This window comes from Delphinus delphis, chromosome 13, assembly GCF_949987515.2.
Source record: "Delphinus delphis chromosome 13, mDelDel1.2, whole genome shotgun sequence".
NCBI lineage: Eukaryota > Metazoa > Chordata > Mammalia > Artiodactyla > Delphinidae > Delphinus > Delphinus delphis.
In genome coordinates, this window is record NC_082695.1 from 38,621,193 (window position 1) to 38,765,371 (window position 144,179).

The 144,179-nt window shown below is 45.1% G+C and overlaps 1 protein-coding gene and 1 long non-coding RNA gene across 5 annotated transcripts; one reads left to right on the forward strand and one right to left on the reverse strand.

Annotated features, from left to right (window-relative positions):
• Positions 1-15,933: 15,933 nt before the first annotated feature.
• Positions 15,934-75,533, reverse strand: LOC132436181 (uncharacterized). 3 transcript variants are annotated; one of them, XR_009521726.1, is made up of 4 exons: positions 75,275-75,533; positions 74,110-74,421; positions 40,873-41,012; positions 15,934-16,281 (listed from the first exon to the last, which is right to left on the reverse strand). It is a non-coding gene; the product is annotated as an uncharacterized lncRNA (long non-coding RNA). The 3 variants fall into 3 exon arrangements; XR_009521728.1 differs by lacking the exon at positions 75,275-75,533 and adding an exon at positions 74,734-75,063; XR_009521727.1 differs by lacking the exon at positions 74,110-74,421 and having other exon boundaries at positions 75,275-75,531.
• A 1,586-nt stretch (positions 75,534-77,119) lies between these two features.
• On the forward strand, positions 77,120-108,365 carry GATA6 (GATA binding protein 6). 2 transcript variants are annotated; one of them, XM_060028779.1, is made up of 8 exons: positions 77,120-77,143; positions 78,234-78,345; positions 79,750-80,911; positions 85,197-85,363; positions 89,443-89,568; positions 90,698-90,785; positions 90,878-90,981; positions 106,978-108,365. In XM_060028779.1, exons 3-8 carry the CDS (start codon positions 79,786-79,788, stop codon positions 107,143-107,145), a joined length of 1,779 nt encoding a protein of 592 aa, XP_059884762.1. In that variant the 5' UTR covers positions 77,120-77,143; positions 78,234-78,345; positions 79,750-79,785; the 3' UTR covers positions 107,146-108,365. The 2 variants fall into 2 exon arrangements, with proteins under 2 accessions (XP_059884762.1, XP_059884763.1); XM_060028780.1 differs by lacking the exon at positions 77,120-77,143 and adding an exon at positions 92,321-92,393 and having other exon boundaries at positions 78,114-78,345; positions 106,978-107,058.
• Positions 108,366-144,179: the final 35,814 nt, after the last annotated feature.

Sequence of the window (144,179 nt, forward strand, 5' to 3'; positions counted from 1 at the left end):
GGGGCCTCCATCTCTGAGCCCAAGGTCTATGAAGTTGATGATGCCCTAAACATTGCGCTCCCAGCTCAATGGCAGTGACAGGGATGATGATTCTGACACCAGAACAACTGCAATGATGAACTGTAATTAGCCAGCGTGTGGCCCGGTGGCTGGGAGCCTCCTAAGCCTGACTGGCTAGGAGAGGAGGCTGGCTGGGGAGGGCAGGAGCTCTGAGGGGTGACTGTGGGGGGTGGCGGGATAGCTAGCTTTAAAGAAGCGATCTGGGCAAACGCAGCCTGAGCCAGTGGTCTCTCCCAGAGGTGCACCTCCCTACAGCTTCTGCTTACGTACCTGGATTTGGGCTCCCTCCCATCCTATCTCAGGAAGTGGACCGAGTATCAGCTGGCAGTGGGTCTTGAGTGCAAACTTCGTGCACACAATGCTTTTCTGAGCTGTGGGCATCCTAGGGGGTAGTACTCAGGAGCCCAGAGATCCAAGGGTCCTTTGACATCTTGCCTTTGTCCCCTAAAATCCCCCAAGTCTAGGTAATTGAGCTTCTGACAGGTGTTGCCTGCCAACGGAGCAGTTGCCTGTACCGCCGGGAGGGTCAGAGCAGGCTTCCTGGTGTCAGCTGACCCCAGTGCTTCCTGAAGGGCAGTGAGTGAACATCGGTGCACTTGACGGAGGACAAATCCCTGTCTGCTCCCTGTCCAATGAGCCAGTGGGCCGGCCAACAGGAGGCTTCCTCATGGGTGAGGAGGAAGGAAAACAGGGGCCCCATTGAGGACCTACCGAGCTAGCTCCCACTTTGGCACCTAAAATGGTCAATTTTAGCTGATCGGTTTCATTTCGCAACTCGGTTATGTGATGCCCGAGCATTACCTCTTATCTCTAAAGAGAGGTGTGAAAACAGAACCGACTTGGCACAGACTGGCTGCCTACAGGAGGGTCTTTGTGTGAGGCTCAAGGCTGGTAGGGTGGAAAGGGACCCAGGTGGCCACCCCCCTATACTCCCTGCCTCGGCTCTTCCCTTTTTGCTTCCTTTCTTTCAAATCAGATCCGACACAGGTTCGCTTGCATAAAAAAAGTCGACCCTGCAAGTAGGAGAGAGAACGCTCGGGCCACAATGTGGGGCTTTGGCCTCTGCCTTGGGGTGAACCTGCAGCCCCAGTGGAACTACTCGAATAGCTCGTGGACACCTCCCAAATGTGCAGCGAGGCTTACGCGCAGATGTGCAGCCCGCGCTGCTCGCCGCCTCTCGGGAGTGCGACGCAGCATGGCGCCGCGCCAGCAGCTTCACAAAGCAGCCTTGTTAACGCTCCTTTACACGCTCCTGTGTGGCTTCGCCGGAGCAGAGGAGGATCTGTTTACGACGCTGGCTCCTACCGATTCTCCTGGGGGATGGGAACGACAATGCTGGCCTCTGTTAGTCTCTGGGGTGTGTTGAGAGCACTTGGCCAAGGCTTGAGGGCGTCCTGTGATCCTTCTTGGTTGGGGTGATACTGAATTACACCCCTGGAGGGTGAGCTCATTCCTGGGTCTCTGAGAACAAGTTTCTGACTAGGTTTGGGGCAGAGGGAAAACTTCAGGCATCGGGTTCATGGAGAAGTCGACCGTCTCCTTGGGATGAGTTGAGGGCAGTGTTCCTCAGAGTTGGGTCCCTGGAAAGCTGGGACTGCAGGAGTTCATCCAGAATATCCCTGACAGCGAGATCTGTGCGGCTGAAACATCTCTCTGCACAGTCACTTTAATCGTAGCAATGGTCTCATGTTGAAAAACTCCAGCAGCTGTTTTGCTGTAGTTTTAGTTTTCCCCCTCCAGAAACGCTGTGGGCATTTCAGGCCCTTTGTCCTGCTAAAGGGATTATAAGCTGAGTAAAAAGAAGCTAGATCATGAGGTAGAGCCGCAGGTCAGAGAGGACCCCAGGTCAGCCTCCTCGAAGGGCTCGACAGCCGAGTCAGTCTTGGATCTCCTCCCACATTCTTCCAGGGACTGTGCTCACCCTGGTCTCTGCCCTAAGGCGTACTCCCTGCGCATTCTTATAGGACTTGCTTTCAGCAGACTGAGGGGTCTAACACAGCTCTCCCCTGATCTTCTGCATCAAGGGGCAATTCGCAACATTAGTGAAGTCAGTGTCTTCCGGGGTGACCGAAAAGGTACCCTTTCAAGAAACTCCCATCTTTCCCCCTTGGCCCCTACCCCCCAGCCCAGTAAGGCCCAGCACCACGCTTCCACTTTGCAAGCTCTCCAGTTTGGCCGGGGGTCCCTCACTGGGTCCCTCTGTGCAGAGCTCTGGGACCTCTTAGCCCACCTCCTCATCTCCTGTCAGGTCTCCCTTCACCCAGTCTCCACCCCACGGCCAGAGTGAGTTTCCCCGCAGCGAAAAGCTGCATGTCATTCCCCAGCTTAGAAAGTTCTAATAGTTTCCTATAGTTTTTGCAAAAAGCCCTCACAAGACATTCAGGGTCCTTAAGGATATGGCATTCCCTCCCTCTCTCTTTTCTTACCCTGTGCCACTCACAGGTTGAATTTCTCCAGGTTATTTCTGCTGCATGTCTCTGGCTGTCTTATGTGACTCTGCAGCCCTGCATGACTGTTCCACTGAGACCAGATCTGCCTTTTCTCCCAGTTTGAATAAATGAGGACAGGCATGGCTCTTATTTGTCTTTCTTTTAAAAAAATTATTATTACTACTATTACTATTATTATTATTATATTTGTTCTTTTATCCCAGCACCTTACAGAGGTAGCAAAATACAGGTGCTCAGTAATTGTTTTCTCAGTCATTTTAAATAGAAATCTTCCCAATATGCATTGGATATGCCTTCTTAAAGCATTCTTGACAACATGTAACTATTTTTGGTTGGCTCAGTGGTTTTCCTGAAAAGACTGTGCTGGGTATGGTGGAGAGGGCTCTGGGCCTGGAGTCCTCGTGCTCCAAACCTGCAAAAAGAAAGGATTTTCAGAGAGCATTCTTGTATTAACAGCTTTAAACAACGAGTTTGATCGAAGAATTCTACTTCTAGGGTCCTATCTTAAGTGCGGTTCTCGAGAGCAATGTATCGGAGCTCATCAATGGTCCAAAGAGCCAGGGAAATTGACAGCACAGAAAATGATGTAACTATTTGTAAGAAGGGTGTAGACTTGTATTGCTGACATGGCGGGATGTCCTTGGTATCGGATGAGAAAGTGAGTTGAAAAACTTGAACAGGATCATCCTCAAATACCTGCAGTTTTCATGCCTATAGGAAGAGGTCTGGAAGGATACACATCAAGTGGAAGACTAGGTTCATTCCTGGGAATGGGATACAGAAAATAGTGGGAGGAATTGTCATTTTTACATGCTATTTCTTGGAGTGGCTTGAGTGCTGAATTACCCCAGCCCAGTGGGGGCAGTGTAGGGTTAGAGTACATGACCTTAAAGCCCTGACGTTATTCGCACTGACACGATGGAGTTTTCTCTGCCTCCTGTCTACTTTGTCTGTCAGCTGTCACTGTCCTGCCTGTATCGTGTTTTAATAGGGAATTCTGGAAAATGGGGAGGGTTTTCCAAGAAGCAAGGTCAGAGCCCGCCAGTGGGCAAGGTGATGGCAGAAGGAGACCCTTGTGGTCAGGGACTTCCCTGACATGAGCCTGAGATAGCTGGTGCGGGTCTGAGGCTCGACAGCTCATGTTTGAAGTGTGGCGGGCTGTTCAGCAGAAGCGCATTGTTCCTGGCCGTCGTGCTGTCGGGGAGAAAGTCTGGGTTTGGGCTCACGTGCGGGCTTGTGCTGAGGGAGGAACCACAGAAACACCAGTCACTGCCGTTCCCAAGCTCTTACTGTGTCAGCACTGGGCAAAGGGCTTTCTATACATGCGGCCACCTAAGCCCGCCATTAATTCTCTCCATGAAGCTAATAGATTAAAAAAAAAATCTCTCTCTTTTCTTTCCTCATGACATGAAAGTTCGAGTTTACAGGGGACTTCCCTGGTGGTCCAGTGGTTAAGACTCCATGCTCCCAAGACTCCATGCTCGATCCCTGGTCGGGAAACGAACATCCTGCGTGCCACATGGCATAACCAAAAAGAAAAAAGAAAAGAGAGTTAAAGCTCACAGATAGTAGGTGATAAAAGCAGGCCTGACTGTATCCAAATTTCCTGCACATTACCGCGCCATGGCCTAATCTCACGAACCTCGGGGGGCAGACAGTGAGTGAACAGAGCCAGTTACTGTAGCCACAATCACATGGGGATTCAGGGGTTTGGGGGAGACGTGTGTGTGAAGATGCTGCCCTAACACAGAGACAGTGCGGCATGGCCAGTGCGATAGGGCGGAAAGAGCGCAGGCCTCGCAGGCAGACAGGCCTGGGTCGAATCCTGTCTCTAACTTGATAACATGCGGGCAAGAGCCTCTCTGAGCCTCGATGTTGTCATCTATAAAGTGGAACAACAGCCCCTATCTCACAGGCTGGTCTACTTACAGCACTCGGCCCTACCTGGCTTGCAGGAAGAGAGCGATTGGCGATGTGGATTTGGACCCCGCTTCGTGATCTAATAATAATAATGCGCTACAGAGCAGCAGAGCTACTCGGGCCCTTTCACATACATTATCCCATTTGACCCTCTCAAGGAGTCATTAAGCTATCTCTCTCATCGCTCTGCTTCGGGCAAGAGTTTTTTACATTCAAGTCTTTGTGTCCTCACCTCCATTTACACCTCAAACCTCTGGAATCTGGTTTGAACCCACCGTTCACTTGGAACTGCTCCAGTCAGGGTCACCTGAGACCTGCTTGGGGCAACATCGAGCAGATGCCTTTCTGTTGCTGTCTTACCTGACTCCACAGTGACGCTCTACCCTTATGGGTTGGCGCTGTCGCCTGGTTTTCTTCCTGCCTCTCTGGCCGCTGCCTCACTGCCCCCTTCACAGGCGTCTCTTCCCCACGGTTCTTTCCATGTGGTTGTTTCTCGGGGTCTGTCCTAGACCCTACCCTGATCACTCCAAGTTCCTTACTAGCTCCAGAACCCGCTGGTTTCTCTTCACCCAGCAGCTGGAGCCCCTTCCAGATCTGACTGTGTCATTCTCTCCTCCATCAAACCCGCCTTGGCTCTTAGGATACAGACCACAGTCTTCCACTCAACACGGCTACCAGGCTCTTGACTACCTTGCAGGTCTCATCTTGCCCCAAACCAGCTTCTAGTCTTAGTTAATGGTCACTCCCTCAGGAAGCCTTTTCTGATACCCCAGGCTGGGTCCTCCTGGTTGTATGTTTTTCTCCACACACCATACCTCTCCTTCCCAGCATTTATCATAATTGTAGTTAATTACTTGTGTAATCATTTATTTAACATTTTTAAATAATTCCCTCTAAAATGTAGGCTCACTGAAAGTAGTCCCCATGGGTCTTATCCACCTTCCATCCCGCTGAACCGTCACTCGACCCCTGCGGGTCACATGAATGGCTCTGCGCCTCATTCTCTTCCCCAGCTGTCTGCTTCGTCCCTCCCTCTGGTCCCCATCCCTCCTCCAAACTGCAGAGTTATCTTTCCAAACACAAACATGGATCGTATCATTTCCCTACTTAAAAACCTCCTCTGGCCTCCCACTGCCCCAGATAAAGTTGAGTCCATTGCGCTTCTCTCTCCAGTCTCATCTTTAAAAAATAAGCTCATCCTTGGAATTCTAAGTTCTGTTGACTTTAACTGAACTCCTAGTTCCTGTAATTGGTCATGCGCTCTGTCCTCTGTCAGGTTTCCTATGCCTTAGCTCTTGCTGTCTCCTCTGCCGAGAATGAAGACACACCCACACAGCCATTGCTCTGGCTTCTAAAAAATCCTTCCAGCCAGCACTCATAGATAGTAAGGAGAGGAGTCTCCCTGGCCTAGCTAGGGTGTGTCTCCCTCCCGAGTGCCCCAGTGGAATCCTGTGCTCCCCCAACCATAGGAGCAGCTCAGTGTCTGGGACGCGTCTGTCTCCTCTGCTGGATGGCAAGCTCCCTGGGGGCAGGGCCAAGACTTGCTCAGTACTACGTTCTCAAGCCCCTAAAACACAGAGCCTGGCACACAGAGCAGATGCTCAGTAAAGTCTGCTGAATGAAGACTTCCCTGATTTATACAGTCTGTGGCTCACAAGTTAGGCCTGATAGCATTAGAATCGTTCGGGTCCTGTCCCCCCAATATCTGATAAACACGTTGTTTTCTCTAGAATATGGAGGAACAGCCACTTGAAAGAGAGGACACCTGCTCTGTTATGCATTATTTGGTGGAGTTGGGGGTTGGAGGTGGTAAGAGAGGAAAGAGGATGCTCGACTCTCTAGCTCTCCTTTAAATGCATGCTATTCCTCCGTTTGCTAACATAAAATGACGTATCTTTCCACGTTCTCTCTCTGCTCTCCTTACTATCTATGAGCGCCGGTTGGAAGGATTTGTTAGGAAAAGTGGTGAGACCTGCCACTCAGTTACCAGCTTAGGACTCTCTCTAGGTTTGAGATGTGTAAAACAGCTGCTTCTGTTTTCTGTCCTACACGACAGGGAAAGGATGTGTCCAAGGAGAAGAATGCTTTCAATACTTGGGAACTGGATCACCGCGTCTTGGTCAGTGTGTCCCTGATTCTGCAGGTTCTCCTCCGGCCCACCCCGCTCACCTCCTAAGCTCAACTTCAAACAGTGCAGCTCACGCCTCCCCCCAAAGTTGCGTGCAGCCCCTGCTCTGCAGAAGTAGTTCTCAGCCCAGGCTGTGCCTCAGAAAAACCAGGCGTTTAAGAAATACAGATGCCCGGGGCATTCCCTACATCATTTGAATGAGAATTTCTGGGCTGGGCTTGGGTGTAAATTTTTTTTAATATTCACTTATTTATTTTGGCTGCACCGGGTCTTAGTTGCGGTATGTGGGATCTTCGTGACGGCAGGATTAGCTGTGGCATGATTAGTTGCGGCATTGCGTGCAGTATCTTTTAGTTGTGGCATGCGGGATTTAGCTCCCCGACCAGGGATCGAACCCGGGCCCTCTGCATTGGGAGCACAGGGTCTTACCCACTGGACCACAGGAGAAGTCCCCGGGTGTGAGTAATTTTAAGAGCTTCTCAGCTGCTTCTAATGTGCAGCCAGTGCTGAGAACTACCACCAAGGCCTTTGCTGCTCCTCCCGACAGAAGATCCTCTCTGCCGGACCCAGGCTCCTGCCTAAAAGAGGCCACTTACTTCGTAACTTCTTTCCCGAGGCACCCAAATCCAAATGGTCCTTTTGTGTGATCATGGGTGATGCTCCGTTTGGACCACTCTTACGATAGCTCATTAGGGTTATTTGGGATGGATGTCTCCTCCAGAATACCAGCTTCTGGACTACCTTTGGTAGCATAGATCAGAATGCTCAGAATATTGTAGAGTTTTAATAACTTGATTAGGGCTTCCCTGGTGGCGCAGTGGTTGAGAGTCCGCCTGCCGATGCAAGGGACACTGGTTTGTATTCCGGTCCGGGAAGATCCCACATGCCGCAGAGCGGCTGGGCCCGTGAGCCATGGCCGCTGAGCCTGCGCGTCCAGAGCCCGTGCTCTGCAGCGGGAGAGGCCACAACAGTGAGAGGCCCACGTACCGAAAAAAAAAAAAAAAACTTGATTAGATTGAATGCATTGGAAACTTCAGCTGCTTCTGGTGGGTTGTCAGAGAGTTAGATTCCATTCTTCATCCATCCTGGGCCGAGAGGCTGCACCATTTTCTCTCTTGCCCTGATAGTTTACGCGTCATGACGTGGGCCACACTGACTGCAGGAAGTCCAGATGGGCACAAACATTAATTTGAGGATTGGTCTGAGGGCCTTCGAATGCACTTGGAATGGTTCAGGCCAACAAATATGAAGATATTAAAGCAGTGAACTGAACACTGGCTTGCAGATAGATTGATCAATTGATGAACCTCATAGACTTTATCCTAAGAAAAGAAGTCCCCCTAGCCTCAATTACTTTGGCACCTGAAGTTTCCTTTCTCAAACTCAGAGCTGCCTGTCATGCTCCTAACCAGCTTCCACTTTAAATACTCTATCTCAACAGACCTCTAGCCACTCTGTTAGGACCGTGCACATTCTTCCCTGACCTGGGATGGATTTCGAGCCGTCACTGAGAAAATCCTACCTACCATTCAAGGTCAAATTCAAATGTCAGCTCCTGGATGTCCCCCACCAGAAATAATCTCCTTCTCATCTGTGCTTCTAAAGTACTTTCTTACCATCTAATCACTCGTCCGTTCTGTAAATATTTATTAAGCACAAAATATGTGTCAGCTTCGCTTATCTGTGGTCTCATTCTATATTATAATTACTTTTGCTTTATCCTCTTGAGGGCAGTGGCTGAATCTTGTCCCTTTCCCTCTCTCTCCTCTGCCCTCCACTCTAAGAACAGGGCTTTTCATAAGGTCACGTGCAATAAGAATGCAGTTGACTGAGTTGGGTCTTGTTAACATTATTCTTAGTGATGTGAACTGGCCATGGGTTTTCTTCTGGATAAAGGTATCTGTTTTGACCAATCAAGGCTCTGGAAGTCACGACATCTATGGAAGGTTGGGGAGCGACTTTAGAATGAAAGGAAGCCCCTGGTTAGGGCTCGTCACATGGCGCCCCTCCAAATTCTTCCAACTGCTTTTGTAATGGGTGGAAAATGACTACTCCAGAGTCTCTTCCTCGGCAGCTAGGACCTGAGTAGTTTTGCAAGTGAGCTGTGATGACTTCGCCGCCATCCAGCTTCCACCGTTTCCACTCACTTCCTGTGATCTGCACCCGGCTGTTTCCTGCCACGTGGACGCTCTGCATGGACACTCGTCTGCAGACGTTCTGATCTAAGCGGCTGCTGGGGTTCTCCCTCTCCAAGCAAGTGTACAGTGGAGCGTAAGTGCAGACCTTCACGAACCGAAATTCACCCGAGCGCTCTGACCCAACATCTCCCTTGGATTTCCTCTGCTAGTCTTTCACTTCACCTTTTGCTGGCCATCAAAGGCTTCTCTGGCAAGGTGTTTGCCTTCCTGGTGACCAGGTGAGATCTGCTATTGGGTTTCTTGATAACTAGACTGGGATTTTTCTAATTCTTATGAAGGACTCCCAAACCCATTTTCCTAAAAGAGTAGAAGTAAACCCCACGCTACTGACTGCAGATTTAGAACGTAACAAACCCAAGCCCTGCATCCCTTACAAGGTCTGTCCCAAGTTTACAAGGTCAGGTTCTGCCTTTCTCCTTCCCAGCCTGGAGAGTGCTTTCAGCTCTCAGGGACTTCTCAAGGACAAGAGAAGGAACGAGACAGACACATAGCAAAACTATGACAAAAGCTGGGAGAAATGAAGGTTGCTGTATGGAAGGGTGGCCTTCATGTGACTTTGTGCAAAACGTAATTTCTGTGGGAAACAGTTTTTACAAAGTCAAGATGAATTGGTGTGTTAGTACAAAGATTTTTTTCTTCCTTCTACAAATAATCAAGGAAAATGGATTTTTAAAATGTAAACATTCTCTTGTAGTATTTACAGCTTCTCTAATGTTGGGGGACAAAGGTCTCAGAGTTTAAAGTAAAAAGCAGGCACAAGGAGATAAGAGTTCTTTTACAGTTTGATTGTAATCTAAATATAACAGGAAAATCACTCTCTACATAAAGCACCGTGATGGATAAATATCTGGGTGAGATTATTGCGTCTTTTTCTCTTTTTCCTTCCTTTTTTCTTTCCTGTAAGTTTTCTTTGTCTTTGAGAAAGGCCTTTCGTGATGAAGACAAATAGCCGTTGAATGAAAAGCCAGTGTTGGGCTTTGCTGATAGAGGGTTTGGGGAAACGCTTCGTTTGGGCGGAGAAGGTAATAGATTAAATGTGAGACCTCAGAGATCACGCAGTTGAATCCTTCATCTTACACATAAGGTACTGAGTGCAAAACCCCATCTCATGACAATTCAGAACTCACCTGCGTCAGGAGACATAAGGAATACACTTATTTTTCCAGCAACCTGGTGCTCTAATGAAAATCCCCTTAGGAAAGAAATCCTTCAGTTACCTCATAAGGACCTCTGCTGTCTGCGTTGTCTTTGGTAGCAAAGTCACTTGCGGATGGAAAGCTCGTTGTTGGGGGGAGGTGTTATTTCCCCCAGGCGTCTAGTTTAACATCTAGTGAATTGGGGCTGTGCCGAGTCTCACTCTGGTTGATCCTTCAGAGGTGTCGTATTTTTAGGTTTTGTCGCTGCTCCCTCATCACCCAAAGTCTCGCCCCATAGGAAAGCGTTTGGTGAGCCTCGTGGGGGCAGTGCTGAGGCTGCTGTTTCCCCGGGGGCTCAGGGCAGGAGGCTGTGGGCTCACACGCTCAGCGTGACACGCAGACTTCTGCTCCACTTGGCTCTGGGGCTGCTGACGGCACTTGGCTCTGTCCACTGGCCCCAGCTCCCAACCTCAGCCTCTGTTAACCCTGTCTGTCGGGGATCAGCATTGCGGGGCGGGGAGGATCTTTTGTGAGAAGGGTGAGCCCCCTTCAGCCCAGGAGCACAGTGGTGAGTTTGGCCATGTTTTCCCTCCAGGGAGCGGGGCCCAGCCATCCTCCTGACTCCTTGCCTGGACTTCCTATAGCAATTCTTCCATAGCTGCTTTCCAATCTGCCTGTCCCCATGGAGCCTGGGATGACAGTCACCATGTCTCATTTATCTCGGCATCCCCATGTTTAACCTGGGGTGAGGATTTAAGAGATATCTGTTGCAAGAAGAGATGCTAACTGGCCATTTGAGTCTGTGAAAAATAAAACCAAGCCAAACTATAGCTTTCATTTCGATCACTTATTAGTAAGCAGTATTGAGCCCATCCTCCTGGCGTGCCAAGTAGCGCTGGAAATGCAGTTTCCAGTTAACTAATATGACAAACAGAATGGAGTCACTCAATCCAGATGCTTTCACCAGTGGCCTCGCGGTGGGGACTAGACACTCCTCTTTGCCAGAAAGGCATTGGGAGAAAGTCAATGACCTCAGAGTCATCTTGGATATCGTTGTTGCCGTTGGTAATGTCCAGCTGGCGTTAGGTGATGTGTAGGTGAAAAGCAATGGCTGGTCTAGTCATTCTTGGTTTAACCACCCGTTTGTGTGTACACTCTGTGTATCTCAAAGAATTTCTCCCTGCAGGGGAGAGAAAGACTCCAAGTTTCCAATCAAATCGCCCGGTGTCTCAGATGCTCTTTTCCAAAGTCTTTTCTTGGTTATGAAGACACTGACTTGTCTCCTGTGTCCTTCTCTATTATAAATCTTCAAGCAATTGTCTGGACGAAAGTGTACGTTCTCCTGGAGAAACTACTCTTTACAAGAGATATTGTGTGACACCAGCAACCTAACCCACAAAATGTGTTCGGAGCCCCAAATGTATAACGTTTTACTTAAGAAAATAAGCATCGGATGTAAAATATGTTTTAGAAAATGCACCCCCCTGCCCCTGCCAAATGTTACTGGGTGGAGAGCAAATTCCACCCTTGCCCTCAGGCTTTCAGGCAGGGAGACTCGGGCTGGTGGGGGGGAGGTTTATTTGCTCAGCATCCAACGCCAGACCATGCTTGTGACGGTCCAAAACGCGCCGTGAATAGCAAGTGTATCACAAGGGTTCTCAAATATGAAAGTGGAGTTGGAACAAAGAGCAGGCACCAGACAGACTTCCTCTGTTAAAGATTATCCAACGTGTCCCCTGGGTGCCAACATTCCCATAAATCCCAGCAGCTCTATCTCACCTAGGGTAACTTAACGGCTTTGAAACCCTGCCCGGGACCTAGTAGCATTCCATCCAACGACCTCATCACAGGGGAATGAACTTTATCTCTGAGACTGTAAGTGTGTTTGCTTGAAAGATGATTTACCATGCTCAACAATTACCAAATTTCCTAAATTGAACCTGATCTCTTGCTATAACTATATATCTCACAGTTTCATCTAGAGGAATAGATCAGCTCTGGGAGTGTAAATCCCTCTGGGTTGGCTTTTAAATGAGTCTGCAGGCTGATTCCCAGCTCAGGAGAAGCAAAGAGGGGAAGGTTTTTCATTTGGGAAAGGTGGAAACCAGAACTGGTGCCCGGTCAGAAAGGCAGGTTGGAAGAACCTCCCTCCCAACTACTGTCCCGTCTTCCTCCTTCCAGATCCCAATGCCTCGTCTCTTTTGCTTTTGGAAAGTGAGGATGTCGAGGTCCGTGATTTATGACAGAGAACACTAGTTTCTCTTTTTCCGTTGCCTAGGCCAGTTGGAGAAGCCAGTCACTGGCAGAGACTCCTCTGAACCCTTGGGAGGGCCAGACCCCTCACCAGTCACCCTCTTGATTGTTCTGTCCCTTTACTGACAACTCCAATGGCTGCAACCGCATAGCCTGGTTCTGGGGAGAGAATAGCCCATATGCCTTGCTCAACTGTGTTCCCTTTGCTGCACTTGCTGTAAGGCACTTACAATCCTGTGAAAGGATAGGGGCTAATCCGTGAAAATCATTAGAGAACAAATAGAAGACAGTAGAATTCGAAATGAGAGTGGGTAGTCCATGGGTGTGGAAATGGCCTGAAAGGCTTTGCGGCGGGAGTTGATCCCTGAGCTGGGCCTTGGAGAGTAAGTAAGGTTTAGGCTGACGAGGAGTGGGCGTTCTAGAAGAGGGAAATGGCACGCCGTCAGTAAGTGGCAGGCACACGCTCATTTTATAGACGTAGGTCTTCTGTAGAAACATGACAGAGCTGGGTGTTTTCAAAAGTAAAACCGGGGCTTCCCTGGTGGCGCAGTGGTTGAGAGTCTGCCTGCCGATGCAGGGGACACGGGTTCGTGTCCTGGTCCGGGAAGATCCCACATGCCGCGGAGCGGCTGGGCCCGTGAGCCATGGCCGCTGAGCCTGCGCGTCTGGAGCCTGTGCTCCGCAACGGGAGAGGCCACAACAGTGAGAGGCCCGCATACCGAGAAAAAAAAAAAAGTAAAACCGATATGCTGTGCTTCTGGAATTGGGCAGTGGGTCTCGGGTGAGAGCTGGATTAGAGAACTATGGAGTTGCTTCCCAGCTCTAAAACATGGTCGCTTCCAGATGCATAGATACGAGTGGGCCCTGGATGTCCGACGGGCATTGTGCCGACCTGAGGTCACGTCTCTTTCTTTAGCTGAGGCCACTTATTACAGGTGGCAGCAAGGACTGCGGGGTCAGACACAGCCAGGAAGCGATTCTGAGTCTATGCTTAAGAGCTTGGATTCATGACTTACGCTCTTTATAGAAGGGGAATAATGATGTCCTCTTTCCAGAGTTAATCTGCAGGAAAATATGAGGTAATGTACAAAGGGCCAGGGGCTCCGTAAATGCTCGTTTCCTTTTCTCCTTCCGGTTTCGCTCCTCTGGTGGGCTCTCTCTCCTCCCGTCTTTTATTTTGCCTGGCTGGAACTTCCTTTCTCACCTCCCCCCACCCACCCCAAATTATCCCTGGGCTCCGTTTGAAGGACCCAAGTGTGTGTACGGAAAGATTAAGCTGTCCTTCTCATAAAGGAGAAACACATTCAAAATGGGGCACATCAAAAGTGAATGTAGGTGACAAATGTTTATATTTGGAAAGTGCTTCTGCTTTGATCCTCGTTTCTATTTTTTGAGAGCTTGACAAATGTGCCCTCTGAGCCTTGGCTTCAAACATCTTCAGTCAGCAGAGCACTTTGGAGGAGGTGAACTCATTTGATCCTCCACTCTCTGTTCCTCCCAGGCCAGGGGATCCGCCGCCACAGAGGAGGCCTCCTCCTGTCTCCCCGGAGCACTGGCCAGAGCCAGTGTGGCCGAGGGGCCGCCTGCTTCCCTCAGGTCTGGCTCTTAGGCCGGCAAAGGCCAGAGGCCTTGGGGGCCCAGCTCCCTTCTCCGGAAGCTCTGGAGGGTTCCTGCCATGGGGAAGGGTTCCCTGACCCTCGGCCTTCCTTCCTCTTCCACGAGGTCACCCCGAACCCTTGCCGAACACCCTCTGACCCATCACTTGGGAAGGTGATTCCCCAAGGGGGGAATTCCTCAGGGGTGGCTGCCCGAGGAACTGAATTTGGGGAAAAGTCTCCCTAGAACCAGCCACAGGACTGACTGTGCCAGGGTTTCCTAGACATCTTGGATGAAGTCTTGATGGAACGTAAGGAACATGTTTAGCTGCCGCGTCTCGCCCAGTTCTTGCAGGCAGGTTATGAAACCACTCCATGTGTAAGGTGACGCAGCACAACGGAGGTGCTCGCTGCTGTGCTGGTTTTCAGTGCCCCAGTCCTGTGGAAGCTGTGGCCGGCCGCGAGGAGGATTTTCACGGGAAGGCTTCCTTGCCCAAAACGTGGTTTCTTTCAGTCCAAACCCATTTCTTCCCACTTTTGGATCTTTGAACTGCAAATGGGACAGAAGGCCACGGAGATGGTATCTGCTGGTCCTGCCAGGGTGAGCGTCCAAACAGTGAGGAGCGGACCCACCCTGAGCATTTCCAACAGAGGGACTTCAGTGCCAGGAATCGGTTAAAGCTGGTGAAGGAACGGCTGAGAAGCCCAACAGGGGACAGTGAGGCAGCCACGGGGTTAGCTAGAGCAGGAAGCCCAGAGGGACAAAAGAAGGAGGTGGCATTACTTGAGTGTAGGACTGGGTCATCTGGCAGAAGCTAGGATCGCAGTGAGTCCATCTTGCCGGAGCTGGAGCTGGAGGAGATGCCTCCTTTACTGGCCAAGAGGGAGGTGGGGAGAGATGCTCATCTTCTTCCCCATCTCCCACTGGAAGCTCTCATCAGCCATTGCTGAACCCAGACAGAAGCCGGTTAGCACTGATCCTGGGAACCACAGCCTGCAAGCCTCAGACACTCTCCCCATCCTGAAGACTCATAGCAGAGCAGGGGAGAGTGAGAAGGTGCTCCAGCTCCCAGGGTGCAGAAGCCTGCTTTGGGACTTCCTCCTTGGAAAACCAGAAAGTCACAGGACAAGGGGAGAAGGCCAGGGTCTTGGAAAGAGAGTGGTACGAGATTCTGCCAAGCCTGTGCTCAGTGCAGACAGAACAACGCTCCCGTGGAGGTGCTCGCAAGGCACCAATATTCTTGCAGAAACACTCATCCCTAAATAACTTCTCTAGCTCCCTCACCGACGACTGTGACCCACAACTCTGTTCTCAGAGCGGTTGGCTTTGGCAGGTGACATTTCCAAGAATGCTCTGGCTAGGATTAGCAGGTTATGAATTCCCCCAGGGGGTCACTGAGAAATGTGACTCTTGCATACCTTGATAACTAAGAGGCACGATTGTTTGGCTTCTTATGGTAAATACTGGGTTGTGGTGACATTTGTGGTATAAGGACACCACGGATTCTGGGAATCTGCAGTCTAGTCCACCTCTTTTATTTGATCGCTCTTATGCAGCTCTACAGAAACTGCCTGCTTTCTTATCTACATGCATCCTGTGTGTGATGTGCGAGAATATATTTATTGAGAGGTTGTGGCGGGCTTGGGTTGCTAGGCAACTCTCTGGAAAGGCAGAGTTTACACTTCTGGGTCACCTTGGGAAAGACATGCTGCTGCTCTGGACCTCGGTTCTCTCTCTTTGGCAAATGGGAGTTATAGACGCTTCCTAATAACCCTGCCACCCTCAGACATGCCCCTCAAATACACACTTTTTGATGACATTTAGCAGTAACACATTTCCCCCCCTTATTTGTAAATATATGTTCATCATAGAAGATTTGGAAAACAGAAATATTTTACATAGAAATTGCCTATGATTCCATAACCCCCAGGTAACCATTGCTAATAGTTTTGTGAATTTACCTGCAGCTTTTCTCCCCCTAATTGAATATATATTTTATTTTATTTTATTTTTGGCGGTGCTGCACAGCTTACGGGATCTTAGTTCCCTGACCAGGGATTGAACCCAGGTGCTGGCAGTGAAAGCACCGAGTCCTAACCACTGGACTGCCAGGGAATTCCCTTGAGTATATATTTTAAATTGAGGTCATACTGTATATAGAGTGATATACTTTTCCATCTAATATTTGGTGAGAAGGTGTATGAGTATTTTACTTTTATTATGGAACACGATTTTTTATTATTTATTTATTTATTTTTGGCTGCATTGTGTCTTCGTTGCTGAGTGCTGGCTTTCTCTAGTTGCAGTGAGCGGGGGCTACTCTTCGTTGCAGTGCACATGCTTCTCATTGTGGTGACTTCTGTTGTGGAGCACCAGCTCTAGGCGCGCGGGCTTCAGTAGTTGCGGCACGTGGGCTCAGTAGTTGTGGCACACAGGCTTAGTTGCTCCACGGCATGCGGGATCTTCCCAGACCAAGGCTCAAACCCGAGTCCCCTGCATTGGCAGGCAGATTCTTAACCACTGGGCCACCAGGGAAGTCCCTAAGGAACATGATTTTTTAAAAAATCAATGAATAATATCCTTGTCAAACGGATGCACTGCGTTTCGTTTAGTTACTACATATTATTGGATGTTCATACTGTTTCCAGTTTTTTCTCTCATAATTATACTGTGATCAACATTCTTCCCATAAATTTAGAGCATAGCACAACTAAAAAGATAAATACAATTAAGAGGTGTTGAACTATGAAGAAGAAAATATTTGCAAAAGAATGACAAAGGGTCAATGTTCTCAATATATGAAGAACTCTTTTAAATAATTATGAAAATCACCATTGCCTTTATGGTAAAATAGACATGGAAATGATGTAGATGGATTATCCAGTACCTATAAATACATGAAAATATTTTCAAAATCACTGGTAATCAAGAGACACAAATTAAGACAACAATGTGATCCTGTTTTTGGTGCCTGTAAGGTTGGCAAAGAGAAAAGCAAAACAAAAACCAGAAAACGTAATACTGGTGACAGTAATAATGAGGTGAGAGAGATAGCAGGTTATAATATTCCTCGTGGAAAGTAAATCGATATGTCCTTTTTGTTTTCAAAGAGATTTTGTTTATTGATTTATTCGTCAACAATTATCAGGTCCCTACCATATCCAAACATGTTTTTCGGTGTTGGGAGTCATATAAAAATATATGGGACTGGGAATTTCCTGGTGGCCTATTGGGTAGGACTCTGTGCCTTCATTGCTGTGGCCCAGATTCAATCCCTGGTCAGGGAACTAAGATCCTGCAAGCAGTGCAGTGAGGCCAAAAAAAGAAAGAAAGAAGTGGGATATTCCCCCGATCCTTATGGAGGTTATGATCAAGCAAGAGGGATCACAGACGTCCAGATAAACATAATACAAGGTAAAATGGACAGACAGGAAGAGAATTGGATTTGGAATCAGAAGACTTGGTTTCTAACCTTGGCTTTGGCCTCTTACTAGCTGTGTAACTTTGGAAAAGTCACTTTATCATCCTAGGCTTTAATTTCTTTTTTGTGGGGAGGGGGTGGTTAATTTCCTTACCTGCAAAATAGGTTGTAGGAGAATTAAGTGAAACTAGGGATCTCAAAATATTTTGTAGATTGCTCATGCTTTCGCATGTAAACCTGGTATCTCTGCGATTTCAAAGGAAGAAGTCATCATTTCCTGTTGGGAAGACTCAGAGGACTAGTGGAAGAGCTGAAATTATCCTAAGTGTTGAATGGGGGTGGATTTTGACACTGTGAGATTGTAGAGAAAAGATGGGCCAAGTGGCAGGAACTGAATAAACAGAGTTGGGAAGATGCCAGAGGGTAAGAGGATTTGAGGACCTTGTGAGTATCTGGGTGAGGTATAAGAGACCTGTGGGAAGTTAAGATAAGCCCCAAGGAAGCTGGATTGGGAGCTAATTGTAAGAGAGCCTTGATGTCAAGTAAGTGAGTCTGGACTTCGTTCTGCCGATAATCAGAACTACAGAGACTCTTAAGCAGAGGAGTTACTGAGAGTTAAGGTTGAGGTCCAGGGTAGGGACAAAATGGTAGGTGAACCCAGCACAAAGATCCTGGTTTCTAATACCATTGTCCAGTAAAAGGAACAAGAGCTCCTTGGAAAAAAGGCTGATCTAAGGCTGGAGCAGGGAAAAACAAGATAAGGCTGAAGCACCTTGCAGTACTGGAAAGTAAGGAAGTAAAACGAAATGAAACGAAACAAAACAAAACAAAACGATGGGGCACGTCAAAGGGACACAAGACCCAACCTGAGAGCTCCCAATGGCTAAAGCTGGAATAATTTGTGCAATAAAATAAACAATGTAGTATTGGATTATAACCCAAAGTATAAAATAAATATGCATGAGTCCATACTGATATAAATAAATGAGGAGAGAAGAGGCAAATCTTTGTAGAATTCCAAATAATTTACATAGAAATTTCTGCCAGGGAGTGGAGCTAAGTTCCCCTCCCAGCCTCTCCCCACCTGGAGTGTGGGCTGTGCTGAGTGGCTTGCTTCTGATTTGCTTCTAAAAGGTAGAAGGGGGAGGGGGTGTAACTTCACGGTGGAGGAATCTGGTGAACACTACCTTGGCTGGGTGATCAAGGTCAATATCTTCAGCGATAAGTCGTGTTGATAGCTTGTACTTCTGATGTGATGTGGTGAGAAGGGTACTTCACTTCCATGGTGGTCTTACCCGTAACCCCATATAACCATAAGAAAATTATTAGACCCAAATTGAGGGACATTCAACAAAATACCTGAGCGGTACTCCTCAAAACTGTCAAGGTCATTAACAAACTAGAGAAGTCTGATAACCTGTCATAGACCAGAGGAAACAAAAGAGACATGACGACGAAATGCAATGTGGTATCCTGGACCAGTGACAGGATATCAGTGGAAAAGCTAATGAAATCAGAATAAAGCATGAAGGGACTTCCCTGGTGGTCCAGTGGTTAAGAATCCGCCTTCCAATGCAGGGGATGCGGGTTCGATACCGGGTCAGGGAACTAAGATCCCACATGCCACGGGGCAACTAAGCCTGTGCTCTCTAGCCCACACACCACAACTAGAGAGAAGACCTCGCCCCGCAATGAAGAACCCTCGTGATGCAACGAAAGATCCCACACGCCCCGATGGAGATCCTGCGTGCTGCAACTAAGACCCGATGCAGCCAAATAAATAAATAAATAAGAAAAAGAAAGCTGGGTACCAGCTCATAATTCAAAAAAAAAAAAAAAAAAAAAAGAATAAAGCCTGAAGTTTAGTTGATAGCAATGTACCAAAGTTGGTTTCTTAGCCATGGGGATCTTGTTAAAAGGCAGGTTATGATTCAGGGGATCTGGGGTGGGGCTGGAGAGTCTACACTTCTGATAAGCTCCCAGGTGGAGCCATTGCTGCAGGACACAGATGCTGAGCTGCAAAGTGGCAGAGTTTGGAGTTGGCCCTTCATCTTCTAAAGCTCCATCCCCTTGCTGTGAACCACACCTGGAGTGCTCAATACTACCCATCCTCAGTTACTGTTACTTGAATTCCCAGCTGGTCAGTGGTTTTCAGTCAATCCCAGCTACACCTTAGAATCATCTGGGAAGCTTTCAAGAAAGCCTCGTCCCAGAATTATGAAATTAAAATTTCTAGGCTGCTGTCTGGACATTCTTTTAAAATTGAGATAAAATTCACAGAATATTCAGTTAACCACGTTAAAACACACAAGCCAGTAACTTCCAGTACATTCACAAGATAAGTGCAACCATCACCACTCTCTAGTTTCTGAACATTTTCATTACCCCCGAAGAAATTCCCTACCCATTAAGCATTCAGTGCCCATTCCCTCCTGCCCTCGGTCCCCAGCAACCATTAATCTGCTTTCTAAGGTTTGCCTATTCTGGACAATTCATATAAATAGAATCATACAAAATGTGGGGGGAAAGACTTGGTTTCTCAGTCATGGCAAAAGTACCATGGTTACAGAAGATGTTGACAGTAGGGGAACTGGGTGCAGAGTATACGGGAACTCTCTGTACTACCTCTGCAACTTTTTTGTAAGTCCAAAACCATTTATTTTTATTTTTCTAAAGTTCATTTAAAAAAAACAAACTCCTTTTATTTATTGATTTTTGGCTGTGCCACGTGGCATGTGACATCTTAGTTCCCCAACCAGGGATCAAACCCATGCCCCCTGCGGTGGAAGCGTGGAGTCTTAACCACTGGACCGCCAGGGAAGTCCCTAAAACCATTTTAAAGTAAAAAGTTTATCTTACAAAATTTTTTTTAAAAGATAAGCGCATACTGCAAAATTCATTGTTGAAGGTGCTGAAAAATTCTATGGCAACTTTGATGGAAGGCACTCCCTGGGGACAGATACAAGGAATGAGCCAACTGGAAAGAATTCCTCCTCTGGACACCCAATAATTTGACTCCCATCTCCCTTTATTTGATATTAAAGGCTGTGTTTTTCCCCCCATAGTTTAGCGATTTAACCTGGGGGAAAAAAAATACAAGGACACCACAATGTCTTAACAAAATCCATTCAGAAATTTCAAGTAGTCTTTCCTTGTAACACTTCAAGACTCCTTTGATAATGGCTAAAGATATAACTAACCAAGTTTTCCTGGACCCTCATCTCTGTAACCATCTTTTCTTTTTCTTTTTGGAGCCGAAAGGATAAAATATGACAGGAAGAAACTCTAGGCTCAGTTTAGTGCCACAGTACATTGTATAACTTTCATTCCTTACCTCCGTGAAGCCTATGATTCTTCCATTGAAATGTCTGTTTACCACTAAATTAAGGGCAAATTAAAAAAAAATTAAGGCAAAATGGTTTTTCCCTTTACCCCACCACTCAACCATCACAACTTAAATTTCTTCATGCTTCCTGCCAACAGACCTCTGTGTCAGACCCACAAAGGGTCACAGGCAGCAAAGAATGTGTCCTCTGGGCTCACCACCTTTCTTCCAAGAAAAGACTCATTTCCCCCAAGTTTCAATTTACAGATACTTCCTGTTTACAAGCTGGCCAATGATGAAAGTTAACTTGGGACCTTTTTGTTTTTCCCCCAAAGACATTATTTGATAAGCACACTTTGATTTCGCCCTTCCATTTTCTCATTGTTAATGCCCTGTGCCTGAGAGACAGGACTGCTACCTAATTTGCAAGGCCCAGGGCCCAATGAAAATGCAGAGCCCCCTGTTCAAGAATTATGAAGAGTTTCAAGAGAGTGAGAGCAGAGCACTGATCCAAGCGTGGGGTCTTTTGAAGCCCTGAAGCCAGCCCTGTCTGGGGTAGTTAGGTTATGGGGCTTCTCATCGTGCCCATTGAACCCTATTTCAGAAGATAAGGGAGGGAGAATTTTAGACCCCATTGTCTCTCATTCATTCAGAGAGGCGCGTAGGGGCACAGAACCAGGGAGGTGGGCTGCATAGAACCAGGGGTCCTTCCTCCAGTAGCTCAGCCTTCTCCTTGTGATCAGAGAGGCTGCGGGTGTGGATGGGGGGAGGGTTCAGGGAGGGACACAGGATGGCCTGGAGTTAAGTTTCTTTAGGTAGGTGACAGCCCCTTCCTCACAACATCAGTGAGGGGGAAAGGCGGGGGGATGTGCAGGCCTGCTGGGACAATCTGGGCCTCCCAGGAAGTCAACCTCAGTTCCCCAGCTCAATGGATTTTGAGCAGCTACTGAATGCCTGGGACAGAGCTAGAAGTTAGACGTAAAAGGAAATGAAGGAAGGGAGGAAGGAAGTGAGGGAGGGAGGGAGGGAAGTAGGGAGGGAAGAAGGAAGGAAGGAAGGAAGGAAGGAAGGATCTACTCTCAAGGATCTGGTGGGGGGAGACATATGTAGATAGAAAATATCAGAATAAATGTCAGATGTTTTAAATTTACTTATTTATTTATTTTTGGCTGCGTTGGGTCTTCCTTGCTGCGTGCATGCTCTCTCTAGTTGCGGTGAGCGGGGGCCACTCTTTGGTGCGTTGTGAGGGCTTCTCATTGCGGCAGCTTCTCTTGTTGCAGAGCACGGGCTCTAGGCATGCGGGCTCAGTAGTTGTGGCTCGTGGGCTCTAGAGAGCAGTCTCAGTAGTTGTGGCACATGGGCTTAGTTGCTCCGCGGCATGTGGGAATTTCCCGAACCAGGGTTCGAACACGTGTTCCCTGCACTGGCAGGCGGATTTTTAACCACTGCGCCACCAGGGAAGCCCTGTTAGATGTTTTAAAAGCCCTCCTAACCTTGCCTTGGTCTTGGGGACCTGAGACCCCCTGATCTGACCAAAGAAACTGCCCCCTGGCTCTCCACATGCCTGTGTTCAACTTGGATGTGGCAGGTCAGAGGTGCTGCACATCCCCCAACATCAGCCAGGAGAAATACTCTTGTGGGGTGGACAGCAGGCTCCCCGACGCAAAACCCTAGTTTCCATGTTTTACACAAGTTCTGTCTAAATGTATCTTAAAGGCGCTAGGTACACATACGACTAAAAACCTAACATATGCCAGAGTTGGCAATGGATTAAATTTATTATTAAATTCACCAGTTGAGATGATTAAAGAGTTTATTGCTTTTTAAAAAAACTAGCAGGGCTTCCCTGGTGGTGCAGTGGTTGAGAATCTGCCTGCTAATGCAGGGGACACCGGTTTGAGCCCTGGTCTGGTAGGATCCCGCATGCCGTGGAGCAACTAGGTCTGTGAGCCACAACTACTGAGCCTGCGCGTCTGGAGCCTGTGCTCCGTAACAAGAGAGGCCGCGATAGTGAGAGGCCCACACACCGCGATAAAGAGTGGCCCTCGCTTGCCACAACTAGAGAAAGCCCTCGCACAGAAACGAAGACCCAACACAGCAAAAAGAAATAAATAAATTAATAAATTCCTACCCCCAACATCTTCAAAAAAAAAGCAAAGAATCCCATTGAATTATGAAAAAAGCATTTTCCATGAGTCTCTATCACAACTTTACAGTGTCTTCTCAAAATCAGGTTCTTCTCTGGAGCAAGTAGTTTGCCATTTCACATCACAGGATAGGTTGGAGCTATAAAAAGGAACTGACAGATGGTTCCACCTCAATTGTCATCAATTCAGTTGGCTTACCAAGGTGACTGGTCCCATAACAGATCAGAACAGTCACCTCTCAGGCTGTAGGGCCCAAGTTTTCCCAATCTAAAATTGACAATAAAAAGCACCCGCATAGAGACAAAGTCAGAGGGTTTAAAACCAGGACTGTTGCTCACAGGTCTTCATGACTGGGCTTACGCGAGATGGTCACCTCTCTCCTCCCCTGTAGCTGTTCTCCTGCACTTCTCTGACCTGAGTGAGTCTCATTTGATGGTACAGCAAGACTGTCTAAGGCTCCAGGATCCCTCACATGTCCTCATCCTTGTGCCAGGCAACGTGTCTCATACCCATGGTGGCCCACGTGAAACGCTGATTGAACGAGTGAATGAATGATTCCCATCTCTTTCTCGCAAGCAGCTTTGCCAGCACTCTTTTAATCTTGCAGTGGCCCTGAGTTGTGGGTAGGCAGGAAGAAAGTCTATTTTGCTTGAAGAAATGAAGACCCTGTGGCTAAATGAATTACCCAGAGTGACAGCAAATTGAGACAGTGCCGGGGCTGCTGACAGCTGCCTGCTTCTTCTCTGTGGCTCTGACCTACAGACTGGAGCCATTGCCTTGTGTGAAATAACCAAACTACAGTTAAAGTAACAAATGTGGGCTATAAACTCTCCTGATATGATTGGTTAATTATGGAACTTGCTAACTAAGAGTAACATCAGAAGTATTTGACAATTGACCGGTAACCTCCCCTGAGAACGCATTTTTGGAAACAAGATGTTAAACCCTCCATGAGAAGAGCTGACACCCAATCCATGCTTAGGTATTAAACTTCTCTTACTATCTGCTCCTCTCCTTTTCTTTTTTTTTTTTTTTGTAAACAACACATAGACACCAGGAACAGTATGTCTAGGATTAGTAACTCAATTTTCTGTGATTTAAGAAGTATTAAAAAAAAAAAACCGAGGAAGATAGTTTGAGGAAATAAAAGTGTTAACCCTCATGACGAAGGAGGTCATTGGTGGTTCCAGGTGTCTACAAAGGGGAACTAATACATCCTTGTTACAAAGAAATGCAGAAGGAGAACCACACTGTGGCCATACCCTGGAGGGCAGCAGAAATACCCAGGCTTAAAAAATAAAAGAGTAAACAAAAGCAACCAGTCACCGTGGAAAAGTGTAAAGTGTATGGGGTGGGGGTGGGGGTGGGGGAGAAAAGAATGAAAATATGATGCTTAAATTTTTTTTCTGAAATGAAGGTTGTAAGTAATACTACTTCATATATATGAAATGTAAGTGGCAATAGAAAAATACATATGAATGACCCAGGCTTTTGGGAAAGAGTCAGGGGACATCCACATCTCTGGTAGATAATGGATAACCCATTGCCTAGAGTGGTTCGGTTGTCCATTTGCCCAGCAGCAGTAGCAGACTGTTCTAGGCCACCCTGGGAGCCAACGGATGGTACCATGCCAAGGGGGAAGCAGCAGTTATGTGGCCCTGGGGACTTCATTGTTTACTGTTTTCTTATCAGGTGACAGTACAATTGCCACTCTACAACAGGATTTACTTCTCGGATCTAATAGCTATGCTTTTTTTTTTTTTTTGAAAAATATTTAACATCTTGTTATGGGCAGGGCTGCAAAGTGAACTTTCAGTCAAGGATGGAAATACAGAAAGGCCTATACACTTGGCGGGGTTTTGGAAGGTAAACCTTTCCCTCTGCCCTTCCGTTGGCTCTTTTTTTTTTGTCTCACTTAGCAGATCTGAGAAGAACCCAACCCCCTCGTCATAAAGAAGGGTCGCTTCCCGACGCTCTAGGCAGAACAGAGGCTTTCCAACGGGCTCGTTGCGGGGCTCCTTCGTGGTGGTTTATGGAGAGGAGGCCTGAATGGGAGCCAATGCGGGGAATGTTCAATGTAAAAGGTTTAGAGAAGAAAGTCAGAGCAGTTAGTGAAATGCTGACTCAGCTCAAGACTCAGAGCAAGGCCACTGAGTCGTCCTTCTGCCCTTGGAGCTGTGTCTGGGTAGATGTGAACGCTTTTCTCAGTGGGGTTGGGTTGGGGGGAATTAGAGCCCCCCACCCCGAGTTTGCTTAACGGGCATCACCATTCTCATGAGATGAAGTTCTGCCCCAAGCCTGTAGTTTTTTAAATTGAGACGTAATTGACATATAACATTGTATTCTATTTGGGTACATAATGATTTGATACACGTATACACTGCGAAATGATCACCACAATAAGTCCAGTTAACATCCATCACTGCACAGTTACAAGTTTTTCCCCTTGTGTTGAGAACTTTTAAGATCTACTCTCTTAGCAGCTTTCGAGTACCGTATTGTTAACTACAGTCACCGTACTGTACGTTACATCCCCAGGACTTATTCTTCTTATACTGGAAGTCCAAGCCCCTATTTTACAGCTGAGACCTCTTTCCATTCTAGTTCCATATCCCCTCTTAGTGCAACTAATGACTGACGTCATTGCCTCTGTGTGTGTGTGTGTGTGTGTGTGTGTGTGTGTGTGTGTGTGTGTGTGTTGGAATGTGAACGGGCGCCAGCCATCACTGTGATGGAAGATGGAAGCCTCTTCAGGTTTGAGTCATTCTTGGTTCAGGGGTCTTCATATAATGAGGTGACCATCACTCTGCTTTCTCAGCTGCTCACACAAGCTGGGGAGGCTTCAAAGGAAAGAATTCCTTTCCAATCAGAAGTCTGAGAGTTTTGGTAGGCATGTGCCTCTACAACGTTTCTTTGACTCACAGAGTTTTGAAAAAGTCCCTTTAGACGAAAACACCTGTATCATACTGGGCTGGTACACAGGTAGATGCCACTGATTTTCTCCTGGGCAACTTATGATGTAATCATACGTCCCAGAATTAAAATCTAAAAATGAAGGTTCATCATATTCTTCCTACCAAATGGAGAAAACAGGCTTCTTTTCATGAGTTAGTCTTTATTTTCTTGTATCTTTTTGTTCTTTCTGTTTTGGTCTGGAGGTCGGAAGTGCCTTGTGTGAAAAATGCTTCTGATGAAAGGTGTTCTTAATTTAAAAAGTGGAAGATAATGTTAGAAATTCCCCCACTTAAGTCCCTCTGAGCTCTCTAGGCTTCCTGAAAAACCAATCACCACAAGAAGAAAACACCTACAAACCCTTATTTCTTGACATTTAAATCTGCTGTCTCTCTGGGGTAATTCATGTCAGGTTTAACAGTCTGATTCAGAGACCTGGTCTTCCTGGAGATCTCGCAACTCACCAGAAAGAGGGCTCTTGAAATAGCCACGCCAAAGTGCTGTCAGGACAAGTTGGGTTAGAGACAAGTTATCTTGAGCAGAAAGTCCTGATAAAAAATCCTAGAGATTTCAATCCTCTTTACCTAATTGCAGAATGGGTTGGGTGGGGAAGAGGTAAAGCGGTGGGGGGATTGAACAGCAATCTCATGAGTGGGTTTGATTTAAGCTTGAAGCATTTATTAACCTACGATTGGGTTGAAGTTCTAACCTGAGATCTGAGTCTTTCTCAGTCATATGCATGACTTGGGGGTGGGCAGGGTGGCAGGTCCATTAGTCATGGGTTCGGTTATCAACGGAGCTCAGCATCAGGACAGTGGGGCTCTGTATGCAAGTGCCTCCCGCTATCAGCCTGCTTGATGTTCGGACATCGCATTGTTCTCCTTGGAGATTACACCTTCCAACCCGCCACCTGATCCCCTTTCGAGTTTCTGTTCTCAAATTCCTCTGGAAAGAAGGCCCCGGAGGTGGCAGGCAGGCAGCTGCCGTGTCTGGACAGCTTCCATGTTCTCTTAGCCAGAAAGTGGTGGGAACAACAGCAGTGGTCGCCCAGCCCTGCGCTGGGGAGCCTACCTGACTTTGTTGGCTGAAGTGTCCGGCTCGAGCAATAGGACAGAGGGGCTGCAGAGGCGAATTAGTGGAGTAGGGTAAGCTCCAGCCAGCAGGACGCTTTGCCGATGACTCAGCATTCCCCTTTCTTCCATTCCAAGGGGCAGAAAGGTCACGTCTTCATGATAGAATTCTCTGGCAGTCCCTGCCCCTGGACTCCCCCGCTGCAGCTGCCAAGTCTCAGTAAAGATCCAGAAAGGACTTCAGGAATTCTACGACTTTTGTGGGGATGGTCCAGCTGCTTCCTTTTTGGCTAGTTGAACACCCATGCTTCATGGAGGGGAGGGGTAAAGATAACAGGGAGAACGTTCCAGATCCGGGCAGCCAGCACCCGCCAGCTCCGTGAAGGAGGCAGTCACTGGGCAAAGGTGAAGTGAGGGGCCTGGTCAGGATGAAAGATGCCCAGTTGAAAGGGGTTTCATCTTCAAGCAGAAAGCATTTAGCAGCCGTCTGGGCGATCATTTCGGGGAGGCGGAGATATTATGCCAATAAATCAAGGCAATCGCATCTTGTTCCCCACGGTAAACCCTGATAAAATTGCCTGCCCAGGGGAAGGAAAGTATTTCATTATTGTACCTTTGAAAAAGGACAATCCTCTCTGCATTTCCTCTCTGGGGGAGGGTGTCCTTTGTTCTTGTGCCTCTGACACTCAGCGCCTCCAAACCTGTAGTTTCAGGGGAAAGGACTTGGTAATTTAAAAAAAAAAAAGTGTGGTTAAATGACCGAGCTGTTCTGTTCAACGAGGCAGGACTCATGTCAGGGACTCTCATGCATAACCCGGGGCTGACGCCACGGTGATCTCAGCACAAAGGAGTCTCCTTTTGGGTGGGGGCCGCTCCATCCTCCCAGGGGCTTCCTGGTGGGCCCTGCAGAGCTGACTCCCGAAGGGCAGGCATTCTGAGCGTGGTGGACACACGACCTGCAGGAGACCTTTTAGATTCAGGGGCCACTGGTTACCACTCTGATGACTTCACTCCAGGCCCAAAAGCGTCACAGGGGAAGTCAATGCTTGCACAGAATCCCAGAACTTTGGAGGGGGAAGGGATTGCAAAGCTCATGAGCCCAAGGTCTCCATTTTACAGCGGAGGACAGAGGCCGGGGCTGGTCGAGCAGCCTTCCCAAGCTGGATCTGCACGCGTGCTGCCTGCATACAGGGTGCTTTGCAGCCCACAGGGCTGTGGCCAGAGTCTGCAGGCTCCAGGAGCATTAGAGAGCAACAGGGAAGATCAGAGACCCCACCTAACATAGCTCCCCAAGTCACTTGAGTCTTCAGCACAGTCAGGAAGTTTCAAGCTTCCTTTTATCAGCCTTAAAGGTTGTTGTAATCACAAAGTGTCTCTCACTGAGGATGAGAGCCTTTCCAAGCACCAGTGAAGAATGTCAATTTTTCAGTGTCCTCTGTCTCCAGGGTGACCGTTTCTTTCAGGTGAAATGCAAAGACTTTACCTTTTCTTAGACTTAGGGTAAATGGCTAAGACCATGTTTTCCAGACTCCGGCCACCGCCTTAGTACGGTCCTAACTCCAAAGGAGTGGTGCCAATCAGGTTTCAGACCAGAAAGCTGGTGCTCCATCCCACTGCAGGGGATACTCTTCCTGGGAACAGACTGCGCGTCCTTTGGGAGACTTGTTAATTGTTACTGTGTTGGAGGCAGTGGCTTCCCGGGGGGGCCTGACCACAGACATCTGTGCCAGTCTTCACTGTGGGGTGAATATCCAGGAAGGTTGATTTTTGGATGAGCAGGAGGCTGGGGAGGTTTGAGTGTGGAGGGAGTGGGGAGGGAAGGGGGATACTGGCCTGGTCCTGGACTAAATCTTTTGGGAAGAGAATGTACTGGATATGGTAGTGGGATGGGGGCGGGGCTTGCAGAATTAGCATCTAACAGCAGATGTTCTTGGAGCAATAAGACACAGAAAGCTGTTCCCTGGTGATGCAGTGGTTGAGAGTCCGCCTGCCGATGCAGGGGACACAGGTTCGTGCCCCGGTCCGGGAGGATCCCACATGCCGCGGAGCGGCTGGGCCCGTGAGCCATGGCCGCTGAGCCTGCGCGTCCGGAGCCTGTGCTCCACGCAATGGGAGAGGCCACAGCAGTGAGAGGCCCGCATACCGCAAAAAAAAAAAAAAAAAAAAAAGACACAGAAATCTCCAAGTACCCGGGCTTCCCCACTCAGCCCTCAGTACTTCAGTCATGCCCTGCCTGTTATTAGAATTTGGAGAATATTTTGGACCCTCCTAGGGCATTTATCCTCGAGCCTAACTCTCATCAAAAATCCTACCAAATTGTCTTCCTTAAAAAAAAAAAAAAGTTAAAAAAACAAAGAGGTAGAATATCTGAGATCCCTGTTTTACTTTTATTTGGAGTTAAGAGTAATTTTGATACTTTTGCTATTAAGAGGATAGTGAAGGATAAAAGATGGAGAAACTTCACTGCCTAACAACTCCCCTATCTCCTTTTCAGCTCAGAAGTAGAGCAGAGGGAAGCATGAGAGCGTAGTAGCACTCTGGACAGAATCACGGGGCCAGGGAAGACATCCATGAGATCATGCGTCCCTCCTGGATAAGTCCAACGGTGCAGAGGTCACTGTCCTAGCCATGACCTCTGTATCGTTGGACTTCTCCAGGATGGAAGACAGCAGTGTTGAGAGGCAAGGGGAGAGGGCAGGGGGGCAGCTGGGGAAGGCTTATGTGAGCCATTTCTCGGCTGCATAGGCAGTGGCAGAGCACCGAACTGCTCTGAATCATGGATAGTGCGGTCACCACTCATGAGAAGCCCAAGTAAGGCTCCAGCAGCCAAACCAGAGTTGATCGCTTCTCCCAGCAGATAGATCCATTCCCATTTTCTGAATCTCACAGAATTCCAGGTTGCCTTAAATCACCAGAAAAAAAAGCTGTTTTAAAACCCCAAAAGGGCAGCTTCCCTGGTGGTGCAGTGGTTAAGAGTCCGCCTGCCAGTGCAGGGGACACGGGTTCGATCCCTGGTCCGGGAAGATCCCACATGCCGTGGAGCAACTAGGCCCGTGTGCTGTAACTCCTGAGCCTGTGCTCTGGAGCCCGTGAGCCACAACTACTGAAGCCTGCGAGCCACAACTGCTGAGCCCGTGTGCTGCAACTGCTGAGGCCCGTGTGCCTAGAGCCTGTGGTCCGCAACAAGAGAAGCCACTGCAGTGAGAAGCCTGTGCACCGCAATGAAGAGAAACCAGAGAAAGCCTGTGTGCAGCGACAAAGACCCAATGCAACCAAAAACAAACAAAACCAAAACCCAACAGGAGGACTTCCTTGGTGGTCCAGTGCTTACGACTTTGCCTTCCAGTGCAGGGGGTGTAGGTTCAAACCCTGGTCAGGGAGCTAAGATCGTACATGCCTGGCAGCCAAGAAAACAAAACATAAAACAGAAGCAATATTGTAACAAATTCAATAAAAACTTCTAAAATGGTCCACATCAAAAAAAAAAACTTAAAGAAAACGATATCTGTTTCAAAAAAATAAATGAAATAAAACCCCAACAGGGAATTCCCTGGCGGTCCAGTGGTTAGGACTCTGCGCTGTCGCTGCTGAGGTCCTGGGTTCCATCCCTGGTCAGGGAACTAAAATCCCACAAGCCACAAGGCACAGCCAAAAAAATTAATTAATTAAAAAATAACCCCCCAACATATCAGTGCAGTGCGTCACCCCCAGAACCATCTTCAACCTTCACGCTCTGGCTCGTGATTAGCCTGCAGGAGGTGAAAGGTCAGCCTTCTATTATTTGTTAAAGCACTCAGCAACCCAGAAATAAACAAGGATGCTGATGCTGATCTGAGAACTAAGGATATCTTTCAAGTCTAATAAATGTGATAAAAATAAACAACATCCTTTCATAAATTTAATGGAGCATGGCTCTGTGTTTATCTTGTGTCATGTACTTGAGATTACCCCACTGGAAGAAGAAAACACTTGATTAATGCAGGGAGTCTGCAGCGGTTGGAAAATATTTTTCTACTTCCTGCCATGCCCTTTTTTTCTTCTCTAAGGAAGTTATTAGCGGTATACTTTACAATAATGGAACTGAAACAATTTCTAGTGAGAAGTCCAACACATTCCTGAGTCACGGCTGCTCTTCCACTTGGTAATTAGGTAAAAAAGGATTCCATATCCTTTTTCTTCCATCCTGTGGCTGAAGAGTTTTACTTTGGGTGTTTATGACACCTGAGAATAATGATAGCAACAATAATAAATTTATCACTTATTGAAGTCCTGGACAGAATACTCTCTAGGAATTATTTAGCCACACAATCCTATGAGACAGATACTGTTATTATTCCCATTTTACTGATAAGAACCTAAGGTTTTGAGACTAGGTGTCTTGCTCAAGGTCATACAGGTAGTAAATGGTGGACAAGAGGGTTTAAGACCAGTTCTAACGCCTATTCTCACTTGAATGATTATGCCCGCCACCCACAGGACTTAGGCATTGAAGGAAGGGGTTTTGAGCTTGAGTATGAGCCTGAATATGATTAGAGCATCTCCTGGGTACCAGACATTCCTCCAGACGCTGGAGATATAGAACCAAAGCAGACAAAACCCCTGCCCTTCTGGAGCTTACATTCTAGTGAGGTCAGTGAGATGAGATGTAAAATCAACAAAATAAATGATCAACTACATACTAGTTAAGTGGTGACCTATGATATGGAGAGAAATAAATCAGGACATGAATATATAGGATATGAGAGCAGGGGTTACCATTTAAAATACAGCAGTCAGGAAAGGCTTAGTTAAGACGGTGAGATTTCAGGAAAGAGCTGAAGGAGGTGAGGAAGTAAGCCCTGTAGCTGTCTAGAGAAGGACCATCTAGGCAGATGGAATGTGCAAAGGCCCTGAGGTAGCTGTTCTTGGCATGTTTGAGGAACCCAAAGAAGACTAGTGTGACTGCAGAAGTACCTGAGCGAGGGGGAGGATGGTAGATGAGGTGAGAGAGGTACATGGAGGCTGGGTGGTGTAGGGCCGTGTGGGCTATACAGTCACCCCCCGCCCCATGCTCGGGGGATACGTCCAAGAGCCCCCAGTGGATGCCTGAAACAGTAGACAGTACCCAACCCTATATATGCTATGCTTTTCCTATACATACTTACCTGTGTTTAAAAGGTATGTATGTATTATAAAGTTTAATTTATAAATTAGCCAGAGCAAGAGAATATCCGAATTGCCAGCATCACTACTTTTGTGCTTTGGGGCCATTATTAAGTAAAATAAGTCACTTGAACACAAACACTGTGATACCACGACAGTCATCTGTTAACTAAGTGACTCATAGGTAGGATAAGCTGGATGATTCACATCCTGGGTGGGAGAGAGTGGATTTCGTCACACAACTCAGAACAGCGGGCAATTTAAAATTTATGAGGGAATTCCCTGGCGGTCCAGTGGTTAGGACTCGGTGCTTTCACTGCAGGGGTCTGGATTCAGTCCCTGGTTGGGGAGCTAAAATTTAAGTTTCCGCAAGAACAAAACACAAAACAAACCAAAAACCCACTTATGAAGTGCTTATTTCTGGAATTTAGTATTTAATATTTTCCGACCGTAGGTAACTGAAGTCAAGGAAAGTGTAGCAGCAGATGAAGGGGGCCAACAGGGCACTTCACCATCTACTCAGAATGCGATGGGGACTCACTGGAGGGTTTTGAGCAGAGAAGTGACGTGCTCTGACTTAAGTTTTAAAAGGATCCCTCTGGCTACCATGTGAGATGAACTCAAGAGGGGCGGGGTGGAGGCAGGGAGCCCAGTTAGGAGCCTCCTGCAGTAAACTGGGTGGAAGATGATGGTGGACAGTCCCAGGGCAGGAACAAAGGAGGGGATGCCCAGCAGATGGGTTCTGAACATAAATGGAGGCGAATTAGAATTTGCTGATGAACTGTGGGATATGAGATAAAGATAAATGTTAGGATGCCCCGGAGATGTTCATTTTGGGTGAGTCCCATGTGAGGCGTATGAGAAAGTGACTTAAAATCAAACTAGAGATCTATTTTACTGCGGCTGAGGTCATAGAGAGGCTTGAGGAAGGAAAAGCTTATTTATAACACAGGCTTCTGGGAATTCCCTGGTGGTCCAGTGGTTAGGGCTCTGCACTTCCACTGCCATGGGCCCTGGTTCAATCCCTGGTTGGCGAACTAAGATCCCACAAGTTGTGCAGCGAAGTCAAATAAAAAATGAAAAAAATAAAATGGGCTTCTGTGAGTAACTTTTATTCCTCATTACCAAGCAGGAGTCACTGGAAGGGGGGCTTCCAAAATTATACTTGGTGGATGCAAATGGACAGGAGGTTATCTAGAAAATTCTGTAAAGATAATTTCTTTTCCTGTCTTTTTTCTTCTAGAGAATATCTTGTCTAACCCAGCCTGAGGGAAGAACATTTGTCACAAACCCTCATCAGGCAGAAACCTACAGTGGTGCCTGAAAGGGGATGGGTCAGTTAGTGGCTCACAGAGGAGAATATTCTGAGGGTGAGGGTGGGCTCTGAGATATGCAAAGCCTGACTGTGAATGGAAATAGGCTTATCAGACCGGAATCTTGCCAGTTCCAGAGGAAGTCGGGAACAAGGAAAGGGGAAGGTTTAGGGGTAGCTGGAGTAGGGCAGAAGGACCTTTATCTACATTGGGAGGTCTAATCCAGAAGCCATGGAATACTGGAAAAGCCAAGAAAGCCTGGAGGTCATTTCCATGGATAAAGGTAGTTTGGGGATTGGGAAACGAAATCAGGCTAGAATTTCCGGAAAGGGCTCTTCTTCTGTCCCCACCCCTCCCCTACCAAAGTGCTCTAGACTCGGACATAGATTTTAGAACGAAATCTATTTTTGGAGGGCCTTGGGAGACTTTCTTGACACTTAGTGGGAATAACTGCAGAACTCTGCAGTGTCCCACGATTGGAAAACTCTGGAAAAGAACAGTGGTCTGTGGCACAGTGATAATCATAGCTCACCTTTACGGGACAGTTGCTAAGTGCCAGGCGCTGGGAAGGCAAGGAAAGTGCATTTTCTCACCTAATTCTCATTCAATCAGAGGAGGCAAGTGCTATTTTTTTAAAGTAATTTCTTCATTTTTTAAAATGTTAATTATTTTATTCGGCCACGGGGCATACGGGATTTTAGTTCCCTGACCAAGGATCGAAACCATGCCCCCTGCGGTGGAAGCGCAGTCTTAACCACTGGACCGCCAGCAAAGTCCCCACAAGGGCTATTGTTATCCATAGTTTGCAAATAAAGAAAGGGAGGCTTGGAGAACCAGGTAATTTGCCCAATCCCACTGAGCCAGTTAGGGGCAGATCTGAGAGCCTAACCTCCATCCATCACACCCTAAAACCTGTGCTCCCACTCTGAGGCTGGGCAGGGGACCCGCAAAAGGGAGACTGAAGGGCTTTTGTGGAGGAGTAATTTCTTTTCTCTGTATTCTCAGAAGTGGGCCACAAAAGGCTGAAAGCCAGTTAACCTTGATTTCAAATCGAGTCGTTAGTTTTCTCAACATTTGACTCAGAAAGAAACACCTCCCTTCTTCCTTCTTGAAGTAATTTAATTTTCACATTATAGTTGAAGGGAAATCCTCTATTTACCTAATGCTTTCCTGTTCAGTCCTTTCAGGCTATGAATCTTGTATATTTTATATACACAAAGGTGACTTTTCCTTCCTTGAATGACCAACGCTTATCAGCACAAGCAACTGATACCGAGCTCATAAATATGTCACTCGGAGCCAGCCTCAGCCTTTCTCTCCTCTGAGTCTAATTTTCATGCAACAGTTTTCCTCCTCCTTTCTTTTCCTGACCCCGTGGAGACTGCCTGCACTCCGGCCCCCCAGCACCCTTGGAGTCTACTTTGGTTTCACTCCCCATGGGCAAATATAAAAATGAGTGACCGCTGCTTCCACGCCTAAGCCATTGCAGCAGGAGCCCGCAGACAATATAAAACAAGGTCCGTGGAGCCAGCGCCTTCCGATTCCAATTAAATATTTCCTGTAAGTCTGTGCCAATTGTACATCTTGGAAGGACATTTGAAAGCAGAAGTTTGAACTCACGGGGACCCCGTTGCCTTAAAAACCTGTTTCCTGTTTGACAAGATTTTACTAGCAGGAGCAAAGTAGCACATTCAGCAATTGTTAGTGGTTCAGATGTGCAAAGGTGGTGGTTTCCTCTCCTGAGGGCCCACCAGCACAGCCTCATTGAGCTGCAGATTTCTCTCTTCCAGATAAATCTCTCTGAACATTAGACCCCTATTCCAAAGGGCCCTAATGACATTTCCAGGATTACAGGAAATATTTGCTTATCTCCCTATCTGTACATCCTCCCCTGTGCTATCTTATAAAGTTTGAAAAGCTCTTCAAGACAACTTCACAGATGTTATTATCTCCATTTTACAGATGAGGAAAGTGAGGCTCAGGGTTCAGATGTTAATAAGTTTTGTATAGAGTATTTCAGACTGCCAGGGACTAGGTGTTCAAGGCGCTCCTTGTGTCATGACTTTGCCCAAGTTCCTAAAACGTTCTTTGTTTCAGTTTCCCAGTTCATAAAATGAGGTAAATGGCAGCAGGAATTTGACATCACAGATTGGAAAGAACTTTAAGTTGGTCCTCAGCAAGGCACCACAGTAATCACAAAGTGTTATTATTACTTTAAAAATTATCATTATTGGCTTCCCTGGTGGCGCAGTGGTTGAGAGTCCGCCTGCCGATGCAGGAGACGCGGGTTCGTGCCCCGGTCCGGGAAGATCCCACATGCCGCGGAGTGGCTGGGCCCGTGAACCATGGCCGCTGAGCCTGTGTGTCCGGAGCCTGTGCTCCACAACGGGAGAGGCCACAACAGTGAGAGGCCCACGTACCACACACACACAAAAAATTATCATTATCACTAGTAAAAAAATTAGGCCTGAAACTCAAAGCACTCCATGATCTAGCCCTAGTCTACCAGTCCATCAGTCTTTTTTCCAGCCACAACTCCCTTTTCCCACTCCGCCATCACACACACACACCCCACACAGAGGTTATCCCTTTTGTCAAACTTTATTTACCCTCTGGACCTTTGTCCACATGGTGCCTTGTACCTGGGACACTCCATCCTCCTGACTGTGGTCCCACTACCTTCAAGAGGGCTCCCCATCCTGCTTGGGGATCAGGCTGGTGTCATACAGAGCATTAGTACCACAGTTGGAAGCCCCGTGTATCATCAGTATGGTTTCGGCAAGTGACTTAGCCTCTCCGAGTCTCCACGCTCGTCTCTAAGATGGGCTAACACCCTTTACCTCACCATTTTATAAGGACAAAATGACATACCCATGTAACCCCCAGGCCCAGGACAGGCACAGAATATACCTGAGCCCCTACCTCCCATCCCCTCAGCCAAAACCCACTCCTTCCCTCGTGCTGTGAATGGACTTTGCTTGTACCTGTCTGGCAACAGTCACCAAAGTCTAGCTTGTGTTTTTGTCCTCACGTCTGTCTTTGCTGCCTGTGTGAAACTGTAGGCTCTTTGAGAGCCAGGAAAATGTCGATTTATTTTTGTGTCCACCACTGTCATCACCTCACAGTAAGTCCTCTGCGCTGGTGATAGAACTTCAGGAATATTATCGACAGGCTCTCCTGGACCTGCTTGCCTTGTGGGGTGGGCGAGACTAATACTCCTGGTGAATTTATAGAGCACGGAAGCTGAGACGTAGAGGGGCCAAGTGAGTGAGAATTCCAGGGCTCATTCCAAGGCTCTGCCTCCAAACTGCCTGCTCTTACCGTGTCCGCTTTGCACAAATTTAAACATGAACTTTCTGCATGACCACGTGAGTAAAATTTGATAGAGTGAGATTCAAGCATTCAGTTAACAAACGTATAATACTGATACTTTTAATGGATTCATTCTAGGTAGCTAGACCTCTTATTCATGATATTAATCTCATGAAAGGCCTGAGAGGTGGCATTCCCCCCCCCCCACCCCTGCATCTTGCAGCACAATGATGTTTAGTACTTGTGATGTCTTGTGCTAGGTTCTAGAAGTATCCATTAGTGAACACCAAGTTCCTGTTTGTTAAGATTGCAAAGTAGTGACAGAGACTGGCAAACAGATCGTTAAGTGCATATACTAAGTTATAAGTTATATTCTCCACAGAAAGGAGAATAATTTCTCATTTTGGTGAATGAGAAATTATCAGGAACCAGGCAATATTTGAACAGAATCCTGAAGGATGAGAGTTCAGAGGTCAGATAAAGGAGAAAAGGCAATTCTAGGAATAGGGAACAGTGTGCTCAAGGTCAAGGAGGAAAGAACAGCACGTATTTTAGTTGTGGGGGAAAGAGTAGGTGAAACTCAGGTTGGGGCAGGACTACGTGTCAAGCCAAAGAGCTTGGCCGTTTTTTCTGTAGGTGATGGGAGCCATCAAGGGTTGAGCACGGGGCTGGTTGGGGGAATTACTCTGGTGTTTTGTGATGATCATTTTGGAGGTCTTGGAGCAGGAGATCATGAAGATGCCCTGGGCGATAAAATTTTATCAACATCGAAAGTTATTCTAATACAAAGATAAATTAGTTATTATGATTATTATCCCTGGATATTATCAAAATTAAGCTTCTTCCATTTTATTTTATTTATTTATTTTAAATATTTATTTATTTATGTTGGCTGCATTGGGTCTTCGTTCCTGCACGCGGGGCTTTCTCTAGTTGCGGCGAGCGGGGGCTACTCTTCGTTGCGTTGTGCGGGCTTCTCATTGCAGTGGCTTCTCTTGTTGCATGCAGAGCACAGGCTCTAGGCGCATGGGCTTGAGTAGTTGTGGCTCACAGGCTCAGTAGTTGTGGCCCGCGGGCTCTAGAGCACAGTCTCAGTAGTTGTGGCGCACAGGCTTAGTTGTTCCGAGGCATGTGGGATCTTCCCGGACCAGGGCTCGAACCTGTGTCCCCTGCATTGGCAGGCAGATTCTTAACCACTGCGCCACCAGGGAAGCCCAAGCTTCTTCCATTTTAATGCTTACTTCTTCTTTGGATAAAATTGAGAAGAAATATGCTGTGGATTCAAAACACTTCCTTAAAGGGGCAAAAGATCTCCAAGAAATTTCACCTTGTGGTATGTCTTGGCCCACAGTGTGGTAACTTCATTAGCGGAAATAAGGCTTGTCTGAGGGTGTCTCTGAGGACAGTGGCCCCGGCATTCTCTTCGTGGAGCCGGCCATCCCCAGCTCTGCTGCAGGCAGGGCACGGTATAAGCATCCACCCGTCTGGCTCAGCCCCACTTGCCCGAAGCGAGTGGAATCTTCAGACACCTACTACACATGCGTGTGTATTCTGTGCCATGTATCTGGATATGTTTAAAATAGGGGTGGAGAAGAATACATAGGGTATGGGGGAAAGAAAATCCAGAAACTTTTTTCACTGAGCCCAAAGTTTCCAAAGTCTTCCACTGACCCACCCAACTCCTGTGCAAGCAGAGTCCTGGCTGCAGGGCCCTGGGTTCCCACCAGCGCAGCCCGGGGCAGGGCCCGGGGCTTCTGCCCCTATCGGTCCCCTGAGGCTGCCTCACCTGACCAAGTCTGCGCAGAAAATGTCCTTGAACAGCTTTTTTTTTTCTTTCTTTCTTTGTTTTTTAAACAACACCTGACTGATCCCAAGTGAAACGTCCTTAACGAAGTGAGCTCACCAACAGATGGTGCTGCTGGGACCCGTCCCTGTGCAAACACCCTCCTCACCCTGGACAGGGCTGGCTCCTCCTGGCTTTCTGTGCCAGGTTTTTAACCTTCCATTTTCAAGGACTGAGTTTCTTGTTCGTTTGCACCTTCTTGCAGTGGCCTATGAGGAAGGCCATCATGTGTAGCAGGGCAGGTGCTTCCTGGGAATATGATCTCCCCAAGGTCACATGGGTGGGCTCACTCCTCCTTTGGGGTCCCCACCTCCAAACCCCACCTTCCCCATGTCTGGCCTGAACAGACCATCATAAAGTTCTAGAGGCTTCTTCCAAGGACGTCAGACATTGGCTTTTGGATCAGTGGAGCTTGCAGAACCTTGGAATTCTGCCCCGAGGCCTGGTGGCATTTCATGGTGGTTGGCAGGGCTGATGCGGGCTTGGTGACGTCTTTACATGGGGAAGAAGGCCTCAGGGTGACTGACCACCAGGCTGGACATTGGCCCAGGTGTGGTACCAGTGGAAGTGGTGAGTCCCAGCCCTGGTCACCGGCCTGCTCCTTTATACGTCTGCCTAAGTCTGGAGGGTCTCACTTCCTCCTGAAATGGAGAGAAAAAGGCCCCAGGGTGCTGGAACACAAGCTGCTTAGGCTCTGTCTAGCTACCACACCTTCCTCAACTCACCTTGCCTTTCACCGATCTCCACCGTTGCTGCCTGGAATCTCCCAGAGAAGGGAGGATGGGAGTTGGGGGGAAGGATGAGTGTGCATCCCAGCGGCCTCTGGGGACTCAGGTAAGTACTGAGACAGTGCAGAGAGCCTGAGGCCGGTTCTTGCTTTGGGTGGGGGCAGCTGGTATGGGAGGGAGAGGCGTTGGAATCCTTTGCTTTTCTACTAACGAGCCTCAGTTTCCACTTCTGTAAAGGGAGAGGGACAGTCCTTTTCTCGCAGATGGCACAGGTATGCTCCTCCTATCATTGGTCCTGGCTCCAAGCCTTCAGGAACGTGCACAAGACTGTCGGGAGAGCTCCCACCACCTCCTGTCTGTACCAGGGCTTTCTGAGGCTGAAAGGACTTCAAGGGCATCTGGTCAGCTTCCTGCACTTGGTAAGCGCTCAGGTTAACCTGTGAAGGAAAGCCAGGGTCGTGATCGAGAGGGGTACCAAAGACGAGTTTAGAGGGCGTGGCCTGAGTAGCCCCGGGTGATGGAGAGCCTTCGGCTTGATGGTGGTGCTCCTGCTGAAGCCCGTCTGCTCTCCACCCTGGGATAACACGTCAGCATGATTACTCTAGTCCTTCAGGCTTCTTTCCCATTCCTCAGAGTCCTTTTCTTCATCCGCAGTGCCTTCTTTTGGATGGCATTTCTTAAGCTTTTATTTATTTATTTATTTATTTATTTTGCGGTACACGGGCCTCTCACTGTTGCGGAGCACAGGCTCCGGACGCGCAGGCTCAGCGGCCATGGCTCACGGGCCCAGCCGCTCCGCGGCATGTGGGATCCTCCCGGACCAGGGCACGAACCCGTGTCCCCTGCATCGGCAGGCGGACTCTCAACCACTGTGCCACCAGGGAAGCCCGCATTTCTTAAGCTTTTAAATATCTAAAAGACTTTTAAATGTCTGGTTCTGTTTAAAAGGCAGACATGTATATGTGTGTAAATTCAAATAATTTTTAGCTAGAAAAATGAATTTCAGCTGACAGAATAAGGACAATGTGGATAATTCATCTGATTTCTTGGAAGGCATGTTTGCTCAAGAGCAAAGCCTTAGTGGTTGCTTGTTTAATTTTGATGTTTTTTCAATAAAAGACATTACAATGATAAACCAATGAGCTATATGAGTTTTGAAAATTAAAAATGACAACAATCAAAACCCATTGCAATGCACTGATTATATATAAAGAGGGTGGTTTAACAAACACGTTCAAAATAGGGCACAAAAAGGCTGTGAAAAATAAGATGTGGAACCAGAGTGGCAAAATGAAAAACGTTTTTTTTCCAGACAATTTAGATTTGCGGGGAGATATATTTGTGTTAAACATTTCAAGGAGCCTGGAGCAAGGGTATTTTCTGAAGATATTATTAAAATTTTGTCTAAGTATTATAGATTGATTAATCTTATTTTTACTCTCTAGCCCCTCTGCTCATTATTCGGGTACTGCTTACAGTTGCCTCATGTTTCTGTGAAATTTCAAGCAGAAATCTGGTTCTTGTTTTTTCTTTTTTTTTTTTAACTTTTTATTTTATACTGGCGTATAGTTGATTAATAATGCTGTATTAGTTTCAAGTGTACAGTTACACATATACATGTATCTATTCTTTTTCCAATCCTTTTTCCATTTAGGTTGTTACATAATATTAAGCAGGGTTCCCTGTGCTATGCAGTAGGTCCTTGTTGGTTATCCATTTAAAATATAGCCATGTGTACATGTCAGTCCCAAACTCCCTAACTATCCCTCCCCACTACCCTTCCCCCCTGGTAACCATAAGTTCCTTATCTAAGTCTGTGAGTTTGTTTCTGTTTTGTAAATAAGTTCAAGAAATCTGGTTTTGGTGATCACCACTCACCTGTCCCAGCTCGAGGTGACTTTTGGGGTCCTTGTTTAACTTTCCATCGGCGGTGCCCCCTTCCGTGAGCCTGGCTTGACGGCCTTTCCCTCACTGGCTCTTGCTCTGTTGAGATCTTTGCTCTCGTTCCAGGTGCTCCCCTGTGTCATGGGAAGAGGTAATGCAGTGGCTCAGGCCCAGCGTGAAGAGTATGCCTCATGAAGAGACACGTCCCCAAAGTGAAAGCAGGTACTCCTCATTCTGGTGTTACCCTAAGAACACTCACAGAATAAGCAGCAGTGGGGCCTTCATCCAGGGAGGTGGAAGGAGCAAGCCTTCTCTTGGTTTTGGGGGAGTGGCCGTAGGGAGCAATGACAGAGGGGCATTGCTCTCACCCAGTACCTTCATGGCCAGCACTTGCTGTCAGCACTTGACAGGTTCCCACCTGGATGACAATGGGTTTGAACACTGAGTGTCCTACCCCTCCATGGATGAGGGTGCTCATTGTTGTGTGGGTAAAATACGGCTCGAACTCCCAGTTCCAAGTAATTTTTCAAACACCACATTTCATAATAAGGCGAAGCTTGGTTTCCTTATTTCATTATTTTTTTAAAAAAATTTAATTTTACTTATTTATTTTGTACCTGGACAGGGACTTGAACCCTGAGCCCTCAGATTAAAAGTCTGATGCTCGGGCTTCCCCGGTGGTGCAGTGGTTGAGAATCCTCTGCCTGCCAATGCAGGGAACACGGGTTCGATCCCTGGCCCAGGAAGATCCTACATGCTGCGGAGCAACTAAGCTCGTGTGCCACAACTACTGAGCCTGTGCTCTAGAGCCCGTGAGCCACAACTACTGAGCCCGCGTGCCGCAACTACTGAAGCCCGTGCACCTAGAGCCCGTGTTCCACAATGAGGGAAGCCACCGCAATGAGAAGCCCGCGCACCGCAACGAAGAGTAGCCCCTGCTCGCCGCAACTAGAGAAAGCCCTCGCGCAGCAACAAAGACCCAACGCAGCCAAAAATAAATTAAAAAAAAAGTCTGATGCTCTACCAGCTGAGCTACCCCGGCATTTGTTATTTTTATTAAGATTTCTTAGCATATCAAAAAAGTATTTATGAGGCGTTTAAAAACCATTGAGTAAAAAACCCAAAGAATAAAAGAATAAACTAGAGGAAGAAAGTAAGGATCTTGGATTTCTTGAGTACTTACTATCAGCACTGACTACGTGTCAAGCACTTTACATGATCTTACTTAAGCCTCGTAACAACCCTGAAACGCAGGCTTTCCCATCTCCATTTTACAGATGAAGGGATCCAAGACTCCAAGTGGTTAGGCGGTTTACACGGCAATGCTGAGCTGTAGAGCGGGATTTTAACTCAGGCCTGAGCAGCTCTGCCCCTCCTTCCTGTCGCCCCCTAATCAGGAAGAGCAGCAAAACCCATGGGCAGCTGAGGCGTATATGGGGACATGGGCACACAGGCATTTCTCTGGTCCTCAGTGTCCTCAAATGGGGTTAAGTTAGATACTCCTTAAACTGTTTTCAAGATATAAAAGTATTGCCTATGTAGGTCCTCGATAAATATATATCCAAAATTATATAATAGAATTAGATGAGATGGGCATGGCCCAGATAGGAAAGGAAATAATATAATGTCGTGACTACACTAACCTGCATTTAAAGTGTTCATTCAGGGACTTCCCTGGTGGCGCAGTGGTTAAGAATCCTCCTGCCAGTGCAGGGTACACGGGTTCGAGCCCTGGTCCGGGAAGATCCCACATGCTGCAGAGCAGCTAAGCCCGTGCGCCACTATTACTGAGCCTGTGCTCTAGAGCCCACGAGCCACAATTCCTGAGCCCACGAGCCACAGCTACTAAAGCCTGAGTCCTAGAGCCCGTGCTCCGCAGCAAGAGAAGCAGCCGCAATGAGAAGACCGCGCACCGCAACGAAGAGCAGCCCTTGCTCGCTGCAACTAACGAAGATCCAACACAGCCAAAATAAATAAATAAATAAATTTTAATAATAAATAAATACGTGTTCATTCATGTGGACCTGAGCCATAGATTAGTTGTCAGTTTTATTATGTATTTGGTCATATTAAAAAGATGCTTTTCTACTGAATAGCATAGGGAACTATATTCAATATCCTATGATAAACCATAATATGAAAAGAATATGAAAAAGAATATATGTATGTATAACTGAGTCACTTTGCTCTACAGCAAAAATTAAACACAACATTGTAAATCAACTATACTTCAATAAAATTTTTTAAAAAAAGAGACATTTTGGGACTTCCCTGGTGGTCCAGTGGTTAAGAATCCGGCTTCGAATGCAGAGGACACCAGTTCAATCCCTGGTTGGGGAACTAAGATCCCACATGCCGCAGGGAAACTAATCCCGCATGAGGCAATTAAGCCTGCACACCGCAACGAAAGATCCCGTGTGCTACAACTAAGACCCAACACAGCCTAAATAAATAAATAAATAAAAGGAAATTTTTTTAAAAAAATAAAAAAAATTTTAAAAGACATTTTTACAAAAGTAGAGTTTGAGCACTTTTTAAGTAAACGAATATGGTTGGCTCCTTTGTTATACTTCTAAATACACATCTGGGATTGACATTATAAATCAAGTTGATTTTTCCTCAGGTGTATATTTTCAATGGTTTCTATTTACAATGAGGATTAAAAGGTCCCAGGCTGGTGTTACCTGATGTTTAGCAGTATTTGCGTGCAGGCACCTGCTTTATACATGTATTGGGCATCTCCCCAGATGTCTGACATGCACAGTGTTCTGAGGGAGCATTTCCTACACGATGCTATGGCTTACTTTGTATGAACTGTTGCCACACTTGTTTTTTATATTATTATTATTATTTTTTTTTGCCATACGCGGGCCTCTCACTGTTGTGGCCTCTCCCGTTGCGGAGCACAGGCTCTGGACGCGCAGGCTCAGAGGCCATGGCTCACGGGCCCAGCCGCTCCGCGGCATGTGGGATGTTCCCGGACCGGGGCACGAGCCCGTGTCCCCTGCATCGGCAGGCGGACTCTCAACCACTGCGCCACCAGGGAAGCCCCACACTTGTTTTATCTAAAGTTATCTGGAACATTTGGGGCCCCTTGATTTACATGAGTGAATGAAAGAAAACCTTTACTGTATCTAAACAATAAAAACATGGCAGGCGAGACAGCCAAACCTGGTAGTGAGGAGACCAGATTCCTGCAGAGTTTCCTGCCTGCCATGGACACACTGGAGATGACTGGCATCACCCCCGGGGTCACCAGTCTAGAGAGCTCTGGGTGTCTGGGGGACCTGCTTTCAGCAGAGAACCATGGAGAGGGCGTGTGGCTTCCTGTGATGGGTGGCTCATTCTCCCTACAAGATAAGTGGTACCTGGCTACCCTGGGGTCTAAAGAAGATCTCAGAGGTAGCTGGACTTTTGTCATTAAGCTCAGGGGAAATACACACACACACACACACACACACACACACATGAACATATTAACATAGTATCAATCCCTTGGAGTGCCAAAGAAAATGGGAGAGAAATTCTGAGGCTTGTTTCCCTGCATTTGAATTTCTATCCACAAGGCAGCCTGGGAAAGGAAAATGATATGGCTCCAATATTTTATTTAATAAATGATAGGGCATCCAATTATTCTGGGATGGGTTCTCTGTATATAGGTTGTAGGTCAGAACCATCCCATAATAATCAACTCCCTGGTCCAGGAGGCAAATGCCCTGTGCCCCTCCGTACCCCTATGGCTTAGGGTTCTTCTGAGGCATCTTTCCTCCATTTGGGCTCCAAGTTCACTTGCAGCAGAGCTCATCTGTAAGAACATGTTCGTAGGAAGGAGGGAGGTGATGGGTGCCCTGTGTCTTGCCAGGGATGGCTGCTTCTCTGACATACTGGTTCTAGGATTGGGAGTAAGTTTCCAGAAAGTACCTATTTGAATACACCCAAAGCATTGTGGACTTCCTTGATGCTCTTTCATCAAATATCTTTCAAAGCCTTATTAATAAGTAGAATGATTAATAAATAGAATGCTAGGTGTGGACCAGTGGTTCTCAACTCTGGCTGCCGGTTAGAATCTTCTGGGGAGCTCAAAAGCTCAAGGATTTTATAGTTCCTTTGATGAATTGAAAACAGAAAATGGTGATCCTAGCAGGATATTTCCTTCTGAAACCACGCTCCAGTGCCTCACTTGCCCTTAATTAATTTTATTGGAGTTGACCCAAATAAAAACCTATCTCATCGCATTCACCTCCCCTACCTGCCACCCACTGACAGTGTTAGGAAACAGAATCTGGCACCATGCCTGCCGGATGACACACAAGCCAATGCGGGATGGTATGACGAATCAGGAGTAGCCCTTCCCTCAGCTGGAGATTCCTCCCACAGGGTCTGAAGCGCTAGCAGTTCTAACCCAGCCCCTCTCCAGATCCGCACACCTGTCAGAAATCACTTCAGTGGGAAGGAAGGTCAAGGGCAGGAAAACAGCCCCTTATATAGCCATCTCGTATAGCCATCTCAGTGATGGAAGTGGGATTGCCTAAATGTCATTTTGTGCTTCGCCACAAAAGAAAAAGAACCCTGGGGTGTTCCAGAGAAGAGGGGTGACTTTCTCTGCCTCCTGGCTGGGAAGGAATCTCCAGGGACGGATGTCTGGAGAATCAGAAGGTAGGGAGAGCTGGGGACTTGTGCTTCTCGATGGCCGATTTTTAAGTCTGTTTGGCTTGTGTTTCTGCAGAGTAAAACATAAGTTAAAAAGAAGGGGAGGGAAAATTAGGTCTTGAGAGAACTAGAGACTCCAGGAATTACTCTTGTTGTTGTTGATGCTACAGTCAGTCCCTAAAAGAAGACAGAGTCGTAAGGGGAATGTAAACCCTCGCGCCACTGGTTTTCTGAGCAGCGCAGTTTGAGTGGAGCTTTAGCTGCCTGGGAAGGTAGAGCAGGTCCCATAGGGAGAAACACTCTTTCAGATGGGTTTGGGAATCCAGTGTGCTTTTTTTCACTCGAAAACATATTTATTGTCATCCCTCTAGGTAACTGTAGTTTGACAAATGTCTTGGTGATAATGTTGTAAAGGAAAACCTGAGAGACAGACTGCTTAGCTTAATTGCTAACAGCATTCACATCACTTTGAAAGTGTAGGACATTTAGGAATACCTAGTTTAATTCACAAAGAAGACGGTTTCACACCCTGACTGAGCCGGATCATTGACAAGATTAGATACTGTCACAGTTAGAGACAGAGCAAAAAACAAAACTAATTCAAAACAAACAAAAACAAAATAAAGTTCAGCGTGGACTTCAGTAAGAAATATAAAAGGGTGGCAAAGGCACTGTGGTCATGTGACTTCCCAGCTTCCGAAGTCTGTGCTGGTGCTTTGTGAATATTTAGGTAGGAAGGAAGGGTTTGGTCAGGCTGGAGGGGAAAACAGAGGAAAGGGGTGGGGGAGCTGCTCGTTGCCCTGGGAACGTGAGGGGGAGGGTGGCACTTCCTAGGCTGAGCGGGGCACCCAAGACAAGGTCCAGGTGCAGGCGCAGGTTGTGTATCCCTGAAACACCTGTACGGTGCTACTGGGAGGGGTTTCATCCTGTTAATTGAGCCAGACAGGATGCTCAATGATGTGTGCGACCCCTTTGAGCTGCCCAGAACCCTGCATCTTTCTCAAACACTTTCCAGATTCCAAAATGAATACTTTCAAAGAGGAGTTAACACATTTGGGGGACAAATATCAAACTTTGCTTTACTCCTTTGAACATGGAAATTTAAAGAAAGGTATTACTGTGATCATAGATGCACAAGGAAGGTAGACTTAAGAATCTTCATCCATTGTCCCATGTTGTCTCTTGCTCCCTGTTTTACAGTTGGAAACTGTAGATTTAGATGGTTGGGAAATATTAAATAAGGAAATCCATGAGCCTCTTTGAGTGTTTAAGGTGCGGGGTGGGGAATAGAACAAAATAGAATTGCTATGTTTCTTAGCAGTCAGTAGCAGTTTCAAAATATTCTATGTTCCAAATATTCCAGTTTCCATGTCATATTTTAAAAAAAAAGACTTTCTAGGACAAGTGTATTTCTCAGACTTATGAAGTAATGTAGGAAAGTAATTGTATCCCCATAAAACAACTCCATTCAAAAGAAGAAATAAAAATGCCCTTTAGGAATGGCAAAGGAAGGAAGCTCTGCCTTGTGTCCAAGCACAAATGGGTGAGATTAGCATGATTAAAAACCAATTCTAAAGGAACACCTTCTCACCACACATCCAAATAGTTCTCATTTCCACTGGTTTCCTCCTCAAAAATTGGATCTTCTAAGGAAAGAAAACTTAAAGTAGATGTTGCTTTAAATTCTTTCAAACTCATGGTCTCATGTTCAACCAAAAGCTCTAATACATCAAGATAAGTAATAGGTTCATCCAGTGTACTGACTGGCTGTTTCAAGTTTGACCAGGAGGACTCTCAGCCACCAACCTGCCCCTCTATCTATCCGCCACCGGCTTTAGTCCTATTGGTCCCAAGAAGGAAACAGTGACTCCTGGGCTTGCTGAAGCATCTGGATGTCGTGGCAGGTGAGTGATGACCCAAGGAAAATGGAGGAAACTGAGGAGCTTAGACAAGTATTGCTTTGCCTTGGAGACTCTCTCTTCCATTCACAGTGTTATCTCCTGAGGGCTTTCCAGTAGACTTTAGGACTCCTCTATTTAAATTTTTGTTTTCTAATAATAAGAAGAGAAACTCCTTCTTCATTTCAAATGATAAAATCAAATTTGTTTCCTGGATTTTTTTTTCTTTCTATTTTATCTTTATCGTCATCATTAGCATTTCATGATTTCATCATTAGAGTCTAATATCATTAGCTTTAAAATAGAAATGTTATTATTTATAATGAGAAATAAAAGTTTAGGAAAATATTAAGAAGTGAAAATAAGAAGAAAAGAGTCACATATATTTCCACAAATCAAAAGATCTAAAATGGTGTTTTGAGGTCATTTGTGCTATCTTTTCTCCATATAATGATTTTCTAAAAATTCAACCTAGACATAATATATAGAGAGTGAGAAGGCAAGATGCAGACATTCTTGGGAAAAGATATTTGCAATAAAAGTGTCTGACAAAGGACTTATATCCAGAATATTGAAGAGTTCCTACAAATTAATAGGAAAAAGACAACCCAATAAAAAATGAGCAAAAGACTTGAATGGGTACATGTCTAAAAGATGATATTCAAATGTCCAATGAACATATAATAAAGTATCCAACGTCATTAATCATAAGGGATATACAAATTAAAACCACAGTAATATACTCCTACACACCTACCAGAATGACAAAAGTTAAAGTGACTGATAATATCAAGTGTTGGTGAGGATGCGGAGCAACTGGAACTCTCATATACTTCTCATAAGAGTGTAAATTGGCACAGTTCTTTGTAAATGATAGGATTTCCTATTATATATCCAACTCTTTTATCCATTCATCCACTGATGGGCATTTAGGTTGTTTCCATGTCTTGGCTATTATAAATAACGCTGCAATGAACATGGGGGTACAGATATATTTTCAAGTTGGTATTTTTGTTTCCTTTGGATATATTCCCAAAGTGGAATTGCTGGATTATATGGTTGTTCTATTTTTAATTTCTTGAGGATCCTCCACACTGTTTTCCATAGTGACTACACCAACTTACAATCCCACCAGCAGTGCACAAGTGTTCCCTTTTCTCCACATCCACACCAGCATTTATTATCTTTTGTCCTTTGATGATGGCCATTCTAACAGGTGTGAGGTGATATCTCATTGTGGTTTTAATTTGCATTTTCTTAATGACTAGTGGTGTTGAGCATCTTCTCATGGATCTACTGGCCTTTTGTATATCTTCTTTGGAGAAACGTCTATTCAGGTCCTTTTGCCCATTTTTAAAATTGGGTCATTCATCTTTTTTTTTTGCTACTGAGTTGTATGAGATTTTGGATATTAGCCTCTTATCTGATAGATGGCTTGCAATTTTTCCCCATTCCATAGGTTTTTGTTTCACTTTGTTGATGGTTTCTTTTGCTGTGCAGAAGCTTTTTAGTTTGATGTAGTACCACTTATTTATTGTTTATTTTGTTGATTGTGCTTTAGGTGTCATATCAAAAAATGATTACCAACACCCATGTAAAGGAGCTTTATTCCTATGTTTTCTTCTAGGAATTACATGATTTGAAGTCTAACACCTAAGTCTTTAATCTATTTTGAGTTAATTTTTGTGAGTGGTGTAAGATATGGGTTCAGTTTTATTTTTTTACCTGTGAATATTCACTTATCTCAGCACAATTCATTGAAAAAAACTGTCTTCTCTCCATTGAGTATTCTTGACTCCCTTGTCAAATATTAGTTGACTGTGTATGCTTGGGTTTGTTTCTGGGCTCATGATTCTGTTCCATTTGTCTTTGTTTTATGTGAGTACCATACTGTTTTGATGATTATACCTTTATAGTATAGCTTGAAATCAGGAGATGTGGTGTTTCCTGCTCTGCTCTTCTTTATCAAGATTTCTTTGGCTATTCAGAGTCTTTCATGGTTCCATAGAAAGTTTAGGAGTGTTTTTTCTACCCCTGTAAAAAATGCCTTTGGAATATTAATAGATATTGCATTGAATCTGTAAAGGGCTTTTGGTAGTATTGACATTTTAACCATATTAATTCTTCCAGTTCATGAACAGGGGATACCTTTTCATTTATTTGTCTTTGATTTCTTTCATCAATTTCTTGTAGTTTTTAGAGGTCTTTCACCTCCTTAGTTAAATTTATTCCAAAGTATTTTATTGTTTCTGTATGTTAATTCTAAAGTCATTATTGACATCCCCTCAGACATTCTTATGCCCAGAGCCTTAGAGGTAAACTGTTTTTGTTTGTTTGCTTGTTTTGTGTCTTGGCTGTGCTGTGTGGCATGTGGGATCTTAGTTCCCCGCCGACCAAGGATTGAACCTGGGTGACAGCAGTGAAAGTGAGAAAGCACCGAGTCCTAACCACTGGACTGCCAGGGAATTCTCTCAACACTTTTAGAACTAAAGTTACTTATTCCACTTCAAAATAAGTTACTTAGGAAAAGACACTTTAGCATAATGTATGAAGGGCACAGATTTTAGAAATAACGACCAGCTTCAAATTCTGGTTCTGTGACTTACTGACTTCCTTATGTCTCAGTTTTCTTATGTGTAGGATAGAAATAACACTCACCAGAAAGGACCTATGTTAGAATTCAATGAGAAAATTAAGGTAGCACTAACTGGTCCTTGGCACATAGTAAGTGCTCAATACATATCTAATACTATTATTATTAGTGCTTAGCAGAGGTAAGGCTATTAGAGCTCAATAGATGATAGCTAATCATTTCACTAGGAAAGAGTTCTCAGGGAAAGTGTTTTGATTTCTCAAGTGTTCTTCTGTGGCTACTGCCGACATCGACCAGAGAGCTCACTACTAGAAGAGGGAGCTATATTCAGAAGGGCTCAGGGATGTTGTGAAGGCCAGGTCACCAGGACAATGTCACCATTTGACATTAAGTAAAAGAGAAGAGGAGATTGAGTTTGGGGCTGAAAATTTCTAAGATGTGAGCAAAGATATACTGTGAATTCTTTTTTTTTTTTTTGATACTGTGAATTCTTAATTTCTCAAGAGATAAACAATACAAGTGCTCCCAGTCTCTGAAGTGGAGAATCAGGGTTGTGGTAGTGGAATGGCCAGATTAAGGCTGTAGGTGACCTTGACTTACTAAGATTAGTAGGCACAGCCTGGTAGCTGAGGGCTCTGAACCTGAGAAGGTGATCTCTGAGGTGGAGACCTGTGGAGCCAGGCAAGTTGGCCACTTCCCAGGGGCGGGTCTTGCTGCACCTGTGGCAGTGTATAGAGAGGTTGGTCCTTGGGATGGAGTGGTTGGAGTTCTGCATCTCAGATTTTTGCTCCACTTACAATGTCCTTATTCAAGCCTTCCTTGGACAGACCCCAGACTGGGGAGGGGCCCCTCCCCTGATGGAAGCTGGGATATTTTACTCCATAATCATGCCCCTGCCCAGTGGCTGCTGCCCATCCCTCTGCCGCCCACTCCAATGCACACTCACACCAGACAGAACCACCTTTGAACGTTTCAGAGGCTTTTAGATCCTGGAAGACTGCTGCTCTTTAGGAAGAACTAAATTTGTCAAACTTAATGCCCTAGGCACCGTGACTCAGAAATTTAGTGACCCCACCCTCACCCCTTTGAATTCATCTTTTTTCCTCAACCTTTTTTTCTTGAAAAATTTCAAGCCTACATAAAAGTTGAAAGACCAGTACAAGGGACATCATGATAGCCTTCACTTAGACTCACTGATTTGTTCTGTTGGCATTTATTGAGCATCCACTGTATGCTTGGCACTCTGGTGGCCTTTGTGTAAACAAATACGAGTGAGTTCTGTTGCTTGAGCTCAAGCTGCTCGTGGTGTATGGGACAAGGTAGAGCATAAGACAAAAAAACCATAATATGGCCTGATCATGGTGGTGTTCCAGGGGAGTATATTTCAGGTAAAGAGAGCCGCACGGCTGAAGTCATGGGAATTTGACAAGGCCTGGAAGATTTGGGGAACTGCATCTCAGTGATGGAGTAAGTGATTCTGAGCAGAGAGAAAAGCCCAGGCACCAGTGTAAGATCCATCCACAGAGTAGAGCCAGCTCTGGAAGATACTGAAGCTGACCACTCTAAAAGTTTTAAGCCCAAAATGCTTTCTGAAATTAGTAAAGAGGTTGCCTCTACTTTTTTGGGGAAAGAAAAAGAACATGGTTCCCAGGGCTGGGGTCTGCCAGGAATCCTGCCTGAAGTTTCTTGGGCCTACTCTGCTGATGAGTCAGCCCTGGTGTTGGTAATGCACAAGTTCGGGGGCCCCTGGCCATAGTGAGATCTTGGGGCCCCGTCCTCTAGAAACAACTTGCTTCCCATTTCCTGGAATCCATCAGAAGTGAGCCTTGTAGTATAATTACCCTAAGTTGTTACAACTAAGTTTTGAATGCAAGGGAATGAACCCTCCTAACTTATTTGAACAGAAGTGAAGGATGACACTTGAAATGTAAGAAGACTTTTAAAAAGATGTAGGACTCATTTCTCCTTCAAAGGAGAACAGCATCTCCTAGTTTTTCCAAACGACTCTTACATGACTGATGGTACAGGGTAGTCATAGCTGTGATTTCTCATCTCTAGGGAAGATTTAACTGCTTTTCTCATATTGGAATCAAGGGGACTAAGTCCTCCCATGCGTATCCCCATTTGCTTTAACTTTTTCATTTAACACTTGAGAAACGCATAAGAAAACAATGCATAAGGACGAAAATTTGTGACCTCTATCACCTTTCCTCGGATATCTAAATTTTATATTGTACTGTTGCAGAGAGTGGGGCAGAGGTTGCTGGAAGAAACCTTACTCTTTCTGCTTCCGGGGTTATAAAGACATTCAGTGGCACTGGACTTATTGGATACGACCTCTTCTCTGTATCTGAAATTTGGGTGTGCAGCCCAAGGCGGGGGGGTCCCACTTTGGCCCTCAAGCTGTATCACAGTGTTTTGCTGGGCACAGCAGAGTACATTTACTAGGCAGATGGCAGCTCCACATCCACAGGGAAAGGCTACTTAGCATGAGAATCTCTGCTGAGAGCAGGAGGTTCCTTCTTATACTGCGCAGCTCCAGGCTGGCAGGGTGACAGAGGAAGAGACGGAAAGCTTACCTAACTAAAGACATGCTAACTGATGAAAACACAGCACTATCCCTTGTCTTTTATTCCCTAACTGAGGCACTGCAGTGCAGAAAAAGGAAGTTGTCCTTTATATAAAAAAATGAAGGAAAAACCCCCAAAGTGCCTATTGTTAGCATACTTTCATATCTAATGTTATATTCAGACAGCACTGGATGATTCCTAGCAAGTTTTGGATCGAAGAATTAAACCACTGACATTCTGGAGGGTCTGTTCTTTTTATTCTATTTTAATTTTTTTCCAGCTTTATTGAGATTAATTTGACATATAGCAGTGTATAAGTTTAAGGTGTTCAACGTGATGATTTGATACACATATGTATTGCGAAATAATTACTGCAATAAGGTTAGTTAACACCATCATCTCATATAACTGCGTTTTTATGTGGCGAGAACACTTAAGATCTGCTCTCTTAGCAACTTTCAAGTATATAATACAGTATTGTTAACTATAGTCCCCGGGCTCTACATTAGATCCCTAGAACTTACTCATTTTAATGAGGGTTGGCCGTTCAGTGGAAAATACAGGTCTTTAATGATACCTTTCTCCAAACAACTTAAAATCTTGCTACCACAAGGCACACAGAAGTTAGAAAAGATGTAGTGGGTGTGGAAGGAGATGAGAGGAAAGTCACAACAGCGACGGCAGGGGAAGTCTGAGAAAGCTTCACGGCTGAGTGGCGATGCGCCAGCAGACTTAAATGCAGCAAGTGCTACAATATATAAAACATGTGAAAAAGGCTCTGGAAGATATACACCAAACTGTTTAGTTCTGAGGAGGATACTAGGATTAAGTATGGGAGATACTACAGGGGATCATTGATTTTGATTGCACTCAATCAAAACTTACTTGTATTACCTGTATGATCAGTGGTGTGCTGGTAAATGTTAAAGAAGCAACTCCTTCCAAAAAAAAAAAAAAAAAATTCCTATTGTAGTGTTGTCCTACCATAGGGTTTTCCATGGTGTAAATACTTCCACTATGGCTAATTTCAAGCAACCAAAGTAAAGTCAACTAGCTCACAAATTCTGAGAAATTTAACAATTCAAGCAATTGTTATGTGCCAGGCTCCGGGTCAAGTATGGGGAAGATGGAGAAAAGATTATGATGTAATCCTTGTCTGCCAGACAACAGACATACAGTGGCGGAGCTAAAAGAGGAACTAGAGGAAGAAGAGATTAACTTTGGCAGGGTGTGGGGAAGGAGGAGAATCAGAGAAGGTTCCCTGAATGAGTTTTGAAAGATGGAATCATAGGTAACTAGTGGATGGGAAAAGGCCCCAAAGCATGGAAGCACATGATACATTCAGGGAATTGCAAATTGCTCACTTTGCACAAGATTATTGGCACAAAATGGAGGATGCGGCCAGAAAAGAGGGCTGGGTCCATATTGTCAAAGATGATGAATTTCACTGTGTAGTAGTAATGTGAGCTACTGACAATTTTTGAGAGGCGTCAGGCATTAACTCTGATAGCAGAGTGGACACTAAACTGTAAAGGAGACCAGTGCAATGTTTCCAACGGGACAATACAGTAGAGATAGATATGCGACAGGTCCAAGAAGCCTTTATGAGGAAGAATGAGCAGGATAATGAATTGGCTGAAGTGAGTGGAAGAGATTGGTTGCTTGAAGGTTATACCTAGGACTTTGCAAAATGACCACCCTGCTTCCTGTGGGAACGAATGACTTTGTCAGCAAAGAAAGGAAGCATTTTTAAGAGACTATAAAAGTTAGGACTTGGGAGCCCAACTGGTTATTTATCTTGTATCTTACGAATGATGTTTGTAAGTTTGAAGGTCTGAGACTTGAGTGGCAGGCCATGAAGATGGTTTTGTTTTATTGTATTTGGATTTATGGATCTTATTTCTGGGTAGTTATGTTATGAAAATGATGCACTTTTGATTTGGGAGGGAGGACATCTCAAAAAATTGGGAAATAATAATTAAACCAGGAGTTTACTGGATAAATAATCATTTATCCATGGAGCTGGAAAAGAGAATAAGTAAGGGAAGGGAGGAAAGCACCCAGGTAAGCCTGTGAATCCAGTTACTCTAAAGAGTAATAGGCATAATACAGAAAGAATAAGGGAGCAGGGAGGTGCCTGGTGATTCACATGAGAAACCAATTGGGAAGGAGGCCAGAAACAATACTTAGGGCCTTAGATGTCTATGTATAAACACACAGGGCATAGGTAACAAGCAAAGTAAACTTGAGATTGTAACACCAGGGGTAAACAAGGTGATCTCATTGGAACTTTGTAGACTCAAGACTGACATACATACTTTGCTGTACAGCAGAAATTAACACATTGTAAATCAACTATACTTACATAAAAAAATAACTTTAAAAAAATTAAAAAAATGAGACAACTCCTTGTATATCTACATAGAACATGAAAACATATTAAATAAACAAAGTAAGTTACAAATAGATGTACATAATATGATCTAATTTTGGTAAAATAGAGAAACTATTACTGTTTTCAAAAAAAACAAAGACTGACATACAGTGATGAAATCAAATCTCTGCCCATTCAAAAGAAGCATATTTATGAGGTGGGGAAGGAGATTGGTGTGTCTTGTAGAGGAACTAAGTGGAAGAGCATAAAGATGAATATTTAGCAGGAGAGGATCAGAGCATTAAAGCAACTACTACACACCATTTGGCCAGAAGGTAATAGGGAAAATATTAAATAGCAAATTTGTATAAAACATTCAGATAAAATCCTTTCAAATATTTTAATGGAAAATCTGACCCTGATTTCTTTTATTTATTTGCTTGTTTATTTATTAATTAATTTATTTATGGCTGCGTTGGGTCTTTGTTGCTGTGGGTGGGCTTTCTCTGGTTGCAGAGAGCGGGCCTCTCATTGCAGTAGCTTCTCTTGTGGAGCAAGAGAACGTGTGCAGGATCAGTAGATGTGGCTCACAGGCTCAGTAGTTGTGGCACGCACGCGGGCTCTAGAGCGCAGAATCAATAGTTGTGGTGCACAGGCTTAGTTGCTCCATGGCATGTGGGATCTTCCCGGATCAGGGCTCAAACCTGTGTCCCCTGCATTGGCAGGTGGATTCTTAACCACTATGCCACCAGGGAAGCTGCCCCTAAAAATTAAATATTTTTATAAAGATTTAAAATTTTAAAAAATTTTAAAGATTTAAAAGTCTCGGGGCTTCCCTGGTGGCGCAGTGGTTGAGAGTCCGCCTGCTGGTGCAGGGGACGCGGGTTCATGCCCTGGTCCGGGGGAGTCCCACATGCCGCGGAGCGGCTGGGCCTGCGCGTCCGGAGCCTGTGCTCCGCAACGGGAGAGGCCACAGCGGTGAGAGGTCCGCGTACCGCAAAAAAAAAAAAAAAAAAAAAAAGTCTCAACAACTGAGACTATAGAAAATCAAACAGTACTTCCTTTTTTTTCATTGACAAATATAATGTTAAAATTCATGTGACAAGACAAACAGATTCTTTACAATGGGCAGATGAAACAGGAGGGAAAGGGGCAGAACACAACCTTTAAAACAGTGACATAGCCCAAGGACATGACATAAACTGATTAGAACCAAGTAAGTCCAAGATGGCAGACCTCGAGCCTCACTGTTGCTCATTGTAACACATCAGCTAAATGACACACCCACAGGCGCCATGACAGTTCCAAGGCTGACCATAAAGGTCAAAAAGTGGGTGGTTTGGGGCTTCCCTGGTGGCGCGGTGGTTGAGAGTCTGCCTGCCGATGCAGGGCACACGGGTTCGTGCCCCGGTCTGGGAAAATCCCACATGTCGCGGAGCGGCTGGGCCCGTGAGCCATGGCCACTGAGCCTGCGCGTCCGGAGCCTGTGCTCCGCAACGGGAGAGGCCACAACAGTGAAAGGCCCGCGTACCGCAAAAAAAAAAAACAAAAAAAAAACAAAAAACCTGAGCTTCATTAAGAACCTGAGCTTCCTTAAGTCCTGGGGCCAGGTGTGTGATCTCAATTAAAAGACTGTGGGTTCAAGTCCCAATCTGGGTTATACAGTTTCACAGATACACTTGTAGCTCACCCATGGGGAAAACCCGCGAGCCAGGTTAATAACCCCTTGTAGCCAAGGACCATGAGTCTGTTAAAAAGGGGTCTGATAAAAATTTCATTATCAGTGGGGAATTCCCTGGTGGTCCAGTGGTTAGGACAGCTTTCACTGCCAAGGGTATGGATTTGGTCCCTGGTTGGGAAACTAAGATCCCACCAGCCTTGCAGCCAAAAAAAAAAAAAAAATCGCTATCAGAGAGTATCTAGAAAGTGCCAGGCCAGAGGCATGTTGATGCTCTCAGGTGGTCTAATCTCATTTAGAGCCATAGTTCCTCAGTGCCTGGGATGTTATGGGTTGAACTGTGTCCTCTTCCCCACCCTACCTCAAGTTCTTATGTAGAAGTCCAACCTGGGGCTTCCCTGGGGGGCGCAGTGATTAAGAATCCGCCTGCCAATGCAGGGCTCATGGTTTGAGCCCTGGTCCAGGAAGATCCCACGTGCTGCAGAGCAACTAAGCCCGTGCGCCACAGCTACTGAGCCTGTGCTCTAGAGCCCAAGAGCCACAACTACTGAAGCTCACGTGCCTCGAGGGCGTGCTCCGCAACAAGAGAAGCCACCACAATGGGAAACCCACACACCACAACGAAGAGTAGCCCCCACTCACTGCAACTAGAAGAAGCCCACACAAAGCAACTAAGACCCAACACAGCCAAAAATAAATAAAATAAAATTAATTAATTAAAAAAAAGAATGTGTTAAAAAAAAAAAGTCCAACCCTCAGTGAACCTCAGGATGTGACCTTATTTGGAAATAAGGTCTTCGCAGACGTAATCAAGTTCAAATGAGGGCATATTGGATTAGGGCTCACCCTAATCCAAAGACTAGTATCTTTTTAAGAAGAGGGAAATTTGGACACAGAGAAACATATAGAGGGAAGACAATGTGAAGGACAAAAAGAAAAGGTGGAGATTTGGTGCCAGCGAGAGAGGCCTGGACCAGAGCTCTCCATCACGGCCCTCAGGAGGAACCAACGCTGCCGACACCTTGATCTTGGACCTCTGGCCTCCAGAGCTGTATTTCTGTTGTTTAAGCCACTCAGCCTGTGGTGCTTTATGACAGTGACGTTAGCAAACCAATACACGGGACTAGAGCTCAGCTCCCAGAGGAGGAGGGGCACTGGCAAGGACCAGGCAGGATGTCAGAGTAACAGCCAAGCCGGCGAGTGAAACTTCAACCCCACGGGGGAATGAAAGTGACAAAGGGGAACCAAGGTAAAGCCTAGTGAATTGGGGCAAACTCAGCGATGTTAAAGCTGCACTCACGGGCTTTCCCAGGACTCATCTCCTAAACGTACAAGATCTGGCATCAAATCCAGGGCAGAAGAGCTTAAGAAGGCTGGTTGCCCCCATGGGAATGGCCCAGTGTCTGGGCCAGGTTGGCATGTGTGTGAAAGGCTCCACTATCTATGGCTGAGTGGGTGTAGGCAAGGCAGTCGTGTGAAAGAAGATTTAGAATTTATCATAGAGGAGGATAAATTTTGGCTACAAGTTAGGAGAACTTTCATTATTTCTTCTTTTTGAAATAAATTTATTTTACTTATTTATTTTTGGCTGCATTGGGTCTTTGTTGCTGCATGCGAGCTTTCTCTAGTTGCTGCAAGAGGGGGCTACTCTTCGTTGTGGTGCGCGGGTTTCTCACTGCGGTGGCTTCTCTTGTTGCGGAGCACAGGCTCTAGGCATTCGGGCTCAGTAGTTGTGGCTTGCGGGCTCTACAGTGCAGGCTCAGTAGTTGTGGCGCACGGGCTTAGTTGCTCTGCAGCATGTGGGATCTTCCCGGACCAGGGTTCGAACCCGTGTCCCCTGAGTTGGCAGGCAGATTCTTAACCACTGCACCACCAGGGAAGCCCCTGATTTTTCTTTTTTAAAACATCAAATGGAAATTTGGAAAATAGGAAAAGAAAAAATTCTCCCCACAATCCCACCATCTTAACAAAATTCACCGCGTATTTCCTTTGCCTTCCTTCATGTATGTATACTTCAGGTATTGGATTTAGAAAGTGTGCATATAATTTGCATCCTGATTTTTTTTTTTTTTTTCAGTACGCGGGCCTCTCACCGCTGTGGCCTCTCCCGTTGCGGAGCACAGGCTCCGGACGCGCAGGCCCAGCGTCCATGGCCCACGGGCCCAGCCGCTCCGCGGCATGTGGGATCCTCCCGGACCGGGGCACGAACCCACGTCCCCTGCATCGGCAGGCGGACTCTCAACCACTGCGCCACCAGGGAAGCTCTGCATCCTGATTTTTAAAGGAATAAAATTTTAGTTCAAACATGTTCCCATTTTGCTACATGATTTCTCATAAGGATAACTTTTAATGGCTGCAGAAGTCCATGGAGTGTGTGAAGCATAATAAATGATTTCCCTATTGTTGGATGTTAAGGTTGTGGCTAGTTTCTTCCTTATCAATATTCTCCCTAAGGTTCCTTCCAGTACTGAGATTCTATGATTCTATATTTGGCAAAGGGAAAAAGAAAACGACTTCTCAAATTATTTTCTCCCTCTATAATTCTTAAGAGGGGCCTTTTGAGACACCCTGACATGGTATATCAAGTCGTCTTTCTTTTTTCTTTTTTTTGGCCACACCACATGGCATGCGGGATCTTAGTTTCCTGACCAAGGATGGAACCTGTGCCTCCTGCAATGGAAGCCCGGAGTCTTAACCCCTGGACCATCAGGAAAGTCCCCATCAAGTCATATTTCTGTTTATTTCCTCTGAGTATCACTCTCATAAAAACAATTTTAAGAAATTTCTATCTAGTTGCCTATCTTTGACATTTTTTTTCCAGATGTACCAAAAAAAAGAAAAAAACACCAAATTAGAACAATGAATTCCTGTATCCCTTTCATCCAGATTCCCCCAAAGTTAACATTTTACATAATACAATGATCAAAATTGGAAAATTATCTTTGATGCATCACACTTTTTTTTTTTTTTTTTGTGGTACGCGGGCCTCTCACTGTTGTGGCCTCTCCCGTTGCGGAGCACAGGCTCTGGACGCGCAGGCTCAGCAGCCATGGCTCACGGGCCCAGCCGCTCCGCGGCATGTGGGATCTTCCCGGACCGGGGCACGAACCCGTGTCCCCTGCATCGGCAGGCGGACTCTCAACCACTGCGCCACCAGGGAAGCCCTGATGCATGACTCTTATCAAATCTACAGACCTGATTCAACTTTCACCATTTGTTTCTGGTCTCAGATCCAATGAGGGATCACAGGTTGCAGTAGCTGTCTGCATCTCCTGAATCTCCTTTACTCCAGAACATGTTCTCAATCCTTCTTTGTTGTTCACAACTTTGACACTTTTGAAAAGTACTGGTCAACTATTTAATAGAATGACCCTCAATTTGAGTCGTCTTGTATTTCCTCATGAATCTTTGTGTACCACCAGAGTGATGCTGGGTCCTTTTCAGAGCATCTATGTGGGGAGGCACGTGATGTAGATCTGCCTCATTACAAGAAAGGATAACTTTAATTACCTAGTTAAGGTGGTCTTTGTCAGGTTTTCCCACCATAAAGTTACTGTTTTTTCCTTAGTAAATATTACAGGGATCTACTTTGAGACTATGTAAAAATCTTGTTTCTTATCATACTTTCACTAACTAATTTTAGCTTTCAGTGATGATTCATCCCTGAACCTATTATTGTGGTGTTTTCCAGATGGTGATTTTCTACTTTCATTATTCTTTCTATGAATATTCGCTGTGATTTACCTTGGGCAGCCTTTATATATATATATATATATATATATATATATTTACCTATACAGCCTTAGATTATACTTTTGTTAAAGCAAAAAAAAGAGAATATTTACCTACTGCTTATTTTGTTGTTCCTGTTACCCAAACACTTGGGGACCACCAAAGGTGGAGGTACCCAGACAAAGGCTTGGAGATGATGGGGCATCTTCATGTATCTGCACTCACTCCTGATTTTCTGAGTTTCAGCTAATTATAGATCGTTCTGCGAAGGAATCACAGGCACTTTTTACTACATGGTTTATCCTTAAATAATTGCTGTAAAGTAATAAGAAAGTAGCCATTGCCACTTCTACTCTACAGATGAGAAAAATGAAACCTAAGAGTGTTGATACTCCACCCCAGATCACAGAGCCGCAGTGCCTGGAGTTTTTTAGTTCCTCTCTGGGACTGTTTAAAAATTACATTACTTCTATTTGTATTTGATAACATGATATGTCTTCAAGAAAATATATTGCTTTTGAACAAAATTATTATCAATAAGACTATCATTCTTTTGGCTAATTATTATGTAAATTTTCACCCATTGTAATCCAACCTATTATTTGCAAGCAACAATAGTTATTTAAACAGAAGCTTCTTGCAGACATAAATTACAAAAATTATTTTTATCTCAAGCTGAATTCTTCGTGATGACCTGAAATTCTCAATACAAAATCTTCCGTTTATCCAGAATGGTTAAGAGGTTCTAGTTAACTAAACATTTCTATATGTAGCAGGATTCCCACTCTTCAAAGAATCCAAACACAAAGATGTAGGAAAAGTATTCTTTAGAATCAAATACACATTTTAGGCCACTCCTTAGATGTGCAGGATTAGTCAAGTTACTATAAATAAAAAGAGAATAAAATTTGGCTGGAAAAAAATTAGACAATATCTTACATTAATATGAAAGGCAACTCTTATTGCACAGTCCCATTCATTATAAAGGAGGTAGGAGATGAGCTGATTTTTTAAAAAATATTCACTTCCTATGTTACCTTGTTTTCTTATCATTTTTTTTCTCCTAAAAATAGCATATAGGAGAAAGAAATTTTAGATTAGGTGGACTTTCTGATGATTGTTATCTTGGAGTTTTGGTTTTTTTTTTGCTTCACCACATGGCTTTTTTTTTTTTTTTTTTTTTTTTTGCGGTATGCGGGTCCCTTTCTGCTGGGGCCTCTCCCGTTATGGAGCACAGGCTCTGGACGCGCAGGCTCAGTGGCCATGGCTCACGGGCCCAGCCACTCCGCGGCATGTGGGATGCTCCCCGACCGGGGTACAAACCCGTGTCCCCTGCATTGGCAGGCGGACTCTCAACCACTGTGCCACCAGGGAAGCCCCTACAGTGAGCTCTTGGAGTCTTAACCACTGGACTGCCAGGGAAGTCCTGGTATCTTGCATTTTAAAAAGTTACTAAGACAGTTGTTGTTACGCCAGCTTCTTATCCTTAGGGTACCAATAATTAGAGTTGACCAAGGGGACACCAAGCATCAACATTTGTTCACATAATCAAGACTCGTGAACTCCGAGTGCCTCAGCCCAGCCACTCCGTCTGATTGGCATCGTTTAATTTCATTTTTGTCATTTTTGTATCCCCAGTATTCATCCCTGTGCCTGGTACAAAGTAGGCGCTGGATAAATATTGCTCCCTGATCCACTGACCCAGTGACAGCCAGAGTTCACACCCAGGATGAGGGCCCAGCCTCAGCCTTCCTGAATTCCTGGAATTTTTTTTCTTATTTCAAAAACAAGGCATGCTCATTATAGATACATGTAAAATAGAGAAACACACGCACGCACGAAAGAGAACATAAAGGCTTCCCTATCTCACTAGCCGCAGAGATGACTAGGCCATAAAGATGAACATTTTCCCATTTACTAAATATTCTTCAAAAACATGTTTTTAATGGCAATAGAATGGTCCATTGTGTGGATGTGCCATGTTTAACCACTTCCTTGTTGTGGGTCATATAAATTCTTTACAGTTTGCCACCATTGGCAGCAGTGTTGCAATGTTGCACAATAAACTCTCTGGCTATTAAAGCTGATTATCACGTTACTTTCCAAAAGATTATGTCCATTTAAGTCCATTTGCGACTGCCCCGTATATTTTAAATGCTGACAGTTGAGAAATGAGGGTTTCGAAACTCCTTTCCATTTAAACAGCCTCCAGTGTGATGAGAGTGAACTAACCTTTTCCTCCAGACTTAACTCTGGGCCCCTGAGAAGGGTAAATCACAGGGGAGTGGATAATTTGGAAAACATTCCTGGAAACCGCGACCCAAATGGAGGAGAGAGAGTTCGCCCTTTTAAAAAAAGCTTGTGCAATAAAGCGAAGGGGCAATGACATCCCAAATTGAGCGATAATAACACAAAACAACCAATATTGTTATACTGATTGTTGTCTTTGTATTCATGACCCCAAATTAAAAGTGATTTTCTCTTTACAGAGGATAAAATCATGCTAGTGAAAAGGTGAAACTATTTGGGAGAGGAATCAGTCAAAAAGAGAGAATACTTAAAAATAAATTTACTTTTACTCTGAGGAATATATTTGCTTCATTCGGAAACAAAACCCTCATTTTCAAAAATGATATATAATAAAAGCCAAATCTTTCCAAAGTTATGTGCCATTATCAGAAAGAAAATTCCATTCCGGTGCTTGTCTTTTTCTGCGACTGCATATTCCGCCTCTGAGACTGCAGAGCAGGTGTCAGCTTTGCTCAGGACCTACGGCAGGTATGGTCAGTTTCTAAATATAGCACGTGCCCGTCTCTCTATTAAGTCAGCATTTCAAATGACCGTGAGCCATTACAAACAGCTAAATTATTATTATCGCAATACAATAGCTTAACTCTTTTCCATTTAACACTTCATGGGACAATTTATTTCCAGCCTTCCACTTCCATTCAAGCAAAGGCCGCATTACTTGGAGCTCTGGGGAAAGCTCTAGAGATACAGGCCTGGGCTCTGAGCCAGTCCTGCAGTGGGAAACCACCATTTTAGAAAGCGGGATTTTTGGAGTACAGTGGGAGTGAGATTGAAATCAGTCTTTATGTGGGGCAATTTTGCTGAGAAGCCTGAGTAATTGACCCTTTCTTTATTTTACTTCTGTGTTTTCATTGATTGTCGTGAATTTAATTCCAGCCTATTTTCTAATCACAAGCCTGTTTATTATATTTTATAGCTTCATGGCTCAGGGATGAACACTGTGCCCACTGTTAGTCAAAAAGAGGGTACCCTGCCAAAAGCTGGATATATGTAGTTTTATTAATATGAGGTAGTTGGGAAAGCAGTATTAATCCCACTTTCTTTGTACATTTCTTTAGACAGCCTCATGGTTGAACTTGCAGTGTTTAGTGAGTGATTGACTACAGACAGACGATTAAAGAGTAGATTCAAAGCCACCACAGTTTCGTCTCAAAGTATGCTGGGAAGTCAGCGGGTACCAGAGCCACTTTGTCAGGGGAGAAAGCATGAGTCGAATTCCTAGGGCCCTTGAATTTCCCTTTGACAAGGAAGTGGAATGAAGAGGAAGATGGAAGACATGTAGCCACTTTTAAATGATGCAGGAAAAGATATATTTTTTACTGATATTTTCTTTTTTCGTGGTGGTGGTAGGTCCTAAAGTTATAAGGTGGGGTGAAGGACTAGTAGCAGGGATCTGAGACAGAGTGGGGTTCTATGGGGCTCCTGGAGGTTGGGGGTAGAGGGTACTCTAGGATGGAGTGAACAGAGCAGAACGTGTCCATTTCCTTCCTCTGATCTCCACACTTGTGTGCCTGCCCCTGCTAACCTAGCTTCCTTAGCTCCACCATGCCATGTAACATGTTCCTTCAGTGGCAGGGGCTGGGGTCAACAGGGAAAGCTGGTTTAGTGGCTATTGTTGGTTATCTATCCATTTCTCCCCTTCCCCCAGCTCAGTGGGCGCACGTTTTCATTTTCGTTTACATCATCACCCGTGTACTTTGAGGGGAGATGATCTCAACCTTAACTCTTGATCGTCTTAACCCAATCAGCCCATTCCATTCCCCAGCTAAGGTCAGTGGTTCAGGGTTGCATATGACTTACAGGGTCCAATCAAAGTGAATTTCAGGACTCCTGCTTAGAATCCTGTGACCAGGGCTTTCTTCCTCTTCTGCTGGATGCCAGAAGAAGTCCTTTTGCCGCCTGAGAGAAGTGACCTCAAGATAAAGTCAACAAATGGGAGAGACATATACAGGGGGAGGGGCAGAGAAATGGGGCAGGAGCTCCTGGATTAAACTGACTCTGAACTTCAGTTACATCAGCACATGACCGTTCTCACTGCTCAATCCAGTTAGAGGAGAGTTTCTGCGTCTTGGGACCTTTACAGAGGGTTGGGGGTGTCTCGTATCTAGGCATCATATGGTCCATCTCTAGGGGCTGTGTCTTCCTTCTGACATGTTATGAATGGCAGCCAATTGCTCATATTAACCAGGAATGTAGATTAAATGGTATATACTTGCAGTGAACAATACTAGAAAACAATGCTCATGTCTACAATACTGTATAATGATGAAGGGAGGGGTGGTATTTTGAGCTCTAACCATCATTTATCACATTATTTCTATAAGAAAATCTGCTCCAACTTCTTGGAAGCAACTTACAAATGAACTTTTGGGAATCATCTGGGTCTCAGGTTTCTCACAAGGGTGAGAAAGTAAGTAAAAGTGAGCTTTTGGGCTTCCCTGGTGGCGGATTGGTTGAGAATCTGCCTGCCAATGCAGGGGATACGGGTTCGAGCCCTGGTCTGGGAAGATCCCACATGTCGTGGAGCAACTGGGCCCATGAGCCACAACGACTGAGTCTGCGCGTCTGGAGCCTGTGCTCCGCAACAAGAGAGGCCGCGACAGTGAGAGGCCCGCGCACTGCGATGAAGAGTGGCCCCTGCTTGCCACAACTAGAGAAAGCCCTCGCACAGAAACGAAGACCCAATACAGCCAAAAATAAATAAATAAATTTATTTAAAAAAAAAAAAGTGAGTTCTTGTAACAGGGCAGCATTCTTGAATAATATGACATCTGCCAATTGTTCATTTGCCGTTCAGCAAGCTGTATCTTGTTTGTTTTCACAGCAGTTGAGGATCTGCCGTCATTATTTTAACCAGTTTTGAAATTCTAGCACAGAGCTCATATCTTGCCTCTGAATACTTATAAACCTTATTTCCTACAGTAAACTCATTTTTTGAGCTGTCAGATTTATGGAAACTTGAGAGATCCAAACAGGCTCGTATTTCTAAGCAAAAGCAAATAGTAATTTTCTCCTTCTCTACCCATGGGTTAGTCAAAGCAGGGACTTTTTCTAAGAGCAGAGATATCTGTCATCTTTAGATGGTTTCAACACAAAAATGCAATGGTTCGTAATGCTTTGGGCTCAACACTTAAGTTATAGATTGAAAAACAATTGGTCAAGTAAGCAGAGAGAGTGCCTTGAAGTGAAAGGATCCATGCTTGGAACCGTGATTGGATAAAACTTACTTTGCATATAGGGGTGGCAAGAGACGGCCTACCTGAATTAAAGGTTACCAAGAGACTTGTCCCCCCAAATCTCTCCCACGAGACTGCCAAGGAGTCTGAAATTCCACCAGTCACACCTTTTAGAAACCATACCATACAAAGTCTCCGCTGAAACAAGAGTGTATCACCTCTGATGGCCTGGTTATCCCAGTAGCCTTACTTAGATCAGCCTGGTGTCTACCTGTTTGGGGCGGGCTGTTGGGAAAGGGAAGAATGGAAGGATTGAATGTGAGGTAACTGATGACTGTCCCTGTTGGCGACACAGCACTGGGTAGGGGAACAAGAGACCTTTGAAAGACAATCTGACGTATTTCGTAGCTTTGCCTTGGGCTTTCCCTATCTATCTCGATTTAATAGATCTCATTTTCCTTCTTGAGGTTCAGAGGGTGTGGACTGGAACAGCTCTTCCCTCCACATCAATCCCCATTCTCTGCCCTGTTGTTGCTCATTGTTTGGTCACCTACAAAGAAGTCTCCACAGGACCCCTGTGTGCGCCTGGCAGTTGCTCCGTAGGCAAAAGAGTAGCTGTTTGGATGCTGCTTTTCTTGAATGAGTTCCTTAGGTTTATGTCCAGAACTAATACGGATTCAGTGAACCCCTGGTTTGGTACATGGAGGGAGGAAGAGAGAGACAATTCTTTTCTGGCCTCTTCATCACGGCCAGCCTACAGTCCCTGCATCAGTGCGAGAGATGAAGGAAATATGAGAAAATATGATACTGATGTTTGCTCTTGATGGTTACAGAAGAAGTAGAGTTGATCTGATGTGGGTCCGGGACTGTGCTATGAATCTCACTGGGGTGCTTCTAATTAGGTAGGATATCTTATGGTGACAATTCTTTAAAAAAGGATTCTGTAGGGCAGGAACTTCATCGACGGTATTCTTGTAAGGTGCTCTGTATTTTGTGGTGTTGTGTGAGAATGTTTGAACTGCATGTCCTTAGCATGTCTTGCCCTGTTTGCCATGTATTTGGGTGCTTCCAGGGAGGGAGGACCGTGGTGCAGTTGATGGCTGGTTTTCTCCAGATAGGGCACCCGCTCTCACACCAGGCAAGTCCCCACAGCTGAAAAGCAATCTGCACTGCCCTGACCACACAGTGGAAAATGTAAGTGACAGGAACTTGACATTGTATTCAAATGAATCCTTCAGAAGGGACCTTGTTTCTCTTGCGCTGTTTAACTTTTTTTGGTGTGACCTTATCCTATTGTATTTTTGGTAGGTGCCAGTTATAAATCTGTTCCTTTGTTATACCTACTGGCAAAAGGCAGTTGCTCTCAGGACTGACATCTGTTCCTTAACGTTAGAATGATGGAAACAAAAGAGGAGTATGTGGCTAGGACTCAAAATGGAATTTGCACCTCCGCTTCACGTTCATGGTGCTGGCGATGCTGTTGACTGTTTGCCATTGATTCTTCTTTTTTTTTTTTTTTTTTTTTTTTTTGCAGTACGCGGGCCTCTCACTGTTGTGGCCTCTCCTGTTGTGGAGCACAGGCTCCGGACACGCAGGCTCAGCGGCCATGGCTCACGGGCCCAGCTGCTCCGCGGCATGTGGGATCTTCCCGGACCGGGGCACGAACCCGTGTCCCCTGCATCGGCAGGCGGACTCTCAACCACTGTGCTACCAGGGAAGCCCTGATTCTTCTTTTAAAGTGCGCTTCCTAATTGGCTTAATAAATTATTGGCCAATATAGAATTCTGAACACAGACAATATAATGTTCTCAAGTGGCTGAATTAAGAGAGAAAAATGTGGAAAGTATTTTGAAGTCGGAAGTAGTAAAACGTAGTGAAATATAAAGTCCATAAAAACTGAGACAGAGTCTGGGAAGTAAAGGAACACGTCTGCTGCAATAATAGCCTCGCAATAGCTCCTTTAAGGACCAACTATACAGTACTTGGGATTAGCGAATTTCCACAGGCTACAGTCAGGTTTCGTTTGTATTAGGATTATTGGATCAGAAAGTGGCTTATAAAGATATCATTTGATAATCAACACTATTCAATATAGAATCCCACCAAAAGTCGACGTTCAAACCTTCTGGCTGAGAATTCTATTTGGGAGGATGTAGGAGAAAAGAGTGAATTTTAAAACTTCAAATAAAGAGATAATTATCTCTAGTGTAGAAAAGTCTGATACTAATAATGTTGGAACTCATGTTTGGGCTTGGAGTGTGGTATCTTAAAACTTTCAAAATGATCACACTCAAGAGTCTGGCCAGACACTGCGTGTGTCCATGAGGATACAAAGATGAGCAAGACGTGATCCGAGCCCCCAGGTGTCGCAGACCAGGGGAGAACAGGGACGCAGTAAAGATGACCCACCTATGACCCACCTCATGTCCCAGTGACCACAGTGCTGCCTGAGCATCAGGAAGGCAGCCATAATCGTGAGAACGTGGTGGGGTGAGTGAAGAAAGAAGAGGGCCATTGTGTGGTGGAGAAACACGTGTTAGCCTTCGTTGGTTTTAGGATGGATCTCATGGCCATTAGAGTCATACCAGTTGTGACTGTGGACACTTGGGGAGCTCACGAGGACAGAATTGGTGCTGCAACCCCAGGGCCAAGTTCTAGCCATCATGCAGGGCTTCTTCAAGTGAGAAAATTTACCCATGTGCCAGAAAGAAGAATCTTTACATGTGTGAGGTGTTAAAATATTTGCACCGTGAGAGTTTTATTGCCTCTGCAACCTTCACTTTTGCCTCTGATATAAACACGATATGCTGGGCAAGACCTTATGACTCCATTCACTGATCAAGGTATTAGCACATTTGTCATTGTAAAGACAGCACGTTGGAAGGTTTTATACACAGAAAGGGTGAGTTTATGACCTTAAATAATCCCCAGTAGGAAATATCTGACATTCTTAAAGGCTTCTTCTCATATCTTTTCTTTATGCCTTTGCCTTCCTACCTAACTTTTTTGAGGACTTGGGGCGTCCTCCCTTCCCCCCTCATCTCTCTTCCTCTAGGAAGGCTGCCTGAAATAGAAGTTTGTGTTTTTCCTTGTTTATCAAATGGTTCAAATAGTCTTCATGTTGAGCCAGACACTCTTCTAAGCGTTTGATAAATATTAACTCATTGAGACTTCATAAAAACTCTTTGAGGAGGCTACTGTTCTTACCACCCCCTTTTTTTTTTTTAACAGATGATGAAAATGACAAGTAGAGGGATTAAGTAGCTTGCATAAGGACGCAGAGAGTGAGCTGCAGAGCTGGGATTCGAACCCAGACCCCCAGCTCTCAACCTCCACGCAAGAGCTTAATCTAGCCACAGTGCTGAGGTGTGGACGGATTCTGCTGCCGGTCCACCAGCTCAACCACTGGGTAGGCCCTTTTCTATTCACCACAAGCCGAGCTCTCTACAGAAAGGTGCCTTTGAAATGCGAAGGCTGACAGCTTTATTTATGGTTCCATACTGTGGTTTTTGGCTAGAGCTGGCTGGGCACCGGCTATGTGGTAGTCAGTCTTTTAAAAAATGGTGTAATAGTCCCACTGTTTTTGTTGGATAATTGCATGTCTTTAATTTGTGGGATTATAAACAGAGTAGTCACCTAGCTCAGGAGGAGCCAGAAAAAGTTATTTGATATCCACTAAGTCAAGTTTCTATTTTTATTCACCTCTGTAGAAGTAAACATTGTTATGGTCAGGAGAAAAAGCAACATCGTAATATACTCCAATCGGTGTTTCCTGATTGGTTAAGTTAAAAATATGCCTTCTGAAGAAGGTAGGCAATAATTCACCTCCTTTCCTAACAGGTGAATACAATTTTCCTCTTAGATATTATGACAGTTTAGCTTTCTAGAATATGAAAAAAAAGGGGGGGGGGGAATCACACCTTTTTAATTCATGGATTTGGAACAGTGATTTTAAAAAAAAACCTACTTAAATCTCTGCTTACCTTACTCAGAAAATTCTGATAGTTCAAGATAAATGAAAACATTAAATCATGTAAAATAATTACTTATGTCATAAATATGAAGTCCCCATATAGTCACCATACTGGAAATAAGGATATTCATGGTCACTGATGGCTTTTTGTCACTGTTCTGTGATTTAGTTGACTTATGACATATTTATAGGCAAAGAATAGATTATTTAGATAGCATCTTCCATCATAAGACATTTCAGCGGTTTGAAAACTTGAGCCTAATTTAACTGATCAGTCTTTGGAAATGAACCATTCCTTTTGTTTAGCCCATTGGTACGGTATTTAGATTAACTTCTAGGTTTGTATTTAACCTGGGAGAATCCAAACAGCCAGATCAGACAGGTGTTCGTGGTCTTACTGGGGCCCTGACAGAGCTACACACAGAGAGGAGGACTCAAGTCATTGGTTTGTGATTAATGTTTATAGGAAGTAATATTTCTACCATTTTATGGATGGAGCAACTGAGGCACTGAGAGGTTACATGGCTTGCCCTCGATCACAAGGCTGTTTAGTAGATCCAGGAAAATCATGTAAGCTGACCAGGATTTTACATCCAATTCTCACCAACTGTAAAATTTGCAAGTTACCGTGCCTGTCCCTGCCCACAGGCAGTTTACAAACTGGAAGTTGGAACTAAAATGAGAGAATGTTGACATCTCTTTTTAGGGGGAGGAAGCTACCAAGGTTCGCTTTGACTAACAGAGTTGACATGGGGGATATCGTTCTCTGGAGATCCAGCCCTCGTGGACCTGCTGGCTTTTTGCTGATCCCCCATGGCTTTTGTCCATGAGGATTCAATCAGCCGGGGGACCACTGGCTGGGGTGGGGGGCAACAGGACTGTAAATCTGGGAAAGCTGCAAGTATTCAGGGTCTTGAACTTTATCAGGTTTGAATGTGTGATTGTGAAAGTAAAGAGCAGAGAAATGACAGCACTCAGTAAATCAAATGGAGAGAAGATCACGACTGTCAGAGAAAGAGAAAAACAGGCTCTGGGCACAAACGTGGCTGGAAACCTGCACAGTGTGGGAGACTTTTATGATCCCTCCAGACTTTGCCTCCTGAAAAACAAAGCTCTTTCCCCATCATTTTATCTAGAGAACAGTATTCTTTGTTATGTCCCATGGATTCTTTTTTAAGTTTTCGTTATTGCAGTTTAGATCTTATTTTAGAAGATGGGATGCTATAAGAAAAAGAAAGAAAATCAATTGGAAAAAGTCTGGAATGGTCTAGATTTTCTTCTATCAATATTGGGTCCCCTAGCTTCTCACAGATCTTTATTTATTTATTTTTAAATTCCTTAACAAAATGTGATTAATGTAGAATAAGTCTCCTGCATAAACAGCAATGCCAAACTGAAAGGCAAAAAGCATGAGAGTAGTGAGATGACCAGGTCAATTTAGTTAATTCTTTTTTCTCCCTTATATCTAACGCCAGTCCTCAAGGTTGCCCTCCTTCATGGCCCCATCTGTTCATTCACTCCTATCTCCTGCCAGAAAGAAGCTTCCAGGGAGGGGGGTGCTTCTGAGGACTGGAGTTCTTTTCTCAGAGCAGAGGACAAACCTTAAGATTGTTATCTTTGTCCTGTAGTCTGCTGCTGGCATTTGCAAAGGGAACAAGGAATTTTTCCTCTTCAAAGGAACCAGAAAAAGTAGATCTACAATTGTCTGCCCCATCACCCTTTCCTACCATAATGCGATAAATAAAGTCCTCACTGCTGGTACATAGAAAAAGCCCAAGACCTCTGGTGAATGGCAGGTCTCAAAGTTGAATGAGTGCTCAAAGAAGTTCTTTCCTGGGAGTTAATTTAACTCTGGCGGATAGGTGGGTCTCCCAAAAAACTGAAATCTGATGTAGTAGGTGTAAGTCTATTACAATATAGATATTGGTAAAAACAGGTCATGCTTACACAGTGCTTACCATATGCTGGTTACTCTTAACCCTTGATACATAAGACATCTTTTAATCCTCTCAATGATCCTGTAAGGGAGGTACTTTTATCAACCCCATTTTAAAGATGAGGAAACTGAAGCAGAGAGGTTAGGCAATTTGTCTTGGTCACTCAGCTAGGAAGGGGAGGGGTCATGATTCAAACCCAGGAAGGCTGCCCAGAGTCTGGGCTCCTAGGAATTCCCTAGTGTTTGAGCTAGCACACCACCCTCCCGTTTTAATAAGCTCATTGTGAAGCCTAGAGGAAAATCTGAGCATGGGTACTTTTCTAGAGAAAGAAAAAAGACTCAGACATCTCCCTCCATCTTGAAAGTTGTCTGTGGTACTTTGCCTAACCGGCTCTACAGAACTGCAAACCTTTCAGACTGTAAACACTTCAAAACTAGTAGCTACCTCTTCTAGTTCTTCTTTGTGCAGTGCATACTCAGTACTGTCGCGCAAGTGCAGGAAACTGGAGGACTGCATGTAAGTAGACAGCCTTTTGGTCTTAATTCTCTGCATATTTGCAACACAGCTGGAGAGGTCATATTTCTGGGTGGCAAACGCAGTAAGTTTTTTTTTTTTTAATTTTTGGGCACTTTTTTTCTTTAATTGATTCAAGGAGGACATTAGTCACTTAGCAAACAGCTAAAGCCTATCATCTCATTTTTTTCTGCTTCCCCAATGCCCCCTGCCCCACTAGGAAACCAGTCACAAAGGTCTCTGAGCTGAGACAGCTCTGGGGCGGTGGCATCTGCACCCTGACCCTGGAATGGGCATTGCCTAAACACTTAGTGATACCTGCAAAGCCCAGAGAAAGCCCAGGTTTTGCCTGTCTAGTGGGATGGAAATTTCTGCATCTCTCTCACCTTCTTGAGAGCATAAATGGTCCCTTTCCCTCTGATGCTCTGATTTCTCTCACCTCCAGAGGCTGGGTAAGAGCTTAGGATTAGATAAGGTGAATGATTTGGGACTTCACCTTATTTGGAGGGAGAAGTGAGAAGAAGGACATTTTTAACTTCTGGGGCCCAGCATGAGAGGACAGACAGACGCTGAAGATACTGGATTGCCTTTTGGGATTCAGAGTCCTGTCTCTGATGTTGCCAGAGAAGAACAGATGGGAAAGGCAGAAGATGTGGGAAGAAGCCCCACAGCAGCGAAGCCGAGAGTGGTCTCATCTCTTACCCCCAGTTTCTTATCCTGCCGTATTTCAAAGTGGTAGAAAAGGCTTAAGTGGGCCTGGAGTATGGAGGATATTCCATCTCCTTAAGGGGAGAAGCAGCAGCTCTGTGCAGGAAACGGAAAACATGGCATCTGACTCCCCAAGCCCACTTCTCAGTCCTGGATCAGGAAACTGGATTATTTTTTGCTTCACCTTTGGTGAGAGGGAAGGGATTACTCCAGGGTCAGGGCCTCAGCCCAGCTGGCAGCCCTAGGCTTTATGTAGTGAAGCCCGTAGTAATTAATAGTACTAATAGTAAATACCACACTTCATAACCAAACTCAGCCTGAGGATGGCTGAGTATTTGGACTGCTGCCTCCAACCTGGACACTGTTATTCTGAGGGTCCACACCCTCCCCATTAGCCTGTATGATCCCGACGCCGGGTTCCTTCCACCCACCACGTTCTGACTGGGGTTCAAAAGGTCTGCTTCGGACGACCAGAGATGGGGAGTGACACTGCCCCTAGCTCGGCAAACCGCGGGGAGCGGGGCACGAGGTTAGGAGTGGTTTGGCTTTGTAGTATTATTCAGTATCAGAAAATAATCCAAATGGGAGGTAATTTGGGTCCCACTGAGTTCGGTTTAGTTTTTCTGCCTAGTGCAGGGGGGCTGTTTGGGGAGTCCAGCTCCGGCCTGGAGTCCCCGGCTCCCGGGACCCCAGAGCTTGGCACTCCCCACTTGGCGGCCATCCGAGATCGGGGCCACCAAGTGGGGTTCTCAGCGTGTCGGGACGCAAGCAGGCCTCGGGGAGGGAGGCCGGCGCCGGTGTGGAATGTCTTATCGGGATCCGAGAGCCACAAGCTTCCCCTTCGCTTCTTTAAGCGATCACGGAAAGACACCTTTCGATCTTTTGTCAGACATCTTGGCCCTTAATAGCTAAATTTATTTGGTTTAAAGCGGCCTTGGGAGAAGCAGGGAGGGAAAATCTTTCGTCGGTCATTGGGTGGCCTAGATAACAAGCTTTAAAAGAGAGAGGGAAGAAGAAAGTAAAAAGGTTAATGGATGAGGGGAGGGCTGGAAGGCGCCCAGCGTGGGGCTTTTACAGCGACCCTCCTCCGGCCGCCCCCTTATCGCGGCCCTAACTTACCCGCAGCGGATGAAGTACATTAAGTCACGTAAACAGCGCGCGGAGAGGAATGCCACCGCGGTGACCTTTCGCGCGCTGCCGCCGCGAGCCCACCTCCGCGCCGCGCTGGCGGCCACCGGCGGCGCGCGGGGTCTGCGCGGGGATGCGGGGTCGCGGGGCCGCGATCGCGGCCGGCCGGGGTCCGGCGTGGGCGCTGCGCCTTCCTGAGTCCGGGGACCAGCGGCGGGCAGGGGGCGGGGAGCCGGGGCACGCGGTTGGGGCGACCTCTAGGCTGCGCACGTCCCGCGCTTCCGCCGTCACCACCTGACATTTCTAAGGAGTATTTTGGGATTTTCGAGAATTAAAAAACAAAACAACGACAACGCCCCCCCCCTTCCCTCCAACAACTGTCAGGGCCCTGGGCGATGGCCTGCGTCGGAGTGACAGCCACCGAGTTGAATCGGAGAACGCGCCGCCCCGACCCGGCTAGTGGGCCCGGGCGCTGGCGGGCGTGGAGGACGCCGAGGTGACCCAGTGTCCTTTGGCCAAAGCGTCCCCGGGACGGGAAGAAATATGGTACAAGCGAGAAGGCCCCATAAATCTGGTTAAAAACAACAACAACAAAAAACCCTCTCAAGTTAAAACCTATGCTTTAAAGTCAGAAATCGTATGTATTCTTTTTCTTCCTGAAACGTCGCTGGAGCACCCAGGAGCTTGGTGAAATGATAAGCGGATGAGCTTAAGTTTGCGGGCGTAAAGGCGGATCCTCGGAAGACGCGGGTCCTCGTCGGGGCCTCGCGGCTCGTCCAGAAGCGGCGCACAACTGGGCTCCCAAACACCCTTCCAGTTTGGCCGCCAGGCACCCGCCCCCTGCCCTATTGGCGGCTGGGTTCGGGCTGGATTCGAGTCGCGAAGAGCGGGGTGGCGCGCGCGGCCCAAATAAATCAGCCCTGGGGACAGGCCTCGCCCGGGAGGCACCCCGCCCCCCTCCGAGGGTGAGGAGGGCCGCTCGCGGAGGCAGGATCGCTCCGGAGGGGCTACTCCTTGGGTCTCAACAGTCCCGAGAGAAACAATTTCGTTCCAGATTAGCAAATCCACCAAAAAGAGAGAGGCGTTAGGGAAAGAAATGGAAAAAAAAGAAAGGAAAGGAAACACGAAGAAAACTTCTAAGAGCATGACCGTCTACCTGAAGCACTGTGGGGACCATCGCCAGCTCTTGGGGTGCACTTCTTCCTCTGCGCCCCCCTAATCCCTCCGGCCTTCCCGGACCAGCTGGGGCGCTCAGAGGAAGCTCAGAGCGCCGGGCCTCAGGTCCCTGGGGGGTGGCTTTGAAAATGTGCCGCTCCCCGGGGCCCCGGGGGTGTTGTCCCCAAGGCCAAAGGCGATGCGTTGGGAAAACTGCAAACTGGAACAGTCAGGCAACCTGGCATTCTGTCTGAATAAACTCCACGGGTCAGTTTTGTTTTATTTCTCTGTTAACTGACAAGAGAAACAAGACCAGTCTAAAAAACCAGAAAACAACTTGTGACCCTGCAAAAGAGCAAACAATGACTTCCCTGCCCCCACCTTTGTTTTAAGCAATGTTCAAAACTGATTGGGAATCTGGAGGGTAAAATGCCTTGTCCTTTCTCCAGCCTGAGAACTCGCACGTTGTGGAGTTGGTCTGCGTCCCGCCGCTCACCTCTGTCTCAGCCGTGCCGGGGCCAGCGCACCCTCTCCCCGCTGCTGCGGATTGGCGGGAAAAGCCGGTCCCTGGGGGTCAACTATTGTCCAAGGAAATTCACACGGTCACCCACGTAATTGCAAATATAAGAAACACACACACAGCAGGAATCAGGTTCGCGCCAGGGGCTCTTTCTCCTCGGGGCTCAGGCTTGGAGGCCGTTCACAGCCCGGACTCCAACTCAGCCAATGGACTTATTTATTTGTTAACTTGTCTTCGTTAGAAATCACCTCACTGAGATATGAATTAAAAAAAAAAACTTTGCTTTTGAGAGCAAACCTCAGAAATATTTAAGAACAGTTGGACTCAAAGGAAATCAAATGCCCACAACCTTTCTGTAACGGCTTACAAAGGAGCTTCTGCAAAACTCCGTCTACATAAAAATTTGATCGGAACTCACGTAAAAAACAAAAGAAAGGCATTGGAAGCCCTGGTAGGAGTTAAGTGGACGGCGGACGCCGGGTTATCTACTTTGGTAGACGCATTCGATCGAACTCAGGTTAAATTTTAAAGCCCCTGGATCCTGCTCCAGTCGCCAGTCTCCGTTCCAGAGTTTTCTACCTTCAGTCTTTTCGGAATTGCGGCCACGCTGAAACTGGGAGCCGCCGCAGTGATTGGGGGAGGCAAAGAGGAATGTAATAAAAGTGACTAAATTGGATGAGAACGGTTTATGGACCTTTTCGGTAGCAATTTAAAATTCAAAAGTGTTTAGCAGCAATTTACTACGAAGAATGAAAAAAAAAAAAAAAAGAATCGCCGACTTCCTCGATTCCACTCTTTCCTCCCCCGCTCTGCCAGGCCCTGGCCCCTTGTCCCCCAGGATTCACAGGTTCATAGCTCACAGTCACATAGAGAGGAAACATACATTTAGCCAGGAGGTCTCACAATCTCTCAAAACCCTGCTCAGGCTCCTCTCTCTTCCCCAACTGGAAACATACACACACACACACACACACACACACACACACACACACACACACAGGCCAAACGCTTTCAGGGAGACTGACCTTTAGAAAATCATTTACTTCGATTTACCTTAAAAAAAAAAGTGTAAAAATCCATTGCCACAAAACAACTGCTCCTGCCCTAGTTAAAATTCTCTCTCGACAGACTTCTGGGGTCACATCTGTCGGAAGAAATCCTTTTTGTGAGAGAAAGGGAGCGAGACATATATCACGGCTCCTGCCGCGGACGAACCTGCGGCCGCGCGACTCCCCGCTGACAGATCGGCGCTGATAACCCCGCGACGTTCATTTCCAGTCCCTTTGCTGGCTAAGGACCGTATCAGTTTGTACACAGTTGTGATAACCATTTGGAGGGAGCGAAGAAGGGGTGTGTATGTGAGGATGGGGGTGGGGAAGCGGTATTTCGCGCTGGGACCTGGGAAGGTGACCCCCTCCTCTTTCCAACGACTTATCTGATACTTACCTGAAGTTCTCCAGGGAAAGCTCAGAGCAAACGGGATACCAAAACTTGGAGAGCACCTCCGGGGGTGACCGGCGTGGAAACCCTTTTCCATTCTGCACACTTCATGGACTAACCTTTACGTACACCATGACCCCCAAAGTTCCCGTAGTTTAGCTGGGGAGGGCTGACGTGAACCTCCCGAAACTTCCCAGGAATTTAGTACATTTCTAAAAAGCAGGGCAGAGATAGGGAGCTGGGTACTCGAGTTCCTTTTTTCCTAGATCACAGGAGACGAGACCCCCGACGGCCACCACGACCTGAGCCTCAGGGTCTCGAGAAGAGGTTGGGAAAGTTTAAGGTCGGTCACACACAACTGCGGAGCTAAAAGCTCATTTAATGTGCAGGGAGGAGCGGGGAAGGCCAGCGGAGGAAAGCACTTTCCCCCCTTATTCTGGGGGGCGCGCTGACCAGGGAGCTGGCGCGTCTCTCCCGCTGCGATGGCTGCGTGGGGCTGTGCACGGTCAACTCCTCCAGCGCCACCGCCGCCCCCCCCCCCCCCGCCCCCTTGAGCGCGCGTGTAACTGGGGGAGGAGGAATGGGTGTGGGTCGCCAGCCAGGTCAGGCGTTCTGCCACCTCCGCCCCTCCCCCGGCGTCCCCGGGATCGGCGCCCCCTGGATGGACTCGCCCCTACTCCCAGGACGGTGCTCGCGGCTTAGCCCACACCCGCAGGCTGCGCAGGGCTCATTGTCTGCCCGGGCGCGCTCCCCTCCCCCCGCCGCCCGCCGTCTCCTCCCCACCCTCTTTTCTCTCCTCCCCTAGCTCCCTCCTCCTCCTCTTCCTCCTCCTCTTCACCTCCAGCGCCCAGCTGCTCGCAGAGCGCAGTTCCGACCCACAGCCTGGCACCCTTCGGCGAGCGCTGTTTGTTTAGGGCTCGGTGAGTCCAATCAGGAGCGCAGGCTGCAGTTTTCCGGCAGAGCTGTAAGAGGCGCCTCCTCTCTCCTTTTTATTCACCAGCAACACCGCGCAGACCCCGGACTCGCGCTCGCCTGCCGGCGCCCTCGGCCTCTCTCAGCGCTCTGGAGCCCCCTCCGCCACGGCTGTTCTCCATGCGCAGCGCCCACCCGAGGTTCGGCTGCTTCCTCTCTTGCACGATCTCTCCTCTTTCCTCCTCTGCACCCCCCACCCGTCGCTGGCCCGTCGGCCTCGGCTCTCCGGCCCTCTGCGGGCCGCGATCGGCTCCGAGGGTTTCTACCTTCTCCACTCCCAGCAGGCACCCAGGTTCCCGGGACACCGCGGACCGACTTATGGTGTCTTTTCCTCTCCCCGAAGCGCTTATCTGCGCGCAGCCTTATCTCCGAGTTATCTTGGCGCAAAGGGGCGGGAGCCGGCAGTCAGGCGGGCAGAGACTTCTTTCCTGCTATCTAGTCCCGGTCTGTGTGTGGGTATTAATTTTAGTATGGTTATGTCCGATGAGCCCAGGCGATTTGGAAAAGCAGCCCCGAGAAGGCCAGTCCGGCTGTATTTCGCCTCCCTCCTCCACCCCCTCCTTGTCTCCCTGTCATTCTTCCTGCTCTCCCCTTTGGGGTGGCCTCGGCTCCGGGGCGGTCTCGCGTCCCCCCTTACATTTCCCCCTCCTTTTCTCTGCGCTCCGCTCCACCCCGCTACGTCCGATTCCGGAACGGTCTGGCCTTTCCGCGGCTGGGGATGACCGCGGGGTGGGCCGGGGTGGTCTGGCCGGCGTGGCGCGGCCGGCGTGAGCGCACGCGCTGGTGGCTGCAGAGGCGAGCGGTGTCTTAAGGTGTGCGGCGCCGCGGGGACGCGGGTTGGGCAGGAGACTCCGGCCCCGCACGCACCCCGAACTGCCTATGTCCCGAAGGTCCGAGACTGCGATCTCCGCCCTGCGGCCCCACCTTCCAGGGCTGGGTTGCATTTCTCTCTGGGGCTCGCGTTCTGTCTCGTCAGCGCAGTCCGGGAAGCTCTGGGAAAGCCAGTATGGGAGAACGCGGCGGTTTCGTTTTTGGGAACAGGTTGCCTTCCCTGTGCTAATGATTTTCACGCGGGCAGCTCTCATATTGAGGCATTCCGGGCGAGCGACCCCCGTACGGAGGAATGATAAGGCAGCGCCGACACGCACGGCTACTTAAAAAGTTCCTTTGTGTGCCATCAGCCAGGAGGGAGCCACTTCGGGGCGGAAGGAAAACCTCGGCCAGCCTCGCAGTCACCCTTGGGGTCTGGCGCTCGCGCTGATGAAGGATGCTGCGGAGGGGGTGGGAAGGGAGCGCGAAGGGACCCGAGCCGTGCGGGTGAGGGAGAGCTTGTATCCGGGTCCTGGGAAGATCCTGTGGCGGCTGCGCAGGCCCCTTGCCCCTCTCCTTACCCACCCCTTGAGCCCGGGGCAGAAACGGGATCTCTGAGGAATCTCATTAGCCAGGGAGGCGAGTGGAGGTAAGATGTCGTGCAGCCTGCGCTTTGGATAACTCCTTTTTTTATCTCTCCTCCCGACCCTGTCTCCCTCCCCATCCGGTCTCAGGAGCTAGAAGTCAGCTAGGAGGGCGCCGGACCGTGGATGGCCTTGACTGACGGCGGCTGGTGCCTGCCGAAGCGCTTCGGGGCCGCGCCTGCGGACGCCAGCGACTCCGGAGCCTTTCCAGCGCGGGAGCCCTCTACGCCGCCTTCCCCCATCTCCTCCTCTTCTTCCTCCTGCTGCTCTCGCGGTGGGGAGCGCGGCCCCGGCGGCGCCAGCAACTGCAGGACACCGCAGCTCGACAGGGAGGCGGCGGCGGGACCCACGGCCCGCTCGCTGCTGCTTAGCCCCTACGCCTCGCATCCCTTCGGGGCTCCCCACGGACCTTCGGCGCCGGGGATCTCTGGCCCCGGGGGCGCCCTGTCGAGCTGGGAGGACCTATTGCTCTTCACTGACCTCGACCAGGCCGCGACCGCCAGCAAGCTGCTGTGGTCCAGCCGCGGCGCCAAGCTGAGCCCTTTCGCCCCCGAGCAGCCCGAGGAGATGTACCAGACCCTCGCCGCCCTCTCCAGCCAGGGGCCCGCCGCTTACGACGGCGCGCCCGGCGGCTTCGTGCACTCGGCGGCCGCCGCGGCTGCGGCCGCGGCCGCGGCGAGCTCCCCAGTCTACGTTCCCACTACGCGCGTGGGCTCCATGCTGCCCGGCCTGCCGTACCTCCAGGGGGCGGGCGGCGGGCCCGCCAATCACGCGGGCGGCGCGGGCGCGCACCCCGGCTGGCCCCAGGCCTCCGCCGACAGCCCCCCGTACGGCAGCGGAGGCGGCGCGGCGGCCGGCGGGGCGGCGGGGCCCGGCAGCGCCAGCTCCGCCGCGGCGCACGTTTCGGCGCGCTTCCCCTACTCGCCCAGCCCGCCCATGGCCAACGGCGCGGCTCGGGACCCGGGGGGCTACGCGGCGGCCGGCGGCGGGGGCGCGGGCGGCGTGAGCGGTGGAGGCGGCAGTCTGGCGGCCATGGGCGGCCGCGAGCACCAATATGGCTCGCTGTCGGCCGCGCGGCCGCTGAACGGGACGTACCACCACCATCACCACCACCACCCGAGCGCCTACTCGCCCTACGTGGGTGCACCGCTGACGCCCGCCTGGCCCGCCGGACCCTTCGAGACCCCGGTGCTTCACAGCCTGCAGAGCCGCGCCGGAGCCCCGCTCCCTGTGCCGCGGGGCCCCAGCGCAGGTAAGGGTCGCGCCGCGGCATGGGAGTCGGGGCGCGAGGGGGTGTGGAGTAGCTAGTTGACGGGCCCTGTTTCCAGGGCATTCCTGTCTGGGTGCCCGGAGTCTGACCGCGTTGTTGTGGTGCTTCTGTTTTGAACGAGAGAGACTAGATGCGCAGATATGCCTCAGGGTCTGGGAGGAGGTCCAGGGACTTGATGGATAGCGACTGGAGTGGGCAGTTGGAAAAAAATGAGCCCAGGAGGAAACGGACAGGGCCTGAACTTGGTCGCAGACTCCAGTTTGCCTGGGTGGAAGCGTGAGAGTCCATTTGGAGGGTAACTTTAGGAGCGTGTTGGGCATACGATTCACCCTCTCCTCCAATACACACAGTCACACCCAATTCAACTCTCCCAAGGTCGGGAGCTGCGTGTGTTTCCCTCAACGAGAGTGTTTAAAGAGGTCCATGGTGGAAAAGGACCTAGTTGGCATCTCCCTGACCCACAGTGAGAGGGCAAGAAGAGAGGTCAGCCTGGTGACTGTCCCGAGGGAAGGTTGGTGCCGGGGCCCTTTTGCTTGTCATCAGCAGGCCGGCGGGGTGTCGTGCTGTTGCTCCCGCCTGCGTCCCCCAGGCTGGGACCAGGGATCCAGGAGCACTCACGCCTATTCTTCCTCCGGAACCCAGGCCAACAATTTTTCAGTTTCCAATCCCACTCATGCTTTCCATTCCAGTGTCTGGGGGCAGTTTGGAGTGAACTGGGAAAACACAATTGTCAAAATTCCTGCAAATGCCCCACATCTTGAAGAGTGTTTGTCCTGCTCTTCAAGGACAAGGGAGGGTGTGAACTGTTGTCTGGCCTGACAGAGGCACGTTGGCTTCTTTCCTCAGCTTCTGGGTCCTTTTTCGTGCTTTCAGAGGTCTCTCTTTGTATTTAACCTGTTTGATATAACCTGACAGTCTCCTAAGACAAAAAAAATGGACTTTTTTTGGCCGTTGTTTCTTTGAGGGGAGCTGTGGGAGTAAAAAAGTGGCAAAGACAAAGGAGGCACATCAGCCTAAGGTACCCTACCTGGTGCTCTCAGGCCCCAGGTCTGGGCTTCGCGGGAGAGCCCTTCACTTAGGGACAGCAAGTCTTTTAGGGACCCTAATTGGTGAGGGTCAAGTGAGGCACTGCTAGCCTTGTGTTCAGAGACAGCCTGGGAATGCTAGTGGCCTGAAGGTGTGAAGGATCTTATTTGAATTGCGCTCTCTCAGTAACATTGGGCTGAAAATCCCCTCTCCTCTCCTTGCAAAGCTGGTCCTGGAGACCATGGTCTGTGTGTAGAGTGGGGCGGTGGGGAGGGCCCTGTTGAAGTTTGGAGACTTGAGACCACAGAGCCCTGTCACCCTTCCTGCTGCATTAGGGACCCACATCTGGCTCCCGGGAGCAGAGAGACAGGGAGAAGGATCTTCAAAGGATGGAAGGGGGTGGTGGTTAGGCTGTGAGGTTTCTGTCAGTCAAGAATCCAGCAGGGAATCCGAAAGGTTGTGTGAGCTGGGTAGGGGGCAGCTCTGCCTGCTTGGTGACGCACCTTAGCGTGACCTCCGTTTCCCTTTGCCCTCTTCCAGCATTACACAGGACAGAGAAGCAGTCCAAAAGACATAATCGGAGTCTTTGGATGTTTAAAGTAATTGGTTTTGTGAGAAAAATCCTTTTAGAGGTGGTAGGGTGCAATTACAGACAGGTTGTAAGTTTTTCAATCTAAACTTAGCCTATCCTTTCACTAATTTTTTCCCTTTCTGGGTAGAACACTGCAAAGTTAGAAAAATCTTGTGTAGACTCAGAGCATGTTTCAAAAAAAAAAAAAAAAAGGAAAGGGGTTTGGGAACACCCAGCTTTTGCATAAAGAGTCTTTAAAGAAGGCAGGAAGCTGCTGAGAATAAGCCAGTCTGGGGGTGGGGGAGATGAATGACCCTAACTTTGCTTGTCCATTACAGGTGTTCCCATGCTAGAGAGCACCTCTCCTACCAGCTTCCTAACTGATTCTCTGCTTCTCCACTTTGATTTTTTTTTTTAACAAACCATTTTTGGAGGCACTCTTTTTCGAGCAGATGGGCAGGGCTAAAACCTGAGCACTGAGCTTTCTCAACCTGCACAGTGCGGGGTGGAGTAGGGGGCTGTTCTCTGGGAACCTGCTCCATTCACCTCTCCCTGGTGCTGGTGCTGGTGCTGGTGGGGAGTTTTGGGGTGAGTTCTGTCTCCAGAGGCCAGTGCCCTCACAAGCTGCCGCTGAACTGGGTTCCATTCTCGGTCCCGGCATGACATTCGCTGGCCTTGCCCTTCTCCCCTGAGTCTGTCACTGCCCAGGGCCACCCAAAGCAGCCAGGTTAGGAGACAGAGGATGAATTGGGGGGAAATGGTGAGAGACCTTCCAGCACAATCAGATTTCGTGATTTATAAAAAGTAGCTTTTTCTTATTTTAGTTATAGGATTGCAGCTGCTGAATGAGGAGTGGGGAAAAGTGTGGAGGCAATGGGAGCTGTAGATTTTACTTAATTAAAAATAAGCAAACTTCCTAAATTTTATTTATCCAAAGTAGACTTTACGTTTTGTCTCTGAGTTTTCAGCTGACTAAAGAGATTTACCTGGGGCGTTCACACTGTCTTCTCCGGGGAGTCTTTATTGTTCCCAGCCCGGGAGAAGGAGGCCAGGCGTAGGGCTGGGTTCTCCAGGGAATGCCCCAATTCTCCACGGAGAGGGGCTCTGATAGGTAACATTTTAAAGTCAACAACAAAGACAAATACCTTGTTTAACTTCAGTGTCCTTGAAGTCCTGAGCATTTTACTGATTACCGTAGTCAATAGTAGCTTTTAGGGCGGAGAAGAATAAATCTTTGTGATGTGTTCTAAGTTGCAGTATCCCCATGACAACTTTGAACTCGAGTTATGTGGGAGGCTAGTTTCTTTTAAACGTATTTCTTGAGGAGGAAGGAGACTTGTTTTGCAGGGTAAATAATATTAATGGAATGAAAGATTTCTGTATGTCCAAATCCCGTTTAAATATCTGTACAAAAGTTGACGGTAGACACAAGCTGGAGACTGCTCGTGAATAGAAAGGCTTGCTAGCATACTCTTCAAATAAACTGTAAAGTGTAATGTTTATTTACTTTAAAAATTGATTCAGAAATGCTCCTTAAAGAAAGCCAAATGGTAACATTTAAATTTTCTATAATATAAGTAACTCTAGACTGGAGATATTTTAAAGTCTATTTAAAAAGTGCTTGATAAGAACCTCATTTTAGATAATTATTCATATTTAACTTATTCAAGGGGAAGTAATAAATGTTAAAACCATTTACTCTAAAGGCTTCTTTAGAGTAAATTAGCAGGTTTAGGTTAATTGTGAACTCCGGAAAACTAACCAAGTAGCCAAATGACAAATATAATTTAAATAGATGACATAAGTTGAAATTTTAGTGCAGGAAAATAGGAAAAAATTTATTTAGCATTGGGACAGTCCGAGTAATTTTCTGAATTGGTAAAGCATCAACCATTTGTAGATGTTTTGTAGATTGAAGCAATAAGACCCACTTTGGAATCATAATATTTTAGTATTTGGTCTTTGTGGCATGAAAATCGAGCTTAACATTTATCTCTGTGTTTATTAATCTTTTAGTGCTTTCCCCGCCCCCTGAGGAGACCTGAGTAATTTCTAATTAATTGACAAAAGTGCCCAAGAACAGTATTTCTCATTTCACTTGTCTATTTTTTACTGAGGAAAAGGAAGAGTAGTAGATACAGCAAATACCTTCAAAAAGTTAACTTGAGATAGAAGTGAAGAAGACAACCTCACTTTGTCCGGGGATGTTTGTGGGTTAGGGCAGGGGTCAGTGATCATTGTTAATATTGCAAGGCTTGCTGGGGTTTGGCAAGTGGTATATTGTAATTATGATGGATTTCAGTTTTGAAAAGCTTGGGAACAGCCGGAAAGAAGGGGTCAGAGGACCCAAACCAACCTCCCCACGGCTCAACTCTGAGGTCCTTGGAGACAGGAGGCAGATGATTCGGGCCGGGCTTCCAGCTCTGTCTCCGACTGCCCTGGGGTTTGCACTGGGTGCGCCCAGGGGTGCAGAAGTATTGGACAAAGTGTTGGTCAACAGGTCGATCGCGATGACATCAACAGCCGGCTCCCGGCCGGGCCGCCGAGCAGAAAGCCCGGTGGGGAAGGCCGGCACTGCGGATCGGGGTGCTGGGGTGTCGGGGAGGCCCGCGGAGACGGACGGACGGACCGGCGGGCGGGCGGGACCTCACCGGCTTCTCGTCCCCGCAGACCTGCTGGAGGACCTGCCTGAGAGCCGCGAGTGCGTGAACTGCGGCTCCATCCAGACGCCACTGTGGCGGCGGGACGGCACCGGCCACTACTTGTGCAACGCCTGCGGCCTCTACAGCAAGATGAACGGCCTCAGCCGGCCCCTCATCAAGCCGCAGAAGCGCGTGGTGAGTGCGAGCGCCGCCCTCCCCTGCAGCCCGGCCCCAAGCGGCGCTCTTCCCCTGGGGCCGGGGTCTCCCCGCCCGGCCCCGCCCGACCGCACCTGTCCCCGCGGGGGCACCCGGGGCGGGCCGAGTGCCGGCCCCAGCGGTACGCCCGGTTCTCCGGTCGTTTGAGCGCCCACGAGCGCAGGTCCTGAAAGGAGAGTGACGTCCTTAAATGGAAAAAAAAAAAATAATAATGGTGTAGTGTGCTACCATCTTTTAAAAGTACCCAAACTCCCTATATTTACAAATCTCTAGATGTACTTGTAAATGCAGTGAAATAGTTTTGGAAGGAGATACAAGGAATGAGTAATGTTAGTAACCTCCAGGGAGAAAAACTGAGGCTACAGCCCCAGGTCAGGTGAAGGAAGGAGATTTTTATTTTCACTGTGGACTCTTTGGTCTGGTTTGGAGTTTATTCTTGAAAAAAAGCATGCTTCTTTGTAACATGCCCCCTCAAATGGATATGACAACAGCGAACCCACAGTCCCTTTCTCCCCACAGCCTCATCCTCCTGGACCCCTTTGACTCTGTCCCTTCTACCTCTGGGCCCCTTCCACTTCTTCTCAGAGCCAGACTAGTTTTAGCTCCAAATTCCATCCGTCTTTTGGACTGTCCTTGAGTCGGGTGAAAAATTTATTTACTCTAACCTTTGTTATTTTGAAATGTGGATGTTCAGTGAACTACATAGAACTTGAGAAGAAAATGCAGTCTGCATGTTTTTTGCAAGTAGAGGATTTTCACCATCCCGACACATTTCACTATGTTCTATTAAAGTGCGGGAATTCTGATTTTCTTCAGGGATTAATCTCTTATTGTCTTGTGTGTTGTTAAGAAGGAAAGGGTATTTACTGCTGTAGTGATTGGAGAAAATAAACGAAAGCTTTCACAAGCCCCACCGTAAGGCTAACATTTGTTTAGCCAAGCACTCATACTCTAATACCTTTTAAAGTAAAATATTTTACAGTTAGATGCCAGACATCTTAAGTATCCAAGTAATTTATTTAATTGTTATACTCTAATTAGCAGGAACAAATGCTACACATGTTGTTTGTGTTAAATAGATTAGAGTGAAATTGCATCACAATGTAAGTCTGACACCTTAAAGAGAAGCAATTAGTTTTATGGTTGTTTTGTTTTTAATGCATTTAAAATAAAGTGGCCGAGGTTAATTTAATGAGTGTATGTGCCTTAAACTAGTTACAGTCTCCCACAGCTTAAACTTTTCTTCAAAGGGCATCCTTAACTTCAGTGCCTGACTCCCTGTGGTTTTCATTTTTCTTATATGCATCATATTTAAAAAGAAAAAGTACTGCCGGAAAATATTCCAAGGAAGTTCCTTGTTTTCATGTATTAGCCAATGTATGAACAATGAAACTGATTATTATTTTTTTGGAAAGGCGCATTGAGCTGAGTCCAGAAGGTAACATTTTCTCAAGATTGAGCAAAAAAACTGGCAGAATTTAGGTTCTAGTGGCATTTTAAATTTGATCTAGTAACATCCATATTTAGATGGCGGCATTAGTTTTGTGCACTTACCAGTAAAAATAACTGTTAACAGGAAAAAAACCCCAGTTTTTAACATCTCTGAATCTATGAGTTTTCCTTCTGTGTAGCAGGTGTCTTGGCAGTGACCAAGGTCAGCCAATGTGCTTGGTAAATGTGTTATAAATGATACCAATTGAAGGGTGTGTCTATCAATTAGTTCTCCTTGTGGGCTTCTTATTTATTGTTTTGCTGGATCTAGTTAGTTCTCAGAATGTTGAACCCAAGTTTGTTTAGCTAGCAGTACAGAACCAATCACTGAATTTGAACTTGTAATACGTTGCAAAATAAGAGATTTATGGTGTAACTTGAATTCCTTGTCAGTGATGACTATAGCTGAGATCACTTGTTACAGGAACTTTTATAACCCACTCACCTTCATTTCACATGTTTATGGGGACTGGCTTCACTTATGATCTGCAGTTGACAGTCATAAAGTTCTTTGTTATAATGGCAAATTCTGATAACAAGTTCGCCTCACATTGGCTCCAAATTCCACTGGAAACTGTCATAAATGACCTGTTTATAAAATGAAACTTCCTGTCCCTAGTTTACTGATTTCACATTTATGAAGAGAAAGGAGTGCTCTTCTGGGAAATTATTTTATTTTAACCATAAAGAAAAAAAAAAAAGCCCTGATGTGTAAGATTTTATGTTTTCATCATTTTAAAAGCAATTTCCCAAACAGTTCTGTTAGCCAAACATATTCATTTCAACCAAAAGTCAAATTGATTCTTTCTGAGCACTGATTTCTTAAAAAGGTGGCAGTACTAAAAGGCTTCCCAGTGTCTCTTTGGTTTTACAACTTGTCTGTAAAGAGTATGCTACAGCAATACAACAGGATGTGAGTTATAAAAGCAAAATACAATTTTAACTTTTAAATTTGCCAATGAAGATTTTGGAACTCTGTCTTTTTAGTCTGAATATTCAGTGAATGCTCAGTCTGTGTTTTTGTTGTCCATTCTTTATAACTTCTTTTCTTAAATTAATCATCGTTACCAACTTCCCTAATTCTGTGTCTTTCAGCTTGCTTTGGTCCCTGGATTTTCCCCATAGCTTTTTTTTTGTTTGTTTAACTTAAATCACAGCAGGGTTTTAGTTGCCTATCTAGGTAATTTAAAAACAAACTTAGATTTTTGTCATTCTAGGCAGGAACTTATACTAGCTTAAATAGTCCCTCTTTATAATTCACAAATAATAATTTAGAGGAAATAAATTCCATATAAGGATGTTATGGGTATAAAGGGAACATAGAAATCAGAGTGACAGACTGTTGCCCTCTTCTGATAAATTTAACCCTTTGTATGAACAAAAGTTGAGTACTATATTGACAGGCTAAATAAAATATAGCAGCATCACCATATATAAGACAATGCCAGCACTAACACAATGTTGTAAAATTTGCTAATCCTTTATAAAATGGTTAATACAAAAATTCACGCAATAGGCAATCATGATGATAATTAATGAGATGTATTAAAATATATTTTTTTCCAAAATTTGTGTACATTTTCGAAAATCCATTTCTGTGAATATATATAGGCCCTTCTGCAGTTTCTGGTTTATTCCTCTGCACATATCTGAGAAGTAGATCAATATCTCAGTTTTCAGGTGAAGCAGAGACTTCCCAAAGCCACTTAACATGTTGGCAGGTGGTTTGTGACTGCATTTCTTTTTTTTTTTTAAATAAATTTATTTATTTTATTTATTTATTTTTGGCTGCATGGGGTCTTTGTTGCTGCAGTTGGGCTTTCTCTAGTTGTGGTGAGCGGGGGCTACTCTTCGTCGCGGAGCACGGGCTTCTCATTGCAACGGCTTCTCTTTTTGCGGAGCACGGGCTCTAGGCACGCAGGTTTCAGTAGCTGTGGCTCGCGGGCTCTAGAGCAGGCTCAGTAGCTGTGGCACACGGGCTTAGTTGCTCCACGGCATGTGAGATCTTCCCGGACCAGGGCTTGAACCCGTGTCCCCTGCACTGGCAGGCGGATTCTTAACCACCGTGCCACCAGGGAAGTCCCCTAGAACATCTTTTAAAAAGAGAAAAAAATCTAGAAGTTTCTCCTCAATTAACAATTTCCTCATTTGGGACCAGGTCTGCCAGAGCCTCTGACAATACACACAGATAGAAAACATTTCTTGTCCAGGAAGCTTGGTTTCCCTTGTGCGAGCAGAATTCCAGAGGAGTGGGCACAGAAAAACTCATTTCTTTACTCTTGTGTCTCAGCCGTCTGCCAACAGTGAGTGCAGGCATTGGCCAGCATTGTGACTGCTTTAATCTATGCTAATGGGCTGGAGCAAATCAATCTTATGTATTGGATGGAGCACACTCTGGTCCAGGAAGGTCAACCTAATTACACGTCAAGGTTTTTTTCTCAAGGGACCTCTTATTTATAATAACCAGGTACATGCTTGTTGATGGCAGGGACGTGATACATTGATGTATGTAACGTATGCATAAAAATCACATATCTGTACACTTACATTCTTGTGCTGCTTTTTAGCCTTCCTCCCGCCGGCTTGGATTGTCCTGTGCCAACTGTCACACCACAACCACCACTTTGTGGCGCAGAAACGCCGAGGGTGAACCTGTGTGCAATGCTTGTGGACTCTACATGAAACTCCATGGGGTGCGCCACCTACTCTGCTCATGTGTCTACATGTTCAGTGTCTTGTTTGTACATAGTTTCAGTTAAAAAAAATCAGCAAAGGAGAGGGCATAAAAGTGAAAAATCTGATTTTCTATATGTACTTCTGTGACTCGAGGGTCCTGTTAATTATAATAGAAACTTTTATCTTACTAGTAAGAAACAAAAAATACTGCCAATTAAACTGTCACACAAATCCATAGTAAGACATCCCAATTTTAGAAATACTAAAAAGTGGGAAAGTGCGTTTTAGAATTGATAAGATGGTAGTAAGCTTTAAAAAAAAAAGCTGTAAAGTCAAAGTATAGTTGATTTATAATGTTCTTGTTAGTTTCAGGTATACAGCACAGTGATTCAGTGATACATATGTGTGTGTATAATATATATATTATATACGTATAATATATATGTATTCTTTTTCAGATTCTTTTCCCTCATAGGTTATTACAAAATATTGAGTATAGTTCCCTGTGCTATACAGTAGGTCCTTGTTGGTTATCTATTTTGTATATAGTAGTGTGTGTATGTTAAAAAACTGTACACTTAAAAAGAAAAAAAGCATGGAACCAACTAGAAATTCACACTAACTAGTTTATAGCTTAAAAAATGTGAATGCAATCAAATACATTTATACAAAAGAGGAATAGCTATATTTGATAGCTATAGTTAGATTCTACATTTTAAGGATAGCGCAAGATATGTGTCAATTTTAAAAAGAAAATTTTCCTTGGTATATGTAGGGAGAAGAATACATGATCTCTTTGAAATAAAAATATTTATTTTTCTTGTATGTATTCAGTGTTTTTACACTGAATGTATTCAGTGGTTTCACTCTGTAATTGAAGTTGTTTAAAACAATAAACATTAAGTTGAAGGAGTAAGTTCTCCCTGGCAAATCACCCTCCCTATTTTTTTTTCTGGAGGAATCTCTGCATTTGATGGGGAAAGTGTAGTCTTTATGCAGTTCGAAGTGTATGTAAAAATTGGATTGGCATTTATGCCAAGTTCTTTTAAATGAGGGCTTTCAGTACTGAGGTTGGGTCTTTAGTTAGTTTGGTTTTTCTTCAATATAATATTTATTAAACTCATGGCCTATGTGAACAATTTTTAGGTGCCTCGACCGCTTGCTATGAAAAAAGAGGGAATTCAAACGAGGAAACGAAAACCTAAGAACATAAATAAGTCAAAAGCTTGCTCCGGTAAATATAACAAAATACTATTTGACTGTCAGGTATTTGCCAAACTTAGCAGAGTATATGTATATTTATGAGGTTAATTTTGACTGTTGCAGGTAATAGCAATACTTCTGTTCCCATGACTCCAACTTCCACCTCTTCTAACTCAGATGACTGCAGCAAAAATACTTCCCCTACGACACAACCGACAGCCTCAGGGGTAAGTGTTAAAACAGTATAGACTCCTTCTAAGCTAGTGGGTTGCTCTCCCAGTATATTATCTCAAATTTTATCTTATCTGGTAGTACAATAATCTAAACCAACAGTTCAGTTTTGTTAGCTGATACCTAAGAATAGTTTTTAGAGGAAGTTACATTTAAATGTCAACAAAATGACAAACTTAAGTACTTTACAAACCTCTTAATTAAGATCCACATCATTTTTTTATGGTTAAATTAACCCAAGTAAAGGCAAGAAGTTTTGAAGTGCTTTAAATTGTTTTATTTCCAGGTTTTTATCTGAGTTTATATATATATGTACATGTGTGTACAGTAGAAATGTATATACATGTATTATGTATTTCTAATGTAGATCAGGAAAAGTACCAGCTCAGTGGTTTTATATATCCCAGTGCCCATGGCATTTAAATTGCTTTTGCTTGTCTTATCAACTCCAGCCTTCTTTCTTTTCTTCCTTCTTTACATTAAAAAAAAAAAAATCATCTACCCAGAGCAAAGCTCATCACAGTGAGTCATGTGATGTGCTGCTGTATTCGCCGATCTTCACCTAACAGTCCTCTGCTGGGCTGGGCAGCCTCGCCGTCTTCTAATGCACCTTGATTGTACCCAGGCTTATTTCAGCCTGGTGATCAGCCTGTGAGCAGTTCGGTTTGTGTGTGATTTCGCGCCCCTGAGGACAAGGGTGCCTGGGTCTTTGTGAAGATCACAGACTTCGTTTCAGTAAAGCTGTAATTGAAACTCAGTTTTTCTCAAATGAAGAGCACTTTCCCACCCTAGTGTTTCCCAAATTTACCTGGAATGCCCTTTAAAAATGACCGGGCCGCACCCTGGTCCTCAGAGATCCAGGGCCCGACCTGTGCGGCAGCATTTCACAGCCCCGGGTGAGGATTACACTGAGACTGGTTTAGGACGAAACATTAGCATTAAAATTCCTACTTAGTAATTCTTTTCTACATTTAATTTTGCTTTATTTGGGGTACTTTGAAATACTACAGATTCCTGGGCTCCACCCTGGATTTTCTGAGTCAGCGTCTCTGGGGGTGGGGCTTGGAAATTTGTGTTTTTGAACAGTCGCCACAGGTGAAATTGAAACTACTGCCCTTGAGTTGTCTTTGAACCAGGAACCACTGAGCTGGTATTTTTACTGGCTTAAACAAACAAAAATTTAAAAAAAATTGTTAACTGCTTAAAGGTATATTTGATATTTTTCTTTGACTCCTCCAATTCAAACTCTTTTGGACTCTTTTTCGTTAATGAACAAGAAGTTTGTTCAGAGTTTCCAAAGGGAAAAAGCCTTTCTGCTGTTTTTGTTTGTTGCAGACACATATTCTCAAAGAACGTTTCTGGCCTTTATAAAGGTGAACTCTGGTGAATGACTTCTTTTTACAGGAGGGTAAGATGTAACTTCAAGGGTCTAAAGTGGTAAATAGAAGTTGTGAGGAAATGAAAAGGTCAATATTATTTTAAAATATCCTTTATTGTGCCCTAAGTCCTCAGAAGCAATTATGCGGCTTAAATCAGGAGAAGAGATGTTCTGGTTTTCTGAAGCGTTGAGGGATCAGCTAGGGTTTCAGCCTCAGTATCTGTCTCTCCTGGCTAAAAAGTGGATTGCTGCCAGCTCCAACTCACTTTTGTTGGTGCTACAGTCCAAGCTTAGCATGGCAAAAGCTAAATTTGAATGATAAATGGCACAGAAATAGAGATTTTTGCCCAACAATGGGCTTTGGAACCTTAGTGGGCGGAGTCTGTTTTGCCCTTGTGGTTTTGTGATGTAAAATTTCAAAATTGGCTATTTGCAAGTCCAATCAATTTTGCCCTCCAGGGGAGGAACAGTGCAAAGGCAGTGACAGGGTCAGGCCCGGACTTGTCTGGAAGAAGGACCTCGGGAGTCCAGCAGCTAGTCCCATGGCAGCTTTGGTGTCCCTGCATCTGTCTCTCACTTGGGACCCAGCATGCCAGGGGCGGCTCGTCGGCCAGTGCCGTCGGATGAAAGCCTCAGTTTTCTCCCAGAGGCCAGGAGGCAAAGCAATTTTAGTATTAAAAAAAATATTTTAAAAAGTACTTTAGAGATTGGGGGAGTTGGAGAGCAGTTCCTTACAAGGTCTTTTGCTGCACTCTCCCCATCACTCCCGGAGCCCGGGCAGCCTCTGTGGGAACCAGCGGTGCGAGTTGCAGACCCGGGGGTGGGCAGTTCTCTGAGCCCAGGTGGCCTCAGAAGTGCTTCCTGACAGCTTTTCCCGAAGCTGGTGGGGTGAGGTCAGGGCTTGGCGGGGGAGGGGAGGGTGGGGGGTGTTGGGGGGGAGGATTGCCCATCATCCCCTCCTCCCTCCAGGGACCCGCCCTTCCTGGCCTGGGCTGGCACTGGGCTCGTGGGTTTTCTCCGGATGGCCAGCCCATCACGGAGTCTCCCAGCATCGGTGCCTTTCTGATGTGGGTGTTGACTACCCGGCAAAAGCCAGTAGACTGGCTGCCTTGGGAAACTCTCCCCTCCAAGGATAATTGTAGCAGACTCAGTGGTTTCCCCAGGAGTGCCAGTGTGTGTCCGTTGGTCCCTGGACACTTTTCAGACCCTCCTGGGCCGGCTGGTTCTTCGTGCGCGTGGCTAGCGTGGCAGCGGCGGTGCCGTGAAGAGCCTGCTGGAGCCGTTATCTGTGAGCAGCTGGCAGAAGCATTTGTGAAAGGCGTCTGTGTTGACAAAGAAGTGACATTTTCCCATTTTGGTCCCAGTTTATCACGTTGGAGGGCAGCTGGCGTTGTGAATGACTGCTTTATAGGATTTTGTGAGCGCTGTAGGTGAGGGGGATGTTATTATATCCACACAGCAAGGTTGGGTCCTTCTTCGGCTTGGCGTTTAAAACCTCCAGTGATGATGCGTCTGCCCCGTGGATCTCCAGCGGCCCCTGTGACTGACGGGGTGGAAATCAGTCCTGCAGGGTTGTCCTCATTTAATAGGGACAGCCAAGCTACAAAACAAAGGACAATCGTAGGCATACTCCCAGTGGAACAAGGAAAGGGGCCACACGCTCTACTTAGAGATACAAGTGGCAACATACCCGCTCCTCCACCTTTCCTTAATGACTGTGATTTAAAGCACAGAGACCGTTGCAGAGACCGTATCAGACTTGCTGTTTTAACTCCCCTCTGAGAAGTCAGCTGCAGGAGATCACCAGGAGGCGTTCCTAGAGGACTTCTTTTAAGTTCTGATGTCCCTGCATGTGGGCATATTCAGTGGTGGTACTATCGTGACCTGGCACCTGAGCAAGCCTGGCTGGAGCACACGAAAATCATTTTTGCACTGCTCTGAAGCCTCATTTTGTTGACTTTGTGGCATGTCTTAGCTTTATGTACATGTTGCTCCTTTGTGTTTTAACTAGACCTCTGTCTCGTTTCTTCTGATAGTCATCAGGCTGCTGACCTGCTCCCTTATGACTCAGTTTCTCTGTTGCAGGCTGTGCAGGTGTGGTGTGTAAGTTTTGGAGGTGAAGGGAGGGCAGTTTGTCTCCTGCATGAGAACAGGAAGACCCGTTGCTGCTGCCGGGCAGCCTGGTATTAAAATAGCCCCTGTCTTGTTCCTTTGGAGTTCTTTTTTTAAATTATTGCAATAAATGATTTATTTGCTTTCATTTATATGATATTTACTATTCATTAGACCTTATTATTTTTCATTTTTCTTTTCCTTATTTTCTCTGTATTTAAAAATTTTTTTTAATTATTTATTTTTCGGGCGCCTTGCCATGTGGCATGTGGGATCTTCCCCGACCAGGGGTCGAACCCGTGATCCCCTGCGTTCAGAGTGCAGAGTCCTAACCACTGGACCCACCAGGGAAGTCCTATCAGAATTTTGTAATCAGTTTCTTGTATGGAATTCTTTGTGTTTGTTAAGAAATGTGTTGAACTTAATTTTTGATGCAGTTGATTAATTTTGTGAGTTTTGAACGTAAAGATAAATTTCCTCCAAATGTTTTTTTTTCATTCAGTCTGAAATCTTCTTTATCTAAATCTTCTAGATTTACTGAAAAGTGTTTATTTAGTGACCTAAACAGACATCAGATTTTCTTTGGCATTTAGAGTCTCTGTGGATTGTAAGAATATTTAAATTTTTCATTGAATTCCATTTATTGACTGAGTTATGTTTTACGTTTGTTGTTATTAGGAGGCAAATATGGTAACATTGTATTTCAGCAATTCCCAAATAAGATTTAATAAGTAGTCTCTATATATTCTATCCCTCTTAGGACTTGTAACTAAAAATTTGTAAAACTGGAGGATACGTTATATATATACACACATATCTAAAATGCATATGTATGTTGTATATATGTATGTAACTATAATATACAAAAACTTTATAACTCATCCCCCAATTTATAAAGTTATCTCTTAATTTTCTTCGGGACAGGAAGGATTAATTTGATAAAGTGAGTAATAAGACAATGGCTGAGGATAAAAAAATCACTGAATATATTTTGTCTGCCTACAAGTAGTTCTGTAGATAATTATTTAACAAAAATTAAAGCCTACTTAAGTTTATATTAAAACTGCAAATATAATGTTGAAGTCATCGTTAAACATATAATGTGGAAATAAATGGAGACGAACTCTATCTGACTAGCCCTTGCCTTACGGTCATTGTTCCATTTAAGAAGCATTGTGCTACGGGCTGCCCTGTTTTCAGTGTAGTAAAACAAGGTCCTGGATATCAGATTGTTGGTAACGTGGTGGTCGTGGTGGGGACACGTGTGTGTAGACAGATCTTCCTGCTGGTCAGATTTGAAAGTGTTTTAAATGAGCAACACAGCTGGGAGTCGAAAGTAGGGAGCCGTGAATTCTGACCGCAGGGTTGGAAACGGCTTCTCAGAGGAGAGGAAATTTGAATGAGTTGTGTAGGATTTTTGTGGGGGAAAAATCGGGATAGAGGTTTCCAGGAAGAAGAACATGGTAACTGATGCTTCAGGGACATAGTTTTAGGAATTCAGTGTGGCTGGAGTGTAGGTTAGAAAAAGCCAAAGGCAGGAGCTGAGGTGGATAAATTAGGTGGAAGGCAGATATTTAAAACTGTTTCAAGTCAATTTTAAGTCAGCCTTAAGTAGGGTCCACACTATTTTCATTTCTAAATGATGGACTTTCTCTAACACCCACTGTGGTGTTTCTGTCCAAAAATGTGTTGTTATACGCCAACAATTAAAACATCCTTAACTGGGCGCATTTTGATAATTGATGCAAACAAATGTTAGCATGCCTGTTTGTACATTTTACAAGCAGCTTTTCCTTTCACAGTTAATAAGGAAAACTACCTCCTTGGAGGTGGTGACGTGTCCTGACCTGAGGGACTACTTGGGGCAAGATGGTTTCAGGGTAGCTGCCAGGTGACCCTTCCAAATGGAGATGTGTTAAGGGTGGTGTGTCTAAGTGCAATTCATTTCCTCACTTTGTGGTTTGTTGTTGGTGACAGCTTCCACAGAGAGAGAGGCAGGCATCCTTATACTCAGACAAGGACCACATCTCAGATTCCTCTCTGGCTGGTTCTCTGCCTTTGGATGGGCCTTGCCCATGTTTGGTCAGTTTCTCAGTGTTGAATAGGTATCTTCCTTCCTGCCTCATTTATCCTTCTGGGATGCACTATGCGTAGCGGGACCCATTTCCCTACTGCAGTCAGTCCTAGGTAATAGCTTTATTCGATGACCTTGTCAGAAGTAATACCTCTGAGCTGCATGGTGCTAAATCTCATGCTAGAAGTGGTTTGAAAGAGTTAAGTGCTTAAGTGCTCCGTAGCTGAGGGGCAGTGATTTAGGGACTGACATTTGTTGGGATATCTGGATGTCTTTATAAGGCCTTCTGAAGAAAGGTTAGGTACTTGGCAGGTTAATATTTTATATTCTTTTTATAGATTTTATTTTATATGTTAATATTTGCATACTGTGATGAAAATTGGAAAACATGGCTTGAGTCACGTAGCTTATTTCTTTATTAGCAAGTTTATATTCCACTGTCTTTTTCTTTGAGTAGCTGAATCACTTTGGATTTACTTGGCACTATGATTGGTCACAAAATAATAGCTTCTATTGTTATTAACTATTTCTGTAGTAGTTAAATACTTGAAATGAACATTCACGAAGGACCTGCATACAGTATGAGTTGCTTTCACACAGGGTAACTTGAGTGTGAAGAAGAGAAGATTCAAGAGGCTGCTGGAGTGGGGACCAAAGTTCTTGCTTAACTCTTTTTTTTTTTTTAAATACATTTATTTATTTACTTATTTATTTATTTTTGGCTGTATTGGGTCTTCGTTGCTGAATGCGGCTTTTCTCTAGTTGCGGCGAGTGGGGGCTACTCTTCGTTGCGGTGCGCGGGCTTCTCTCGTGGAGCACGGGCTCTAGGTGCATGGGCTTCAGTAGTTGGGGCACGTGGGCTCAGAAGTTGTGGCTCACGGGCTCTAGAGCGCAGGATCAGTAGTTGTGGCGCACGGGGCCCAGTTGCTCCGCGGCCTGTGAGATCTTCCCGGACCAGGGCTCAAACCTGTGTCCCCTGCATTGGCAGGCGGATTCCTAACCACTGCGCTACCAGGGAAGTCCCCCTGCTTAACTCTTACCTTGAATGTTCCACACTTGCCTTTAGGGTACTTGAGAGCCAGGCCTTAGTGGATTAATTACCGTACGGTTGCTTTGGGGGAGTTTCCTCTCTTGTACTTTCTCATAAGATTGTGGATGTAGGAAGGCAGGAAACTAGCTTCTGTCAAGTACCTTTTAAGTGCCAGATGTTTTATGTACCCTTTCTCTTTTATTCCCAATTATCACTGTACAAATGAAGTGTTTTTATTTACATTTTCCATGTGGGGGAGTGAGACCCGGTAATAGCCCCAAGGTTATGTATCAGGTTAAGAGGCAGGGCTTGGGTCTGGATGCAGGTCTGGCCGAGGCAGAGTCAGTGTTCTTACTCCTATGGCATGCTGGATTAATATGCGATAGGCTGAAGCCTTTAGAGAGAAGAAATAACATGTTCTTAAAGAAAGCTGACTAATTTTGGTTATAACTTCAGCATCAAGTACAGCTAGGAAAATAGCACTAGAGAAGCGATTTTCTCATGACCAAATACACAAGGCACATTGTATACATTTTCTTGCGAAACATTATACTTATCAATAAAATGTATTATAATTCTAAGACTTTGTTAGTTGGGTAATAGGAAAAATAATAAGTAGTAAAATTTACTGTTGTTGACGTGCATGTGATGGTAAAAAGTCTCCCTTAAAATATGAAATACTTTAAGATCGCGGTATTAAAATCCTGATGGTGTGATTTAAACCCATACACAGTGAGTGCCAAGTGAGTTGGAACTTCTAGAATGTCCAAATTGCCTTCAATTTAATTTTTACAAAATCATTAAAAAAGCATTTCTTAAGAGGCAAGTGTCCATTTTCCCCCCAGAGTTTATAGTCCAAGATACTTTTTTCTAAATGAATAAAAAGAGTTAAAAAGGCATTAATCTCCCACGAGGGTCGGCGAGAGAGTTGCACTTAGGTATTATTATTGCCTCATTTATAAACCGGGATCCGGAGTGACTCCGTAAGGTCATAAGACAAGCCCGCGTTGCAGCCGGGGCTGGAGCCGATGTCTCCCACCTCTCCCAGGGAGTTGGCAGTCATCACAGTTATTAATATCCCACTCGCCACTTGCTGCTAGCCATGAACATAAATATTTTGTTGGCATTTTATCTTCACGCTCCTTACGTGCCAGGCTCCCTTTCTTTTCTTCTTTCACAGACCCTTCTAATAATTCACTCACGTTCCTGTCTGACCACATTGGCCTTCGCCGTGAAAGTCACACGTCACCCTGGCAGGGAATGTGAAAGCATGTGGAGTTTGCATACTTTCACTTTGATCTGAAGGCCTTTTCTAGACTTCCCTCTTTTTTTTTTTTTCTTGTGTGCGCGTGCGCGTGCGCGTGTCATGGGGAGGATGGTGATTAGAAATACACTTACTACATTAATATGACAATGTCCCTGTATGTATATTAGGAAACAGTAAAACTGTATTGCTCTTTAAATAGTTTATAACATATATGTCCACCCAATTTATCACAGGACTGTGGTTTGTTTAATAACTGACTCAATATCACAATCTGAAAGCCAGAATACTAGGTAAAGAATAAGTGTGGGCTGCCTTTTCATATGGCCTCAAGTTAGAAGGCTTCATCTCAGAGCACAACTTTTCTTTGCGGATTACAGATGCCTTGTAGTTTTTTTCCCCCCCCTGCCTCTATAAGAATATACAAAAATTGTCACAAAACATGAAATAATGTTACGGAAAACACGGCCAAATTTAAGAAAGCTGGCTTAGGATACTCTGAAATGTTATTGCTAAATGAATCTTCGAAGAAAATGAATTCCTTTACTGGAACAAAAAGTAATTTATTATGCATTTCATGGGTGTCTGCCAAAAGAGTTACTAGCAATATGAAGATCTAATGGATATGAATTAAATACAATCTGTTAACTCTGTGTTTAGACCTATTTGTTAATTTTCTCTGAAACTTTAATAATTAAAAAAAGTACCTCCAAAGGTAGGTGTTGACATATGTGATCATTCGTGATTCAGCTACCTGTCATATCAGGGCCAGTACTCAAAAGAGTTTGTGAGCCAGAGCAAAAAGAAATTATTTTATTGACCTCAGATTTTAAGAAAGCTTTGAACAAATAACAGGTATTGATTTCAATGTCACATTGGAGTCTTTTGAGTGAACAATTCCAAGTCATTATCTGATGATATTTATTTATTTATTTATTTATATATTTTTTGCGGTACGCGGGCCTCTCATTGTTGTGGCCTCTCCCGTTGCGGAGCACAGGCTCCGGACGCGCAGGCTCAGCGGCCATGGCTCACGGGCCCAGCCTGTCCACGGCATGTGGGATCTTCCCGGACCGGGGCATGAACCCGTGTCCCCTGCATCGGCAGGCGGACTCTCAACCACTGTGCCACCAGGGAAGCCCTCTGATGATATTTAAATGATAATTTACTTGGTGTACTGCCCCTTTTGGTAGTTGTTAGCATGGCATGGTTTCACCAGAGCTGGTGCACACGCTCCAGAATCATATTTTTATCCTATTAAACGCGAAATACTTTTAATTTAAAGCTCTCCTTATGTTTAGTCGCTTCATTCATGATGAAGCCTGAATATGGTCTGAAGTTTATCCTGGGGGTTCACGGATTAGCAGCTGGAAGGAAGCAGTCAGGCAACCAAGCGCTAGCTCCAGCTCTGTGTGTGACTATAGCAAACTGCCAAGGTTTTCCTCCTTCTCCTAAAGGGGAAGAGTAATTCCTACCATCTGGTCCTTAGGAGTGTAGTGTAGCGTAAGTGGGAGATGCCTGCAGACCACTTTGAAGCTCAAGAAGAATAGCACTATTTAAATATGACCTTGGAAGTTAATAGCGATGTGCTTTATTTGCATGGAATTTTTTCCATCCCAAGACATTAGACATAAATGTCATTCCCTTTCTTAATGGGGTGAATTTAGAGATGTAAAGCTATTGTGTTCACAAAGGAACCATGTTTAAATACTTTTATCTCCCTGATAGCAACAATTTTTCACTCGTTACAATTCTTAGCACTTTCATAATGCCTTCTTGTGAATGCTGCTTGGTGCTCGGACCGAGGTCTGCTTTGTCTAGTAGATATGGCCAGAGGAAGACGCTCATCTGAGCTCCTCAAAAGCCCGTCTTTCATAAGATCCTAATCCATCAGGTTTTAAATCTCACCTCTGGATCTTTCACCACTGAATTTGACTAGAATAAAGCCGTCCATGTTGATTCATTTCCAAAGATAAACTTTTTCTTTAGTAGGCCAGTGACTTCAAGTTGTGGGACAAACCCTTCTTCTTGCAATTTCTATTTGTACATCAGTGTTTTGCTGATAATCCCAGAGTACTTATAAACTTGGGGCCATGCCTTTCTTTATCACAACATGCTTGCTGTGTGTATGTACAGATGCATAAAACAGTTTGCTCCTTTGTCCAGAGTAGAGTGTGTGTAGAATAATTCTTTCCCTCCTTGAAAAGAGAAGCATCCTGGCTGTGGATATAACCCTGCCAGCTCAGGCCCAGAAGGGGCACGAGGGGTCAAGGGGACAGCCAGTGAGCTCTCCTCAGTAAGGAATTTGTTTGCTAAATTACAAAAAAATAAACGATTCTGCTAAACACTGAGTTGGGTCATCGGCTGAGGTGACCGTGACTCTCCCTTCTTGAGCTTTCTTGAGCCCTTGTGGGAGACTTAGAGGGTTTTGTTGTGATTGATGGTTTTCACGTGTCCTGGTGGAGACAGAACCCGTGTGTGTTTGTGTATCTTCCTAGCGTTACCTCCTCAACTATTGGGGCACTTTTGTGTCTGGTCCTGTTCCCTCCATCCAAACTGAAATGAACTTGGTTTTTAGAGTGGAAGTTAAGGTTTATCTGAAAGTGTTTCTCCTTTGTTAGGAACTTAGACAGAGTTTTTAATTTTTCTTTTGAGGAAGGATGCCATCAAACACCAGAGTCTAACCTAGAGGTGACGAAAGCAGAGAAGAGAGCTTTGGCAGTGAGGGGTGGCTGGCTTCCCCTCACACAAGGAAAAGCTGTAACCACAACTTGCTTAGATGTGTAGGAAGGACAGACCAGAGGCCGTGGAAGCTGACAGCCCGAATCCAAACTGAGGAGGCAGTGTGATCATCTTCAAAATCCTGTGCTCTGGGAATGATCGCGCACCCCCCAGCCTGCCGGGCGTGCCAGGTTTGTTTCTCCAGATTGTGAGGCAGCGTTAGGAGAGATTATAGCATGGCAGGCAGACAGAGCACACCCCAGCGGACTCCTTTTTGGTTTTCTTCCTCAAAAATGAAATTCCTGTTTATAATTCACAAGCCAGAGAACCTCCGTAATTCTTCTGGAAAGGCTGTGTCCTTTAAGGTTTCCCTTTGCTCTGACGTGTCACTTTCCAGAGCTGCTTCGTGGGTATTGTGGGAGGCTGTCTCTGGGCCTGCCTGTAATGGGACGTGACAAGGCTCATGGCTGGCGAGCCCACTGTGAGCCAGATACTGCTGGGCATCGGCTAGAGGAGCTCAGCAAGTCAGAAACCCTTGACATCTAGATACGTGTCCGAAAATGAGCGAAGGCTTATTTTCACAGCAAAACCATCTGGGTGATCCAAAGATCACTGTGCTGCCTCACGGGCCAGTGGAGATTTTCCACGTCCAGGTCTGCAGCCGCGACTTGTCCCTGAAGTCATTTATTCCTTTAGGCGGGGGGGGGGGGCGTCCGGCCAGTGGCTGTGGGTCCCCCACCTGACCGGGCCTGCTTGCAGTGCTAAGCCCGGCCTGGGTCGGGGCTGATAACACATTCTTTCAACAGGAAGTGCCCCGATTTTCAGTCGTCAGTGGGAGGGTGGAGGCCGATAAGCTGGGAGTGATAACACAGAACAGATTTCTGCTCCACCCTCGTCTTGCACTTTGATCAGAGAAAGAGCCAGGACCTCGCCCGGCGGAGCTGCCTCCCAAAGAAGGAAGGATGGCTCGGCTGTGGGCGTCCGGCGCACTCTCCTCTACTGTTGTTCAGGAACTTTCGGGGGATTAGGCTGGTTTGGGGTTAGTGACGTGCCTGCTCTGGCCGTGTTGAGATGTCTGCGATCTGATCCTTTCAGGGATTTAAGTAGACGTGGGAAAACCTTAACCAATTGGCATTTATATTGGGGTGTGTGTGTGTGTGTGTGTGTGTGTGTGTGTGTGTGTGTACTGGGTCCAGGGTCCTAATAATTTTTTCCCCCCAGATTGAACTGATTCTTGAGAGGTAGCTCTTGAATATCCCCAGTGAAGGGAAGGCACTTAAGATGACAATGTGACAAGCCAGGTTTCTTAAGGAGAGTTGTGCTAATTCTAGTCTTCTTCTGCTGTTAGAATGCCCATTTCAAGACCTCAGGTTATACTGTTGCACCCATCTGTGTACTGTGTCTGGGGTTTTCACGTACCTGGAACTGTGTTGCACACGTGCATGGCTGGCTGGGTTCCAGCCTATGCCAGATGGCTCAGAGGTGACCTCAGGGGTGCATGGGGGCCCATCTGATCCTCCCTCCACTCTGATTCCCCCCTGTTTTTCATGCTGCTTTATGACTGTCCAGGCTGGCTGTCAAGTACTGGTGCCTCATGTTTCTGTTCCTCTCCCCCAGAGTTAGACGGCAGTAAGCCACTCAATTAAAATATTCAGAAGGAAGGTATACGTGGCTAACTGGTTGGGCCCTCCCAGGTGGTCCTCAGTCTCCCACCCCACACTGGGTTCTCTTGAAATACATTTGCATGCACATGGGCAAGTTGTAATTATGACCTAGAATTTCTATCCTGCTGTTTTTCACTTAACATTGCATTACAGGATTTTTTCCATTTTGTTACATGATCTTATTATTTTTAATACTTGCATAATAGTTCATTAAGCAGATATCCCTTCGTTCCCAAACCATCCTTATATTATGAGACATTAGATTATTTCCATGGTTTCCACTATTATAAGTAACCCTGCAATGGATGTCTTCCTGTGGGGAGCCTTTCCGTCCCTTTGAATGTTTTCCTTGTAATCCATTTCCAGAAGTGAAATTACAGAGCTAAGTAGGGTATAAAGTTCTTGATGGCTTTGCTAACTACCTTCTAAGGTGTGCGCCAGGGTATAACCCCGCCAGCCAGGGATGAGGGGGCTGGCGTTATCCATCCCATCTGATCTCATCGTGATGGTCTCATTATGTATTGTGACATGAAATTTCAAGTTATTTTTTACTGAGGTATGACTGACATAGAAAAAAACGCTGTGCATCGCAGCATTCCGTGTTTAAATAGTATATCCCCATTTAAAAATAAGGTTCTCAAACCTTGGGCACAAGTACTTGTTGTATTTTTTTCTGACAAACTCAAATGTTGCTTTTGATTTCCAATGAGCTGATATTTTTTTCAGGAGCTCATCACTCATGTAATTTGGGGTTTGCCTGCCATATAGCTTAACGTTTTTGTCTGAACAAAGAAGACAGTAAATAGGTATTTCAACAGTAGCTTTCGGGACTGTTGTTCAGGTGTAAGACTAATGTTTAGGGTATTAAGGTCTCTTTAATGCGGCTTATTTGAAAAAGGACGATGAGCCTTTTGAAGGGCTGCAGGAGCACCTTGCTTTCTCTCTGCGCAGAGCCGTCAGTGATGATTAGAATAAGGTCATGGCTGTGGTGGTTTTCACTTAGCTCTGGCTGAGTTCGTAGGGCTGCTCCCACCCAGTGATGGCGGCACCTTGCCTGGTGAAGGCTGACATTGGGGAGATTGAGTGAGGTCCACGCTCCTTCACTACAATAACAAAATTCTCATAGTGTCAATAGCACATACGTGTGTAGTCTTGACTATTGTCAGACACTTTCACGAGGGCTTTACATACACTCATTTAATTCTTTTGCAGCAACCTTCTGACATATGTGCCTCTTTATTTCCATTTTCTAGGTGAGGAAACTGAGGCACAGAAAGTTCTAGGTCAGACTCTCTAGTTTCTCTCTCCCACAGAATCTTTTCTGACTCATTGCTTAATATCCTTCCCTTTCAGCTGTCTTGTCTTGTGAACAGACCTCTCCACATCCTGCATGCTTCCAATTTTGAGCACCCTTTCTTCACCCACAGCAATAGCTTCCCTTCATGGAATATTTAACGTGGCAAGGCGTTCTGACGTGCCTGCACACATTAGCTCACTTAATCATCACAAACATGCTTGAGGTAGGGCCCGTTTCCCAAGGAGGAAGCTCAGGAGGTGGGTGGCTGAACCAGGGTAGAATTTGAAAGTCCGTACTGGTCCTACCGTGCAGGCTGCCTGTGGCTGTCCCCGGGCATCCTTTCCCCTCTGCGATTCCTTCTCTGACCTCTTGTTCTACCTCCCTGTCTCAGACACTCATAAACTCACGATAACTGTTGAGTGGTCTTACTTTCGAGTGCGTGCGTGTCCTAGTTCCCCACACAACCTGGGAATGACTCGGCCCCGGGGCCGAGGTGCCCTGCTCATGTTTCTTGTTGCGACTTGTGGTGACGGCAGACCCCTCTGCTGTCTCAGCATTTCTGGCCATTTGAGGTGGGCTGCTTCCTGGGTCAGTCCAGGCACCCCCTCCATTTCAGAAAATAGCACTTGCTGTGGTGAAGTCAGATTTAGTCAGATAAATGCAAATGTGCCTTTTTGGGGAATAGGTAGATAATACCAAGCTGGGTATGACATTAGTCATTTATAAGGGAGCTCACTCTTTCTACTAGTTGTATGATAGCTCTTTTCTAAAATGAAGACTCTTTTTGTAATTGAATAGCATCCTTTTGTGTATTTCTTTGGGGGTTAAATCTGGATCTATGTTGAGTTTGCTTATAGCCGAGGTTCTGAGCTAAAAGTAATCACCGTATTTCTACGTGTAACTAAATCCATAGCTTTAGTTTGTTTGACAGGATTATTTCATCTATTTCACAAGAATCTATTTTAAATTTTAGACATCTCAGTGAGTTTGTGAAATTTGCTTTTTTAGGCACCCAAAGCCCTTGGTTTACATCTTTAAGTTTGTATTATTTAAAAAGAAGTTTGGGGGCAGAGGTAGGGACTGTTGCTGGCTTTGCACAAACATTCGTTTTTGCTAGGAAAGGGAAGGATTCGTTACCTGTGGTGGGGCCACACTTGGTCTGTCCAGCTGGGAGGGAATTGGGATGGGTGGACAGGAAGTTCCATGGTCACACTTCCCAAAATCCTACCTCTCAGTCCCATACAGCTATTGTGAGGGTCAGAGAGAAAACCAGATCTTTTCTGGGAGAGGGTAGGACCACGCTGACTGCTAGGCTCCTGAGTGGAGCCACGGAGGGTCTGGGGCCCTCCCCTTCAGTTCCCTCAGTGTCTGGTGCCCTGTATTTCTCTGAAGTGGATGTACCGTCAACTTGGCCAGACAGATGGATGTTTTAGGATTTAATGGGATTGTGAATGTAGAAAAGGAGTGCTTTGAAAAGTACAAGATGTTCTACCTGTGTTAAAAAACAAGTGTCCAGTAGTTTATGGAATGGAACCCTGAAAGCTCAGAAGAAATAATGGGCTTCAGAGCTTTTAGAAGGAAAGAAAGCATGATTCACAAGTATGTGATTATGGCTAGATTTAAAAGAAAAAAAGTCAAATGCAACTGTTTTCTCAAACCATAGTCTAAACATGATTTTAGTTATTTTGGTTTGATTTTACTAAATTATATCATGTTTGCTATTTGGCTTTTCTTATTTGGATGGAAGGAAGGAAGGAATGAAACAAGAGAAAGGTGACCTTTTGCTTCAAGAAATGATTGCCACGATCATGACAGATATAGGATGTTAGCATTTTCTTTATCACATGGTCTGCTTCAAACGTGGCCTGTGCTTTAGGGAAGAATTAAATCCTGTGTATGCATGGGTTAATTTTCCATGAAGTCAGGGCTCAAAAATTTCATTTATCAGGTCTTGCTGAACTGTGTATCTTTCCTTCTCAGACTTTGATAGAACTGCTAAGCCTCGTGGTTCCGCTGTGTGTGTGTGTGTGCGCGCGCGTGTGTGTACGCGCCGTGCTCTGCCTTTTCTCTTTTGCAGTGATTAGATTGTGTGGGCATCCTTAAGGCCTGTTGACCTACGTGGTGTGGTTTGTTTCACTGTCGGAGATCTGAGTGTTTGGCACTTTTTACAAATAGGCCACCTCCAGTTCCCCTTTCCTACCTGCGTCCAGCTGCGCATCTTGCCTGGTGGTTCCTGCCACGAGTTAATGGCGTGAATAGGACGCTGTTTCTAAGAGCAGAAATCGCCCGAGTTAGGTCAATGGCACCATACCGCCCAGGGAGCAGCTCTGCCAGCTGTGCTACCGTCTCACTTGTCCCCGAATGTTTACCTAGCAGGGACCAGCTGCCTGACAATTTATTGGTAACTGTCTCTCCCCTTCTCTCTCTCCTCTCCGTCCCCCTCTTCCATCAGGCAGGCGCCTCAGTGATGTCTGGAGCAGGGGAGAGCGCTAATCCCGAGAACAGCGAGCTCAAGTACTCAGGTCAAGATGGGCTGTACATCGGCGTCAGCCTGGCCTCGCCGGCCGAAGTCACGTCGTCGGTGAGACAGGATTCCTGGTGTGCCCTGGCCCTGGCCTGAGCGGCCACGGGTAACAGGAGGAGGACACAGCCGGGGCCCGTGGGACCGCCTTCGTGATCTTCTTGGCAAGCAGTCCGGACTGGGCTGAGGATGCCGACTGGACATCTTCCTCTGACACAGGATTTCCGTGCCTTTATTTGAAAGAGATGTATCTCCCGTGAGGCTTGCTCAGCCTTTAGCACCCTGGCCCTGTCTTGAAGACCCAGGGAGACGATGGACCGGCTCGGGAGAAGGGCCAGAGCAGCCCACAGCCTCCCCAGCCACGGCCACTTCCAGGGTCGGCCAGGGGATTTGATGTCCAGTGTGCCACTTCCAGAAACCTGGACTAGGAACCGGGGCCTTGCCTGCTAAGGAATATTGAGAGAGATTTTTAAACAAAAGTTTTATGTGTATTGCCCCAATTCCTGTGCGTCTTCTGATCGGTTTTGGTTATTCCAGAATTTCTTCATACCTTTTCCGCCCCCAGATTTCACATGCGCTCGTGGAGAAGACCATTCGTTTGGTACACGCCTCTGGAGGCTGAGTCGGTTCTTGAGGTCTCCTGTCAAAAATATCACTCGGTTTGCAGGACTGCATCGTAACTGTAACATACACTGTGACTGACGTTTCTCAAAGTTCATATTGTGTGACTGACCTGAAGTCAGTCTGAATTTGTAAACAGGGTAGCAAACAAAAGATATTTTTCTTCCATGTATACAATAATTTTTTTTAAAAGTGCAATTTGCGTTGCAGCAATCAGTGTTAAATCATTTGCATAAGATTTAACAACATTTTTTATAATGAATGTAAACATTTTAACTTAATGGTACTTAAATAATTTAAAAGAAAAAATGTAAACTTAGACATTCTTATGCTTCTTTTACAACTACATCCCATTTCTATATTTCCAATTGTGAAAAGAGAAATATTTCAAGAACAAATCTTCTCTCAGGTAAATTGCCTTATCCATTTGTTAAGAATTTTTGTACAAGAACACCAATATCTCCCCTTTATTTTACTGTGGAATATGTGCTGGAAAAATGGCAACAAAAACTTTACTACCTAACAGATAACATTTGTAAATACTCTAGGCATCTGTACACACTATGATGAGGTCTCTGTAGCGTGACTAACCCACAGGCAGGTTGGTTTACGTTAATTTTTTAAAAAATGGGATGTCATATGGAAACCTATTTCACCAGAGTTTTAAAAATAAAAAGGGTATTGTTTTGTCTTCTGTACAGTGAATTCCTTCCCTTATAGTTTCATTTTGATACTGTATGTGGCTATAGCTATTCATATAAAGCAAGTGCATGTGACGTTTGCAAATTGCCTTACGGCCTTCTTTTCAATGAATTGTCCTTTTGGAGCTGTTTTATACCTTGGTTCATTTGAAGTTGGCACATGGAGTCGAGTTATCAACTTTCAACTTGCATTGGGGACAACTTTATAAGTGAAAAGGACCCAGTATTATAAGACATTTCTGTGATTATAAGCATTCTGTTCAGGATCAATCCTTAAAAACATTTAAAAAGGCCAGAGTTTCTTTTCCTCTGAATGAAAAATACTCTGTGGCCCAGAAACAGAATGATTTCCTTTCTAGTTCCTCCCTTTTACAAAGTGCTGTGATATCTCAAAGCTCATCTGAAGTTAAAGTCTTTACATTCAGCCGAAGATATAAAATGATTTGAACAGCCCCTTGGTTTCTTCTATGTTGCTGCATGGATTTCAGGAAATCGGGAGGCTGTTTCACAACACAAAATGATGGCGTTTCATTTTGGCTCCCTAACTGTGGCTCATTTTTCATGTACTGATTACAGCGGTCTATGGCGTCCAGTCTGAATCAGGAGAAGGGACGTCTTCCTTTGTGGTGGGGTGGTGCTGGAAGCCAGACTCAGGCCTGGGATGTGTGTGTGTGTGCGTGTGTGTCTGGGGAAGTCGGTGAAGCTCGCTTGTACCCTGACACCCTATGGTGGGCTGGGACAGAGGTTAAGAAAGCAGGGTCTGGAGTCAGACCACGAGGTTTCAAGTCTGTGCTCTCTGTGACCTTGGGCAAGTTACCCAGCTCTCATTTTCCTCATCTGTAAAATAAGGCATATAACTCATGAGATTAAGTGAGAGAATCCACGTGAAGTGCCTAGCATGGTGCCTGGCACATAGCCAGCACTGAATGTTGACTTGACTTAGCACATGGGTGTTTGGATGTCTTACTCCATGTGGAGTATCTGAAGTTTATGGCCTGTGAGAGTCTGATGTCCCTCGGCTTACCTGCACTTTTGAACAAAGCTGGGGAGAATGAAATGAGGGATCCCCACCAGCCCAGGTGGTGGTAGAGATGGTTGCTTCAGAGATATTAGTCTGAGTTTGGCAGATTGTTTTACAGAACAGGGATGGTCAACAGCAGAAGGAAATTACCCCGACTGACTGATTTTTCCCCCCCTTCCTCTTCTTATGGTTCTCATTACTTTGAGTGCTTTCTGGTGGGTTGGGAGATGTTAGAGTTAATATGTTTTGATTGGAAAATGAATTTTTCTTATTGGGTCTTCCAAAGGATCTTTTTTTTTTTTTTTTCTGGGGATGGTCGCAAATAGTGCTTCTTCTAATCCTAAGATGCCATTAGGTTCTAAAGTGCCTCTTTTTTTTTTTTGAACACAAATTGGAAGGAATTTGTGAAATAAATTACAAGGGGCAGAAAGAGGGGGAGAGGGCTTCTTGTGGCCTGTCCTAACACAATGAACTCCACTAACCTGGGCCTTTTCAATAACTTGTTTACCTGTAATTGTATAAGGCATAAGTTTGATAATTTTTTCCAAATACACAATTTCAGCACTCCTCCCCCAAAGAATAACATACAAAAAAACAAGTTATTTCTCACTAGGGAGTACATTTATTTTTTTTTATTTTTTATTTTTTTTGCGGTACGTGGGCCTCTCACTGTTGTGGCCTCTCCCGTTGCGGAGCACAAGCTCCAGACGCGCAGGCTCAGCGGCCATGGCTCACGGGTCCAGCCGCTCCGCGGCATGTGGGATCTTCGCGAACCGGGGCATGAACCCGTGTCCCCTGCATCGGCAGGCGGACTCTCAACCACTGCGCCACCAGGCAAGCCCTAGGGAGTACATTTAAATAGAGGTCCAGTCTGGATCTTGGCTTCGAGACTCCTCAGACCCATTACTGTGTGTTGCAGAATTTATGTCCTCTGTCAACCCTGGTTGATTTTAGGTCATCTTACATAAGTGAGGGCTCTGTCTGGGGTCTCTCCTCAGGGTCACTTCGTGTTGTTTCCCGGTGCCTATGGGAGGGTCAGGAAAGCAGAGGAACCATTCATTTTCCCCTGCAAATAAATTAACTTCTTGCTCATGGGAAATGTTTTCGCCAGTCCTTGGAAATTTGATGTAATTTCAGATTGTAGATAAATTTTGCTGCCGGGAGGGCAATACAGCAAGTCTTTGGCTCTGCCGGATTCCAGGCTGCTTTCAGTTCGAGGCAGTGTGGTGGCTTCAGTATATATACCGGCATTGTCCACGGGGTCTTCGGATCCCCGTGACTCTGAGAAGGTGTGTGGAGAGAGGGCGGGAGGGCAGAGCAGGGAATCAAACATTTATTCAGAATAAGGCAGCTCAGGCTCATTAAAATGCGTTTTGTTTCTGGGTTGAAATAGCAAGTCAGTTTGGTGACAAAACGAGTTACCTTCTGTTGTTTGGAAGCTCTGATGGGCCGTCAGATATGTTTGATTATCTAAAAGGAGAAACAAATATTAATAAATTTGCTAAAAAGAAATGAAATTGAGTTATTTGTAGTGAGGTGGATGGACCTAGAGTCTGTCATACAGAGTGAAGTAAGTCAGAAAGAGTAAAACAAATACCATATGCTAACACATATACATGGAATCTAAGGGAAAAAAAAAAAGGTCATGAAGAACCTAAGGGTAAGACGGGAATAAAGACACAGACCTACTAGAGCATGGACTTGAGGATATGGGGAGGGAGAAGGGTAAGCTGTGACAAAGTGAGAGAGTGGCATGGACATATATACACTACCAAACGTAAAATAGATAGCTAGTGGGAAGCAGCCGCAGAGCACAGGGAGATCAGCTAGGTGGTTTGTGACCACCTAGAGGGGTGGGATAGGGAGGGTGGGAGGGAGGGAGATGCAGGAGGGAAGAGATATGGGAACATATGTATATGTATAACTGTTTCACTTTGTTATAAAGCAGAAACTAACACACCATTGTAAAGTAATTATACTCCAATAAAGATGTTAAAAATAAATAAATAAATAAATTTGCTAGGCCAGATCTTTCAAAACACAGTCCATGGGCAAAAATTTGGTACCTGCAGCTCTGTCCAGTTGAGACCCCAGGATGGATTCTGTGTGGCTGACTCTTTAGCTGCGGTTGCTTCTGAGCAGACCTCTCTGCGGTGGCCTCTGAGGAAGGGTGTGTCAGGGACAAAGAGATGGCTGTGAGGACCTGCAGAGGAAAGGAATCGTGGTGTTTTCGGTTGGTTAAGATATTAGGCTAAGAGCCTAAGTAAGTTCATAGGAACTTTGGATAAATTAATTATGGTTGGTAGTTCCAAACAGCTTCGAAATGAAAACTAGGTTGATGGAGGTGCAGCTCTGAGATTCAGGTCAGAGTGGACAACACTTCCAAGCACTGTATAGCATCTCGCAAATCTGCCCTGGAGAACTAGGGGGACAGCTGCTACTTCACCGTTTTTCCTGCTCAGCAGCTGTTACAGGGAAGAGATGGTTCCACAGTTGAAGTCACTATTTTCACGAGATACTTATTTTACGTAGTGGGCTTTTTCTTGTTTTTAAAGAATGAGCATTTTAAGAGTGGCTAAAATATGGCAATTAAAGATGAAATAATGCATAATTAGTAGAAGGGCTTCTATTTCAGTTATCAGTGGTCCCTGTGGTAAGATAATTATCTAGGTATCACTGAACTTTGGGGCAGGTCATTTCCTCTTTCTGCACCTCAGTCCCCACAGCAACCGTAAAATGGAGAAATCAGGCAGTGTGGTCTCAGGGGTCCCTTCCATCTGCATTTGCTGCCCAGAGTCCCAAGTGCAGATTGTATGCAACGAAGTGATGGTGGGTCTGTGGTCTGCTCTGGGCTCCCTGAGTCCATGACCAAGGAAGCTGGTGGGTTTGGGATTCCCTTTGAGCGCTTCCAGTCCCTTCACCACCTCGGGTTTTTCTGTGGAGGCAAAGCCCTTCTGTTGCCTTAGGGGACAGTGAGGGTGACAGTCCTGGTCATACTTATGAGCACAGGGGCTTGGTAAGAGGTGCTGCCACCCCCAACGCCAAACCTGCTTGGTTTGGGGCTCCTGACATAAAACTTATACAGCGATACAGACCCAGACAGGAAAATGGAAACGTCTGGCTGCCGAGCAGTCCACAGAACTAGGAAAAAACAGCTTTGCTTTGCTTGGCCCATTGCTTCAATATCTTGTAGTTGGTTTTTTATTTCTTGGAAACAACCAACTTTTCATTGTTGTTTGCCTTCTGTGTCTTCTCTTTAGCCATTACAGAGTTTTCCTCCCTGTCTCTCCACCCCTTCCCTGGGTTTACCGTTATTTTTGTGAATTCTTTTCCTTTAGTACGCCAAGACTGGTCTGAAATAATAATAGCAAATATTTATCTAGCACTTACTATGTGCCAGTTTCTATACAAAGTGCTGCACATGTATTGATTTATCTAATCCCCATACCAAGTGAGTGAGGTGGTACCATCCCCATTTTACAGATGTGTCTGTGGAGGCACAGAGAAATTAAGTAACTTGCTCAGGGTTACACAGTGGCAGAGCTGGGATTTGAGCCCAGGCATTCTAGCTCCAGAGCACATGCTCTTAATCACTCCACCATATTGTTTTTTCACCTTGATTTACAGGGGAATAAATTGAAGAACACAGAGGGGAGGCCAGAGCTGTCTGAGACTTGGGGCTATGCCCTTTCTCTCTCCCCTAGCATCTCAGAAATACACAACTGTGATTTGTAACACAAGCCATGCCTAGATTGAAGGAACCTAGTAAATGTATACGTTTCTTCTAGATGTAAGTTTCTTTAGAACACGGAAGCTGGGTTCATAGTTGTTAGCTGGAAAGTAGTGAATTTGGAGGTGAGCTGTTTTTGAACATTTCACTTATCTCTTTTTCCTGTAACTTCAAGTAAGGCTTGTTATGCTCTTACCTATTTCAAAGGATTAGGGTAAAGCATTTTGCAAAGTATAAAAAGCTAGTGAAATGATTAACAGTGGTTGAAGCCAAACACCAGCGAGAACAAGGAATACTTCATCGTGGTGTAAACTCTTTCTATGCTAGGCTGTGCCAGAGCATTTTTTTTTCAGGAAAACTTGTGCAAGATTTTGGCAGTGGTGTCTTAGGCTTTATCTTTTTAAATACGTGTTCATTACTGCTTACATCACTGTTGCTATTATTATTTTGATAAGTTGCATTACCAGTTGCATTACCAATGATGCTCTCTGTTGGGGCTTCTCAAACTTCTCTGCATGAGAATCACACACAGTGCTTGTTAGAATTGCAGCCCCTGGCTCCTTCCCCAGAGAATTTGATCCTGCAGGTCCTGTGTAAGGCTGAAGAATCTGCAGTTTGTGGGCCTTTGCGTTAATTGAAATTTCTTGAATAGCACAAAATTTAAAAGTTATAAATGCGAGTACAGTGAAAAACAATTGCCCTTCTCATGCCTGTTTCCTAGCTACTCAGTTCCTGTCCCAGATAAAACTTCTTAGTTTTTGTATTGATTATATGCATTGACTATCCATGCATATACAAGCATATGTAAGTAATATTCAATATTTTTTAAACACATGTGGTAGTGTACAGTACACATTGCTTTGCATTTTGCTTTTTTCACTTAGTATATCTGAGTAGTTCATTATTTAATCAGCGCCCTACTGAAGAACATTTGTTTCCAATCTTTTGCTATTCAAGCAATGCTGCAATTATTATCCCATATCTGTGTCATTTCACTCATATACAAATATACCTATAAGATGAGTTTCTAGAAGTGGCATTATTGAGTCAAGGGGTATCTCTACTTTTTAAATTTTGATAGAAATTGTCAAATTGCTCTTAGAGGATTTTCCTATTTGCACTCTCACAGGCAATTTTGAGTGCCTTTTTTTCCTTAGTCAAATGAGCCTGTTATCCAACATTCTGGTTTTTGTCAATTCTGTATCTCTGAGAGTTGTTTTGCATTTATCTTATTGTGACTGAGATCGAACATCTTTTCTTATGATAAGAGCCATGTGTAGTTCCTTTTATGTGAACTCTTTGCCCATTTCTGTTCATATTTTTACTTCCGTTTTCTATTGGGTTATTTATCTCATTGATTTGAGAAGTTCTTTGCATGAAGGAAATTAGCCCTTTGTCTGAAATATACTTTAAAGATATTTATTCCTGGTTTTTCATTTGACTTTGTTTATGTTTTTAAAAAATCATGATGATCTTTTCTTTTTTTAAAGGTAATTCAGTTTATCGATCTTTTCTTTTATGATTTTGGAATTTTGTATAATATTTCGGAAAACCTTCTCCACTGTTAAGATTATTTTTAAAAATCCCATGTTTTCTTCTAAGACTTCTGTGGTTTTGCTTTCAAGGTTTACATTTTGTTTTCACCTGGAATTTTTGTTTTTGGTCGTTTGTAATATGTAGAGTATACATATATTCAACCTTATGTTTTTCCAAATGGCAACCTGATTGTCCCAGCGTCATTTCCTGAATAATCTATTTACCTCCCACTAATTCAAAATGGGAATTAAAAAAATGTAGATTCTCATATGTCTATGTATTCTTGTATAAATTCTTATGTGGATATATATTTAATATAAATTTTTATGTATATTTGGGTTTATTTCTGGATTTTTCTCTTCTGTATCAATAATCTGTTTATTCAAGCTTTGATATCAAATGGCTTTGACTATCATACTTTGCAATGTATTGAGAGGGCTAGCGCCTTCTTATTAATCTTTTTAAAAATAAGAGTTTGATCACTATTTTCGTTTATTTATTTTTCCATACAAAATTTAGAACCATCATTCAGTTAAAAAAATGTCCCATTGGTATTTTTATTAGGATAATATTAAAAACTTAAATTAACTTAGGGAGAATTAATATCTTTATTTTGTTAAGTTTTCCTGTCCAAGATGAAGTGTGTGTTTTCATTTGTTTAAATATTTTTCTGTGTCCCTCATTAACATTTTAAACTTTTTTTCATGTAGATCTTGTGCATGTTTCCAGGGAAGTTTATTCCTAGGTGTTTTACACTTTTTGATGTTAGTATAACTCTTCTCATTGGTTGTTAGGTATGCTGAGTATATTAAGCTTGTTTCCCAGAATCATTCTGAATTTTGATATCTTTTTTTCAGTTGATTCTCTTGCATTTTCTGGGGCAATATGCAGTTTCTACTTGCACGGCCGGTATATTGGATGTTGGTGGGAAACCCCTGCTCTTGGTGTTGTCTGATTAAGGAAATACATAAGTGCACTTGTTCACTTAAATCATGGATTCGTATACCTTTAGAGATAGAAGGGACCTTGCTGAGGTCCTGCTGAGGAAACTGAGTCTTGAGAGGTTAAGTCCTGTGTATCAGTATGGAACCTGGGTTTCCAGAGTCCTTGCTCAATGGTCTTGGCTCTGGGCTAGGCTGAGAGATCACTGAGTGAAACTTGAGAACCAACCACTGTGAGCAAAAGCTTGGCCTTTGGCAGAGCCTGGCAACTTCTTACTACTCTGAGCATTGCTTCATTCATCAGTTTAGGAATTAACAAGCTACTGAGACTTGGGCCAGTCTGGTTTTTCAAAGATTGCGTACATCCCCAAACACCAGCTCTGAGTTATCTCCAGGGAGCAGCACAAATGACCATTGGTCTCCAGTGAATCATCAGGCTGCATCTGCTGGAATAAGTGAAAGCATTGTGAGAGCAGGAAATCGGGACAAACACCTACACTTGCTAACCCAAACAGCTTCCCCTTCTGAGCCCCTGGAGATCAGTTATCACCAAATGGAGAGATAGGCTCTGCAAAGTTTTTGCAGGCCTCACAGCTTGTAAATAAGAGACTGCATTCTTCATTCTCCCCTCGTGTTGAATCTGGCAGAGGGGAGATCTCTGGCTCCAATCAGCTGGGCAATGACCAGTAGCTGGGCTGGCTGGGAGAGAGAGATGACTCCAGTTGAATGAACTTTGTAAACCCACTCTACTTAATTCAGAGCACCCTGTATTTTGAGAACAAAAGGCATCTTTTTCATGGAAAATCATGCTGGGAGCACCTCCTGTATATTTCCCATCACTTATAAAGCCAAATACTAACTGGTCCCTGTGGAACACACTGCTTGATTACACGATATTTAACATTTCTATAACTCTTATCCTATTTACTCTTTCTTACACATTTATTATTCTTTGTACTTTTACCAGGACTTCCTTTTTTTTAAAAAAAAAATTCTATTCTTCCATTTACATTTTGTTAATGACTTGAGTCTACAATGAACGTTTCTGACTCTTTGATACCACTAGATACAGTGATGGACTTTCCAGTTGGGTCCTTCTAAGAGAAATTCCCAAAGGTGCCTCTCCTCATTTACAAATGAGCGAGAGATTCTTTTATTTTGGAACTGACAGTAGGAAGCCTTTGGTTGCTGGTTATATCTTGGATCGGGGCTGTGGAAGGAGCTACTCCCGGTTCAGCCTTCCTTCCTTGACCTCTTTCAAGCATTTGACATTGTGGCCCACTCTGTTCTTCCCGAAGCCTCCCCTTTTGACTTTCATGATGTTATAGATAAATCAGAGGCTTGATGAAATGGGGACACGGTGGACTTTGGAGCCGTGAAAACCTGGGTTAAGATCCTGGCTCTACATACCAGCTCTGTGGCTTGACCTGGTTACTTAACCACTCCAGGCTTCAGTATCCTTACTTCAGGATGAGCAATGTCACCACCTGATGGCAAGGCTGATGGCATCAGCCTTGAAGCCTCACTCAACTTCAGCTTTGTGAGGGGAGGAGCAACGTTTGCAACCCCAGGCATGGCGCTAGCGTGATGCCTTCACAAGACAGACACTCATTGCTTTCTGCTTCCTGTGTGCAGCCTAGAACAACACCATTCATTCATTCTCCATCTTTCAGGATTCTCCAGAGAAACAGAACCGTATGTGTACGTTTATATATATATATATATACACACATGCGTCTCTTTCTCTGTGTGTGGATATCTATCTCTTTCTTTCTTTCTCTCTTTCCTTTCTTCTTATCTAAAGATATTTATTTAAAAAAATTGGCTCACTCGATTATTTTGGGGGCTGCCGAGTCTGAAGGTTGAGTTGATGTTGGAGCCTTGAGTCTGAATTATTGCTAGAAACTCAGGCAAGATAACTATGTTGCATTCTTTTTTTTTTTTATTATTAAAGTATAGTCTATTTACAGTATTGTATTAGTTTCAGGTGTACAGCAAAGTGATTCAGTTATATATATATATATATATAAAACACACATATATATACGTATATTTATAACCTATATATATACTTTTTCAGATTCTTTTCCACTATAGGTTATTACAAGATATTGAGGGACTTCCCTGGTGGTCCAGTGGTTAAGATGTTGTGCTTCCAATGCAGGGGGCATGGGTTTGATCCCTGGTCGGGGAACTAAGATCCCACATGCCACACAGCCAGAAAAAAAAAAAAAAATCCTTAGGTTGTCTTGTATTTTCTATGGTGACAATTATATTATTTGCAAATAAATGACAATTTTAAAAAAAGATACTGAATACAATTCCCTGTCCTATACAGTAGGTTCTTGTTTATCTATTTTATATATAGTAGTGTGTATCTGTTAATCCCAAACTCTTAATCTCTCCCCTCTCCTTTCCCCTTTGGTAACAATAAGTTTGTTTTCTTTTTTTAAGGCAATTTTTAAAAATAAATTTACTTATTTTATGTATTTATTTTGGCTGCATTAGGTCTTCGTTGCTGTGCACAGGCTTTCTCTAGTTGTGGCGAGTGGAGGCTACTCTTCGTTGTGGTGCGCAGCCTTCTCATTGCAGTGGCTTTTCTTGTTGCGGAGCTCTAGGTACGGGCTCTAGGTACGTGGACTTCAGTAGTTGTGGCACAGGGGCTCGGTAGTTGTGGCTCGCGGGCTCTAGAGCGCAGGCTCAGTAGTTATGGCACACGGGCTTAGTTGCTCCGCGGCATGTAGGATCTTCCTGGACCAGGGCTTGAACCTGTGTCCCCTGCATTGGCAGGTGGATTCTTAAGCACTGAGCCACCAGGGAAGTCCCCATAGGTATTTTTTCGATTAAAAATATTTTAAAAAGTATGTCTCATTAAAAAGACATGTTCATAGTGGAAGCTCCAGGGTAAGGGATAGGTAGACTCCAGGGTAATTATAGGTAGACACACCCTTTGCATTCATTTTCTTGAAGTTTAGCAATATGTAAAGTATATAGGAAAGAACCAAGGCTTTGGAAGAAGACTGAACTGGACTTAAACCTAAGCTTTTCCACTTACCACCTGTGTGAACTTGGTCATAGAATTTAACTTCCCTGAGCCTCAGTTTACTCACCTATAAAATGGGAGTAATGGGATGTCACGACAGGGTTGTCATGAAATTAAATGAAATGCTGTGTGTGAACTGCCAAGCATAACACTTGGCACAGGGTAAACTTGAAATAAAAGTGCGTTCCTTTCTCTTCCCTTGGATTTTTTCTGATGTTCTGGAACCCTGCAGTGCCACTAGTAGGTCTGAGGCAAGATGCTCACTTTCAGAGATGTCAGTGTTTGCCTTCTCTTAAAAAAAAAAAGAACCCCACATCAGGATGTGGTCACCTTCTGCGCTTGTCAAATGTGAAAAAGGAGGGTTAAGTCATGTTGCTTTACTTTTACAACAGACGGTCTGTCTTCTAGGAACTGGCCGTTCTTCCATTCTAGGAAGAAGTGATGAATCATTACAAGAAATACTGTTTTCTTTCTCAAGTACCTTATCAATGTAAGTAATTAAAAATAGAACCTTCAGTTGAGAACAATTTTGGGAGGCATCAGAGTGGAGATTGCCATCCCAGGGTTGGAGTCAACATCTTTGAGTTAGTTAATCCTGGCTTTTAATCACTGTCACTCTCTCCCCAAGGCCTCGAAAGGTTCGTATATTGAAAAAAAATTACTTAAAATACAACTTTATGGGGGAGAATGGATACATGTATATGTACGGCTGAATCCCTTTGCTGTGCACCTGAAATTATCACAACATTCTTAATCGGCTATACTCCCATATAAAATAAAAAGTTAAAAAGAAAACAAAACTAATCACTGGCAACAAAAATATATATATATACAACTTTACATCAAAAGACTTAGAATACCATCAGTGAAAGAAATAACAGTAAATAGTGTTCTAACTAACTAACTAACTAACTAACTAAAACAGGACTCTGGGTACTGGAGAAAAGCCCCGACTTGCCTGGAAAGTGCCACGGCGCTGGGGCCCTGAGGCCAGCCCACACTGCCCTCTGGCAGACTGAGCACAAGGGCTGACAACCTTTTTTTTTTTTTTTTTTTGCGGTACGCGGGCCTCTCACTGTTGTGGCCTCTCCCGCTGCGGAGCACAGGCTCCGGACGTGCAGGCTCAGCGGCCATGGCTCACGGGCCCAGCCGCTCCGCGGCATGTGGTATCTTCCCGGACCGGGACACGAACCCGCGTCCCCTGCATCAACAGGTGGACTGTCAACCACTGCGCCACCAGGGAAGCCCCCTTACAACATCATTTGTGCTGGACCAGGATGGGCTCACTCTCTCCACCTAGTTTCATTCAAGCCTTAAATTATTGTTAGTTACCATTAATCACTTTCTTTCAACCTTTCTGCTCTTCAGAGAAGATAGGTTCTCAGTTATTCTTTCCTTTGATTGTGGCTGGGGGTCCCATCACTGCATCCTACATGTAATTGTAATGGGGACTTCCCTGAAGGTCTTGTGGTTAGGACCCCGTGCTTCCACTGTAGGAGGCCTGGGTTCGATCCCTGGTTGGGGAACTAAGATCCCACAAGCCGCGCGGCAGGACAAAAAAAAAAACCAAAACCCAAAACAAAAGTCACCTCATTAAATGTGATTGTAATGGACACTCCACAGATAGCTGCAGTAGGGACTTGGTGTCACCTGTACCCTTAGATGCACATCTTCTTCAGGTTGGTTACTAACCAACACCAGTCTCAAGTCTAATTTTACGTGGAGTAAATGAAGACGTTTCCAACAGAGCTGATTGTAACCAAGGGCTAAGGGTTTTGGGTTATTTCTCTTCTTTTGCGAAGTGGAAAGGCAAGCTCCTCCTTCACCAGACTCTGGATCTTTCCCTACAGTGGATGGCTGGCATTTATATGGTGAGAAAAGGGAGAAAAAGAGCGCTAAAGAGGCCTTGAGTGGGTGTTTCTGTAGAGCCCTTGCCCCACGTTACCCCCCCATGTAGTTTGTCACCTGTCCGACAGCTTCTTGACTCTCACCTGGGTGGAGGCCACGGTAGGCGGGCCCCCAGGACGGAGTCCTCCGTTCTCCTCACCTGGTCTGTCTCTCCCTTTGGGCATGGAGGGCAGGGGTCCCGGTGGCCCAGCCTCTGTCCTGAACACACAAAGCCTGGGACTGGCCCAAGTCCTGTTCACAAATTCTTGAAGGTTCACTGCTCACATTCCAGCAGGGTCAGGAAACAGGAAGCCAAACAAAGGAAAGAAGTACAGAGGGAGAGACCTAAAGACACAGAAAATATACTCTCTCAAATCTGGTCTAGTAATTGGCATTCAGCTAACTTCAGGTAGAGAGGACAATGGAAACAGAGAAGACAGTTCAGATGAAATGTTTTACTTTAATGAAATATACAATCAAAAGAGCATATAGGTTGCATATAATCTATTTAACGAATAATTATAAAAATAATGAGATACCCAGGTACCCACCACCCAGCTTAAGAAATAGAGCATTACCAGTAGTTTCGAACCCCTTGTGGCGCAGAGGGGCAGTTTTCAGTTACCTTGGCTAACTTAACCCACAGCCAGATGTCTGAATCCACCAGACATTTACATTTAAATATGTCAAATTATCACCTCTTTTGACATTCTCCAGGTAAGAGATGGTTTTAGTGGCTTGAAAGATTCCCTACTTCCCCAAACCTATTCATTAACCTCTCTCTGACCCCTGCCACTATTAAGGATTTCCCCCAATTTCTGTCTGCCAAAAAGTGCGTTGACAGTCCATATAGGGAGACCTATTTCCAAGAATAACACCCATTTAGCTACCCGATCCTTCCTGAGTTCTGTGATGTTGGAGCAAGGAACCCTTACAGACTGGAGGAAGCAGCAATACCCCCCTTGGCAGCACAGACGAGGGACTTGACCTTTTCAGGCCTTTCAAGGAAGAGGGATGGAAGGGTAAGTGGCAAATACGATTTTCCTTTCTTTAAAATGCGGAATCGAGGCTCGCAACCAAGAATTCTCTTCTTCCTTGTCCGGCATTTTCCAGAAGGATGTTGTAAATGGTTTCATCTATTCTGCATGGGTGACCTTGGGAGCTACAAGCTGGGGGTTTGGATGGTGCAGGTAGGTTAGGTCATCTTCAGACAGGTGGCTGAGAGGCCATTCTGAGCAGCACTGATGTCTACCTGTCACTCAAGGTCAAGAAGCATCTTCCATTGCTCATCACTCAAAAGCAGTGATGATGTCACCCACACACATCACTTTATGAGTGTACCTGGCAATCCCTCATTTCCCATGTCACCAGACACGGTTTCTAGGATTTTTAGGTGCCCCTCACCCCATTCCTACACCCTTGCCTGCCGGGCTGAATCTGGACTGACTTTTAGCTCTCTTACTTTTTGCTGCCTCTTCCATAGGACTTTGAGAATGATCTGGATGTGAGACACAGATGGACCTAAATCTGTGTTCCTTGATCTTGTTTTGGAGTGACCCTCCCTCTCCCTGGTCTACCTCCCAGTTTCCAAAGACCTTAAACTACCAGGTGGAGCTTTTTGGTCCTGGGCTCAGATGAACTTCTGGGCTTGGGGCTTTTCTGGGGAGATCTTTTTGGGTTTGGCAGTATCATTGATGGGCAGGGTCCAGGTGACAGAATAAGAAGCTCCATCTTTGTTATTCCTCTCATCAAAATATGTGCCACTGTGCAGAAGGCTAGTCCTGACAGCCTCAGGGCCTGAGTGTGGGATCTTGTCCTGAGACTACTACAGCTTACAGAGGACCTCAGAGCCAATAGTGATGACCGGAGGATAAAGTCATTAGTGAGTCAGGTAGAGGCTAAATTGTCAGCTAAGAGCAGGTGATGTGAAATTTTATATGAATATAGTTATGTGCATTTTTCTGGGGAAAGTTTCATTCATCAGATTTTCAAAGGCACTTGTGACTCAACGTAGATTAAGAACCAGTGATCACTTCTGATTGCTGGTTTGCAATAAAATGAGAAAAATAAGGAGATACCACTGAGTTTTTTATAAACCTAAAAATTTTAAGAATGCCCTTTATTCTAGGATTATGTCCATTCTATATATTTTTTTATTTGGCATTAAAATATTCTTTCCTTTTACGGGATAATGATAATAGTGAATAGTAACTGTAGAAAACAGTTCTTTCTCAATAAAGTATGAAGTCGATAACACCCCAAATTACAATTTCTTTTTTCTTTCTCCCTTCCCTTCCCTTCTCTTCCTCTCCCTTCAGAGCTGAGCTATGATTTTAACCCAAACCCACTTAGCTGGAAAGCTCCCCGCCCTGCAAACACAGCTTGAAGCCAGAGTTTTGCTTCTCAAGGTGTGGTCTGGCAGAATGGGTGTCACCTAGGGACTTGTAGGAGCATCTTGGTGCTCCCCTGAGACCTATTCAAGCAAAATCTGGATTTAATAAGGTTCTCAGGGGATACATATTCACATGAAACTGGTTTAAATGACTTAAAAAAAAACAAAAAAACTTGTCCCACATGTTAATAAACATCAAGTGTTTCCTGGCTTGATGGCTGAAGAAGAAATGCATCACACTAAGAATGACAGAAGGGTGTTCTGGTTGTGGAGAGCGGAGTCCTTGCTTACTGACTGGTTTGTGAATTTCCTATCCCCTTCTGCAGGCTTCCTTCCTTGAAAACGGAATCTCACAGAATGCACGACACCAGGAGTGAACCTAATGTCAACTTTGGGCTGTGGTGATGAAGGGGTTCAGGGGTTGTTACTGATGTGACACCCGGGTGCAGACGTCTGCAGTGGGGGGCTGTGCGTGTATGGGGACGAGGGTACGTGGGAACTTTCTGTACTTTCCAGTCAATTTTGCCCAAAACTGCTCTAAAGATATATGTTAAAAACAACAACTACAATTGAATATGTGAGCCCTGAGCTTTGCCAAAGATGGGGCAGCCAGTAAGATAAAGCCTGTTAAATTCTTTTTTTATCCATTTGGATAAAAGGTGCTTTTGAAAGAGAGGATTTTGTCAAGTGCCATGATCTCATCATCTGGCAACACCAGTGGGAGAGGATCCAAGGGAAACCCAGGGTGTTGACACGTGGGTGACTCAGGGCCCGCACCGCTGGCGGTGAGCAGCCCAGGCTTGGAGTTGGTGGGAGGGGGCCATGCGGACGGTACTGAGGCCTGGGGCTTTGGCCGTGGGCTCCTGCCCGCCCGCAAGTGCCGGGCGCTGGCCTCGGCTTCTCTCCACTGTTCTGGGCTGCGTTTCCTCTTTGTTCTTCAATGGATGGTTGTGACCCGTGGTAGCTCTTTCAAGGGCTCTGCTAACACCAGGCAGCCCGGACCTTAGTTTATAGACGTTCCAGCCCAGTTCCCACGCTGTGCCCTCACCGTCAGTTCCTGGGGCAGTTAGCATGCCTGAAACACGCCCTTTTATGAGTTTTGCTCAGTTTTTTGGTTTATTTAATAATATTACTAACATATGTATAAAACGTTTTATTCCTGTATCTCATTTGATTCTCATGACAGTGTCTGGTAAACGGAGGGGTGAATGATAGCATCAGGGTGGCTGCTGCTGCTTGTCCTGCAGATAATGAAGAAGCAGGCAACCTGCGAGGGAAATGACTAGCCCCAGGGGCATGCCGGTTGGCGACGTGCGTGACGTGGGTGACGTGGGTGACGTGTGTGACGTGGGCGACGTGGGTGACGTGGGCGACGTGTGTGACGTGGGTGCCGTGTGTGACGTGGGTGACGTGGGTGACGTGCCTGACGTGGGTGACGTGCATGACGTGTGTGACGTGCGTGACGTGGGCGACGTGCGTGACGTGTGTGCTGCGGACGACATGAACCACCGTTCCCAGGACTCTTCCTCGGGCATCCCAAGGTTTGTGGTCTAAGACCTGGGGTCCCACTTATGCTGCTTAAAAACTAACTAGGTCAGTGAAATAGGTGACGCTTTACTGGTTAGCCATCGAGGGAGAAAATTAACCCTGTGTGTGTTTGCGTTTGCGGGATTTTTCCAAAGACAGAACTTTCAAAGAGATTTAGGATCAGGGTGGAAAACAATATAACAAAGCAATTCTTTAAAAGGACTTTTTTTTTTTTTTCATTTGGCTATGCTGTTTTTGCCAAGCGCTTAAATAAGCCTCATTTTTATCCACGGAGCTAAGTTTTAAGAAACAAACTACCCGGGAAAACAAGGCTGAGTGAAATGTTTAGGCGGGGCTCAGGGATGCCAAGCTAAGGTCTCATCTGAACAGAGAGGAAACTGGGTGAAACCACGAGGCCCTCAGGGAAGCCCGATTATCTGGATTTGAGGCAAATGGTCCAGGTGGCTGTTTTAGCGTCTTCGAATTTACAGCTTCCATTCCAAGCCAGTAACTCAGCTGGGCCCCCCGGTGACCTGTGTTCCACACCTCGGACCAGTTTTCCCAGAGGTGGCTTATTCATTAGCAAATGTGAGAAATTACTAATTAGCACCCCTCTACCGAATTACAGCAGTGGAGGTTATAGGTGAGTGTTTAAAAAGAAGACCGACTCCTCCTGTTCTCTTCCCTTCTGAGCTACTTGGATTAACAATGGAAGGATGCCTCCACCAATGAAACCACCATAGTAGTCAAGACTTTTAAAACTGAGAAGATGGATGTCAAAAGAATGCTAAGAATGTTTGGAAAAAATGAAAACATTCATAACACTCCCATCCTAATGTGACTGTAGCATTTAGTCTTTGCCCACACGGGGCATTTGGTATTGTGACAGCCTCACTGTAACATAACCATTTAGTACTGTACTTTTCTCTCTTAATATGATATCATACATATGCGTTGCCTTAATCATGATAATTTTCAGTGTCTGCGCCATATTTATCACGTTGACACTTTGAATGTACTAACCAATTCCTTTGGTGAACATTTTGATTCTTTCTAGATTTTCTGTTATTGAGCTGGTCAGCAACATTTTGGTGCGTAGCTTCTTTGTCTTCTTTCTTAAGGAGATACCGGCAATGACAACTGAAAGCAAGGCAGCTGGGCAGATGGCGTCACTCTTCTGCTTCTGTCCACACTGGAGGGAGATGCTCAGTGCTTTCAAACCGTCTCACGAGGCTGCTCTTTGAAGTGCTTATTCAGTCGCTTTAAAATATCTGTCCTAGGTTCCTACTTACGCTTCTGCCTTCATTCTCTCCTACTCCCTCTCTCGTTGTCATTCCTCAACCCAAATCTGCCTCTTGGACTCCTCGCAAACATCCGTCTCCCCATCCCTGGAAGGGTCTCGTCTGACCGATCCATCTTTTCGCTCCTGGCTCCTTTCTGAAGATCTGTTCTTGGAGGGATGGAGAGGGTAGGGGAACTACATGCATTTGAATTGTATCAGTCTCTGGATCTGATGTCTTAGCTCAATATTATTTCTTATCCCACTTACATCAGGAGCCCTCAAGGCAAGGGCCTTGCCTCTACATGCACCATGGAGAGCAGAGAGCCCTGCTGGCACCTGGCCAACGGGCAATGTTGTCGTTATAAGGTGTCAGTGATCGGAAGATGTGCAGAAATGTTCAGGGAGGTTGGACCTGTGCTAGAAATGAATGGGGCTTCCTGGGAGGACCACTAAGGGAAGAGGCTTCACAGGAAGGGGGCAGTTCTGAGCTGTCATCTGTGTTTTCAGAAAACGCGATGTCTGGGGCTTCTGCTACCGGGGGATATTGCCACTCGAGAAGGTGCTTGGATGGGGTGCTGGCCACTCAGATATAGCTCCATGGAGCATGTTGAGTCCTGCCAAGTTGAATTCAGGGGAATGACAAGCAAATAGCTTTGGGATAATCCTTCAATGACGTTGAACAGTAGGACTGGAACTCCTTGACAGTTTCTATATTTTAATACTCGAAGTTTCAGAATGGAGGGTGAACTTGAGAGAGGATTTTTTCAGGTATAAAAATCCCTTGTTGGATCAAGCCAGCGGGACCATCCATCCTCTGTTGACATCCATTCTCTGTTATCCTTTTTGACTTTATCCTAAGATATTAGTGATATATACTTAACCTTTCTAGATAATTTTAGCTAAGGTCCTTCATGAGTTGAACAGAAATTACATCAAGTAGGAGAGAAATCAAAACCCTATCTGGGAAAAAAACAAAACAAAAACAAAAAAAAACCCTATCTGGTAAGGGCCCTTCACTTCAGGTTTTACAACAACTTAGCTGAGTAGGATGCTTCTACAAAAGGGTTCTTTCTAATGCAGAATCTGTTTTCGTGTTTGAAATGTGTTGGTGGTTATGAATTTGCTGTTATGTTTATATAACTTGCATAGGAGGGGTACCTATACTTCTATTTACATATTGTTCTATAGCTCAACAAGCATTTTAATATACATTTTCTCTTTATTCTTATAACAACTTGTGAAGTAGATATAGGTCTGCTTCCACTTATAGAAGTGGACGGTGAGGCAGAAGAAGGTAAGGGATTCAGGCGCTCAGTTGTTAAGTCAGAGTTTGAACGCAGTGTTATGTATTTGTCTAGTGTGCTGTCTCTCTGACATGGAAAGTGATGGTAACTTCTAGTGTAATCTCATCCTTTTTTGTCTTTGTGAGTATTCCGTGATTTGCTCCCACTGTCTCTTCTTACAGTCTTTCTGTCTGTCTCATGGGTATCATTCTTGTGTTGTTAAAATACCAGAGACTCCATTGGACTTTGTATTGGTGAAATGGTCAATACAGGAGGCCCAGAAATGACAGCCTCAGGTATTTTCAGGAAACAGAATTGGAAGAGGGGAGGAAAGGAAAGCCCGGTCAGCTGAAGAACCCATTAGACACCATGTGAAGCCCACATGAGGCATTTAAACAGAAATGTTCTGACGTGTGGGTTGAAGGAGAGTTGTCACTTCTAAGGTGTTTCTGGAATGCTGTAACTGCTCCAGAAATGCTGCAGAGCTGCCGAGATAATGCTGATTTGATCTCCAGTAAATTGTGGCCCTACCAGAAGTGAACATTTTTGCCCTCTGCTAACAGAGAAGCATAAGTGTTCAAATTGCATTTTAATTGAATTACATAAATTGCTCATCTTGTCCTTAGGGTCTCTTGGTACATCCAATATCATTACTGTGTGACTTTGGGCAAGTTACTTCACCTCTCTGTGCCTCAGTTTCCTCATTTATGAAAAGGCAGTAATATTAGTCTCTACCACATATGGTTATTAGGTGGATGGATTGTGTTTAAGTTAGTCCCCTAGTCAATAAATGTTAACTATTATTGCTATTATAAAGGCTAACTTGTCCTCACACATATTATCAATGCTAGGTTTGCTCTTCCACTGGTAATGAGTACATTTCTTTTTTCATTTAAAAAAATTGTGGTAACATATACGTAACATAAAATTTACCATCTTAACCATTTTTTAGCATAGGGATCTGCGGCATTAAGTACAGAACAGGTTATTTTAAGTGGGGAGTGGACCAGGGGAGGGATGGGTGTGGGTGCTGTACGTGCAGCATCCAGAGTGAGGGTCTTGGCCCCTTCTCTGCCTGCCTTTCCGAGCATAGTACAGCGCAGGCGCCAGCAGGGTGATCGGGCCCTGCACAGAGAGCTGGGTGACCGTTGTCTGGAAGTTCTGTGAGCCACTGAGAGGCTGAGCCTGACGTTTACATCGTGTCATCTCTCCACTTTGTTTTTCTTCATTTCACTGGCTTCTTTTGCTCAATCACTTTTTGAACCTGGGTTCAGATCCATTTTGCGGATATCATTTGTTTGAAAGGTTGGCAAATCAGTAGCAGAGAGAACCGTTTAGAAGATCTATGTTCCACGATCAGAGGTTCATGACTCCGGTCTTGCAGGGCATCTGGATTAAGCCTGGAGTGGAACTCAGTGATTTTACTGCATTCCTTGAAATTGACCAGGCCAGAAGTTTACAAGGTCAGTTTCTGAAAATCATAAGGTTGTGGGAACAAGCAGACTTTCATAAAATGGGAAGCCCAAATGCCTATCTCTCAGATTATTTCTTCAAGTTGCTGGTTCCATCATCCCGTAGCTGGTGAGCATGAGAACAGCTGGAAAAGTGACTGATCTGATGCTTGGCACATGTGTCTGCAAATTCAGTCTCAGAGAGATGGTTTGAAATGCATTTATTCTTCCATGTATCCCTTCAACAAACGTGTTCTGTGTATGTGCTAGAAATTGTAGTGGTCACTGGAATTCTGCCTTTTAAAAGGATCTTGTCTCCCTCAGAGAGGGTTTATTGCAAGAAGTTTCTAAAATGTAACTTTTCAGGCAAATGCCTTTTATCCCCAGTGTTAACTTTGTTATTTAACTCTTCTGGACCTGTTTAGTTTACAGGTGTCAAACAGACACAAGCTTTTTAATATACGTGAGAGATCCTAGGCTGGCAGACTGTTAAACATCAAAGAGCATCAGCTGTCTCCAAGGTGGCTGTTCTAGCAGTTTCTTAGAGCTCAGAAAGTGAACTATTGGCAAACTAAAGGGTCCAGGTGGGCACACCCAGATGCAATCACCTAGGGGCTAGAGTTTTTAGTTTAATTTTTTCTAGCTTTATTGAGATATAATTGACATATAACATTGTGCATTTTAAGGTGAACAATGTACTGATTTTATATGTGTGTATACCCTAAAATGATTGCCACAGTAAGATTGGTTAACACATTCATCACCTTACGTAGTTACAATATTTTTTTTATGTTGAGGACTTTTAAAATCTACTCTCTTAGCAACTTTTAAGTATACAACACAGTATTGTTAACTCTAATCACTGTGTTGTACATTACATCCCCAGGACCTATTCATCTTATAGCTGGAAGTTTGTACCCTTTGACCATCTTCACCCATTTCCTCCATCTCTATCCCCTGCCCCTGGCAACCAACAATCTGTTCTTCCTTTCTATAAGTGTGGTTTCTAAGTTTTTAAAATTTATTATAATTAACTAAGCAAGGGCTCCACTTGCATGTGGGACCTTCCCGGACCAGGGCTCGAACCCGTGTCTCCTGCATCGGCAGGCAGATTCTTAACCACTGCGCCACCAGGGAAGCCCAGATCCTCAGATTTTATTCAGCTTTTTTGTACCCTTTTACCAACCTCTCCCTATTTCCCTCAGAGTGTGTTTTTTTTAGATACCACATACAAATGAGGTCATACAGTTTTTGTCTTTCTCTTATTTCATTTAGCATAATGCCCTCAAGGTTCATCTGTGTAGTCACAAATGGCAGGATTTTCCCTTTTCATGGCTGAGTAATATTCCATCTCGTATATGTCACATTTTCTTTACTGTAAATAATGTTGCAATGAACATAGGGGTGCAGATACCTTTTGAGATGGTGATTTCACTTCCTTCCAATAAATACTCAGAAGTGGAATTATTGCCAGGTCATATGGAAGTTCTATTTTAAATTTCTTCAGGAGCCTCCATGCCGTTTCCACTGCACCAATTTACATTCTTACCAACAGTGTACAGGGGTTCCCTTTTCTCCACACCCTCACCAACAATTGTTATCTCTTTTCTTTTTGATATAAAGATTTTTATTTAGCCATCTATCCATCTGTCCATCCATCCATCTAGAAAGCATTGCATATGCTCTCAGGCATTAGGAATTTTCATGAGCAGGGAATCATATGTAGCATTTCCCCGTCGAGTCTGACTATGGAAACCCAGGTATTCTGTGGAACAGAGTTTTAGAGACACTAAAAAGTGAAGTGTGCAATACTCTTGCATTTGCTTTAGTGCCTCTCCTATAAAACCTAACTTGACTAGGCTTTATATCTACCTGGGTATTTTTCGAAGAGTAAGATTTTTGGAAAGCGGCAGCTAGACTTTGTTATATCCTAAGATGCTGTGACATCTCTTCTTCTCCCAGTGACCTGTGGTGCTCAACTTTCAGTTTGGATGAAGAGAATAGAGACATGGGTATCTGAGTGTGCCAGGCCTCCCCTCCTGCATTTTCTAGATAAACAAAAACTGCCACCTTTCTTTCATGCAGAGCCACCTGGCCTCTGGCCTCACACCTGGGATGTTTCATCTTGAAGTATCTGGTTGACCTGCCTTTCCACTCTCTGCCTCCTACTCCTAATTGGAATCCGGGGAGTTGTGAATGTGTGTTTGGGTAGAAGCAAGAATTGTTCCACCACCTGGAGGTTCAGCAGGCATACCCCTGTGGTGTTTACGTTTGTGTGAAGGTGCAGAGGTCCTGGCTGGAAACTCATGTCTTGGGTTGGGTCTAACATGCTGGTGATGCCCTGGGAAATCCATCCCCCAATTTCCTGGGGTCCCCAGCTTCCACCCTCTCCCTGAAGTCTCCTGTCTCATCCCACCGTGGATAGGGTGGTGGGGATGTGGGGGAGAGGATGAGGAAGGATATCTCCCTTTACGTATTTAAGGGTCAAGAAGTCGTAACTGCTTCCTTGGCTGAAGAACAGTGCTTCCTGACACGTTGCTTGCCTTGCTATTAGGTTTCTTAGCAGGAAGACATGGGTTCTCCTTCCCGCCCACGAATATTCCAAGGTGTGGAGATGGTCACACTACAGAGATATGTAATAGAAAAGAAGATGAAAATGGCTTCAAGTCCCTTCCTGCCTACCTGGAGGAAGTAGAAGAGTGAACCTACAAACAAAAATAGTTGTTTTCCTAAGTTCATAAAAATCGCCTTCAAAAATACAAATGGCTTCATTGTCCTGTGTAATAACATGATGAGTGGCGTGTTTAAAGAGACACTTGGGTGTAAGCTTTTAGTTTCACACAAGTACATGTGTCAGTATCATCATTATCAAAATAAGACAATTTATGTGGAAGTGCTCTGTAAACAGTAAAAGAAGTATGTATAGGAAGTGATTCTTGTTGTTCTCGCCCTGTTACAAATGCCACCTATTAAAGCTCTGCTTTTTGTGGGGTGGCTTGTCTAAGGCTGGCTTTTAATGCTTAAACCATGTGAATACCCACTCGATGGATCTCCGGAGGCTCCTAGGGTCAAAATATCTCTCCGTGTTGTGTTACCTCAAATTCACATCATTTGTCCTGCGTGTATGTTAGCTGCACAGGAAACATACATTTCCTTCTAGGCAGGAAACACAAAAGAAGGAAAAGACCTACAAAAACAAACCCGAAACAATTAAGAAAATGGTAATAGGAACATACATATCAATAGTTACCTTAAATGTAAATGGATTAAATGCTCCAACCAAAAGATATAGACTAGCTGAATGGATACAAAAATGAGACCCATGTATATGCTGTCTACAAGAGACCCACTTCAGACCTAGGGACACATGCAGACTGAAAGTGAGGGGATGGAAAACGATATTCCATGCAAATGGAAATGAAAGAAAAAGCTGAAGTAGCAATTCTCATATCAGACAAAATAGACTTAAAAATAAAGACTATTACAAGAGACAAAGGAGGACACTACATAATGATCAAGGGATGAATCCAAGGAGGAGATACAACAGTTGTAAATATTTATACACCAAACATAGGAGCACCTCAATACATAAGGCAAATGCTAATAGCCATAAAAGGGGAAATCGACAGCCATAGTAGGGGACTTTAACACCCCACTTTCACCAATGGACAGATCATCCAAAATGAAAATAAATAAGGAAACACAAGCTTTAAATGACACATTAAACAAGATGGACTTAATTGATATTTATAGGACATTCCATCCAAAAACAACAGAATACACTTTCTTCTCAAGTGCTTATGGAACATCCTCCAGGATAGATCATATCTTGGGTCACAAATCAAGCCTTGGTAAATTTAAGAAAATTGAAATCGTATCAAGTATCTTTTCTGACCATAACGCTATGAGGCTTGATATCAATTACAGGAAAAAATATGTAAAAAATACAAACACATGGAGGCTAAACAATACACTACTAAATAACCAATAGATCACTGAAGAAATCAAAGAGGAAATCAAAAAATACCTAGAAACAAATGACAATGAAAACATGACAACGTAAAACCTATGGGATGGAGCAAAATTAGTTCTAAGAGAGAAGTTTTTTGTTTTTTGTTTTGTTTTGTTGTTTTTGTGGTACACGGGCCTCTCACTGTTGTGGCCTCTCCCGTTGCAGAGCACAGGCTCCGGACGCGCAGGCTCAGCAGCCATGGCTCACGGGCCTAGCCACTCCGCGGCATGTGGGATCTTCCCAGACCGGGGCACGAACCCGTGTACCCTGCATCGGCAGGCGGACTCTCAACCACTGCGTCACCAGGGAAGCCCCATTTGCTGTTTTTAAATGAAAGCTCTGTTTCTTATTTATTTATTTATTTTTGGCTGCGTTGGGTCTTTGTTGCTGTGCGCAGGCTTTCTCTAGTTGCTGCGAGAGGGGGCTCCTCTTTGTTGCAGTGCACGGGCTTCTGACTGCTGTGGCTTCTCTTGTTGCGGGGCATGGGCCCTAGGTGCACGGGCTTCAGTAGTTGTGACATGTGGGCTCAGTAGTTGCAGCCCGTGGGCTCTAGAGCACAGGGTCAGTAGTTGTGGTGCACGGGCTTAGCTGTTCCGCGGGATGTGGTATCTTCCCAAACCAGGGCTCGAACCCAAGTCCCCTGCATTGGCAGGCAGATTCTTAACCACTGCGCCACCAGGGAAGTCCCGAGAGTGCTCTGTTATTACATAGCTTTATTGTTGACAGTTTCTCACTCACATTATCTTCTTTATGTTGTGGAATTACATGGTACAATCTAAACCTCTGAATAACTGGCTCCCTCCATACTTATGTGACGTAATCCAATGTACTTTAGGTAACATATTTTGGTTCAAAGAAGCCTTAAAGAGTATGGAATCTGCATGAATTCAAATTGTTCCCTGCTCTATTTCTTCCAGCTTGACACCAGGGCAGCTTTATGCTGGCCACAAAATCAACTTCGTTTCTGAAATGGGGACTATCTCAGTAACCAACAGGGTGCATATGTTCTTGCATCTTGCTTTTGTTTAACCCAAATATTGACACATTCTCTCTTAAACATTGACGATGCTTGGGAAAAAGCCAAACAGTATTACTGAAATTCCTTAAATCAATGATTAAAGATTTTTAATCTTGTCTTTCAAACAGTAAGAATGGCTGACAAGCCTAGTGTAGATATGAGTTGTACAGTAACTAAAAACATCTTTCCAACAAAATCCAAGTTAATTCTTGCTTGATGTCAATTCACAATCCATCTTAGCTTAATCCCTTCTGTTACTTAACACGGGACTTATACTGAAAAAAAACATATCCTGAAGTCAACTATTTATTATTTTTACCTGATAGAGAGTCACAAGAATTGAGAACTGGAAAAGACTTAGGAAACCTATGGTTTATCTCGGACCTAAACACTGGAGGTCCAAAGCGATCAAATAACTTCCCTGAAGTTTCAGAGATAGTTAGTGACGACCCAGGAATGGGACTCAGTTTTCCTGACTGACACCAGTGATTCACGGCAATGCCCACTCCCAGCCGTGACCTCAACACTCCCTCTGAAGAAAGAAGTCTCAGACTCACCTTGAGCTGGGAACCCATACAGGTGAGGCTGACCAGCAGAAGCTGCAGCTGTCCTCCTGGCTAGCCTGTTAAGAAAAGAGGAACATTTCTCTTTTTCTAAAACCCGTTCGTTCTAGAGTAGGGGCTGATAGTTTATTTCTAAAGTATTTATCATAGCCATTATCACCATTATTATATTTTGCATTTTATAGGATTAACATTTTCCCGTACTTTCACATGCCCTCTTATCCTCATTGTACCTTTGAGTGGCAGGTGCTAGTGTTCCCATATTGCTGGTGAGGCTTGGGGCTGAGTATGTCATTTGCTGGAGGTCACATAACCAGTAGGTATGAGTAGGTAGTAGGTACAAGCTCTCACTAGAGCCCAGATCTTTTCATTCCTCTCCTTTGTCTGTTCATTTATATTAAACCTTCTGTTACTGAGACGACAAACCCTTGTGTAACTCTGAGGGAGGAATTTAAATCTTTGATTTATGTTGAAAAACATAAATTGGATTATTTGATTCCTGCTAAGTCACTCTCTTTGGCTTCTGACTTTTGCAAAATCCTCACCAAAAGGCTACTTCATGCCTGGGTTTCTGTTTGGAAGGTTCTTGTTCCAAGTGTCTGCTCTGTGGCCCTGGACTCGACTGCACTGCGTTTCCACTTAGGGAGGATCCCAGGCCAAGCTGGTGAGGGTCCTTTAGTTCCCAGAAGAGAACACTGGAGGCACCTGTGTCATTTTTTCTCACGTGCGCTTTCCAAATCCTGAAATCTGTGGCGTTCTGGAAGTTTCTGTTAAGAACTCAGGGGCTTATTCTAATGGTTACAAAGGGCTGGTTGGGTCAATTTCCTTAGGGCATGACCTTTCTCTCTGGGAGAATTCTGCACCTACAAATCATGGATGGAACAAGGAAGTATTTTTATTCGTGTGTCCTGCATTCCCTTTTTTCTTTTGAGTAGTCTCCCGAAGGCCCCAGGATTACCTCTCCTCGCCTCAAATGTAAACAAGTCATAAATTCTGCAGTAAAGCAGTGCAAAGGTTTTAGAGACTGTGTTTACAACCTGGCTTGATCTTCTAAAAACCGAACTTTACCCAAGATAGAGAAAAATCCAAGGAAGAAAGAAAAGAGAGAAAGAGCTTGCATCGCCTAAATCTCTCTTTTCACCTCACCGTCCTCCAGTCCTGGAGAAACGCATTCCTGGTACTCAGAGCCCAGCGTTCTCACCTACCGACATCTGCCATCCAAGTTAATGGCAGGTGGGTGTTTGTACTGCCCACAAAACCTGTTCCTGGTGATTAATGATCAGTTAAGTGACATGTTTCATATCTACAGGATGGCTTCTGTGGATAGGAGAGAACGTTCTGAGCTTCAAACTTTTTTGTTCTTTCAAGAAGTCTGGCCATGGACTCAAAGGCGTCCAGAGCCGTGGATGCAGGGAGGCCCTCTGAGATGGCCCTGCCTTTGGGTCCACTTGCCAAAGCCTCCAAAAGCCTGCCTTTCGTGCTTCCATTCTTGCAGGAAAGATCGTCAGAGAGACAGGCAAGTCAAGGCTATTAGCAGTCCCTGGAAAGAATGAAGGGCGGAACCTGGGAATCTGGGGGTGGCTCAATCATTTAGACTGTTTGGGGAGGTGTCATCGATTTAAAAATATTGAGCGGGTTCCCCATGACCACTTTAATCATCTACCTTGGCAAGAGGATCTGAAATAACATTTACCTTTCTTGTTGTTTTCAATTAGCAGCAAGCAATGAGCACCGGGTCTGCTGACCTTGTCCCCTCCCCAGGCTTCTTCCCCATTAACCCCAGCCGGCCCATCCCTGCAGTCACTCCTACAGTTCCTCACCACCGGGGCTACACAGCCGTGATTAGTTACATACCTTCTTTGGGCTGTATTTGCCTTTATTTCTCACGTGTGCTGGCTTTCTCTACTGCCTGTGAGTGTAAGACTCTCAGGATAGACAGAGAAACACCTAATAGCACAGTGAAGGCAGAGTGACTGACTCTGCCTGGTCATTGGTTGGGAGCTGAATCTAAAAGTCTCTACAATTCAGCTGGCGAGACAGGGCTCTGCTGGCATGAGAGTAGACTATGTGCCAGTGGCTGAGCCACCAAAGGTGGATTTGCCACCGTCATTGTCTCCACCAGTCCCTGCTAAAGTTACCCAGCAATGAAAATAGTCATCCTCATAATATCTTTGGATCTGGACAATGTTATTTTTGAATTCTGTATATAATTCTAAAGGAACATTGCTATTTTTATTAAACTTGCCTCAAAGATATGCTTGCTATAAAAAACACTTCTTCAAGACACATTCCTGAATTTTCTCCTTTTAACCTCATGCTCTACTGTATAGAAATTCTGGACCCACCGCTGGCTACCTCCGTGGGTTACAAAGATGGGGTTTGAGGGGCTCACAGTAAAAGAAAACTGATGAGTCAATATTGGTCAATACAGAAACCCTATCACAAGGCCAGCAAATGTCAGAAACAGACATTTTATTTGAGATGTCATACATTTCAGGGCATAGAAGAAGGAGTGTGACTGACGGGTACTTGTTTCAGAAGGAGATGGAGGTAATCTTGCTGCACACATCCTGCCAAGCACAGGGTAGATAAATAACATTCAGCAAGTTAGAATTTGTTTAAACAGTGGGCGTCTCACCAGGTGTCAGAATCATAAATGTGCCTCAAGTTCCTTTTATCCCATCTTCTGCATATAACAATCCTGATCCCTAATTGCAACAGTTTTTTGGATTGCCTAATAAAGCAAACTGTCCTTTAAACACAAACTCCTAAGCGACAAACTCGGATGAAAGTTAAGCTTCCGGGAATCCAAACCTCAATGTGCGTGGTGTAAATCCAAAATAATAGTGAGTCCTCAGGGAGAACTTTGCTTCAACAACTGACCCCATGTGGTCTGATTCCCCCCAGTCTACATAACAACCGGTGAGATAGATGTGATCATCCCCATTATACGCATGAGAAGACTGAGGCTCAGAAGGTAGATAATGTGCCCAGGAGCAGAGCTGTAAGTGCTGCAGCAGCGTCTGCATCCAGGTCTGTCTGAGCAAAGCTCCCGCTTGTTGTACTTCACAATATTAATACATAGAATTGGGTTTGGCATGCAAGGGAGCCCATTGGAATTATATTTCAGGTATTTTCCAAACCATTTATTTTATTTTATTTTTTCCTTTTCCATTTGGCTTTTAGGAAATTTTTTAAAAATTGAAGTACAGTTGATTTATAATATTGTGTTAGTTTCAGGTGTATGGTAAAGTGATTCGGAATATATATCTATTTTCCTTTTTTTAAAATTCTTTTCCATAGTAGTTTATTACAAGATAGTGAATATAGTTCCCTGTGCTATCCAGTAAATCCTTGCTGTTTCTCTATTTTGTATGTGGTAGTGTGCATCTGTTAATCCCATACTCCCAATTTATCTCTCTTCCCACCCCGCCCCCCTTCCCCTTTGGTAACATAAGTTTGTTTTTTATGTATGTGAGTCTGTTTCTGTTTTGTAAATATGATGTCACTTCTTTCATTTGTACTATTTTTTAGATTCCACATGTAAGTGATATCATATAATAGTTGTCTTTCTATGCCTGACTTACTTCACTCAGTATGATAATCTCTAGGTCCATCCATGTTGCTGTAAATTTCATATTTTTTTATGGCTGAGTTGTATTCCATTGTATATATGTACCACATCTTCTTTATCCATTCATCTGTTGATGGACACTTAGGTTGCTTCCATGTCTGGCTATTGTAAATAGTGCTGCTGTGAACATTGGGGGTGCACGTATCATTTTGAATTATAGTTTTCTCTGAATATATGCCCAGTAATGGGATTGCTGGATCATATGGCAGCTCTATTTTCAGTTTTTTCAGGCACCTCCATACTGTTCTCCATAGTGGCTACACCAATTTACGTTCCCACCAACAGTGTAGGAAGGTTCCTTTTCTCCACACCCTCTCCAGCATTTATTGCTTGTGGACAAGTCATTTATTTTAAAAGGGACAAGGGGGAGAAGGTCATATATGGCTTTATTGCTTTCTTCTCTTCATGTCCCATTTCATTTTTTTTTTTTCTTCTTTCCAATTCCTCTCTTGGTTACCTCAAGTCCTGCCTAGATCCTATATTTCAAAAATAATTTATTTAAAAATAATTTTAAACTTATAGAAGTTGTAAGAACGGTACAAAGAGACTTGGTATCTTTTTCACCCAGATTCCCCAGTTATTAATATTTCATATGTGCAAGCCCTTTCTCTTGCCTTCTGTCTCTCCATATATGTAGTTTAATTACACATAATATACATAGATAAATAATTAATACGAAGTCTTTTTCTGAGCCACTTAAGAATAACTTGCAGACGTGCTACTCCATCACCCCTCATTATTCCAGTGTGTATTGCCTCAAAGCACGGACATCCCTACACAACCAGCATACAGCCATCCAAGTCACTGTCATGTGTTATCATTTCGTCCACAGACCCCATTCTCATTTTGCCAACTGTCCCAATGATGTCACTTCTTTCTTTCTTGTCCTGCAGACAATTCAGGGTCCTGTGTTGCGTTTAGTGGTCAAGTGTCTCCAGTGTCTTTTGATCTGGAATGGCTCTTTGGTCTTTCCCTCTCTTTCAGGACCTTGAGTGGAATGAGGACTGGCCTCTTGTTCTGTAGGGCGGGCCACCCCTTGGTCTGTCTGATACCTCCTCCTGTCCAGACTCAGGCTGTATATTCTTGGCAGGAATCCTGTAGAAATGATGCCGTGCACTGAGCAGTTGTCAGCTGTGTCACCGTGGGAGATGTTTCTCACCATAAAGTTTCCATTTTCCCTTCATAAATGATAAGGATTTTGTGAGGAGACCACATCAGTATCCTGTTCCCACCAGCCTGAGTCTCCCCTGATGACTGCCTTCTGAATCAACCACCTCTATGATGGTTGTCAAATAACGGTTTTCTATTTTTATCATTCCTTCTGCCTTCTACTGACATTCCATTGTAAGCAGAGCTTTCCCTTCTCCATTTATTTGCTTGTTATATATTTATGTATATATACACATATATATAAAATATTCACATATATAATATATGTGATATACAATATCCACATATATATGAATGAATGCATAAATTCCTATGATTTAATGGGGTGGTTTTCTTATTGAAGTGTAATTGACATACAATATTATGTTAGTTTCATGTGTACAACACAGTGATTCAACATTTGTATGCATTGCAAAATGGTCACCACAATAAGTCTGGTGACCATCTGTCACCACATAAGGTTAATGCAATATTATCAAGTGTATTCCCCATGCTGTACATTACATCCCCATGACTTAGTTATTTTATAACTGGAAGTTTGTACCTCTTGATCCCTTTTACCCATTTCTCCACCCCTCCACCCCAACACCCCTCCCCTCTGGTGACCACCAATCCGTTCTTTGTATCTATGAGTCTGGGTTTTGTTTTATTTGTTTGTTGTTTTGTTTTTTGGAGTCCACACGTAAGTGAAATCGTGTGGCATTTGTCTTACTCTGTCTGACATTTCATTTAGCATAATGCCCTCAAGATCCATCCATGTTGTCGCAAATGGCAAGATTTCATCCCTTGTTATTGCTGAGTAGTACTCTGTTGTAGGGCTATCTGTTATTATCATTATTTATTTTTGATGCTCAAAGAGCTACATGTTTGACCAGTGGGAACCTCTTCAAACTGGCACCGTAATGCCCCATCATTCTTTTAGCTTTTCCTTACTTTGTGGCACCACATGTTCCAGACTCATTGCCTCAGGCTAGGAATCAGCCCCTTCTCTAAAGGACTGTTCCTTTTAGAGAAGAATGGAATCTGGTTCATACACAGACATATGCACTCATATACATCAATATTCCTGTACACATATAAAATGAGTGTACACTGGTACATCTAATTCTAATCTAACACTGCCATTTTCTTTTCAGCCTTCTCCTTTTCAATATTCATAAATTCCTTTTCTGATGATGAGAAACAGGTTCCCATGGTCCTTAATATATTTACTTCCTCAGACCCCCGTATGTCATCAATCTCCCCACTACTCCCAATGCCTCCTTGGTGGGCTGCCTCTGTGGTCCCCCATTTTTCCCTTCCTGCCTCTGGCTTGGCCACTGGGCCTGGTACCACCTCTGTGGTTTCACTTCACTCTCACTGCTGCTTCCTAGACACGCCTCCCTGCCCCGACCCCTCCACTGACCCCGCTGCCCAGGGAAGAGAAGGTTGCAGGTCCTATGCCATATGCTCACAATTTAAGCCAAAAACAAAGATATGTAAGAGGGGCAGCAAGCTTAATAAATACAATGGAGCTTTCTTTTCATTTTTCTTTTAGAAAAGCGTGTTCAGCATTTTCCATAACGGTGCTGTGTTGCTATTAAAATATGTTAATAACCACCTAGTAAGCTAGCATGTGGAACTACTTTCCAATTAATGAAGCAAACAAAAAGACTAAGTTTTTTTCAGTTTTTAATTTTTAAAATTTATTTATTATTTTTTCTTTTTTTTTTGCGTCTCCCTCCCTCCCACCCTCCCTATCCCACCCCTTCAGGCAGTCACAAAGCACCGAACTGATCTCCCTTCAATTTTTTAAAATTGAAGTATAGTTGATTTACCATGTTGTGGCAGTCTCTGTGACTCAGTTATACACATATAGACATTCTTTTTTCATATTCTTTTCCCTTATGGTTTATCACAGGATATTGAATATAGTTCCCTGTGCTATACAGGAGGATCTTATCCATTCTAAATGTAACAGCTTGCATCTACCAACCTCAACCTCCCAGTCCATCCCTCTCCCTCCCCCGCTCCCCCTTGGCAACCACAGGTCTGTTCTCCATGTCTATGCATCTATTTTGTTTTGTCGATAGGTTCATTTGTGCCATATATTCGATTCCACACATAAGTGATATCATGTGGTATTTGTCTTTCTCGTTCTGACTTACTTCACTTAGTATGATAATCTCTAGTTGCATCCCTGTTGCTGCAAACAGCATTACTTTGTTCTTTATTATGGCTGAGTAGTATTCCATTGTATATATGTATCACATCTTCTTTATCCATTCATCTGTCAATGGACATTTAGGTTGTTTCCATGTTTTGGCTATTGTGAATAGCACTGCTATGAACATAAGTGTGCGTGTATCTTTTTGAATTATAGTTTTGTTCAGTTGTATTCCTAGGAGTGGGATTGCTGGATCATATGGTAATTCTATTTTTAGTTTTCTGAGGAACCTCCATATTGTTTTCCATAGTGGCTGCACCAGCTTACATTCCCACCAACAGTGCAAGAGGGTTCCCTTTTCTCCACACCCTCTCCAGCATTTGTTATTTGTAGACTTTTTAATGATAGCCATTCTGACTGGTGTGAGGTGATACCTCACTGTAGTTTTGATTTGCATTTTCTAATAATTAGTGATGTTGAGCATCTTTTCATGTGCCTACTGGCCATCAGTATATCTTCTTTGGAGAAAAGTCTATTAAGGTCTTCTGTCCATTTTTCGATTGTTTGTTTCGGGTTTTTTTGTTGTTGTTGTTGTTGAGTTGTATGAGCAGTTTGTATATTTTGGAGATTAATCTCAAAGGGACTAATTTTTAATCTCTTTTGAGAAGAATTTCACGTGCATCTGTGTGGCACTCTTTCCTATGACCCACAATATGTTTTGAGTTTGGTTTTATAAAGTAGATATCATTTCCTGACAACCAGAAAAGTTCATTGTTCACTTCTTCCCCCTTACTTTTTATATATGTACAAAGAACATTTCTATAAAAATTCTCACCTGGCCTATTTGGGAGGTCAGAGGGAAAAAAGAAGTTAAAACTCACATATAACTAGGGAAAAAGTGGAAGTTATCAAGTTATAAAGTTGAAATCAGAACAACCATGGGGACCTCAGACCTATTTTTCACCCAGGCCTTTTCAGGGGAGTGGGGGAGGGATGATGGAAATCTGTGATCTTAAGACTGTTTTTAAAATCCCTCCCAACCCCCAACAATATTACTTTAGATTTTAGTAAAACTGGTTATTTCACTTTGCAATCTGCTTATTTTGAGGCTTCTTTCTGGTTATTTTGAGGGTTCTCCCATTCAGAGCAATCAATAAAGAATTATGAGTAAGTCTGATCTTGAGGTCCTGGCGTGGGCATGGGTGGGGGGCGGACGCAGAGTCTAGAATCAGGGCTAAACATGCACGTGGCAGAAGTAGGCAAGCCTGGTCCCTGCTCTGTCACCTTGGGCCAAGTACCTCATTTCTCAGAGTCTCAGTTTCCTAATCTATGAAATGCGGATAATATTATGGAGGGCTGTGTTGAAGAATTAAGAGAGAGAGAGCGAAAGAGTGGGCCTAGACCTCCTGGCACGGTGCTTGCATAGGGAGGGTCCAGTAAGTGGAGGTAATAATTATGAATAAAGTCTAATACTTAGCCCTTGACCTTGGTTGCTCACCAGTTTAGTCAATGAGATTTAAGGACAGGAGAAATCAAAGCACCATTCTGTTATCTTACATCTCCTGGTATTGCCAATACTCCCAGAGCACAAAAGAACTTGGGTATTTTAGGAAGTTACAAAACCAAACAAAACCATGTTCCAGCTCCCCAGAGGGAGGCCTCCCGCACCTGTGGTTTATCAGGACTTGCTCCCTGGGGGGACAGGCAAGGGAGCAGGAAGATCAAGGCAGGGAAGCCAAGGTCCCCGGGCCAGGGCTCGGTTCAGGAGGAGTGGCCCAGGGGGTGGCTTCAGCCCCACTCTGTGGAAGAATCCTGGAAAGAGAGTTATGCCTCAGTTATCCCAGGACCTGGCCTTCACTGGGCAGGGCTGCCCTGGGGGAAGAATTCCCAGGCCCTCTTGCTCTCTGCCCTTTGGGTAAAGTGGTTCCAGTAACCTGAGGGCGGTCCTCCAGAGAAGAGCCTGAGGGCGAAGCTGTAGGATCGACAGCTTCTTGAAGTGGGGGTGGGGAGGGAGGGCTGGGTGGGATGTGGGCGGAGCACTAAAGTTTCTGCCCTTAGACCCCTCCCCTGACCAGCCCTGAGGTGTCCCAAAGAGCTAGGCTGCCCGCCCTCTCCCACCCTATCCCATCCAGATTTCTCCCCCAGGAGCAGGAAGGTGGCGAAAAGGCCCTGGTGCATCTGACCTGGTTCCCTCCTCACTGCCAGGCTGGACCACAGAAACCCGACTCCTGTCCTTTTAGCCCACTTCTCTTCCGCCTCCCAAGCCCTAGGTCCTGCTCACTGTAATTATTACCAGCAAATACAAGTCACGGAACTCCCAGTAAGCGGAGCATCAGGTGTCCCAGGAGGTGCACAATGAATTGTAGTCAGTATAAAAGAAGGACTCGGGGCTTCCCTGGTGGCGCAGTGGTTGACAGTCCGCCTGCCGATGCAGGGGACGTGGGTTCATGCCCCGGTCCGGGAAGATCCCACATGCCGCGGAGCGGCTGGGCCCATGAGCCATGGCCGCTGAGCCTGTGCGTCCGGAGCCTGTGCTCCGCAACGGGAGAGGCCACAACAGTGAGAGGCCCGCGTACCACAAAAAAAAAAAAAAAAAAAAAAAAAAAGAAGGACTCTAGTGAGGAAGAAGAGGGTTGTCCAGGACGGTGGCTGGAGAAAGAGGGAAGTGCTGAGGCTTAGGCTGCCCTTGATGGCAGGCTTCAGACTGTGCAAGAAAGGGGCAGACCTTCCAGTGGTAGTGCTGATGCGGGTAGAGAGTGAGGTATTCGTGGAGAACCATGAATCACCCTATTAGTCAGTGGCACCCAGTGGGGCGAGAAGGGAGGAGCTAGGAGGGGACCAGTGAAGAGGCTGAGTGGCAGCTGACTGCACCGCCTTCCCTGCCCCCGGCCCTGGCCTGGGTCAGGGTAGGCACAGTAGGAACAGAAGGGACCCTCTTCTGGGACTCCGGACAACTTTGACCAATTTTCAAGCAATTATTTTAAGAGCTACTCATTAAACATCTAGACAAATTGTGACTAGAAATGAAATTGTGACTTCCAGAGGAGGGGAATTTTGCCAGAAGATACATTCTACCCACTCTCCATGCTTCGAAGAAGGTAGAATTAAAAATCAACGTTCTATCCAACTGTATTCATTTGGCTTTTGGTTGGTGATGCTGGCACGTTTAAGAGAC

Bases quoted from the DNA above. Each gene is read 5' to 3' on its own strand.
- GATA6 (XM_060028779.1), top strand. From the start codon at position 79,786: ATGGCCTTGACTGACGGCGGCTGGTGCCTGCCGAAGCGCTTCGGGGCC. The intron at 90,786-90,877 runs GTAAATATAACA...TGACTGTTGCAG, and splicing joins TAAGTCAAAAGCTTGCTCCG to GTAATAGCAATACTTCTGTT. The intron at 90,982-106,977 runs GTAAGTGTTAAA...CTCTTCCATCAG, and splicing joins CACAACCGACAGCCTCAGGG to GCAGGCGCCTCAGTGATGTC.